The 144,179-nt window shown below is 40.0% G+C and overlaps 2 protein-coding genes and 1 long non-coding RNA gene across 7 annotated transcripts in view; 2 read left to right on the top strand and 1 right to left on the bottom strand.

Moving 5' to 3' along the window:
* CACNA1D (calcium voltage-gated channel subunit alpha1 D) overlaps positions 1-50,288 on the bottom strand; it is a 351,709-nt gene extending 301,421 nt beyond the window's left edge. Inside the window, exons 1-3 of one of the 3 annotated variants that reach the window (XM_039546606.1) lie at positions 50,162-50,288; positions 13,706-14,024; positions 10,488-10,593 (exon numbers count right to left, since the gene is read on the bottom strand). In XM_039546606.1, coding sequence (XP_039402540.1) covers positions 10,488-10,593; positions 13,706-13,878 — 279 coding nt within the window. In that variant the 5' untranslated portion in view covers positions 13,879-14,024; positions 50,162-50,288. Of the gene's footprint in view, positions 1-10,487; positions 10,594-13,705; positions 14,025-16,317; positions 16,416-34,396; positions 34,627-50,161 lie in introns of those variants that run through there. The other 2 variants (XM_039546605.1, XM_039546604.1) reach the window with 2 other exon arrangements.
* Positions 50,289-50,350: 62 nt separating this feature from the next.
* On the top strand, positions 50,351-50,876 carry LOC120408939. Its single transcript, XR_005601019.1, has 2 exons — positions 50,351-50,592; positions 50,700-50,876. It is a non-coding gene; the product is annotated as an uncharacterized LOC120408939 (long non-coding RNA).
* A 31,279-nt stretch (positions 50,877-82,155) lies between these two features.
* Positions 82,156-130,305, top strand: DCP1A (decapping mRNA 1A). 3 transcript variants are annotated; one of them, XM_039482106.1, is made up of 11 exons: positions 82,246-82,381; positions 82,788-82,897; positions 83,946-83,986; positions 86,942-87,069; positions 96,927-96,993; positions 105,277-105,415; positions 110,120-110,242; positions 123,186-123,944; positions 124,653-124,718; positions 127,364-127,582; positions 130,139-130,305. In XM_039482106.1, the coding sequence occupies exons 4-11, from the start codon at positions 86,988-86,990 to the stop codon at positions 130,214-130,216; spliced, it is 1,533 nt and encodes a 510-aa protein (XP_039338040.1). In that variant the 5' UTR covers positions 82,246-82,381; positions 82,788-82,897; positions 83,946-83,986; positions 86,942-86,987; the 3' UTR covers positions 130,217-130,305. The 3 variants fall into 3 exon arrangements, with proteins under 3 accessions (XP_039338039.1, XP_039338040.1, XP_039338041.1); XM_039482105.1 differs by lacking the exon at positions 82,788-82,897 and having other exon boundaries at positions 82,156-82,381; XM_039482107.1 differs by lacking the exon at positions 82,788-82,897 and having other exon boundaries at positions 82,262-82,381; positions 83,946-83,964; positions 87,059-87,069.
* The last annotated feature ends 13,874 nt before the right edge of the window (positions 130,306-144,179 follow it).

Below are 144,179 nucleotides of genomic sequence, written 5' to 3'. Positions count from 1 at the left end.
TAACCGAAATGCCAATTTCTGCTGGAATGTTGACTGCCAATGGCCAGAGATGTCTGTTCTGGCTTCCTGGGCATAGCACCTGTCTAGGCAAGTGGCTAAACTCCCCACTACACATTCTGGGGCTTTCATCCTGCAGAGTAGCAAGTACTGGATTAACATTTCAAATGTAAACACCGTATGGAAGCTGACTGCGTCTTCTGAGACTTCTAACATTAATTCCCCCAAATTTACTTGCCTGCTGCTGTTTACCTAGATGTCACTGTTGTTGCTGGGTGACTATGGGAACTGTGGCTATTCCTCCTTCTGTTTTTATATTGCCACTACCAGTCATTTTCACTTCACCAAAATTTGCTGCCAAAACATTTTGCATCTTGAAAAACTGAAATGAAGCCTTTGGTAATGCATTGAATGCTGAATTTGTGGGGTTCAGCACCCAACCAGCCAAACCCTGCTCATTAAGAGCAATATCAGAAGCAGTCTGTTAAGTTTACAGAGCTCGTACTGTACATCAATCTAAGATACTTACATGGTCCCATTACCGTGGTATCTGAGTACATCAAGATCTTTAATGTGTTTATCCTCACACCACCTCTCAGAGGTAGGAAAATATTATTATCCCCATATTACAAATGGGGGAGAGGCTAAGTGACTTGCCCAAGGTCACATAGGAAGACTATAGCAAAGCAAGGAATTGAATCCTCAAGTCTCAAACTAGCACCTTACCCACTGGACCATCCTTCCTCCCATTGCACTACTCCACAGTGTTCCTTAACTACCCTTATTAAAAGTTATCTATTGGCTAGAGGAAAGATCTCCCTCTTTCTTTAGCTAGTAAAATAAATTTCCCCTCTGGTAACAATAAAATGTGTTTTGGGGAATATTTCATTTATTTTTAGTAACATTTCCATTATAAAAATTGTCTGTGTTATGGAAGCCAAGTCAGTCAGCAATTAGATCATCCAAACTGGATTACTACAACACACTCTATTTGGTTCTACTCTTGGGAAGCCTCCTCAAGCCTCATCTGTGCAGAACCCAGGAACCTGTCTTCTGGGTGGGATGAGTTAACATGAAAACAGGGCACCTGTGATCTGTACAGTATCCGACGAAGTGGGCATTCACCCACGAAAGCTCATGCTGCAAAACGTCTGTTAGTCTATAAGGTGCCACAGGATTCTTTGCTGTGATCTGTACAATGCACTAGCTGACTTCCTATTCAGTTCCAGGTGCAATTCAAGGCATTAGTGGCAATCTTTTAAACACTATCTGGTCTGACCCTCCGTTGTTGTGAAACCTCTTCCTTTTCTATTTCATGCCCCAAGAGTTGAGGTCCTTCCCACTGTTGGTATCTGGAGCTAGCTACATTGCTTTAGTTTAGGAAGTCAGTGGCAAGGCATTCTCAGCTGAAAGCACTCGCATTTGGAGCTTGTGTGACCCACAGACCTCCTGGGTGTGGTCTTCTTTCCCATCTAGTGGCACTGAGACCACTTAGAGAGAGCTAAATGAGACTGCTCTAGAACCTGAGCCTTTTAGCTCATGTGGTAGAGGCCCATGCACTAAGCTCCAGAGGCCCCACATTCGATGATGACCAGGATTTGTCAGTTTTACACTTGCTTGCCTTGACTGTCCGTCAGAACCCAAGCAGCATAAATTTCAGCTGATGCTGCAAAGCTTTTAGGCTCAATCAGCTTTGAGTTCAATATCACTGTGTTTTTGTTTCTATTCTGATTTTTTTAAATTTGTTTTTGGCTAGCTTGCCTTAGGTTAGGTGAAGGGTAGAACTGCTTGTGTGTTCTGAGCTAACTATTTTTATATTTTTAATAATAAATGCACAGGACCTAAGCACTGTTGATATGGACACTATGTGACATTAAATAAATAAATTACACAACCTCATCTACCTCATTATCACATAATGAATTTCTGAGGTAACATGGGGTAGGATTTGCAGAAAAACTCATCACTCGCTTAACTCTGCTTTCCTGGAAGTCATTGGAAAAACATCCACTGAATTCAGTGGGAGCAGAGTTAGACCGATACTGAATGCTTATGAAAATCCCACACCATATACCAACTATACAAGGTTTTAATAAACACGGCACTCTCACCTGGAAAATATTTCAATCTAGTGCTGATCACTGAACTTGAGTGTAATGTGCTCCTTGCAAGAAACATTCTTTAACAAATAGATAGCCACGTTCGGCACCAACTCAAGTTTTGGAGAGGTTTTACAGAGTAGCCCCATACTGAATAAATTGCAATCCAGTCTTAACATGACATAGGCAAATGGGAATGTGATAGAATTCTCCAGTTTACAAAAACCTCTGAGGTCGGAAAATGCTTCAGAACCATAGTTTAAGAACGTTTTATTTATGCAGCAATTGAAATCACTGTTTTCTCAGGGAGTAAAGCTATATGAACTAGTGTTTATGTCACGTTTACCTGCATTAACATTGGCTGGTAAATTGACAAATTACATTGTTTGCATATGTTCTGTAAAATGATTTGATAATCTTGGGTTATATATATTTTACATAATGCATGCACATTAAACTACATGCACATCAACTTCTTTTTAAAATAGTTCCCTTGCAGAAATGCCTCCTACTGAGGAGTCCTTACAGCTTTGCAAAAGGTTACTTACTAATGCATATTGTCCCTGTTTATAACTATCAAATGGCATTTTTACCATTGCTTTTAGAAAAGGAAGTCAGGTTGCTCTGTCAGTCAAACAGCTATTGCAAGTTTTGCTTATGTCAGAAAAGATGACAGAGTAATCAATGCACTGAAAAGATAACTGCAACAAAAAACTTATCAAAAATATCTCAACCACACACAAAAAAAGTAACAAGGAGAGATTTCAAAGCCTACTTGATGTTAAGCTTGTTTTTAAAGGAAAAAAAGACATTTTGCAAAGCTGTAAGGATTCTTCAGCTGGTTTTCAAAACTAAACTACTGACTTTCTCTCAAACCCTTCTGTGTACTCATAGAGTAAGCTGTAAATACATTTTCACTTTCTTTAACTGTCATTGATATGAAGATGGCATATCAGGTACAATTATATCTTATATTTTGAATGCTTTTTCAAATTAAACATATTGAGATTTTTCTTTATTAAAAATAACATTAGTCAACAACTACACTACCTGTATTTTACACTTTGGCTAAAAACTTACTGAAGGATTAGATACAATAAATAAAGTTTTAATTTCTCTGACATGTTTATCTGTTTGCTAAGTAGCTGATATTATTTCCAGTAGAATCCAATCAATCCTTGTCTTTCCTGCATACTGATTAGTTGTCTGGCTTTTATGCTATAGATTGCACTAACTCTAAAGAGTGTGCTTGAACTGAGAATGTGAATGTGGGACATATTGAAACAAAAAGATAAAAAATGTATATGACCTGGAGCACAGGCAGATGAGGGTGGGGTTGAACACAGAGACCTATGAACCAAAAGGACAGGTATAGCAAAGACAATAAATATGTGAAAGCAACAAAGAATCCTGTGGTGTTCAATTCTTAAAAAAAAAAAAAAACAGAAAAAATTAGCCATTAAACAAATGCATCTTCAGAGGCTTTTTTTATAGGAATGCTTTAAAAATTAATAATGGTATATACTGATTAGTTTCAGACTTTTATTAGAAGTTCATTGTGGATATATCATGCGGCCTGGGGATTGAATGACTTGTTAGATTACTACTGGGATCAAGGACCGACACCTCTTGGTCACAAGTTCAGTTAGGTCTACAAAGTGTAGTCTTCTGCAGTGGTGAGTTGGAGCCAGTTCCCACCGGTTCGCAAGAACCGGTTGTTAAAATTAGACGCCGGTGTAGAACCGGCTGTTAAGGGGCGGGCGAGCGGGCGGGCAGGCAAACAACTCCGGTCTGCGGGCCAGATCCGGCCCGCAGGGACCGTCCTGTCCCCCACCTGAGCTCTGAGGAGTCCCAGCTGGGGAGGCCGAGGCTCCCCCAGCCCCTCCCCCGCTTCCACCCCCGCAGAGCCGCAGCATGCCAACCCGCCGGCAGCTGGGCAGTTCAGCTCCCGAGTCTTGCTGCTTTGAGCAGCTGCCGGCAAAGTAACGGGGGGGGGAGGGAGGCTGCGAGCTCCAGGGCCTCCTAGGGGTGGCAAGTGGGGCAATTTGCCCCAGGCCCTGGGCCCTGGCTGCAAGGGCCCCCAGCCCCATGAGGATGTCTCTGGGGCTGAGCTCCTCCTGCTCAGAGCTGACAGGCCAAGTGGCAGGAGCTCAGCAACTCTCCAACGTTTTGGCGGGTGTAAGAAAATCATCAACAGCTACCTCGCAATTATTGGGGGGGAAGAAGATTATTTTTCTCCTGTGTATCAATCACTGAACTGTTCTTCACCAATCCCTGATAAGCCCCTGATCCAGTCTTCTGACCCCACAAATCGTCATGGTTTGGCTCATTAGGACTTATTTTCCCCAGGAACACATGATTAATATTGTAAGAAACATGTAAAAATGTTTTTTTTTATTGTTAAGTATGATTCCCAATGACTCAATGCATTGCCATTTCTTACGGAGAAACGTACAAAAATACATACTGTGGAACATCCCTTAAATCAGAACTTTTTACAGGGAACCGGTTGTTAAGATTTTGGCAGCTCATCACTGGTCTTCTGCATTCCAAAAAAATGCCATGGAATGTACTGTGTAGTTGACATTCCAACATCACACTACTGGAATGGGCTTGCCTATGGGGAACTGACTGTGCCTCCTAGATCTGCCCAAGGAAGGGACCTCCTTTCTCTCACACAAACAATAGGAAGGTGACTGAGCCATTTCCTTGGCAGTGTCATCCACTCTGGCTCCTCCAACCCTGTTAGGGTGGCAGAGATGGGCAGGCTGGGGGTATGACTGGCTGTGCCAAGACACTGCAAGACAGGGGATGTATGCTGTCCTTTCTTCAGTCCTAATGGGGATTCTCCCAAAAAAGCAACACAGGCTGGGGAGGCATTATCTTTCCTGTAGAACCCCCTCCTTTTAAGAGGATCCCCAGAGGCAGCTGTGGCCAGAGCTGCCAGGGACACAGAGTTAATGAACACATACGAGGGCCTCTGTGCAGATGGCTCTAGCACTTGGTGATCTGCTATAGTCCATGTGAAGTCCTAACAATCCTTGAGATTCTTGATTGGGCCTCACAGCCTATTCCCTGGAGACATCAATCCCACCAATGAAACAATGTGTGGGGTTTAAACACAGGAGGGGCCATCCAGCCCAGCATAAGCAAAGTCCAGATTCCTTGTACATGGTATTGACTAGTTCAGTACAGGTTCATGTTTATTATTCCTAACTTATTCCTAGGAAAGAACAACAAGAAGAGCCTCATAGGAATCCCTGCACAGTGGGAAAAAGGCAGACTTATTTACACCAGCCTGTCAGCACATTTCAGAGTGAGAAGCAGAGCACAATACTCAGAGAGAAGCACTGCCCAAGCAAGATAAGGAAAGTTCCCATACCACAGGGGGAACACAAGATGGGGAGAGAAGACAAAACAGGGGTAAACAGGAAGGGAAAAAAGGAGATGATGCAGTGGGGTAGTGTGAAGGAAGAAAGAAAAGAAGAGAAACTGAGTGGGAAGGGATGAGGTAGAGCAAAGAAGACAGGAGGAGACGGCAAACAAAGGGGAAGAAGAGGAAAAATAGAGGAAAGTGATAGGGCAGAGATAACATATCAAGAAGAGAAGAACTGGGGTGGTAAGCACAAAGAAAGAGACATGAAGGGAAATAACATAACACAGAATGGCAGCAAAACTGAAAAGAGAAGAGAAAAGAAAGAAACAAAAGGAAGATACAGGGAGGAAATCCATCTGGCCAGAAATAGTGCCTCATAGCAGCCACTGACAGGAGACAGTGCTAAACGAAGAGCTGATTCAGGTACTTGGAAGACTCAAAGCACCTTAAATACCAGAGGGAAGGAGAAAGAAATCACTTTAAAGTCTGAATGGAGTAGTGAGCTTATGCTCAAAAAGTCCACCCCAGAATGTACCGGCCCAGTGTTCCTGCTACAGGATAGTAATGATTCCCACAGAAGTCAATAGGGATTTCTTGTATCAACTGGAAGAACTGAGCCCAAACTGAATGTTAGGTTTTCAGTTTCTGCTCAGTCAGTGGGAGTTTTCATTGAGTGAGGATTATTTAAAAACATAACAAAGACTTCATGATTTGGTTCAATAACTAGTTTTCAAGAATATCATTTGTCATTGTAAGAATGGTCTGCAATACATTTCAGGCAGTTCAGACAAGCATGAGCACATTGCTCCATTCAGGTAGAGGAGACTTCCCCCACTGGCATACATCAAAGCGGCTCAGTCAGAGGAAGGAAAAAATTTCAAAAAGGCTCAAACATGCATGTACCTGCTCAATGCAAGATTGTCAGATTGGTGAGCAGCCAAGCACAGCCTTACCTGACAATTCAATTCTCCACTGCCTGCTTTGCCTGAAACACATTGCTCCCTTCTTTATTCTATGTCCTCCAGGCCTAGTAGGCAGTGAAGTATCAATATCTAAAGGGAGAGGAAGTACCATCAAGAGAACCCTAGTGGAAGAACATGGTCATACTGCCTTCCCAGTCCCTATAGCTAGGGAAAGAGAAGAGAGGGCAAAAGCCTCCTCTTTCCCACTCAGGAGACAAGAAAAAGAGAGGATAAAGAGAGCAATACACACGGAGGCGCACACTGAACTCATCACAGCAGCCATGGACAGGGAATTTATGTTTACTAGACATCTATCAACCAAGGAGATGCATAAGATTGGACTCCCCCACAGTGTAAGAAGAAAGAACCTGAGCTATCCATTCCCAACATCAAGAAGGGGAGTGTGTTGGGCTTAGAGCCTCTAACACTACACAACAACCTTCCCTTCTTCCTTTTGATTTACTCAATGTGTTAGTTCTTTACAATTTATTTCATAGTAGACAGGTGGCCATATCACAAAAACCATAACCACCACCACTGACACATTTGATGGCTGTCTCAGCAGACACAAGTAACTGAATGTGCACAGATAATGAACAACCCTCTCATCCTTAGGCCTTATCCATATTATTTTTTTCTTAAATTACTGCATTGTTACAATAAAAATAGTGCAAAACCCCTAGAAAATAACTTCCTGAAGTTTGAGAGTTGAAAATTGACTCACTTGACTCACTTCCAAAATCTAAGACATGAGCTATTTTTAAAGTTTATTAATGTACATATATTTGAGCCATTAATACTGTTAGTCATATCCATTTCTATTTGCCCTGTGATGCCTTTCGTATATTTGTAATCAAATTAATTTGTCATAAAATGTATTTTATAATGAATATTGTGATGTATAATTGATTTTGTTGACTGTTTTCAATGGAGAATGAGTTGCGCAATATATTTTTGCAAGTTAAGTCAGCAATAGAGAACTGAAAAAGCATTCTTCATCAAAAGGACTCACCAATAGCTCAGCCAGTTGTGTGATCTAATACTTCACTGACTGAGCTATAAGCAAGGATTTACTCTCAGAATTTGTCTCCTGGACCACACAACTGGGTCTTGGAAAGCCACAGGAAGGGAGCTCTTCTATTACAGAACGTCTATTCTGCATGTCTAAAGTGGATAGAAGGCTCTGCTGCAGATTTCCCAAAGTTTGCAGGAGAAAAACACCTCTCCTGCGTACTTCCTAAGATGTGCAGGATGGGAGAGCGTCCCAATGTCCTACTGCTCATCTGGGATAGACTCCTTTTCCAGTTCGCCATTAACCACTGCCCCACCTCTGTTTCCCCCCTCCTCAACCAGTGCTCCCTAGCTAGGTTATCAACTTCATAACCATAAGCATATGTTTGATATGCTTACATTTTTATGTATATAAACACTGCAAATATAACAGTTATGGCCCAAATTCTGAGCTGGTGTCAATTCATTTTACTCAATGGAGCAACACTGATTTACACCAACTGACAACCCAGTTCTCTATTTTAAAATGTTATACAAATTTAGAGTTATAAAATTTCTGCCTTTACAATTTTCTTATGTTTTAAATGACTACGATTTTTAGTGATGTGTGTATGTGTTTATTTCATTTTTAACTGCATTTATAAATTAAAGTTTATAGATAATCTGAAAGCATATGAGATATTAGGACAGCCACTGACCAAACAGTTTCTATTGGAATATCAGACTAACATGAGCACAGAGGAACAGAAGCTGGTGGAACTCAGACATAGTTGAAGAAGGGGGCAATAACAGTTCTATAACATAAGCTCTACTTCTTCCATAATACCACAGAACTCCCTCTATCTCACATCAATGAGTTCAGGGTCCCAGGGTCAGCAAGGGCCTGACAGGTAGTAGCCACCCTTCATGATAGGTTCTAGTGTGAGCCTAGAGGATTTCCAGAAAGATATCTGCGTGCAGCTCCTGTACTTTGCCTCCACCCACATTTAGAGGAGAAATCGGGCTGTACTGGGCAGAAGAGTCAATAGATGCAGGATTCCACAGAAAAAGACATGTCAGTCCATTTCAAGATGTACAGCTACCACCATGGAAACAGCCAATCCACTTTGATTCCAATCTATTTATTTTATTTGATCATAATACAGATAAAATATGTGCCTTCCCTTTTATCTGACTTACTCTGACCCGGTATCAAAAAAATGCTGTCAAAATAAAAACACTAGATTAAATTCTGCTCTAGAGTTACTCAGAATTTACACAAATATAACACAGAGCAGAATGTGAATAGGAGAGTGATCAAGATGTAGAATTTGTTGATGTATATTAAAGGAGTCCAAAAAAAGCCTCTCTAAAATTCTAAAAAATGAATATGAATCTCTGTATTAAAGACTATAATTTATTTCCGCTTAAAACAATATGGCTATATGAGTTAAAAAATCTGGAAAGCAAGAAAGAAATAAGCACACACTTAAATCCTAAATGTTAACACATTATAAAATTAGGTCAGAAAGATCTGAGTTCAGCTTTTGTAAAAGCTATTGCTTAAAAACCCACCAAACTATAAAATTATTAGCCTCTGACACACAAATATTTTACCCTTTTCATGTGATGCTCTATGAAAGTAGTTATTAACAGAGACCTTCTGATGGATTGACAGCTATGGAGATTTCTGCCCTGAATTTCTCAGAGAAAAAACAGATTGTTGATTGGCTCAGATATTCAGCTGCATAAATTGTTCTTTACATTGACCTGAATTAGTCTGCCTTTTGCCAGTGTTTTTATTGTCTATATTTGTTTAATCTTGTACCCTTGGTAAACAAAAATGCACAAAATGAATCAATGTATAAGAATGATCATCTACAGTAAAATAAACAAGATTACAAATTATAACCTGAACAAATGTCTTCATTCATGTAAGGCTATGCATTAACCCAGATTTTCCACACAAAAATAATCCCACATTATCTGTTTACTAGTTTGGGTCCAATTCTGTGTTGTGGCTATTGTTTGGGGGTTTTGGTTTGTTTGTTTTTTTTACACACCCAAATCTCCCATGAGGATTTGGAGTGTGCAAAGACCATACAGTCAGGACCTGAACTCTTCCAGCTTCTCAAATGTATCATAAATGTTAAAGGCATTATTCAATGTAAACAATGGAATTAGCCCAATGCAATCCAATATTAATACTGGATACAATATGTATTACAAATACTATTATAAAATATATTCATGCAATTACATTGTAATTTAAAAATTAATATAGATTTGTGATAAACAATAAAACACAACTGTAGTAAATTATTTTTAATCCTAGATATACTCTGCTGTACATGATACACTTTTCACATTGCAACCCAAGTTAGAAATCTCTGTTATAGCAACAGCAGTCTCTTTTTTTTTTTAAACTCAGCTTTAAAGAACATAAACGTTCCTTTAGAATGTCTTCATTAAAACAACACTTCCTCCTTACAACATTTCATCTTTCTCCATTAGGGCAGTGTTCTAATTATATAATAACTATACAACAACGATCATTGTATAAATTCTTGTCTTGGACTAGTCTATTATAAAGAAAAATCCTCAACTAATATAAACCCTAAAATATGGCTAAGAATTTAGCATTAAAATCTGAAAACACTTGAAACTAATATAGCAGGAAGCACAGTATGACTTCAAGAGGACTGATTTCAGAAAGCTAAAGAGCAAAAAAACAGCAAAGTAATTTTAATCTAAACAACAGTAACAAACAAATTAAATCACATTCGTTTATATGTAACACTATCGTCAACATATATTGTCCCACGATTTTATAATTTTCGTCAATTCTCTTTTTACAGCAGATACTACAGAACGCATATTGAAATTGACAACCAAAGCAGTGAAATATTTCAAAGACATTTTGTTTCAGAGTATCACTAAATGCCATTTTTTCTAACTAAAGCTATTATCCATACTGACAACTGCTCCCTAATATCAGCAGTTAATTGTCAAAGTATATAATAAACCAACATAAATCTAGAAAGGAAATCCAAGAATACTTACCAAGTTATGATTAGTTGAATTAGAATCATCTTCTGGGAATGGGATGTAAACAGCTAAGGCCACACAATTGGCAAAAATAGCCAGTAGTATAAATATGTCAAATGGTCTGAAAAATCTTGTTAAGGAATACATGGATTCTGAATATATACATAACTTCAGTCTCGTTCTGCTTTTGATTTCTACATCTTGTACTCACATTTTATTTTAAAATAAGTGTGATTTTTTCATTACAATCTTTTGAGTGATGACTTTGACAACCAATTCTTCCTCAGCATCAATTATATCACCATACCCTTTTGTTTTTGATCACAATGACATTGAAATGCCCTCTTTTCTTCTATGACAAGGAGCATAGCTACATTCATTCTGCCACACAGTATTTTATATTAAATTCTGAGATGTAAATCTAATCACACAATATTAAATCAATAAGTTGGCCATTGGATTATATGGTATACTTGCAAATCTATGCACACGCACCTCCCATTAACCTTAATGGAAATTACATGCATCAAGGGGAGAATAAACCACACAGGGTGAAAATTGTAGTAGGGGACAAGGAAGGTCCCAGTGAAGCAGAACTTCAGCAGTTTTGCAGTGTGAGGGCTGAAAGCTGTGGCATGAGTATGCAGGAAGGTTCTGCACCTGTCTCTGTATCAGGTCTGCCTCAGTCAGGGCTTGGAGATAAGGGTTTAAATAAGCAGAGCCAGGATGGAATAGGGACATGGTCACTTGCTCTGCAAATACATAGACCCAGTGGCTATAAACTTCCATGTAGAGGATATGCAGGAATTGCAGCCACTATCCTAGTCCAAGAGCTGAAATAGCAACAACAGGTAGCCAATCCCAGTCCCACTGGGAACACGATTCCTCTTCCCCAAGAAATAAAAAAACTTTTGAAGTTCACCCACACACTGCTCATTTACCCTGCCTGTGCACAGAATTTGGGTAGAGAAGCAAGCTATTTCACTTGTATTTATTTAGAGACATATACTATCCTCAACGAAATGCACAACTATCACTGATTTCTATCTATGGGAATTTTGTATGTGCATCACGGGCAGTATATTGAAAATGGTCTTAATTACCTTAGAGGCATAATCTCAGCAGATGAAATTCAATGCTATGCAGAGAGCCAGCACAAGGACTAGGCATACTTTAAAACCACATAAGCCCTATTTTGCTGGCTTTCTTCACAGGAGAAAATTCATCCACCCTGAACAACAGACTTTATGTTTGCAACTCCCATTAAGGTCAATGGTTGTTCTTTTATGTACAGTAGATCTCAACATACAAAGTAACATACATTCATTTCAGCTAGCAGGAAAATGCAGATTTAGATAATGTGAATATATCAATTTGTATTTTAGTAAGTTACAACTTTGTTTTATGATGTAGTGCTACTGGGTCCAAATTCTGCTCTCAGTTATTCTACTCAGCCTGAGAGAGACCAACTCATTGGAGTTTCTCTCACTTTATACCAGTGTAAATGAGAGCAGAATTTGGCCCACTAAATCTAACTTGTAATTAAATTATGTTTAAAAAATAACTCAAAAGAACATCTTTATAAAAGAGAGTAGCACTGGCCATTGCCAAATGTTTTATATTAACAGCTCTCAGCTGGAGGGTCTGTTTGAAGTAACACATTTATTTTGGTATTTAACAATCTACTTGCTAGCATAGTCATTTGCTATTAAAGGGAAATTATCTAGGATGACAGGCCAAAATTTTACATCCCCTCCCCAGGACTCCTGCCAAAATGATATTAGGTTTCAAAACGTTACTTGAGATTTATGCAAAATACATACTCTCAACTCTTCAAAAGAAGTTTTAAAATCCCAGCCCCAACCTACCACCATTGAACCAAGAAAAAACAACCAAAACAAAACATATAAGCCATTGTGAATATATGCTAGCAATTCTGCTCTCTCATCTATGACTATATCGGGAACATATCCAAATATGTGTTTTGGCTGTCGATATGTCTTAAAAGTTCAGATGAATCATGTACTGCAGACTACTTGTATGTGCTCAGAGTGAATCTGCAGCTTGGCTCCTAATGTCTCCCTACTTCTCCAGTAGGTAAGCATTAGTTTGAAAGGACTTCTGCATCTGGCTCACTGGGCCTAGCAGCAATGTAGCAAATTGCCATGCAGAAGATCTAGGCTTCACTTCTTGCTCCTTGGGCAAACAGGCTTGGGAGAGCTATAGGGCAATAGCCTGTGGAGAGGAAATACTACATATTACTCAAGCAATTATTTATCTGCCAATTAGAAAGAAGCATTGACAGGTTTTGGCCCATCAAGTCTCCCTTCATCAGAATATAACGGTTGCAATCTGGGGATTTGATGGAGGGATGTGAAGTAGACAAAAGTGAGTGGAGGGGTGGGGGGATAGGAGATGTTATCTCGGCTTCAACAGAGGAGTAAAAATTCCACGTGGCAGGTGAGGAAGGAAGGGACTATCTGGATCACCAGATGCATCAGTCAGCCTGGGGCAAAGTGAATAAGAAATTTATTTAATTTAAAAAAAAAAATATGTAACCATATAACTACCTTTTACAAGGGCATGTCCAGAATATTCTCTAGGGACAAAATGATTTGAGAGTGTTTTTTCCTGGGGCAAAATAGCTGGAAAACATACCAAAGCTGCGACCTTGCTTCTCTCTGTACATTTATGTTTCATATATTTACTTTAATTAGGGAAATGAAATTCCATGTAATGATGACAGATTAAGGGATATAGTCTCATTTTGATGAGCAGGGATCTATGTATGTAACTACCATTAACATCAATGGGTTACACATGTACATATATTTGCATCAACATGTGTTATCTCCCCAACAGTTAAAAATGCTTCCACTGCCAGGAACACTATTATTTTAATATATAATTTCTTAACTGTAAAAGAAAACCTAAAATATTACAATACATTGTTTAAACCAATTACTTTTTTTACCTACACACATATGTATATGAAAATTAATTTCATACTTTTAAAAATGCAAAGACTGTGAGACTGCTATTTATTACAAATAAAATACTAAATGTAATCTCAAATCCAATACCATGTAACTTTACAACAAAAGAATTTAAATACTGTTCTGCTCCTGTTCCAAGGCCTCATTGCTTTTTTGTGCTGTCCTAGACAATCTCTCTGACACATTTGGAATATTGAAAGAACAGATGGTAAAAACAAAATGGCATCAAAAGGATACTTCCATTCTACTAGACTAATGCAGGCTCTTCGTATTGGGTTATTGAGGGATAAACAGAAAAGGGCACGGGGTGGCCGACTGTTAGATGTATTACCCTGTTTTTTGCTCTTGGCATATTGCTGGCGTTTTCTTTGGGACAGAGATCCTACAGGTTGGGCTGTGGTGGTGCTCATAGTTTGGGCAGCCTTGGCTTGTCTAGCAGCATCAATTGCAGCTTGCCAAGATAGAACAGTTTGCTTGGATGGCGCTGAACTGTTTGACTGAATAGTTGGTCCGTCACCAGGGAGAGGAATTCTGGTACTACTTGCATAGTTTGCCTCTGCAGAAGAAAAAAAAGTCATTTAGTTTTAGTTTTTTTACATTCAAATATAAACATAGTATTCTAGATTAAAAGTATGGAGCTATTTAAATAATTCCCGATGTTTCCTTTTTACACACACATTATATATATGTATATATATAGTAGGCTCCTTCCACCATAAGAAAGATACAGGAATCGGTATTATAAATGTCAGCTAAATAGGACTGTCAAGATATGTGCTGACAATGAAACACTGTTCATCTTGACTCCTCCACTTGAAGCATTGTACTGGAGTTTTCCAAATTGGATGACAGCTTGCACATCATCATATTTATATCTAACAAATCCTATCTTTTGTGTGTGTGTGACTGACTTTGCTAAAACAGCACACTATTCACTATTTCCCCACCCCCCTCATTTTGGTCTAAACAAATTCTAATAGTTCAGAGTATTCTGAATCATTTATCAAATTAGAAATATTCTTGTCAAGAAGTTAAATCCTTCACCTTTTTGCAGTCTTAAAAAAGGAAACTATATGGACACTTCCCTCCAATTAAAATTCAATAGCCTTTGCTGATAAACACTTCCAAAAACATCAGTATCCTCCACATTGTAAACTGACATATTGAAAACCCTCCAAAACCTTTTGAAAGGAAAATAAACTACAAATTCAAAATAATAAACCATTGAAATAATCTCCTCTAGGTGGTCAACAAAGACGGCAAAACAGCCCTACAGAGCAAGGATCTTTGTTTTGCAAGCTTCCCAGCTGAAGCAGCAGAGTCTAGTACCAATGGCACCTGTCAGAAGGCCATATCCCCTCCCCCCCAGTAAACTCAAAACTTGAAGATGTCTGTGGGGAAAAAAGATGGAAGGCTGGCACGGGATATGTGCTGGAAATTAGGGGAGAGAATAACACTCAAGCAGATCTGCCAGGGCAGGAGATGGAAATATTATCCCCTGATCGTTCACCTGACATAAAACAGAGAAAAGTTCCATTTGCAAAATCAACACCACCCCCTACCCACCCACCCACGCAACCTCAGCGAGGCACTAAAAAGCCTGCCCTGTGCGCGTGTGGGTACGATGGAGATGCGGATAGAACCGGGCCTCAGCTGCTGCTGCTTCTCTCCTTGCCCAACTTCGTGCTGCTACGTGTGTGTGTGAGAGAGAGAGAGATGATGGGGCGTGGGGGAGGAGAAGGGGTAATATTAAAATGGCTCCCTAGGCTGGCAGCTGGGAAGAGGTCACTAGTCCTGGATCTAGCCTACAATATTTCCTGCTGCACCAGTGGATCTCCCACCGAGATGTGACACAAGAGACGGGGAGAGAGAGCGAGGAGGTGGCCATCAGACCGCACTCGGCACATCAACAGCTGGGTCCATTGCTAGGTTACACGAGAGAGAGAGAGAGAGAGAGAGTGCCTGCCTCGGGTTACAGTTTGACACTAACAGTTTCACCTGACTCATTTTCCAAATAATTCTTTCGTTTTCCAACGCGCCCCCCCCCCCGCCTTCCGCCTCCCTTTCTGGGATGCCATGCAACGGGACTCGACACAAACCAGCCACCATCCATCTGCCTTTCAATCGAGCTTTGAAAATGAAACAAAGCCCGAGCGCCAGGGGTCCCCGGGGCAGCTCCTGCCCTCCAGCACGGCCACGAGCCCAAACTTAGTCTTAATTTCAGGAGGGGTGAATCATTTAAACCCAGCCCGGGGGCGGGGGGGAGCAGCAGCAGCGCCGGAGCCCGTTCGCAAAGGAGATTAACACACACGAGCCCCATGTGTCGTCTCTCTCCGTGCGCTCCCGGCAGCGGCGCCAGGGGGAAGCGGGCTGAGAGCCGCGCATCGGGAGCCCTCACCTGCCCCTGCCCACGCAGCCCAAACAGCCCCCCGGCCCCCAGCCAGGTTTGCCCGCACGCGGAGAGCGAGACAGACACACTCCTCTCGCTCGCAGCCCAGCCAGCGGAGAGTAATGGCCTCAGGGCAAAAGACACATTCATTAAACCCGCTCCCATGCTGGCCACACGCCGAGGGCAGCATCCCTACCCCTCTTCCTTGTCTTTTATCCCCAGGCCCCTCCTAAACCCCCGCTGTCCCCTTCCGTCTATATCTAGCTTTAGCCCTATTCCCATCCTTAATCCCCCGCTCGCATCCCTTCTCCAGCCCAAAGCCCCTGTCGCCCTAACCTTCCCCGTGCCCTACACCGCCCCCTCCCCTAACCCCCCATCCCTGTCTCCCACATCCCTCGGTAATCCCCCGCCCCCTCCCTCGGGCACGCTGCTGCCCTTGCTGGGTGCACCGGGCTCTTACCTCCTGGGTGCCGCTCCTGCTGCTGCTGGTGGTGCATTATTCCCACTTTCTCCAGGGTGTAAACGGAAGAAAAGCAGAGACGCTCCCACCCCACCCCCACGCCAGGTGTGTGCTGCCCCCTGCGCTCCCCACTATCCGACCCCCATGGTAGCGACTAATGAGAGGCGAGGGGCTCCTCCTCCTCCTCCTCCTGCTGCTGCTTCTCCGCTGCTGCTGCCGGTGCTGCCAAATCCCTTAGAGTTGGGGCCAACATGACACTCACATCCGGGTGACACGGGATCTCTCCATCCCTAGCAACCCGGCGGCGGCTGCGGCTCGGCCCCGCTGCTGCGCTCCCCCGCCGCCGCCGGGTTAACTCCTTCGCTGCCGCCGCCCCGGGGGCTGGGAGGGGGGGCGGGGGGAGGCTGAGCCGCGCTCTAATCAGCCTAGAGCTACGGCCTCCGCAAATAGAACCGCGGCGGCCTGGTTAACCCTTCCACGCCCGGCTCGGTGGGGGGGGGGGGTCCCTTACTGCGGCCCCTCCTGTCCCTGCTATTTACCAGCCACAGCCTCTCACTTACCTCACATACCCGAGACCTTCCCTTCACCCCTCCAACCATACCTCAGACCTGCCCCCCACACACACTCCCTCACCTAAACCCGGGCCCTGCCCCACACATTCACATCCCCAGCCATGCCCTGGCCCTACCCCACACACTCCCTCCCTAAACTAAACCCCGGGCCCTACCCCACACGTTCACATCCCCAGCCATACCCCAGACCTGCCCCACACACTCACTCCCTCAGCTAAACCCGGGCCCTGCCCCACACATTCGCACCCCCAGCCAAACTCCCATCTTGCCCCACACACTCACTCCCTCAGCTAAATCCAAGCCCGGCCCCATACATTCACACACACCCCAGCCTTAACCTGGCCCTGCCCCCCTCACACTCCACCGTCTAGCCATACCCATGTCCTGCCCCATACATTCAGCCCCTCAGCCCCACCCAGGCCCTGCCTCCCACACTCATCCCCACATCCTACGACCCATACCCATGACTTGCCCCAGCCACGGGCTATGCAAATCAACCTTTCACCCTCATCCACTTCTCTCTCTGTCCCTGCCTAGCTTCTGTTAGTCATCCTCTCTCCTCTCCCCATCTCTTTATCATACCCATGCTCTGCCCCAGCCAGAGAAGCAGACACTCATCCCCTTTCCTTTCCCTAGCAACCAATATGGTTCTACTGTTTTAGCACCAGCCACACATATCCATTACTGGAACTCTCTCGTTCCCTATTCACAATCATATCTATATCCACAGCATCTTCTCTTCTTCACCATCCCTATATTTATCCCCCATTTCCATCTGCCATGCTTATTGTACAGTACTTTAGCCCTTTTGCCATCTCCACATCCATTCTCCATCTTTATTTCTATATCCATTTCCAATCTCTTTCCCTTCTCCATTGCTATCTCCCGTGTCTTTCACCTCTCAACCACTTATGAATGGCCCAGACCATACTCAAAGACCAGACATCAGTGGTTTGCTGTCAGACTGGGAGGATGTAGCTAGTGGAGTCAATCAGCACTGGCTACAGAACTATTCAATATTTTAATTCATGACTTAGATAAATGAGTGGAGATTACACGTATAAGATTTGAGGATGACACCACACTGGGAGGGGTTGCAAGCACTTTAGAGAACAGGTTAGAATTCAAAATGACCTTGACAAATTGGAGAATTGGTCTGAAATCAACAAGATGAAATTCAATAAAGACAAGTGCAGAGTACTACACTTAGAAAGGAAAAATCCAATGTGTAACTACAATACAACTATAATGCGCAACTACAATGGGGAATAACTGGCTAGGCTGTAGTATTGCTGAAAAAGTTTTAGGGGTTATAGTGGATCACAAATTGAATGAGAGTCACCAGTGTGGTGCAGTTGTGAAAAAGGTTGATATCATTCTGGGGTGTATTAACAGGAGTGTAGGATGTAAGGCACAGGAGATAATTGTCCAGCTCTACTTGGCACTGGTGGGGCCAAGTGTTAAGTACTTAACCTGTGTAGGTACTTTTGTAAATACCACTAGTGCCTAAATATCTTTGCAAATATAGCCTTAAGTGCCTATTACCTTTGAAAATGGGCCTTATGCTTCTAAACCACTTAAACGGGCCTGGATCCAACCCAAACAAAGGGCCTCCAATAAACCAAGGCGACATTTACCCTTCCACTTCACAACTGTTCATTAAATTCCTGGCTTTTGTGCCCTGCCAATGCTACCTCCACTTGCTTGGGCCTCATGATGGACCCCAGTACTCACTAGCAGAGGACCCCCACTTGGATCCTTGAAATCAAATGTTTCAGGTCCTTGGGCCTCTCTATCTCAGGTCCTGGCACAATGGATCCTGACATAATCCACCCTTGCCTCTAATATACAACTGTTCTTTTCACAAACTGCCCAAACCTTAGGTAAATAGTCTCCCTGACTTCAGTGGGACTGATCAAGGTGATTTGGCCCCAGCCACTAGACCAAAATGTCCAATCCAGTATGAAAATCAAAATGTCAATTTTACCAAAAACTTCTTAATAACAACAAAAGTGTTGTTGCCATTCTCTTTATGTTATTCAAGAAATGTAGTCTACACAGTCAAAAATGAAACATTTTAGTCAATTTTGAGATATTTAATGTCATTGATACAGTTTATTCTGAGAAGAAATAATATTTGTATTTCTCTTATTTGTATCATAGATGAAATATGCTCATATATTGGATTGGTTGACATATGATAATTACTGGATGAAGTCATGAATTCTGCTAAAGAGTTATTTTCCTGCCTTTTTAGTAGACTATAGTGTCTTTAATTATTTCACTAACATTGCTTTATTTTTATTATATCATTTTAACATTATTTACTGACTCATGGATGAAATGTGCAGCATTAAATTGATGTTTTAGAATGTTTATTGGCTAAAGTAGTAAATGATGAGATTGTGAATGAAAACAGCCTACAAATGAGAAAAACAAATTAAATTTCAGTGTCTTCATGTCGGCAATACTAAATATTGCTCTTTGTACTGCTGAGCCAATGCACTTCCCTTTATATTCTGAAGGAGTGAAGGGCAGGCAACCAGTATACTCAGAATCATCCCCCTGTACACCATGGAATTTGCTGCAAAAGTGCCTTTCAGAATTAGAACTGAGTTTCAAAAATAACTCCTCACCCAGGTATCTGTTCCCCCTTCCCCTCCTTGGCCTTATTGCACAACATTAGTAAGAGAGTCATGCAGCCATGGAGGAAGCATGACATAGATAGCATGGAGATTCAAGCTATTCATGCAACAAGCAGGGATCTGTTGAGTTGATTAGATTGCCTTCCTTCTCAGGATTTGGTTAGTTGGAAGGCACACAAATCTGTTCCAGTGGGAGCAGTATCTAGTGTTTTACAGTATCCGAAATACTTACTTATTTTCCCCTTTCTGCACAATTGTGCACAAGAGGATGATATAATCATCTACATCACTTCACCAAAACTTGGACCATCTCTGCAGTAATATCCAGCATTTGTTTACCAGTGCACAGCAACACTACACAACAATTTACAGCAGAAAGAACAGACAAATAACACATCCAATTGAAATGTGTCTGGGAGCTATGTATGCCTAATGTAATTTTGTATCCTACATGGAGTTAAAAAAAATGCAGCTAGTCCTCCAAAATCAAATAATTCTTCCCCATGCAGTAGGCCAGCTGAAGTTAATGGCACTCTGGTATATGACAGTGGTATATGTCACATATTTCATTCTAACATTTTATAGAATTTCAGCTACATATTTTGCTTGTTGCTTTCTGAAGACCTATTTCTATTTTCCTAGACCAGGGGTCCCCAACATGGTGCCCGTGGGTGCCAGGGCACCCACCAGGGCATCTAAGTGCGCCCACGTACTGGCTGGTGGACGAGCATCCGCCGAAATGCCGCTGACAAGCTATGTCATCCAGAGATGTTGCCACCAAAATGCTGCCGATTTTCGGTGGTATTTCGGCGGTGACGCCTCTGGGTGATGCTACTTGTCGGTGGCATTTTGGCGGCGACGCCTATTGACGTTGCCGCTTGTCGGCGGAATTTCAGCGGATGCTTATCCGCCACCACAGTCCTCCGTGGCTCATCGTCTGGCACCTGCCAGATGAAAAAGGTTGGGGACCACTGTCCTAGTCTGAAGGTGGTGCTGCCATTAGCAATAGGGAGCAGTTGTTTCAACATTTTTTCTAAAATGAAACAACTGAAGCTTAAGCATAGCCAAAATCTGTAGTGCTTATGTCATATCAGTAGATAACTTTCTGATGTCAGTACAACTAATGATGACTCTTTAAAGAACCTAAAGTAACACTTGTCTTTATGAATATAGTTTATAAAGACAGCTATGAAAACGGCATATTTTTGAAATCCATGTAAGTAAACTCTAAAAATAGATCCCGAATATATTTAAATGGGTTTTAAAATGCATAAATTTGCCACACTATAAAAATTTATAGATCTTTCAGCTTTGTGCTCTGGCATTGCTTTTACCATACTTAAATCATAGACTCAGTGTGCAATATGTAAGAAATCTTCCATAAATAAATAAATTTTTGATTTGTTCTCCACTAGAACTATCTAATACATTATACAAAAAAGCAGACTTCCCTTGCCAACATAGATGGCCTTTTGCTAATTTGGTTAAACACAGTGAATCAATATGGGATCAAACATAATCCTGTTTTTCTTTTCCTTATTTACCATTTGGCAAAAAACATGCAAAATTCCAGTGTCATACAAAACTTAGATTCTATAGCCTGGTAATTTTCAAATAAGGTTACAAGAAAATATATATTTTTCATTTTTTTAATTGAAGTGAAGAGTGCCATGCTAAATTGCACCAGCTAAGGATCTGTCATGAGTATCTTGGAATAATTCTCTCATTTTGAGGGTTTGGTATATGGAAATAGGAACATTTCAATAATGGAAGTGGTTGCCAGCCTCAAAAAGAATGAATATACAGACTGTTGGATAACATGGATGCCTTTGTTACAGATGGTCTGATTTTACATTAATTGTGCACCCAAAACTTCCACTGAGGTTTCTGGGGCATCTGAATGAACAACATATGCAAGACTGAGTTCTTATTCCAATAAACGAGGAAGAACAGTATCAAAGCCAAACACACTGACATTTTTATTTGCTTTCTAGGGCAGGGACATTTGCCCATCGAAACCAATGATCTACCTAAAAAGCATATTTACTGGCAACAAATAAGAAACTCAGTATATGTATCATCCATAACGTAAAGCAATATTGTTAACATAAATGGTGCTTTAACTGTTTCTCATGTTATTTTGGGCTATGTTGTTTTTATTTAGGTTTTTCTTATAGATAATGAGCAGTAAACCTACCTATCAATTTTGTATCAAGCTTCATCACCACTGACTAAATTCTGCTCCCATTGGATTTAATGGCTGTTTTGCTAGTTACTTCACTGGTAGAAAGAACAGGACTACTTGTGGCACCTTAGGGCAGGTCTACACTAAGAGCGGGGGTCGAACTAGGGTACGCAAGTTCAGCTACGTGAATAGCGTAGCTGAATTCGAAGTACCCTAGTTCGAACTACTCACCCGTCCAGACGCCGCGGAATCGAAGTCCGCGGCTCCAAGGTCGACTCCGCCACCGCCTTTTGCAGTGGTGGAGTACCGAAGTCGACCCCGGCACTTCCGGAGTTCCAACTATCGCGTCCAGATTAGACGCGATAGTTCGAACTCCGAGAAGTCGAACTCACCGCATCGACCCGGCTGGTAAGTGTAGACTAGCCCTTAGAGACTAACAAATTTATTTGAGCATAAGCTTTCGTGGGCTACAGCCCACTTCATCAGATGCATAGAATGGAACATATTGTAAGAAGATATATATACATACAGAGAACATGAAAAGGTGGAAGTAGCCATACCAACTGTAAGAGGCTAATTAATTAAGATGCGGTATTATCAGCAGGAGAAAAAAACATTTTAGTGATAATCAAGATGGCCCATTTTAGACAGTTGACAAGAAGGTGTGAGGATACTTAACATGGGAAAATAGATTCAGTATGTGTAATGACCCAGCCACTCCCAGTCTCTATTCAAACCCAAGTTAATGGTATCTAGTTTGCATATTAATTCAAGCTCTGCAGTTTCTCATTGGAGTCTGTTTTTGAAGCTTTTCTGTTGCAAAATTGTCACCTTTAAGTCTGTTACTGAGTGACCAGAGAGGTTGAAGTGTTCTCCTACTGTTTTTTTAATGTTATGATGCCTGATGTCAGATTTGTGTCCATTTATTCTTTTGCATAGAGACTGTCCGGTTTGGCCAATGGCAGAGGGGCACTGCTGGCACATGATGGCATATATCACATTGGTAGGTGAACAAGCCCCTGAGGGTGTGGCTGATGTGATTAGGTCCTATGATGGTGTCATTTGAATAAATATGTGGACAGAGTTGGCATCGGGCTTTGTTTCAAGGATAGGTTCCTGGGTTAGTGTTTCTGTTGTGTGTGGTGTGTGGTTGCTGGGAGAGGATCAGACGTTAAAGCAGTATGGATGATTGCAAACATATATTACATTTTTATCATAATTGTATTTTTGAGACTAGATTAATTTTTAATCATCTTCGTAGGTAGGTGTGGAGAACATAACATACTTTTGGACACATCAAAAAGTCTGTTGTTTAACCTAAAATGTAAAACATGATTTTATTCACAGCAAATTACTAAGAGTGTAACAAACTATGGTTTCCTGACTAATTAGATTATTTGGCATCTTGTGACATGAAAATACATAATAAAATTGGCTGGATGGATCTCCCAGGATTCAATCACTCAGCAATACACTCTATCTTCTTTCAGGGATTCCTCTACGTACATATGTTGCTTCCTCTATCTGCTTTCAAGGCTCTCTATATCTGTTTCTGCTAACATGTTCTTAAATCTTTGGGTGACACCATGGTCCCATTGAAGTCAAAGGGAGTTCTACCACTGACTTTCAATGGGGCAAAGATTTTACTCTCTCTTTATCTCCAAGATTCCCATATCCTACTAGACTCCTTTCTCTTTTTCAGGCCCTCTATTCCCCTCTTACCCACTGTCTTTAGCTTTCTTCTCATTTTGCTCCAGTGATCCCTTCATTACTAGTAAATAACTAGTTCTAACCTTATTCCTTTTTCCTCCACAACCTCTTACTGCTGGTTATGTTATATTCATGTGTCAGTGCTACTCACTTGGGGCCCAAATCAACGTAAGTCACTGCGAATCCTTCCACTGGCTTCAATGGGCATTGAATCAGGCCCCAAGCTAGAATTTCCAAATATTTTCACTATGCTACTTAGATGATTGGCAAGTGGTGTGAGCAGGACTACATCACCTTAAATTTAGAGAATCTATACTGAGAGAATGCAAAACATATAAAAATACTTGTCTACATGACTAAATTTCAAACTGGCATTCAAGTAGGTTCAAAATTTGCTTAAAACAGTTTAATTCCTATTTTTAGGACTCAATAAAGTGATGATTTCACAGATGGGCAACATAGCCAGCTACCAAAAAAAATTATACTATAGATAATTGAGCTTTGAAATGTCACAGTAAAATAGGCAGATGACTCACAGAACTGGCACATATACCTCATGCAAACTAATAACTTTTATGGAAACAAGCTGTATGTCAGATCATGGAAGACATTCTGATTGGGCATCTACCAAATATTAATACTTTTTCTAATAAATGCCTGACAATCACTAATATTGACTTAATAGTTCATGACATAACTATATATCCAAGACCGACAGACAGAATTCCCTTGAATGATGGTTTTACAGATGATGCTGTCCCAATTGATTATTTTAAATGTATTTATTCAGGGTAACAATTTTGTACAGTAATGAATACTTATCTGCCTGTTACATAATACCCCTCAATAAGGTAATTAATAATTACTTTAGAAATATACTTTATTTATTTAAATGTATAAACAACAGATAAAAGACTGCCATCCCAAACTCCAGGACCATATTATACAAAGCTTAAAAATAACATTATTTAAAAAAATAAGACATTAAATCATTTAAATCCAGTTCTGCTGCCCCCCACATTTTATTATCCCACATCTGTGAAGAACTACATCCATCTTTCATCCCCACATCTTTGCGGGGAAAGTGCTATGCAGCATATCTGTAAGGTTAACAAATCCGGTCTGTGGCAGACCCAGGGGAGAAATGCATTCCAGAGATGAAATGCCCTTAAAATGAACACCCAGCCAGCAGATTCTTCTCTTCTTTATCAATATAGCAACATATACACTTTAAAAGTTCATTATGGTTTTAGAGGTATTACCAGTTCCAGTTTTATTCCTCATTTATCGTTGGAATTGATAATATCTCTAAAACGCAATTAATTTTTCAACAAAACCCACTGTATTTATATAATCTTTTTGATTTAACAAGATACTTGAATGTTAAATAAATACCAGTGCATCATCAAAAATGTATTTATTGATGCTTACCAATTATTTATTCTTAAGTCTCATATAATATAAATGATTAGCAAATTATAAGTTTTAAACATATTATGACATTTTAAATCTACATTAATGGTATAATTTGAAGTCCTTAATTAAAATAGCAATACTTTGAATATTTAAACCATCTTTCTTTCCAGTACCTCAAAGTATTTTACAAATGTGAGTATCACCAGTCCCATTTTAAATATGGAGAAACCGATCCTGAGCAATTAAGTGATTTAAAAAAAAATCACACAGCAGAGTAAAGAACAAAATCAAAGTTTCACCATTCCCAGCTTTAACCACTAAACAATGCTAGACTCATTAGGAGTCTTAGATAGAATTTTCACCTTTTGCAATATACAGGTCTAACATATTTATCAAACTTACCTGCAGAGTTGTTCCCAAATAGATTAAATATTCCATCCCAAAACCTACACTAAAAGAAGATTACTGTTGCATGGTTAAGCGCTGAAAGTCAAAAAATGCCAAAGATAAAGTTTCACACACAACCTTAACTCTGCCCTCTTGTGTGTGTACAGCATTTGCTTCCATTATCACTTTTTTCTTTTACAAGACCTTGCTTCATTCATTGTGCAGGATGGAACAGGCTCCGCGAATGCAGCAGATATTCAATATTAATATTTATCTTATGTGTTTAATGAATTAATCTGTGCTTCAGTGACTGAATACCATCCAAATTGTACACTGTATAGGAGGCAGTGCTCCTCCACCGCCATACTAGGGATTGCAGGATTTGGCACACACAAAAAAGGATGTGTACAAATGTTACATCTCCTTAAACTGGGTCTAGCAGTCTCTGGGAAAGGAGAGCTTGTTGGCTCTGCTAACTGGTGTCCAGTGACTAGAATGTAAACAACAATTAGTCATGTCACATATTTGGTGTTGACATCCAAGACTCAACCACTGAACCACACAGTCAATACACAGGAGATCTATCAACGGAGACATTCATTCAGAATGAATATCCTTCCTTGAAAATCTAGGATATGCTTTATGGGACCTTTACTCACACTAACTTTCCTTACTCATACTAGTCCCATTGATTTCAGTGGAATTACTCATATGAATATGAATTATTGCCAGATCAGGCCCTGTATAATATATAAGCTGAAAATGTGATGGAGTATCAGGAGTAAAAGATTTGAAGACAGTAAATTTTAAGATACCTGAAGTGGCAACATGAAGAATATCAGCAAGAGCAGACCCCAACCTGTTCTTCTCAGAAAATTTCTTTGCTTTTGCTTTTCAGATTAAATGGTCAGTCAGTAAGAAACTTTTATAGTTCCCATATTTGGTTTAAAACAAATTCTCCATCTCCGAAATCTACATTTGAGCTGTGGCCTTAGTGGGCCATTAAACACATGCATACTTGCCCCGATGTAGGTATGCTTCAGAGATTCTTTTTGTTGACTTTTGAATTCTTCAGGAAGTCAAGATTGTTACACTACTAAACAGATGCACAAGGATCCCTCCATGGAACATGATTTATGCAGCACCACAAACCCCAACATGATGGTGTAGGGAAGCAATTCTCTTTAAAAGAGCACTCAGGAATGGTGGCATTAGGTTGAGGTAACAAGAGGAAAATTCCAGGCAATACACCAGTAATACATTGGCTGCTAGTCAGTAGTCAGCTGCATTTCTCCTTATGATTTCCAGCCCTTCCATGAAGCTACCAAAGAGCTCTAACGCCTTCTTTCTCCATCAGAGATGCAGAGCATCCATCCTCATCTTGGTGTGCTTGAGCAGTGACAAATGAAATGTGATAAAATAATTGAAACATTTCCAATTCTGCATCATATTAATATCTCTGAAATAACTAACAAACTCCTGCTACAACTTTGCTTTCTACAGCATGCCCTTGAAACTAATTGAAAACCACTGAGTGAAGCCAAATCTCAATATTCTAAAATCAACTGCCTCGTACATCTGCCTCGTTGGTGCAATTCAGTTATAGCTTTAAACCTACGTGTATACCATGGAATTTACATCCCAATATAAGGTGCTAGTTACCAAAGAAGGATGCATACCAAGATAGATATCTGCTTGATATAGCAGGCAGGTTGTCAACACATGCTTCAATTTCAACTACAATAAAGCTCTTTATTATGCATGCAAAGTAAAACTTAGGTGGATTATGTCTTGTGGCTTTTCCAGTTTGCAATTGTGGAGTGATTCTGTCAAAGCACCTCTTTGTGTAGAGACCTGGCCACGAAAAACTTTGGACATTAATATCTTCACTCATTTAATATGCATGCTGCATTTTTGCCTGAGGTCTTTTCTTACTGTCAACAACTAAAGGGATTATTCTTCAAAATAACTCTCAGTAAACTTGGCAAGATTTTTCCATTTCAGCCTCAGAAAGGTCTGCATCATCAAATAAGAAACTAGAGGTTATGGCTATGAAAATACGTGAATTATAGCAAGAGACCAGATGCTGAAGCCATATAAAATACAAAGCCATAATCTGTGTTTGCTGTTCCATATAAATATAGCTTAAAAAAATCAGACTATGATATAGTGCATGATCTCAACATTTATGTCCAGCTTCTGGTCCATTTTTCTATGTTCTCTGTCTTTATCCTATACTAAACCCCCAGTGGAGCTTATTTATTTGCATATCTTAACTCTAAAGAGAAACCACTAGCCTCTTCTAGTCTCATACTGAATATAAGGATTACTAAACAAACCAATAATTGAGTTTTGTTTAAAAGTTCAATTCAGATTAATTGATTTCAGTTTGGGTACAGAAGTTCTGCAAAGTTAGAGCACATTGTACTATATAGTACAAATAACAACAACTGATGAGAAATGAGTCAACTTAGATATATCTTACTGAGGAGCAACACTGGTGTCCAGCCAGTATATACTTCTAAAACACTTATTTTGGTTAGAACTATTTGGTCCTATCCTAGAGCAGACCAAAGAGAGTGTGTTACAGCTGTACTTTAGATGCTGCACTTTAGAAGCTCCCGTCAACTCAAACACACTGATCGGATGACAAAATGGGACAAATTCAAGCCCTCAAAAAAGCTGAGAAGTTCTTTCCACTGCTAGTGCCATTAATAAAAACCTTTGGACAGAACTTGGCCCTGACTATGACTGTTTTGTGCTGCTCTGGTAGCACAATGCAGCCTCAAAGCTGGTTTAGCCCTCTGTGCAAGGGATACTCCCAAGGGAAAGAGGGAGTGGTCAGGTCATCCCTATGCAACCGTGATTCCTGGCTCCCATAGCAATTGCTTAGGATCATGGGCAGCCAGGGCCAGGCATAAATTAAAGCACGCATTAAACTGTTCTAACTCATGCTAGGGAATAGTCCCCATCCAGCCCAAGGATCAGTGGGGAGTAAAGTAAGCTTAAAACTACCTTTACTCACCTATGTCTGGTCCTATACTTAACAGGTGTCAGCCAGACCAGAGGATGCAGGCTCTTTGCCGACTAATTCAAGTTTGGATATGAAATTCAGTTAATTTTTTTTTCTTTTTTTGTTTTTGGTTGTGGAAAGGAGGAAGAGAATGGCAATGTGAGAGATCAGAGTGGCATTAAAGATGAAGAGACATGGATGTCAGCAGCAGCAGTATTAGCTAACACAATCACAACTTTGGGGCCTGATCCTCCAGTTCTTACTCAAAGAAAACATCAATTAATTTCAGTGAGACTTTTTACTGACAAAAGAGTGCAGGATCCCAACTTTTACTGCTGTTACCTGGAGCATCTAAGGGAAGGTGGGTGTTAACCAGATGTTGTCCCTCCTGATGCTTTAGAACCATGCAGACAACAAGTATAACAGGAATTTTGAAAAGGAAGCTTTATGAACCCATTTTTGATAACATAAATACATGGGAGAAGTGCTTAGGTACCAGGGTAATTGGGGCTAAATGAGCATTACACAGACAGACAGACAGATATGCTTTTTGGTGTTCCAATGGAATATCAGGAAGTTTTACATGTTTTACCAACCTCACAAACACATGTAAAATGTTGCCCATTTTTATAGCCTTTGATAACATCTAGTTCTATCTTCAGATATTCCACTTCAGTGTTATGCATCTTTAGAAGCAAATTATGTCCAAAAGCAAAGACTTTGGGCTATAGCATTTGCTGTCTAGCAGGTGAGCGGGTGGTAGAGATGAAGGGTTTTATCACATCTCCTGATACACAGAAACCTATCGTAAGATCAGCTCCCATATGTGTGTGCAGGCATGGCAGGCTGATTTGACAAAATATGCTACTAAATGGCCAGGTGCTGAACAGTGGGTTCTGCTCCCAAAGGTCTTTCTTTTGGGTTTCTAAAAATGTAGCAAATCACCATCAGGCAAATGCAGTTATTTAATATTTTCTTAAGTATCTTCCTTCCTCTCCTGAAGCATACTGTTCAGATATGGTTTTGCCTCTTGTCAATCAAAGTTTACATCTATCCAGTCTCTGCCTACTGCATCAATGGCACCACCTCCTCCACTGCTCAAATAGCCTACAATGCAGCAATGGCTTAGGGGCAAAGGCTGACTCAGAATCACTGAAGCTAATCATTGATGCTTCCCCTAAATAGGCAGACACTTCAATATCATTGACTTTAGCGAGTGATTTGTGTACTTCTTGCAATCCAGCCACAACTGATGCAAAGAAGTGAACAAAAAAAGAGTTGGGGTCAGGGAGAAAGAGGAGAGGAGAGAGAGAGAGAGAGAGAGAGCTCAGCAATACTAATACTACTCACCCCGACATTTTGAGGATGATGTGGTTAATCACAGTTTGTACTGCTGGGTCTTTGCATTGCTCCACAGACCAATTTCGGAAGTACAATATTTACCACACTGACCACAGAGCCATTTGCCTGCTTGTGTTAACTGAGCTGCACATTGTTTCCATGTCTGTGCTGTGCTTCCAGATGCACAACACAGTCCTCCTCAAAGTCAAGGACACCCACCCTTATGGTATAATGCCACACAACGTGATCAGATTCCAGTTGCTCAAAGATCGAATCAGAAATATTTGTCTTGTGCAGATTTTGTTTCAGAGCATCTTTGAAGCGTTTCATTTGCCTTCCACACTTATGGTTACCAGAGCTTAATTCAGAATATAGAATTTGTTTTACTAGACAAGTCTCAGGCATATGAATTACATGACCAGTCCATCTCAGTTGGACGCAAATCAAATGACCCTTGATACAAACTAAATCAGCTTTTGCCAAAACTTCCAGGTTGAACACCTGGTCATGCCATTTGATGCCCACCAGTCATTATAGGTATCACAAATGGAAACTGTCAAGCTATTTAATGTGGCATTGACAACAGGCCCATGTTTCACAACTGTAAATCAATGTTGTGAGGACAACAGCATTATACACTTTGATTTTTATCTATAGACGTATTCAGTGTTGCTTCCAGATTTGGTGATAAAGGTGACCATCAGCAATGCTGGCTTTCTTAATTTGCACATCCACTTCGTGATCAATAATCACTTCATTATTTAACGCACTGCTGAGATAAGTCAACTGTTGATGGGTTGGAGCATGGTACCTTCCAAACTTATTGATGGATTTTGGTAAAGTTGTTGAGGAGCTGGCTGATACATAGCCTTAGATTTTGTTCTGCCAATGGTAAGGCTAAAGTTAGAAGCCACCACAGCAAAGCAGTTTGTGCTTCAGAGTGTGCCACCAAGGTGCAATCATTGGCATAGAACAGCTCCTGGATCAATGCTTTGATCACTTTGATATTTGCACATAGACAAGAGAGATTAAAGTGTGAAAGCATATAAAGATGCCATTTGAAGAGCCCTGGAGGGCTTCCTCAAGCATCACAGTGAAGAATAAACCAAAAAGGCCAGGAGCAAGGACACATCCTTGCTTCACCCCATTTGTGCCTGGAAATTGATCTGTTAAATCACCATCGACACTACTAACTCTTCCAATCAAGCCTTTGTGGAATTGCCAAAAAATGTTAATAAATTTGTCTGGACATCCAAATTTAGCAAGCAATTTCCAGAGGGCAGTGCAGTTGACTGTGTTCAAAGCTTTGGTTAGATCAAGAAACAAGATGTACAAGGGTTGATGCTGTTTGTGACATTTTCTTGTAATTGTTGGATGATGAAAATCATGTCATCAGCGCTCCACTGAGTGCAAAAGCTGCATTTTGACTCAGATAGAACTTTGTTGATAATTTGGGCCAGGAACCTGTTCAAGAAGATCCATGCAAGAAACTTACCAGCCACTGAGAGCAAGGAGATGCTGTTGTAGTTATCATCATTCCTTTTTACGTCTTTGTGCTTATAGAGAGTGACAATGGTGGCATCTTTCAGTTGTCGCAGTATGATTTCTTGAAGACGGACATGTGAGAAGAATTCCAAAAGCATGCCAATGAGAAGATTTCCTCTGTGTTTGAAAACTTCAGCTGGAATGGCATGGGGACCAGATTTGTTATTTTTCGTTGCTTGGACAGACTTCAGCACCTCAGCTCATGTGGGTGGATCAGCAAGTGCGTTAGATGTAGGCAGTTTGCTAACATTATCCAGTGACTCATCAGAGATAGTAGATAGATGATTAAGTAATTCACTAAGTGTTCACACCACCATTGGTGGATGGCAGTGCAATCTGCAATGAGAAATTCACCATCAGCACTTGTTACTGATGTCCAGGCAGATTGAACAGGGCCATACATAGCTTTGACAGCATCAGAGAAGTCTTTGGAGTCATGTTTTACAGCAAGAATCTGCAATTCATCCGCTTTGTGGTTAAACCACGTATTTTGCATTTGGTGGAGTTTGTGTTGGAGAGTGCTGCAAGCTACTCTATATCTGGTTTTTCTCTACTCAGAGAATGGGTCAGTTAAGAGCACATCATGCACTTGTCATTTGGCATCAAGATGATTTGATATTTCAGGATCGTTATCAATGAACCAGTCCGCATGACAGCATTTTGTATATCCAACACAGTCCACAATGGTAGTGTAGATTCTATCGCACAGAGACATTCAGCAGATACATCATCACTACTCATTGGAAAAATTTCCAAAATGGTAGTTAGCTGTGTTGAGGACTGTTCAGCAGTTGATGTATCTTTCAGCCGGGCAACATTTAGATGCTTAACTGACTGGTTTTTATGCATTTTTGGCCTAATAAAAAGAGAAAGCTTTGATCAAACAAGACAGTGGTCAGTCCAGCAATCAGCTCTGCATAATACCCGAATTATGCACACATCTCATAGGTCCTGCTGTCGGACCAACACATAGCTAATCAGATGCCAATGATGCAAGTGAGGGTGCATCCAGGTCATTTTTTATTTGCAAGGGAGCCAAAAGATAGTGTTTTTGATCATTAATTGGTGCTTGACACCTGCTGTCAGAAAATGTAAGCCATTACTGTTCAGCTTGCCGACACTATGTTTGCCAAGCATGCCACATCACATGGTGTGCATAATCAGCAATACTGTAATAATAAATGAAGAGGGGTAAGATTGATGTTGATGACTAAGAATGTGCAAAAAGCTTTCAAGAAAAACTAGAAGGTACATGACATGTATAAGAACACAAACTCTAAAGAGGATAAAGAGGATTATGAACTGAAGCTGAAAGGGTGTAAAAAAAAACAACAACTCTGATTAATGCAGCCAGAATTGACAAAGAGAGAAGGATTGCCCATAAAGTGAAGAAAGGATAAAAGGATCTCAAAATATTTAAGGAGAAAAAGATCAAAAAGGAGTTAACCACTGAGCCACTAACTGAATCAGTACAGGAGAGGACTTAATAACAAATCAACTGGATATTGCTGAAAATGTAAATGCTATCTTCTGTTGGCTATTCACAGGGAAAGGAAAAATGCCAGAAATGTAAACACATTTTCCAGGGGTGGGTAATACAAAAATAGGGCTTTGTTATCAATAACAAAAAAACAACCTCTGTACAGTGAAGTCACCAAAGCCAGATAAAGTTGTAGGGCTAACTTGTTTGCACCATAGACCCTAGAAAGAAACCCAAATACATATTGGTCCAATAATAGTGATTTTGCACAGACAGCACAAGAACAATTTGATGGACACAAAAGTATTGAATATAACTCCAGCTTTCAGCAAAAGAATTGGGAAGAGTCAGGAAATCAGAGATGAATAATTCTAACCTGAGTGGCAGGAATGATCCTAGCAACATTGAAGTATGAGACCACAAAGCATGTAGAGAAATATAAAGGAATACAAATTAATCCATATGGTTTCATAAAGAGCAAATCTTTACAAATTTGGTGCAATTTCTGAAGGAGAAAGTACAGAGGAGCAGCCAGAGGGAGAGCAGGGGACGTGAATTTCAAAAATTTCAAAAATTCACTTTGAAGAATATTTAAAGTTAACAAGTTAGTTAATATGAAATGGATAAAGAAATGGCAGCCAAGGGTACAGTAAAAGAGAGTGGATCAAGGAAGTGGAAGATGTTGGATTTAGTATTGGGCTTGACACTTTCCATCTGTTTATAATGATTTGGAATACTGATGACATCAGGCCAGGGACACCTAAATTAATATGTATTCAGACAGACTACAACAGCTCAATAGAGTCTTTACCGTGTTAAGTGAATTCATATTTTGGCAGGAAAAAGGACAAAAAGAACAATAATCTGTAATAAAAGTGTATTGGGATAATTTTCAAAATATGGGCTATTTACTCTGCTTCTCAGATACAAAATCACTAACTTTTATTTATAATATTTGTATTTTACAGTACCAATTAACAGAGCTGTCCCTAGGGTATGACGAATCGGGGGGATAGCCCCAGGCCCCACGCTTTGGGGGGTCCCGCAGGAGGCAGTTGGGAAAGTGAGGTGGGAGGGCAAGTGGGATGAGGAGGCAAACAGGGAGGTGAGCAGCAGGCAGGCAGGCAGGCGGGGGGGGGGATGAGGAGGAACCCCCACACACCAGAACCTCTCCCTCCCGCCAGTGCCTCCTGCATGCTGGTGGGCCCCACCGATCAGTGCCCTCTCAGGAGGGGGGAGGGATAGCTCAGTGGTTTGAGCATTGGCCTGCTAAATCCAGGGTTGTGAGTTCAATCCTTGAGGGGGCCACTTAGGGATCTGGGGCAAAAAATCAGTACTTGGTCCTACTAGTGTAGGCAGGGGGCTGGACTTGATGACCTTTCAAGGTCCCTTCCAGTTCTAGGAGATAGGTATATCTCCCATGTTTGTTATGTTGATCAGATGTTTCACGGCATTAGGATGTGCTGGGGGGGAGAGGAGAGGAGTGAGGGTGCAGCATGCTTGGGGGAGAGGGCAGAACTGGATGGGGAAGAGGCAGGATGGGGGTGGGAAAAGGCAGAGTGGGGCAGGGATGGGAAGAAGCAGGGCAGGGTGGAGCCTTGGGGGAAGGGGTGAAGTGGGGTTGGGGCCTGAGCAAAGCCAGGGGGGAGCACCCCCCCAGCAGATTAGAAACTCAGCACCTATGTCCCGGGCCCCACACCCTCCTAAGGATGGCCCTGCCAATAAACATCCAAACATTTTCTACCTCTTAAAATTTAAATAATAGTCAAGCAACTGTGTGCTTACCACACTTTCCAGTGCTCTGGAGTGAAGCTTCACCAGCTTTGCCCCTTGCCACAGCACTGTGCCCAGTGGTGTTGAACACTCTTGTCTTAACCTCAGCATCTAGCGCATCCCCAGATCTTTTTGCTGACTGACAGTAACAACATTTAAAACTCAAAATTCCTCTTCCCCTCTCCCAGTGTTACCAGCAACTAGAACATAGTTCAATGGGCAGCTGCAGCTAATCATTCAATAGCCACTATACATAAGCTTACAACAGAAAAAAAAACAACTTGACTTCACAATGGGGTCACAATGTCCTTTATTGTCTATGACCTCATCACAAAAGAGACTTGCAACCTGGCCACCAGCATGCAACCAGTCTGGATGACATTGCAGGTACACTGTTAGTATCAATTGCCCCCTACTCATTATGCTACAGACCTAGATCCACAGAAAAAAATGATGGAAGGGGAGGAACCATCAGATTCCAGTCCAGCCACATGTACAAGAGAGGCCATCTTGAGACAAAATACTTCAAGAGCACATAACAAGAGCACAGAGACAAGTCCACATCTATCCTGCTAATCTATAGTTCTCCAAAAAGGAAAGGCATCCTAGAGAAGCTGCCAGAGATGTTGTCTGACATGGTGATAAAGTTCCAAAAACTTGTTGTCCTGAGAAACTTCAACCTCAATGTTGATATCACCTCTGAAACAATGGCCCAATATCTCCCCCTCAGACTTTCTACCCTTAGTTTCTCACAGGCAATTACTAGACCTATCTACACAGTGGGCCACACCAGCATAGAGCCATTCAAGAGCAACTTCATCCACCACCACCCCTAGTGTCCTCACAGATGCAAAAATATCTCAAGATTAATTATATCAAAAGCTGTGGACAGATCTAAAACAACCAGCCCACCAAATTCTAAGTACCTCTGCCCAAACCTTCTACATTACATAAAGATCCACCACAAACACAGTTCCCCCTTACTCATCCTCTGTTCATTATTAACCCATTCATCCCAATTTACATCAAAACAATCTTGTAGGTGTCTCATCCCTATAGTGCCATCTCCTCATCTGGCCTCTCACTTGAACAATGCTAAGTTTTAATGCTTGGGAATAAAATTTCTTACCTACCTACTGACCTACATCAACCTTTTCCTTCCATGAAATCTAATTCTATCCTGTGTTTCAAGTAGGGCTGAAATTAATATGGCTGTTTTATTTGATGACTTCAGCTTATAGAGATTTATGCCAAAACATCTTTGGCCACCACCATCATTGCTGATGTTAGCACAGCTTGGAGAACAATGTCAGTTAGCTAATTGCTTTACAGAACCATCAGAGGCAGCACAAAGCTTTGAGCCAAACTTACTGCAAACGTGAGCAAGCAAAAGCCACTGAAGACATTTATTCCATTCTATCCAATTCACTCTTTTGCAGAATGCCTATGCTTGAAAACATTGCTTACATAAGGTTTACATGGTGCATAGGCCTTGTGCTGGTCAACCGCACAGGGCTGAATATGATCAGTTACCTTTCGTGGCACTCAAAAATAGTAGCCATTGCTGCTTTACAAACCTCTTGGCAAGTATCAGAACAAACTAAACACATAGGGTGAAAATCCTGGACCCATCAAAATCAATGGAAGTTTTGCCATTGACTTCAATTATACCATTAGATTGTTATAAAGCTGACTGAAATGTAATAGAAGAGCAAATGTTATGTCCTCACAGGAGAGGACAAATTCTGCAGTCAGTCACAGTAGTATAAGCTCACTGATGTCAGAAATCAGTTCAATGTCAATGGAATTCCATCAGGGCAAGAGACAGCAGAATTTGGCTCAGTGCCATTAATATATATCACTAATGTCCCTTCCTTTTTTGTCAATCTATTAATTTCCAAGATTGAAAGGTAAATGCTTTGGAATTTCTAGTGAGAGGTATATTGTATTGTCCCACACAAGTATGAAGTGTGAGCTAGATCTGTCCATTTTTTTACTAGGTAGTGTTGTACTTAGGTTTTATTTCAGAGATTTTTAAAACAATTATGCTATAGTATGTAACCTCATTAACTAGTCAGAGATGGTCAAATTCATTTCCATCCCAAATGCCCACAGGAAGATCTCTAATTCTTTAATAGACAACAACACAGAAAGCAAATCTCCATCAATGGGTTCACCTATACCTATACATTGCTGCTAATTTGTGTTACTGATATACTTAAAATTATTATTATAGGTTCATACCTCTAACAAAGAAATCAATTATTCAGAGCTAAAGGATGATCATATCTGCATTAGTTATTTTTTATTTGACGTGTGTACATCAAATGGCTAAAAATAAATTAGGTCAGAGTTATACATTACTTATTTCAATGAACTATGGCCGGACATTATAGGAGATTTAACAGGTACATAATAAAAAATATTTAATTCCCTCAAATCATGCCTATAGTGCCTGATTTTGCTTCCATACATGCTATTATAGAAACAATCTGGATAACTGATGCACAGTTACTAATATCAGTATTCTATTTCACATCATATATATAATTTTAAAGTATTTTAACAATAACTAAGAATCCATAAAGAAATGTATAATGGGATTTATAAACTTGATCTTGAATAAGTTAAAATCTTGCTTTCTGGATGGTTAAAATTTCCTCTATACTGGACCGGTAAAAGTCTACATTCTGTTCATTATTTTATGCTATGTAACACAATTCCAATATACATATAAACACACTAGGCCGTTATTAAATGGTTTGCAGTAATTAGAGCAGGGGTAGGCAACCTATGGCATGGGTGCCAAAGGCGGCACGTGAGCTGATTTTCAGCAGCACTCAAACTGCCCGGGTCCTGGCCACCCGTCCGGGGGCTCTGCATTTTAATTTAATTTTAAATGAAGCTTCTTAAACATTTTAAAAACCATATTTACTTTACATACAACAATAGTTTAGTTATATATTATAGATTTATAGAAAGAGACCTTCTAAAAACGTTATAATTATTACTGGCACGCGAAACCTTAAATCAGAGTGAATATATGAAGACTTGGCACAGCACTTCTGAAAGGTTGCCAACCCCTGAATTAGAGTCATAGAGTTCAAGGCCTGAAGGGGCCACTAGATCATAGACTGACCTCTTCCATATCACAAACTTCTAAATATCATGCATCCGCCCTCACACCAAGTCAACAACCTGAATTAGACCAAAGCATTACAGCCCTCAGGAGCCCAAACTACTGTAAAACTGGTTGTCAAATTACATAAGTTATGACCAAAAAAAAAGTTATGACAAAAAATTCATGGCACACAATATTTTAATTAACACTACACAAGTTTCTTGTGGAACATTATGAGAAAAATTCAAATAAATACCTTTATTTTATAATAAGATTGTTTAAATAGACTCAGCTACTCTGGACATAGGCAGAACTAAATTTGTAAAGATACATAGAGGAATCCTATTCAATAATGCACTGGATGGCATAAGAAAGACCATGACCTTTTATGGAACAAAGCCATTAGTATCACAGTTTTTGTCCAAGAGGTCATAGACAGGACAAACATACATCCTTAACTATCATAAACTATAAATCCTTGAGGCACAAAACATTCATATCAGTAAGTCTACTGAAGGCCTCACAGAAATCAGATGTGCAATCACTTTGTTTAATGCACTACAGGATGGTACTTAGATACCACAAAGAAGATCGCAGTATAAAAACACAATCAAAATGTAAATCTAGGCAACTGCCACACAGAAAACAAAGTGAGCAGATTCAATTTAAGGATATAAAAATATCCTAAACATTTAGGCTTTTACCCTACTCCTTTAAAGGGCCATAGTAACTCATGGACCTGAGTCTTTAGCTCTACTAATGTAGATGGTTAAACAGGCTATTTAAACTGAACTGTTATCTCCTGCCTAGTATTTGTATATCTACATGGAGGTCTAACTCAACATAGGCCATGACACAGGAAAACACTTAGGCATGTACTTAACTTTAAGCATATGGTTGTCTTTTGACTTCAATGAGCCATAAGCATCCCTTCTTGAATCAGGACCCTGATTTGTGTTGTAATGAAACAACTTTGTATCAAAGTGTCAAACTGTTTCATTAAAACACAAACAGGAGACACTTTAAAGATACAATGTTTCAATTGGTACTAAGTTGCAGCTGCCCTTAATGATTTTAAAAATGAAAAAAACTATTGTATTATGTCACATTATGACATGCAAATAGCAGAAGAATTTATATATATAAATATAAAACTAAGAATCCATAAAGAAATTTATACATAAAAATTATATATAAAAATTTACCATAAACCAGAAACACTGAGTTTTGATCAGGTGTAGTGCTCAGTGCTATCCTATATCCATTTTCAATCATTATTAATTAGTTAATGACTAGCAAGAGTATTAAGATATACTGGCTTTGCCACTGGCCTTTATCTGTTTTACTTTATCTTTACTTGACCTCCAAATGGATTATTATAAATGCTGAAGTAGTGATATTCCTAATAATCTGATCTTATAGCCATTCCATATGCAGAACTCCCACTGATGTCAATGAGTAGCTCCTTTATGTTTTCAACAGAAGAAATATTCAATTCCAATTAAGCTATGCTAAAAATGCTAATAATTAATAATAGTAAGTCATCTCCTTGCTCTAATTTGCTCTGAACTTCTAAGATTTTCCTTGAAGAAGTAATGTTCAATGATTTATAAATGAACTAAAATATATATAATGATAGGGGACTTCAATCTGAGTGACATATGCTGGAGATCTCATGCTGCCAGGGCTTATGGAAAATAGATCCTGTCAAACTAACAATTTTTTTATGTATTTCTAAACAGGGAATCATCACTGACTGGGTGTGTTTCTAGTGGGATCCTACAAGGATCAGTTCTTGTCCCTACCTGATTTAATATTTGTATCAATGACTCAGAAGAAAACATAAAATTATTATTAATAAAATATGCATAAGACACACAACGATTGGGGGAGTGGTAAATAAGAGGATAGGTCACTGATATAGAGTAATCTGAATCGCTTGGTAAACTGGGCATAAGCAACCAATATATAGCTGAATACAGCCAAATGTAATGACAGTCATCTAGGAACAGAGAATTCAGGCCATACTTACAGGATGGAGGGGGCTCTATCTGGGAAGCAGTGACTTCAAAAAAGATCAGGGTGTCATGGTGGATAATTAGCTGAATATACACTCCTAGTGTGACACTGTGGCCAAAAAGGCTAATTTGATCCTTGGATGTATAAATAGGAATATCAAATAGAAGTGGAGAGGTTATATTTAGGGCTGTCAAGTGATTTAAAAAAATAATCATAAAAAAATAATTAAACAATAATAGAATACCATTTATTTAAATATTTTGGATGTTTTCTACATTTTCAAATATATTTATTTCAATTACAACACAGAATACAAAGTGTACAGTGCTCACTTTTTAACTGTGAGGGTAGTTAACCACTGAAACAATTTGTTGTGGGAGATTCTCCATCTCTGGAAGTCTTTAAATCAAGTTTGGATGTTTTCCTAAAATATATGCTCTAGTTTAACCATAGTTATTGGACATGAAGCAGGAATTAATTCATGGAAGTGCTATGTGTTGCGTTATTTCAGAGGTCAGTCTGATCACAGTGGTCCCTGTTGGCCTTAAAAATCTATGAATCTGTACTTGCTATATTTACATGCAGAACTTGTGAAAGGAAGGCAAAACATTGCCCTTAGTGAGGATCATCCTTTAAGATCTGGGCAGGATACAATGTGATTGTTGCATTCCCCCCCCCCCCACCCATCTGTAAGGTTATTATTGAAAGCAGGAAAAAGTTGCCAGGATATCTTATGTGCTAAGGCTTCTTAGTGGGTGGGAGTGGGCTTTGTGATTTTATAGAAAATATCAAATAAAGTTATTAGTCTGAGCATGAATTGCTCTCTTTTGTGTTCTTGCAGTCCAGAGGAAAAATAACCCCAGTAAATATCATGAAGTCAAGCAGGAAGATCATGGCATTTTGTTATAAACCATCTTAAGTAACTAGAGTAAAAGTTTTGGATAAATTCACAAACCTCACCTCATCCAATGCCCTGCTCAAAGGAGGATCAATCCCCAGACAGATTTTTGCCTCAAATCCCTAAATGACCCACCTCAAGGATTAAACTCACAACTCTGAGTTTAGCAAGCTAATACTCAAACCACTGAGCTATCCCTCCCCTCTTAATATTAATACCTTAAACAACTTGACTAACATTTCCAGCTTTCAACAACTTCAGATCTGGTAAAAATAAACAATGTTTTTGTTGCATTCATCTGCTAGAAAGCACAATGTTTGTATAATATTCTACCCTATGTTTTTATGCAAAAATTTTATTGCCTTGAGCTGGTGAGCTCCATGTGTTTGAAAAAATGAGAGTGACATCTGGCCCAGCGTCAGCAGACTGGAGCTCCTCCTAGGAAGTAATAGTAAAATGTCAGCCCTCAAATTTAAGCACATGCTTAAGTTTATCTCTATTCAGCAAAGCAATGAAGCACATTCTTTAGTCTTAGTGAAGTCAATGGCATATATCCCTAAAGTTAAACACATGGTTAAGTACTTTGCTGAATAGGGATTGACTGCTGAATTGGGGCTTGAGACACCGGCATTGTTACTATAGAATATTGCAAGAGAGAAAGAGCCAAGATACATATGGTGTGGTATAAAGGCTCTGTTAACATATGCTCTGGATAACCACATTACTCACAAATGCTGAAGATATAAATTAGTTATGCAGGTCAATGAAAACTCATCCTATTAAAAGTTTTACACCACCCCAATATCTATTATTTATATGCCATATATTTTTCTCAAAAAACTATTTGAGGAAAACAACTGATAACTTTAACTCAAGTGTAAATATTACCTGAAACAATTTTGCTATGCATAACCATTGTAAGACTGAGTACCTTAGAACCTACTGTGGCTAGAAGAAGAGGTTGTATGTCCCTTTGGAAAGCTGTGAATTGTCCTGTTGCAATGGTACAATTCTCTCATTTCTAGCCCCAAAGATTCAAAAGATAGCAGAACTTAAACCTGTCTCATGTGCAAGCCTGAATATACTAACTACATAACTAACACATCACTCTAAACAAAGACACTCACAAGTACCCTTGACACAGGAAATAGATAAGTAGGATAATCTTCTTTGTCACAGGCTACTTATAGAATATGTTCTTATGGCCATCCCATGAGCGCAGACTAGTAAAAACAGGTTCCATAAAGAATCAGCAGCAGAAATGAAATCCGTGCATGTGACTGGATACACATTGGTTGTCTGGATTTGTAGCTCCAATATCCTTATAAAAACATATCTTGATAGATGTGGGCAGAGAGTTGGCTTTGGAACCCAAACTGTGATGGGATGGGTATCCTGTCACATGCACACATGGAGTGTTAAATATTCTGCATTAAATGAAAGTGTTGGGGGAAATGACCTGGGCTTAGGCCTTTACATGCTGTTTGTGTGAACTGCAATACAGTATTTCAGAAACCTACCATATAGTGCCAACTGAGGACCTAGCTATAGTGAGACCAGTCTATGTTAACTAATCATTTATTAAACAACCTTCTAAACATGAAAAGGGGAGGGGAAATCACCGCAGGTAACAGTTCAGCAGACATAACAGATAAATAAGGGTTTGGCTCTATGAGCCATATCTTGGCAGGGGCTGAGCACTATCAACTCCCATAAACTTCACTGACTGCATCTTCCAGGATTGGTCCCGCAAATACGCCAACTGCCATGATGCCACATGCTCTTTGTATAAGACAACAGTGGCTTTGGGTCTAACACCTAAGCTAATGGGTTGATCTTAGGGTATGTCTACACTACGGGATTATTCTGATTTTACAGAAACTGGTTTTTTTAAACAGATTGTATAAAATTGAGTGCACGCGGCCACACTAAGCACATTAATTCGGCGGTGTGCATCCATGTACCGAGGCTAGCGTCGATTTCCAGAGCGTTGCACTGTGGGTAGCTATCCCGTAGCTATCCCATAGTTCCCGCAGTCTCCCCCACCCATTGGAATTCTGGGTTGAGATCCCAATGCATGATGGGGCAAAAACAGTGTCGCGGGTGATTCTGGGTAAATGTCATCACTCAATCCTTCCTCCGTGAAAGCAACGGCAGACAATCATTTCACGCCCTTTTTCACCTGGATTGTCCTGGCAGACGCCATAGCATGGCAACCATGGAGCCTGTTTTGCCTTTTGTCACTGTCACCGTATGTGTACTGGATGCTGCTGACAGAGGTGGTACTGCAGTGCTACACAGCAGCATTTATTTGCCTTTGCAAGGTAGCAGAGATGATTACCATTCCTATTGCACTGTCTGCCATTGTAAATTGGCGATGAGATGATGGTTATCAGTCATTTTGCACCGTTTGCATTTGGAAATTGGCAATGATGGTTATCAATCCTTTTGTACCCTCTGCTGCTGTCATGGGTGCTCCTGGCTGGCCTCGCTGAGGTCGGCCGGGGGCACATGGACAAAAAATGGGAATGACTCCCTGTGTCATTCCCTTCTTTATGTTTTGTCTAAAAATAGAGTCAGTCCTGCCTAGAATATGGGGCAAGTGTACTAGAGAACCAGAGAGCACAGCCGCTCCGTGTCAGAGCCCCAGAGATCCTGCAGAAATGATGAGCTGCATGCCATTCTAGGGGGTGCCCCTGCAACAACCCCACCTGTTGCTTCCTCCTCCCCCAACCCTTCTGGGTTACAGTGGCAGTGTCCCCCCATTTGTGTGATGCAGTAATAAAGAATGCAGGAATAAGAAACACTGACTTTTAGTGAGATAAAATGAGGAGGAGGCAGCCTCCAGCTGCTATGATAGTCCAGGCAGTACAGAATCTTTTCTTTAGACATGAAAGGGGGGGCTGATGGAGCTCAGCCTCCAGCTGCTATGATGAGGACGGTTACCAAGCCTTCTGTACCGTCTGCCGGGAATGACCGGGAGTCATTCCCATTTTTACCCAGGTGCCCCCGGCCGACCTCACCGAGGCCAGCCAGGAGCACTCACGGGCTGATGATGACAATGGATGGAACGGGTACAAAGAAGGGCCATTAGGATGATCCGAGGAATGGAAAGCCTGTCGTATGAAAGGAGACTTGAGGAGCTCGGTTTGTTTTCCTTAACCAAAAGAAGGATAAGAGGAGATATGATTGCACTCTTTAAATATATCAGAGGGATAAATACCAGGGAAGGAGAGGAATTATTTCAGCTCAGTGCTAATGTGGACACGAGGACAAACGGATATAAATTGTCAGTCAGGAAATTTAGGCTTGAAATTAGACGAAGGTTTCTGACCATCAGAGGAGTGCAATTCTGGAACAGCCTTCCGAAGGAAACAGTGGGGGCGAAGGACCTCCATGACTTTAAGATTAAGCTAGATAAGTTTATGGAGGAGATAGTATGATAGGATAACGGGCTTAGTCAATAGGTCAATTAAGTGCCACACTGGTAATTAGTACAATGGGTCAATGATAGGATATTGTTAGCCTTTTTCCAGAGGGTCTGGCTGGAGAGTCTTGCCCGCATGCTCGGGGTTCAGCTGACCGCCATATTTGGGGTCGGGAAGGAATTTTCCTCCAGGGTAGATTGGCAGTGGCCCTGGAAGTTTTTCGCCTTCCTCCGAAGCATGGGGCAGGGGTCGCTTGCTTAAGGAGTGGGTGGATCGGCTTATGTGGCCTGCATCTTGCAGGAGGTCAGACTAGATGATCATAATGGTCCCTTCTGATCTTGAATTCTATGATTCTATGATTCTATGATACCAGTCATTTTGCACCGTCTGCAAAGGGGATGCTGGTGTTCAGTGCTGCAGCACCCCATCTACCAGCGGCATGCAGTAGACATAGGGTGACATTGAAAAAAGGCGAGAAACTATTTTTTTCCCTTTTCTTTCGGGGGGGGGGGGAAGGGTGTAAATTGACAACATACATCCTGAAACACCTGGGAAAATGTTTTTGAGCCTTCAGGCATTTGGAGCTCAGCCAAGAATGCAAATGCTTTTCAGAGACTGCGGGGACTGTGGGATAGCTGGAATCCTCAGTACCCTCTCCCTCCCTCCCTGAGTATCCATTTGATTCTTTGGCTTTCCATTACGCTTCTCACGCAGCACTGTGCTGAGTCCCTGCTGTGGCCTCTGTCTATCATAGCCTGGAGATTTTTCCAAATGCTTTGTCATTTCGTCTTCTGTAACGGAGCTCTGATAGAACAGATTTGTCTCCCCATACAGCGATCAGATCCAGTAGCTCCCGTACGGTCCATGCTGGAGCTCTTTTTGGATTTGGGACTGCATCGCCACCCGTGCTGATCAGAGCTCCACGCTGGGCAAACAGGAAATGAAATTCAAAAGTTCACGGGGCTTTTCCTGTCTACCTGGCCAGTGCATCTGAATTCAGATTGCTTTCCAGAGCGGTCACAATGATGCACTGTGGGGTACCGCCCGGAGGCCAATACCGTCGATTTGCGGCCACACTAACCTTAATCTGACATGGCAATACCGATTTCAGCGCTACTCCTCTCGTCGGGGAGGAGTACAGAAATCGGTTTAAAGAGCCCTTTATATCAATATAAAGGGCCTCGTTGTGTGGATGGGTGCAGGGTTAAATCGGTTTAACGCTGCTAAATTCGGTTTAAACGCGTAGTGTAGACCAGGCCTTAGATTCTGCAGATAATGAAGAAGGATTCTGAAAACAGGATTTGCTTCAGAACTATTTTTTATCTTTGGGAACATGAGAGAGAATTTACTATTTCAGAGGGGTAGCCGTGTTAGTCTGGTTCTGTAGAAGCAGCAAAGAATCCTGTGGCACCTTATAGACTAACAGACGTTTTGCAGCATGAGCTTTCGTGGGTGAATACCCACTTCTTCGGATTGCATTGTATTCACCCACGAAAGCTCATGCTGCAAAACATCTGTTAGTCTATAAGGTGCCACAGGATTCTTTGCTGCTTTTACTATTTCAATTCATTATGCAGAGCACAGATCCACAGCATAACTTGCTGCACACACATTAAATCTATTAACATTTATAGAAATTAAATGTGTCACGCTGTAGAATAGAGGACCATATTTTGTCCTCCTGCACTAAAACCTGTGGGAGGAAGGCAGTAGGCCCATTCTTGGAATGACTGTCTCAGTAGGAAAGGATTTCAGGGGTTCAGAGACAAGCTGAAGTACAGGCTCCAAACTCTTTGGGGAGAGGATACTGCAGCCATATAATGAGATCTGATGTCTCCATGGTGATGACCATTCCCCTTTCCCCGAAGGCAGCTAGATCCCTCAGGAAACAAACTGCCACTGGCTTCCTCTGGACCCCATACCTCCGCAAACCCATCTTCCTTGCCCCTTTCTGTGCTCTCAACCAGTTCTGCAGGCTTCTTCTCATATAAATGGAAAGGACTATGTTTGCCATAGTTATTAGGGAACAATCCTGAACTGGAAGGGGGATGAACTAGATGACCTAACAGAGCTTTCCCTCTCTAATGTTTATGATTCTGTAGCTCCACTAGTGATCATGAGAATGCTAATTTATGAATGGCTGAGCCACAAGTGAATTACAGTACAACTGTAATGGAGTGTGATCTGTGGAGCATGGAGGAGGTAGGAATATGGAGCTCAGTGTATTATTCCTTTTACATATGAGCTGATGTTCAGTTTAGAGAAAAAAAACACTAATGATGCAGCTGATGTCTTGTTAGAAAACATGTGAACTGTGACGAATTTTTCCTGACAAGAACTCGTAATCGGTATAGAAATGAGATGCTTAGTCATTGAGAAAATAAAGACTAAATCAGTGATGTAAATTGAGTCAATGATGGAATCTGATTTTTTTTCTTTTTTAGTAAAGAAGACATTTTTAACTTGCTGAATGTGCCAGTGTACTAATAAGCTTCCTTCTCTTCAGCATCAAAAGGGAAGTAAGAGTACAATACCTAGAGGATAAACAGTGAAATAAAACTTTTTCTTAATATTTTAAAATTCAAAGCATGCATGTCTCTGCATAAGGCCATGTGTGTGTGACTAGCACCGAATATCCTTGACAACTTTTAGCCTCTTACCATATATGAATGAAGGGCAAATCTAGAAGATAATTTAATTTGACAGACCTCCACACACACTCCTCTCCTAGAGAGATAGACATGAGTTTTCCACAAGACAGAAGTAATCCTTGTAACAGAATGTAGTTACTTGCTGATCACACACCATAGCCATTCAATTGATAAGAAGGAAGATAAGCCAAACTGTTTTGGAAATGTTTTGTCAGTCTTAATTAATACATTAATAAACAATGGACCCAGATCCTGGCCAGCTAGTGAGTGAGTGCCCAAGATAAGGGGGTGGCTCAGCTAACTGCTCCCTCAAAACTTGCACCCCGCATAGGGCCTGGCCAGAGTCCCTTTGAGAAGCAGAGTTCTTGTTTCCTATTAGCACCCCTGTGGATATTAGCTGTTAGAAAAAGGGGTTTGAAAGGGGTCAGCTGAGAACAGGACCACATCACCGTCCTTCTCTGCCCTTGGAGGTGGCACAGAGGAGGAAACATACTAGCTCCCTCTCCTAGGCAGGCAGAGCTACCACTCTGGCATTCATGCCTTGTAAGCTCCTAGGAGCAATTTTAGCTGACACAGCCAGAATTCCTCCTGGAGGCTCCAACTGCGAAACTGCCCCTCTGCACTGTCACTCTGTCAGAGGGCACCAAGGACAGAATCTTGATGAATAAATAATAATATTTATATGTATTTAGTACATTTCATCCCAAAGGATACAAAAGCAATTTTCAACTGTAAAAACACAGCATCACTGAAACTCAGCCACGTCTGGGACGAAGGGAGGCAACCAACTATGCCGCCTAATGTGAAAAGGTGTGCATGGGACAGTTTTTGCCACGTATTCTGGGGAGAAAAACAACTTTTACAGAAAGTGCCATGGGATATTTATAAAACACTACAAATATCAACAAGCTTTCTTGTAAAAAACTATCATTTCTATACTTCTTATGGGTTTTTCTACCTAGGCCTCTGACTGACCCAAATACTATGTGTATATGTGTGTGTGCACACACATGCTGATATATATATTCCAGCACAACAGAACTATCAGTATTCTCTCAGTGTGCCGGGATGGCAATTTTTTGTTATGTATCATTTGCAGCTTGCTGCAGTCATCCCACAAAAATCAGCATATATCCCTATTCCAGAGAGAAATATATATATTCAATTGTTTTCTGAAGCTTCCCTCTTCACTGCAGTGTGACAAGCTTTATGAGAAAGCAATATTTTGTATACACATGCATACATATACACACACATATATAAACAATTATTTATCTTGTTTTTGAAAGTTTTTTCCAAACTTAGCAGATACTCGGCAAAGTATCACTATTGTCCATTGGTAGCCAAGTGTCTCAAATCATATACGCATCACAAATAGCAATAATCGTGAAACCATAAAGACCTTTAAAACGTACTCTAGAGTCCAAATTTTTATTATTGCCTATCCACAAGTGTATGTGCAAAAATAAACCCCACATTATTTGTGTTTGTAGATACTACAATTACATGCATGACCAGAAAGACATCTAAGCCTAGGCCTATCTGTTTTGGAGATGTTATATAATGGCTTTTCTGTTATGGTTCCTTTATGGGTTATGTGTTCCATCCCAATACACTGGAGAGTGGAGAAACCATATACTTGGATTGTACACGGATTTAATTAGTATTGCTATACAACACAACAAACTATCTCAGAGAACAATACTTCAGAATTATACATTCCTTTCCTTTAAAGATTTCAAAGTGCTTTACAAAGATTAATTAATTAAGCTTCACAACCCCCCTGTGAGATAGGGATGCATTATCCCCACTTTATAGCTATGGACACTGAGGCGCAGACAGGCAAAATGATTTATCCAAGGTCTCACATCAAGACAGTGGCAGAGCTGAGTCATAAGTCCTGACTTCCATTCATCTACTGTAACCATGACCTATTCTACTACAACACAGAATCAAATTAAAGCTACCTAACAAATGAGTCACTTTGTTTTTTTTCAGACGTTCTCTTGTCCATGTACCTTTTATATCCCAGTGAAATGTTATCCACTAAGCCCCTCAGTCAGTTCCCAGAAATCTGCAACAAAGCTGCTCAAAAATGTCCAACACAATGAAAAAAACAGAAAGCTGGTTACAGCCACTTCTGTGGTTCCCACTCTCAGAGGCTTTGTAGATTCTTTTAACTTCATTAATTAAACCTGACTTACAGGAGCATGCTACCACCTCCGCTGCTGCTGTTCTCAACAGTATCAGTAGATTCTTATCCCTCAGAAGAATACCTCTTGAAGAATAACACAGTGCTGGTATTAGCTGACAGTTCAAGAAACCATTTGTTCTACTGAATTCTGTGGACAGCATTGCTGTCAAGCTGCCCCTTCCTTCTTCATATAGCAAATTCTTAAAAGACCCAAAGAGCTCTAGTAGAGATGAGGAGCTAAAGAACTTGCATCATATCTATTGGATAGAAGCATTGGCAGCAGCCCTCTCAGTGGCACACCAGGGTGACACAAAGCACTGACAGCACCCTACCAAAATATACTTCAGAGAAACTGAGGAGGAGAGGCTGAGAATTGTATATGCTTCTGCTATAAGTTCAAACTGAAAAGAAAAACTGAAAGAAGGCAAAGGAGAAGCCTGCTTTGTGGAACAAAACAATCTTTCCTCTGTGACATCAACATTGTTTCTATAACAACCTACAGTGATGCAACTGAGGAATCTGATGATTTCAGACAGGAGCAGCGGAACTCATAAGAAACAAGCATTCTGGCTTTATGCAAATTATCTTAAGTAATAAAGAACAAACGAAGCACAGGACTTATTAGTAACAGATAAAACACACAGATAACCACAACAGATTCTAAATTGAATCAAAGTTTGCCCCCTAAATTTGTCCACAGCTTTTGATAAAAATGGGCCAAATTCAGATCTGATGAAAGTGGCTTCAATGGCATTGCTTATACCTATTAATCTGTATTTATAAGGCATCCACATGTGTGGTATCTGAGTCAAAATCAAATCTGAATCTAGCCCACGATTTCCCTCTCTTTTGTATATATGTATGGGTAGGTTCCTCTTTTATATTATACATAAGATACTGAATGTTAATAAGTATCAGAGAGGTAGCCGTATTAGTCTGGATCTGTAAAAGCATCAGAGAGTCTTGTGGCACCTTATAGACTAACAGACGTTTTGGAGCATGAGCTTTCGTGGGTGAATACCCACTTTGTCGGATGAATGTTAATAAGTTATTAGCCCAGAATCACACTGTCATTTTTCAGATACCTTCCTGAAGGCCAGAGGCCAAATCCTCAATTGGTGTAAACTGGCAAGGCTCAAGTGAAATCCCTGGAGCTTTGTGGTTTTACAAAAGCTGAGAATCTGGCCCAAAACTCCTACCTTGGGACCTGCTCCTGCTCCTCTCATGCCAATGAAAAACTCCATGGGAGCAGGATACGGCCTTTTGTTACTGTGCTGTCAGGCAAACACATTGCAACTGTCAGGCAAGCGCAGTGCAAACACACTGGATGGATATTTCAGTCTTGATCCAGCTCTGTTATTATTTATATTATGGTAGTGCCCAGAGTGCAATCAGCATCACACACACACACACACACACACATATACACACATAGGAAGATACAGATCCTGCTCTAAAGAGCTTACCGTCTACGATGTTAATTCCTACACCAACTGCTGTTTCTTTATGGTGAGCTAAATTGTCTTCCAATTAACGCCTCAATTCCTCCCTCTTTTCATACGCTGACAAATATTCTCTTCCTCCTACCTCAGAGGACACTGGCCTTGCTTTCCTGAGTCATACAGAACAAGGTGTCGTCACAATGGTCACAGTGGGCAAGCGGAATGGCAGCTCTGCAATGGGGTGCAGAACACCTCACGAGCAGCCTCTCTCCTCTGTGCTGCCCTTGAACATCTCCACACTGCTCAAGTGGAGAGGAGCATGTAGCCCCTAGCGAGCAGCCCTTCCACACCACAGCACAACTTGCTGAACTGCGCAAGTTTTAAGCTATAAACCACCTGAGTGATCTTCCTGCTCGACAAGGGATAAAGGCAGAAAATAGCATTAAAGATTTAAGGTAAAGAACACTGCAGACTAAAATGAGAGCGGCACCATTCATGTCATTAGAGCTAAGGGTTTGTCAGGACTTTCATTATAATGCTCATTTCTCTGCTGTCACTCCAGGCTAAAATTTGGCAGAGCATAAAACTCCAAGCACAGACAGACACAATAAGAAGAGGGTGAAAAAAGAAAAGCAAGGGCTCCAAGGATGGCACCCAGCGATACCATCACATGTCAAGAGCAAACAGGATTTTACAAAATATGAAATGACGTTTTTTTTGTGTATGTTTGATGCTAAAAGGGCCTGATTCTTCTCTTACCTGCTTTGGTATAAGTCAGGAGTAATCACACTGAACGCAATAGAGATATAATACTGTGAAACTAGTCAGAGAGGAGTAACAGACCAAAATAGTGCAAAATATTACTACGGCAATTTAAGTAACAGTATAGTGGAAATCAATAGGCTGGGGGGGACAGAGAAGGCTGACTACACGCAAACACTGTCAATGCTCTGGAATCAGACTTCTCGCTAAGGACTGATGGGTGAGTCCCAGTGGCTCATGAGATTGATATTCAGCAAAGTAATGGTATCTTCCTCCTTCCTTCCCTTCAGAGTTGAGAGCTGTGTGCCATAAATTCCCAGTCCACAGAATGAAAAAGCAGAGCTGAGAATGAAAACACCTCCCATATTGCAACAAGGACTATTTTAAACTAGTTTGATTGCCTTTAAGATCAATTTAATTTATATATAAACACCTTTAACAACTTTTAAGAACTTAAATGATACAGCTAATATGAAACAAGTGTGGCCCATAAATAGAAAACAAGATGGGGCAAAATGACAGTGAACAGGAGCAGCCAACAGGGGAATTTGCAAGGGAGTTCTCCAGGCAAAGGAGGAGCGACTATGTAACCCCAGGGAGTGAGTCTGTTGTCCGTTAGTTTGCTTGTTGTGTGCTTGCTTGCTCTGTGCCTTGATTGAAGTTAATAGACTGGTCTGTTTTGAGGGCTGTGTGCTGAGCGTAGCGGACCACTAGGCAAGGCTGCGAACTTCCTAACAAGGCTCTATCCTTTGATCCCTAACCCGTTTAGAATCCTGTGACAAGAGGGTTGGGCTAACTCAGAACAGGGGTTTAAAAGATAGCTCCTAAGCAACTAGAGGAGCTAGTGAACAGGAAGCAGCAAACAAGGGAGTTCTGCGAGGGAGTTTAGAGAGGGAGCATGAGAGCAAGATACACCTAACAAGTGTACTCTAATCTTAGACCAATGAACCCCATTCCCCCCCCCCCCCGAAAAAAACATAAAAAACCCAAAGAATAAACAAAACCCCAGCAACACTAAAAATAATGCAGACAGAAGTCCAGCAGCAAAGTGGGGGCTATCCAGTTTATTGCACTGAATGCAGAAGGTACGACTACCTACCTCGTGGGCAGGTATGTGTGCATTTGGTGCAAGCAACTCATGGTACTCAAAGACCAAATATGGCTCTTGTAATCTGAGTGGCTGAACTGGAGGAGCTAAGGGAGACAGAGAGGCACATAGATGAGACTTTCAGGGACACAGTACAGTGGTCCCACCCCCAGTCAGACAGCCTCTGTGCTGTGGAGGAGGATGAAAGTTTGGAGAAGGAGAACATCAAGCTGAAGCCGAGGGAAAGGATCCCATAATTGGGACCCTCTTTCCAGATGATGTCATGGTTATTTTCACACTGATGATATCTTTCTGGTGGAGGGAAACCCAGTTATTAGGAAGGGACAGGTAATAGTAATGGAGGATTCAATTATTAGAAATATAGATAGCTTGTTTTGTGATGACCAGGAGAACTGCATGGTGAGTTGTCTGCTCGGTGTGAAGGCTGCAGACCTTTCATGACATCTAGATAGGCTTATGTGCAATGCTGGGGAGGAGCCGATGGTAGCATAAATGTAGAGACCAATGACATAGGGAAATGCAGGAAAAAGGTCCTGGAGGCCAAATTTAGACTGCTAGGTAAGAGATTAAGGTCCAGGACTTCCACGGTGGCATTCTCTGCAGTGCTTCCAGTTCCATGCACAGGGCCAGTTGGGCAGACAGAATTGCAAGGTCTCAAAGAGTGGATGAGATGAGGATGTTTGGAGAAGGAATTTAGATTTATTCAGAACTGGGGAACCTTTGAGAAAGGAGGATCCTATATAGGAAGGGTGGGCTCCACGTAAACCAAAATGGAATCAGATTGCTGGCATGTTACATTAAAAAGGTCATAGAGTAAAGTAAGGTCTGGGGGAAAGCCGTCGGGTGCGGAGGAGCATACGGTTCGGACAGAGACATCCCTTGAGGGGGCTATTGAAGGGGATACTTTATATCTTAATAAAGAGGCGAGGATAGAAGCTCATAAAGTACAGGTAGAACTAAAGAGAAGCAGTCAAAAAAAAGAGTCTCATTCAATTATATCACATGAAGGCAGACAGCTAAATATTGACAAATTTTATAAGTGCTTGTATAGAAATGCTAGAAATCTAAACACTAAGATGGGTGAACTGGGTGAGTGCCTGGTATTAAATGAGGATATAGATATAATAGGCATCAGAGAAATTTGTTGGAATGATGATAATCAATGGAACATGGTAATACCGGGGTACAAACTGTATAGGAATAACAGAGCCAATTGTGCTGGTGGGGGAGTGGCACTAGAATGTTAAATCAAATATAGTAAAAATCTTAAATGAATCAAACTGTACCATAGAATCTCTACAGCTAGAAATTTCATGCTTGAATAATAAGAGTATAGCAGTAGGAATATACCACTGAACACCTGACCAGGATGGCAAAAAGACATCCTTTAAAAATTGAAAGTCCAATCCTAGTGAGGAAAATAGAAAGGAGCATAAACTCTGGCAAGTGAAGTATAAATGTATAATTAGGCAGGTCAAAAAAGAATGTGAAGAATAATTAGCAAAAGACACAATAACAGCAAAAAAAAATGTAAGTACATCAGAAGCAGGAAGTCTGACAAACAGTCACTGGACAAGCAAGGTGCTAAATGAGCACTCAAGCAAAAAAAAACTTCATTACAGAGGATAGGAGGGAGATTCCTACACCTGAGCCATTCTTTTTAGGTGACAAATCTGAGGCATTGTCCCAGATTGACATACAAATAAAGTAGCTTTTGGAACAAATTGATAAATTAAATAGTAATATCACCAGGACCAGATATATTCATCCAAGAGTTCTGAAGGAACTCAGATATGAAGCTACAGAACTACTAATTCTATCGCTTAAATTAGCCTTTGTATCAGATGACCGGAGAATTGGTAATGTAATGCCAAAGGCTCCAGAGGTGATCCTGGCAATTATGGGCCAGGAAGCCTAACTTCAGCATCAGGCAAATCGGCTGAAACTATAGTAAAAAAGAGAATTATCAGACACACAGATGAACACGATATGTTGGGGAAGAGTCAACACAGCTTTTTTAAAGAGAAATCATGCCTCACCAATGTATTAGAATTCTTTGAGGGTGCCAACAAGCATGTGGACAAGGGTGATCCAGGGAATATTGTGTTCTTGAATTTTCAGAAAGCCTTTGACACTGTCCCACACCAAAAGCTCTTAAGCAAAGTAAGCAGTCATGGGACAAGAGGGAAGGTCCTCTCATGGATTAGTAACTGGTTAAAAGGTAAGAAATAAAGGTTAGGAATAAATGGTGAGTTTTCACAGTGGAGAAAGGTAAACAATTGTGTCCCCCAAGGATCTGTATGGTGACCAATGCTGTTCAACATATTCATAAACGATCTGGAAAAAGGGGTAAACAGTGAGGTGACAAAGTTTGCAGATGATACAAAATGACACCAGATAATTAAGTCCAAAGCTGACTGCAAAGAGTTACAAAGGGATCTCACAAAACTGAATGACTGGTAACACAATGGCAGATGAAATTCAGTGTTGATAAGTGAAAAGTAATGCACACTGGAAAACATAATCCCAATGTTACATACAAAATGATGGGGTTTAAATTAGCTGTTACTACTCAAGAAAGAGATCTTGGAGTCATTGTGGATAGTTCTCTGAAAACATCAACTTAACATGCAGCAGCAGTCAAAAAGCTAACAGAATGTTAGGAACCATTAGGATAGATAATAAGGCAATAAATATCATAATACCACTCTATAAATCCATGGTCTGCCCACACCTTGAAATCTGCATGCTGTTCTGGTTGCCTCATCTCAATAAATATATGTTAGAATCAGAAAAAGTACAGAGAAGGGCAATAAAAATGATTAGGGGTATGGAACAACTCCCATCTGAGGAGAGATTAAAAAGACTGGAACTGTTCAGCTTAGAAAAGAAATGAATAAGGAGGGAATACGATAGAGGTCTACAAAATCATGAATGTGTGGAGAAAATGAATAAGGAAGTGTTATTTACCCCTTCACGTAACACAAGAACCAGGGATCTCCCAATGAAATTAATCGGCAGCAGGTTTAAACTGTGGAACTCATTGCTAGGAGATGTTCTGAAAGTCAAAAGTATAACTGAGTTAAAAAAAACAATTAAATTAAGTTCATGGAGGACAGGTCCATCATTGGCTACTAGCCAAGATAGTCAGGGGTGCAACTCCATTACATGGGTGTCCCTAAACCTCTGACTGCCAGAAGCTGGGACTGAATGACAGGGGATGGATGACTTGATAATTGCCCTTTTCTGTTCATTTCCTCTGAAGCATCTAGCACCAGCCACTGTTGGAAGACAAGATACTGGGCTAGATGGATCTTTGGTTTGACCCACTATGGCCATTTTTATGACACCTGAGATTTATTCCTAGCTCTACCATTAATTACTGTGTGACTTAGGACAAATCATTTAACTTCCCTCTGCCTCAGTTTCCCCATATATGAAAATGAGGATAATAATACACACTTTGAGATGTGTGGATGAAAAGTACTAGACATGCAAAGTATGAGTATTGCATAACACTTGATGCCCATTTTCAATATTAATTATGATGGACAACTTACGTTGATAATTATATAGACCCCAATCCTGTCAAACTTACCAGGGTAAAACTCCCAGTGATTTCAGTGGGAATTTTATCTGAGTACAGAGTTCAGGTTTGGGACAGTGATACTTATCCCCTTGCTCTTGAAGCACAGGTAGATCTTTGTAGCTCCACATGTGTCTGGGTGAGATGCCATGCAACATTCCTACATCAGTGGATTTGCTGATCAAAAGAAAACATATATTCTGCTCATCACATGATAGCACTGATGGATACAAAATTAATGCAGTATTAAAATCATTTACACAGAGAGAGAGAGAGTTATTATGAGTTACAGTCAGATTAGAGTTGGTAGCTGAGTAATTTTTGTTGTAGTTATTAAAAATATGGTTGCTAATGTTGCTATTTTTATTATATAATAAACTTGTTAGGGATATTAGTGTGTGTTAAGACTGCTGAATAATTTTTTGGCATTCAGCGACACAGAGGAGAAAATTGCTCTTCTTTCTGTTGATTTAAGGTTGAGCACAATGGCTAATGAGCAGAACTCTGCTTCTCTCCTTGTGATTGTGTTGTTGGAGAATGGCATGCTGTTTGCTAAAGACACAAATCAAACATGCCAGTCCATTTTCCTGGCACTCTCAGTCTGCTCCCTTTGTGCAAAATACTGATACTTTAGAGATGCAATGATTTAGTGTGTCATTGTGCTAATGTAACAGATGGCACAGGTATGGAAAATGAATGAATAAATGAACAATGAGAGACTCACTTTGGGTTCTATCAATATATGAGCTTTTAGTAATACCAATTCAAAAGAGCTAGTGTTGGGTCTTTCTGATAAATTTGCTCTCTTTTTAAATGCTGTCTAGTTTGTAATGAGATATGAATTTAGAAAATACGTAAAAGAAAATTGGTGCAAGGTTTCTGTCTACTTATTTATACAGTTAAGTGAATGGTGTGACGAGGTAAAACATTTAATGTATCTTAACAACTGAGGTTATCATCTGTGTGATGCATCAGAGAATACCAATTACTGTACTTAGCTCAGCTTTGAACCTAAGGTGTTCTGATTCCAACACCGCAAATGTCTACGACCTCCAGAGCAACTCTGAGAGCATGTGAAACTCAATCCTGCACAGAGGGCCAGCACAGGACGCATTCTTCACTTAATCCCCAAAAGAGGTCTTAAATTGGAGTTAAGATGTACATGGGGCTCATGCAGGCCATCTGCACAAGGGTAAACATTCCTCAAAAAGAATAGATTGGAAAGGACAGAAGAAAGCCTTTACTTAAGCTTAAAGCTTTTGGGACAGTGTTCAAGTGGGTAGTCATGTTTATCCATTCAATTGGCAGTGGGAGAGTGGCAAGTGGGTAGTAAAATATTCTCCTTACCAATAAGTAAACTGGTGGTAACATCAAGTTCCAATTATGTAGAATCTTCTGAATTGTCTCATCCCCTCACCAGAGTCTATATACATCACTTAGGGGCAATGGAAAAGTGTATTCATACAGTGTGCATGACCCCGGTCAGCTGTTTTGCATATTTCTACAAGCATGAGAAGAGAGCATAGAAGATAGTTTTAAAAAGTGGTTGGGGGCGGGGAGGAATGGAAGTGCACATGAGTTGGGAGTGAATGATAAGATCCTGAAGTGTAGCTGTTAACACATTGAGACATGCGTACTACAGTATTCCACAGTAATGGATAAAAACACTAAAGCTTATAATAGCATTACTGAAGTGTTTTCATAAGGGAATCTGAGGACCTGATCCTACTCCCATCGATTTCAGTGAGAGTAACTCTCGCTGTAACTTCAAACTTTGTCCTGAAGCAATTTGTCAAACACTGTGAAAGCAGCTCTGCTTAAGTGTCTAGAGGCATAGTGTTTGTTTTTTACTTTTGTAAAATCAATGGAAAAGTCACCCATCTTCTGGAGAAATCATTACTATTTCTGAAGGTTGGTTTGCTTTTTTGGTTTGGGATGGAGGTTGATTTTTTTTCATTTGGTGTTAAACAATTATACACTTGTGAAGTTTTTGTGTATATTATACAGCTTGTAGTCATCTGGCAGCTCTAATGTTTTGATGTTCAAGACAGCAAGTGGGAATGTGCTGCTCAGCCTGGAGAACATTACTAGTCCTGCTTTAGGGGGAAAAAACCATTTTAATTAGAGCAGATCAGAAAATGGAATTTCCATCCCGCAGGAAATTCCAAATTTGCTTTTGATGCAAGTCTGGATGAAAAGATACTTTGCAGACTGAAAATTCTCAAATGTTGCAATTTGGAAGCATCAAAACAGCCATATTGAAATGTTTTGTTTTGACAATGTCAAAAGGTAATGGGGACTCACTCATCACTGGGGTGCCTCCTTGTAGCTATATCTGGGTGTGATGGGGCATCTGTGCCACACTAGCCCATAAAGGGTTAATAGAACCCTAAGGAGGCTGCGCAACAGACAGCCAATGGGAGAGGACCCTAGGGAGGCTGTGCAGGAGACAGCCAATTGGAGAGTGCTACGAGGAGCAGCCAATCAGGGCTGGGCAGGCCCATATAAGAAGAGCTTGAGGAGGACTGGCTGCCTTGCAAGCAGAAGGCAGCTAGCATCTTGGACAGAACAGTGCTGGGCAGGATCAGGGGAACAAGAGTGAGCTGGCTGACTGCTGACATGCTGGGACCCTGAGACAAGGGCAGAAAAGGTGCTGAGGCTGCGGGGAAGTGGCCCAGGGAATTAGATTGTGAGGTTGGAGGGGATGCAGCATGCGGCTGCCATCTACCGGGTCCCTGGGCTGGGACCCAGAGTAGTGGTTGAGCCCAGGTTCCCCCACTCCCATCGAGGAAGTGTCTGAACAGTGGACTGCCATTCCCCTGGAAGGTGGAGGGCTGTGTCCTGAAGAGGATGCTGTATCCTTTGGGATGACACACATCTTGGAGCATAAGTGATGGCAGTGAAACATCACCAGACAAGGGCGCATGGGTGGATTAACCTAATTCCAAGTACAGCCAGCAGGAGGCGCCGCAGTGGTAAGACAAACACTGTCACACTGGGGATTAGTTTTGTCCAGTCTGGCACCTCCTCCTTCAGTTACTTGCCCCATGGTCTCTCTCTGGATTCAGGGGGCTCTTTCTTCATGACCTGGCCCTTCGGCCAGGTCACTATAGTCCTCCCCTTCTGGGGTATCAAAGTCCCACTGGACAAACAGTCTATCTACAGTCTCAGGCAGTCTTCCAATCCACTGCCAAGACTGTGCTACTTTCTCAGTGACTGATAGGGGAACCCAAGCCCACCCACTACTCCAGGCTCTAGCCCAGGTACCCTGTGCCCAGCAATATGGTCTTCTCAAGCTGTTTCCCCAGGCTCTTTCCTATCTCTCTCCTCTACCATCTCTGGATTTACCTACTGAGTTTACCACCTCTGGGTTTACCACTGAAGCTTCCTCCACAGCCTGTGGCTACTCCACCCCTCTCAGCTTCTCGCCAGAGTCCATAGTCTAAGGCAAGATCCCAGGGCTTCCTCTCTACCTAGAACTCTTTCTTGTACCTAACCAACTCCCTTCCTCTCTAGATACTGACTACAGAGCTCTTCCCTGCAGACTCCCTCCTACCACCAATTTCCTCTCTTTATAAACCTATCCCAGCTCCTCCCCACACAGGGCTTCATCAGCCATTAGCCCTTATGAGTCCCTGGTTGTCTTCCAGCTGCAGCCTATAAGGTTCATTGGCCTATTTCACCTGGTCAGGCCTTGTGTAGGGTAGACACCCCATCACACAAAACTTTATAAGAAAAGATAATAGTCTAAATGAAATAAGAATGTTGGAACAAAACACAAAGTTTAAACAAAATGAGTGTTGAAATTAAATACTCTATTTTGATTTTGAATTGTTTCAAAATTTGTCTGTCAAAAGTATCACTGAAATTGACAAGTTCTTGCGGAACATTTCAAGTTCAACAAAATAGATTTTTCCAACCAAAAATGTTGAGTACAAAAGTTTTTGACTAACCCTAATTTTAATATTTCTTATAAAGCTGACAAGATTCCACAATTCCTATCTAAAGCTGTCTCAATTTCTAGATATATGGCCATTCTTATATGTTCTATGAGTAATGCATCCTTTGTCAGTGTCAGGTACTCAGTGAGGTGGGAAGAAAGACTAGAAACAGCTGCTACCAGATTAATGCCTGGAAAAATTTAACAGAAATGTATACAGTAAAAGTGTTAAAGTTAATGCACAGAACATATTTATAAAGTGATGTTTTAATGTACAGAAAAGGGAATCACAATGTCACTCCTGAAATGCAATGAACAAATACTGATTTTCTTGCAAATATTTTCTTCACTAAACATGATTAATACTAACTCCTGCTTTTAACTCAAACCTGTAACTCCTCCATCTCTCACACTCACACATCAAGGCATTTAGTACCTATAATCAGGACTCATTTGTGTTCTTTGAGTAGCCAATACACCCTTTACACAGAGTTCTGGATGTACAAAGAAGGTGAAATTAATGTATTAGTACTGGACCTATGCAAGGTCCTCTATGCTGTGGGTACCCCTTCTGGGTACCCCTGCACAGGGTGAGGCTGGAGCAATTGTTTTTGATACAGAAACTTGCGTTAAGCAGCCTCAACAAAGTTCCTCACCTGGGGTTCAGTGTTTAACTGTAAGAGCGATATAACAGCTAATTAAGATGAAATATAAATAAAAAGTAATGTGTAGGAAATACCAGAAAGAACAATGCTGCAGGTGACAGAAGTCTATGACAGAGAAACTCTAATGTAAGGAAAAACTATACTGAACTTAAAATGCAGGGCCAGATCCTTGGTGCTGCTCTGGCAGTATGAAGCCAGAAGATCTGCCCCATAAGCATCCCCAGTTGTCAGAACTGCCCCTTGGGAAACAAGACAAAAGATAAAGCCTCCTTTAGGCCAGTCCCAGGATTGGGGGAGTATAAAAATGGCTTAAAACCACCTTTGATGCCTCCACATTCTGGTCTTGCACCAAGCACAGCTTGGCCAGATGGAGGGTCTGGCCCAAAGAATTAGATACAGCAGAGGTAGGTAAAAGAAGACTTTGAACATTGAACTACTCAGAGCTACCAAAATCAGTTCAATGTAGAAAAAAACCTGCCTTTGGCCAGTCTTTATCAGACGTACACAGCATCTGCGCATCATAAACTAAAAAAGTGAAAAGGTACATCCGAATGCCATTATTAATGACTAATGAGAAACAGAAAGTCAAAGTCAAATCTGAATGCAATGAATAATGACAGCTTTGATTAATCTTTATCACACAAGTTATAGGTGCATTTTCTAAAACATCAGAAATAAAAATGAGTTAGAGATCTCACATAGCAGGAGACAAGTCTTATGTGACATCAAATATAAGGAAACCATGGAAACTTCTCTTGCAAAAATAATGAGCTTGGTATATTCTGTTGAAACACCTCAAAGAGTATATCAAGTTAACATAAACAAAGTTAGATGAAATAGAATTCCAAAGAATTCCACAGAAACAAAAGCTGGCAGTATTAGCTGTACCTGAGATATATATAATGTAATAGTAGCTGCCCTACTAGCTAACTGGGGGGTCATGACAAAGAGCCTTGAATAACTGTGGGTGGGGAATTCTCCTTAAACACTGATGTCTTTCTGTTTCATAATGTAATTCATTTTAATTCTGTGTTTAATTGCATTTGACTGTTTTTAATTACAAACAAATAGAACAAAACAAAAACCCCTACAATAGCTTATTTTGGTCGGGAAAGATTTTAGAGAGAGAAATAAGAATTAGGTAACATTTTGCACCTTAGTTTTGCTATACTTCATAAATCCACCCATGAAAGTCCCATGAAAGAACCACAGAAAGACCCGGCATTCATTCAGCAACAAAAATCCTCCAAACAACAAGGAGATCATATTTCTACTTTACCATTTATACATTTGGTGCTATAAGTAGACATCGTTTTAGTCACTGAGACAAAACCCAAGGCAACCCCCCCACACCCACCCACTGACAACAAAAATGTTCTCCCTTCTACAGCAAAAAGGCAATATATCATATTTATTTTTGTTTTCTTTAGATATTTTTGCTTGGCATGAGTTAGCCTGCCTACGTTGTAAAGAAATTCCTTCCTGAACATTTTACAGCTTTGCTATTGTACAATTTTACAGCCAAACAAAACTCCAACGTTACAGCCAAACATTACAGCAAAACTGCAGAAACCACCACCTTCCCTTAAACACTTCCCCCAACAATATGCCTATGTTATATACTCAACCACAAAAGACAAAGAGCTAAATACATAGTAATAATAATGATTAAGAATACATAGTGGAACTTTGCTAATTGCTGTTGTGCTGATTGTGAGGCTGCATATTACTAAAACTTCATTAATTTTACATACCACAGCATATTTAGTGCTATTCAGAGAAGTACTAGCATAAATAATCAAAATTAAACTACAATTATAGAACCAAGTAGTTGGATTTTATCATGTCGGTTGGTTTACATGCTAATTTGCAATGATCAGTCATTTATAATGGGTCTTCCAGGCATTAGTGAAATTATCCAATACTTCGATACAGGAGCTAGTCCTTCAGTTCCTATTCAGACAAAATTCCTGTTGACTCAATAATTTTCCCTGTACAAACGCTGCAGGAGCAGGACTACAATAAGGCTATGTAGGATAACATGCTATATAACATTTAACTGTTCCTTTACTTTGGGGCATCCTCTCACAATACTGGACAAGGCACCCTGTCACAAATAATCTATAAAAGAAGACATCAGTGGCTGGGACATGTGCTGAGAATGGAAAAAGAACACTTGCCAAATACCACTCTTGAATGGAAGCCAGAAAACACAAGAAGAAGGAGAGGAAGCCTGCAAATAACATGGAAACTAACAGTTCTGGACGACATCAAGCACCTCAGCATGAAATGGAAAGATTTGGAGAGTTGACAGGCAAGGGTGGCAAATGTGGGTAGCCCAATGTGCAGCAAAGCACGGGATGGTCTAAGGTCTCTTTGGGGCAAGACAGTGTTCCTTGGGTCCATGTGCAGAGAGGGAAAGCCTCCACACACAGATCTCTCTCCTCACTCATACAAGCAGGAGCCAACTGCTTCCACAGCACTCTTCCCCCATGTTCCAAGACTCCATGATGAGTTCTCCATGGGATCAGGAGTGCACGGCTAGTGAGAGAATGGTCTGGGGCAGAAGGGGATGAGTTGCTGTTAAGTTGGGGAATGTTCATTGTCCACTCTCAAGCTCTGCTGGGAAGCCATGAAAAAGGCTGCCCACCTCTGTTGTAGCACACCCCTTCATGGGGGGGCTGCAAGACTAGCCCCTCGCAAAGGAAGCCCTGGTTGCATGGTTCCAAGGTAATCAATGGGAGTGGAGGCATTCAGCACCTCACAGAATTAAGCCAAAAACATATTTCATTTACTATCTGCAAAGAAGTGACTGAAAAACTTAAGACTTTTTTCTACACTTGGGAAATTCCAACATCCAAACTGATTATTAACGTTGAATTATAAGGCCAAGAAAACATTGGCTTATTAAACCTATGCCTTTTCGTCAGGAATACCTACTTAAATGCACAAGAGAAATAGTACCACAGAGCAGTTCCTGTAGTGCTTATGAAGGCTTGTTCAAGTACCCCTTGTGCACTGAAAACTCCCAAGACTACAATGTAATGTGAGATTTGGGTGCTCCAGGAATGCAGGATCAGGCCCAAACACTGAAACCTCTAGCTTCCCCCTTTTACAACATTAAACAGAACTGTAACAATGTATAAAGAACAAATAATTTGTTTAAGGAATGGAGAGCAAGGGGAGCTTGTGCAGACACAGGCTGTTCTTGGTAACCTCAAGAGGCAGAACAATTATCAGTCTATTCCACTTAATTTCTCTTTTTAAATTAACAGCTGCATCTACCATGGGAGAAAGGAAAGAAGAGTACTGGGCTTTTTAGTCTCTAAGGTGGTTTGAACAAATAAGACACTCAGCAGGCAAGTTTCAAAATTCTGCTCTAATATATGCATCTTCATACTCACCAGCTTTTCTGTTTATAAAATGTTCTATACTTTACTAAACCCGATTGACAGCGTGGGGAAGGAAGGGGAGTAGCATCAGCACCTGATGTGATCAGCTGTTAAGCTGACAATATGAGGTGTTGATTCTATGTTAGAAAATAATCCATAGCAAATTCTGCTCACTTACACTCAGGCAGCCCTATAGACTTCAGTGTATCTCAGAATTAAGTCTCCGTTGTTCAGAGTAGTCAGTGCAGCATACACATCAATTCACCCTCTTGTAAGTATCTTAGTATATTCTCCAGAAAGCTAGTATTATCCACTTGATGGCTGCTGAGTGTGCCGTGTACATCTTAACATTTTACTGAAACCAATTGAATGTTAATGGGTAACAGCAGCACAGTAGATGTGACAGGGGAGCAGCAGCAAAAGGGTTATTGTGCAATTCCACAATATACACTCTTCTTTGTTTCTATACAGATACCAGCATTTATTGGAACTGAGTTGTACTATCATAAATAGGCTCATTAGGGTATAATAACAACTCCAACATGAAATGTTATTTTGCATTTCTAAGTAGTCTGAGACTGCAATAATTTTGGGAGAACAGAATAGAGGCTGTCCTCCAAGATACACAGCAATTTCTTTGCACTGTGGACCAGCCTCTTATCAGCAATGTGCCTCAGTTTCCACACTTGTAAAATGAGAACTAAAAGAAAACTTACCCACCTTTGGAAAGTGCTTTGTCATCTTGGATGATAGGTATTATAACATTGCAAACGTAGATGACTATTATTAATCTCCTCCCAGGCAACAAGTACATCCCTTCCAATAAGTGCCTAATCTCCATCCGCCCAAAGAATTTAAGGCCTCTGACATGTAAGCCTCCTACACAGTAACATGCTGCTACCCAGCCTAAGGGGCACAAATGAGATCTTTAGGTGAAAAATGATGTATTACAGAACTTTCTGAAGGTAGGTACATATTGTTACCCCTATTTTACAGAAAAGCACAACAAAATTAAGGCTCTGTGCACTGTTAAGGGAATGAATGAGCTCCAAAGACAGTGGGTCTACTCATGTGAGTAGGTGCTGGTCAATGCGAATAACAAGTTTGCAAACAGGCCTTTTGAATATTCCTAGTTTTGCATCACTTTTTCATTACTTTCTCCTAAACATGATTTTGTTGTTACATCATATCCAAATGTTTGAGGACTATATGAACTGGTTACATTTTGAATCCATTCAGCATTTTTCTTTCTGGGAAATTAAATTAAATGAGCCAGTTAACAGGTCGGTGTCTTTTTCAGTGACAGATACATATATGGAATGCTGGAAATTGACTAGGCATCCATACATTTTGCAGAATGTCCACCCTAAAATAGACATCCCATCACTGCTTGGAACCTAGACCTTAATGAAAAGTTCCCACCTCCATGTAGGCAGAATGCCATCCTAACAGATGGGCATGAGTGTATGCAGCCAAAAGACTATGTACTGTACATGCATCATGTGAGTGTGGAGGGCAAGGATTCCTAGCCAGGAATGTCCAAACAGCTGTGCATCCTAAACTTAGGTACCTATGCGTAAGGGGATGTGCCATCATTAATCCAGCTCTGAGCTGGATTAACTTTCAGTAATAAATAAAAAATAGCTTCCATAGTGACATAAGGAGAATTTTGGCCCATTTATATGAAGTGATGCACAGGAAGCACAGAGAGGCACCAGTACAATGAGTTATTTTAGGGGGAGATTTTCAAAGCCACAAATGGGAGTTAGGTGCCCTGCTCCCACCGCCTTTAAATGCCAGTTAGATGCCTAACTGCCCTTTGTGCCTTTGAAAATCTTTTCATTAGACATCTAAATGATATAAATTATGTCCATATTTATTTGTGCTACTAAAGTTGTGGGTGCAAATACAAAGAAAATCCCATTAAGAACAGAATGAAAATACAGGTACAAAAGCACTAAATATTTGTTGTTATTCTGCAGAAGCCCAAAGAATCAAGGAATCTAGCTGACTTCTACATTTGAATATTGGCTATTGTTTATAACATCTATTATTACTTTACTTATTATAACTTTGTAGCTAAATATTGCTGTTTTAATCTTCTTTTTGGTCCAGGATACCATTGGAAATAATAATTGTACCAGGTAACATCTTTCATTAAAAACTAATGCTGAGAGTGGGGAGTAGGGAGAGAAGGAAATAAAGAATTCAAAAACATTCATTCCTATAAAATATTCACGAACATCCATTCATTTTAACAGTATTCATGGCCCCCTGTATTCATTTTCCAAGAACGATGACATGAGAGAATTTTTATGCATAAACAGGTTCTCAGAAAGAGAAAGTGCCTTATGCTTCTATAAATGTATATGGGCAAGACTTCTGCTCCAGAAATGCATCCATCTTGAAAACTCTTGCTTCTCTCGGGGCCATTCAAGAAACAATACCCTGTGATTCAGACAACTAATCACCCAGCATAAAAAGTGAATTATCACTAGCAAAAACCTGAAGTAATATTCATGATGAATAGTTCACAAATAAGCCATAGGCTGAAACATATTTGTGCAAACCATTTATGTTTATAAATTACCGTCATCAAATTAGCAAAAATCCAAACTTGTATACAGAAAATTCTGAACCAAAAAAAAAAAAGAGATAAATTCCTCAAATAAATTGTTTGCTGTGAATATTTCCCACAACTCTAAAAGAGACAGACTTCAGAAACTTTTATCTTCCCGCTCTGTGCATTTGGTTTGGGTTGTGAAGAGATCATAGGGAGTGGAGGATAGTTAAATGAGTGTCTCTAATCCTGTCTGCTCTGCTTCAACAGGCCCTTCTGTGGTAGTGCAAGAAAATACTGTTTTTGTTTTTTTTTTTAACTATTGTACATGTGCTGAAATAATTAACTGATGCCCTCAGATTACCAACCATCTGCAACTTTTCCTTAGATGGCAAAACCTATATTTTAATAACTGATCTTCATTTGTATTGGATTTTAGGCAATATGCCTTTGATCACTTAAAATAAAATATAAATGACATTGCCCTTCAAACATCTCAGCAACTGGCACGCTGCCACCTACCCATGGAGAGCACTCTGCACTCGTGTGTCCATTAAACTGACACTGTTAGGTATATTAGGCCCCCAAGTTGATGGGTTATTCTACCAAAAATAAATTTACAATACCTGATATTAACAAAAATATGTTCGTGATTTTCTAAAAATGAAATGAAAATAGTTATTTGGGCTCTTTTAATTTAACCTAAACTTTCTCCTGCAGTGTTTACCCCCTAACTTTTCAGCACTGGCTGGCTGTGATGTCATGAACATTAGGGCTCATGAATCACACTTCAGCTCCTGGAATGCTAAATCTCAGAAGTTTACACAGCCTATTTGGCCAGCACCCATTACAGCTGGAATTTTTGATTAAGTGAGTCCATAAAAAAACCCAGACTATTTATAATAGGGAATCCAACTGAAAAGGTATGAACACAGGAGGCCCAAAGTCATATGGGGCCCCTTTCTACATCAAAACAGGGCGCTTTGTATCCTTCACAGCTCTATGAAAAGTACACTCTCTTCATCCATTCAGCACCTCCCTAAAACTGAGTCTCCCAGTTTCTCTTGTGGAGGCAGGATTGCTATCAAGAATTAAAGTAAATGGAAGGAAAGGAGTGCAGCTCCCCGTCTCCAGCCTGGCTTGGGACAATAGCAGTGTCTCTCAGCTCCCCTTCATACATAGCTGGTGCACAGAGAGCTCCCTCTCCTGTTTCAATCTTGTTTAACCAATGGGTACAACCACATTATTAAAAAGTTAGGGGGTAAGGGCACTGGGTGAGATTTAGAGCTGGACAGAAAATGACTTTTTTCCTGATGAAAAATTTCAGTGAACATTTTTAACAAAAAATGTCTCTGAAATATTTCAGGTTTTCATCAAAATATCAAAAACCTTTTTTAAAAAAAATGTTGGCAATGGAAACTGAAACCACTTGGTTTTAAACCATGTTTCAGTTGAAAACTGAAAAAAATTAGGAGGTTGGGGGGTGGAGGAAGTGTTAGTGAAAAAAACAAAAATTTCTGCCAAAAACAGATTTTTCCCCCTACAAAAAAAATGTGTTAATCCAAAAAGCAATTTTCACCAGAAAAAAGTTTCAGTGAAAATCTTTTGACTAGTAGTGAGAATGCATTCGTTTCGCAGCAATGCTTCAAGGGACATCAAGAATATACCCAAAAATGCGGGGGAGGGGCACCCTTCTTACTGATTGCATCTGTCTGTGTCTACAGCCTTGCCTGTGCAAGGAACTACAACATTATACTCTCTCAATTGACCACTGCCTTTGAGAGAGCCAGGACTTTATGCAAAATCCATGGACAATAAAATGTTTAAAACAACGGCACATGTGGAAGCCCTGGTGACTTAAATTGGAACTTAAAGCAGGGAAGCACCAGCATCCAGCAAAATTGAGTCCTAAATATTTAGGCCCTGATCCTCAGGTGATTTTGAGTATTGTTGAATGTAGCTGAGAAAATGGGGAAAATACATAGCTTTATATCATCTCTGGTTCTCAAATCCACTGGGCAATTTAGAACTACTCTAAACTGCACCAGTTTGTAATGGTCCCTTGGTTCCGCCAGTGCAGATTGCCAGAATACAGCATGCTCTGAGAATGCCTTTGCTATCAGAGCTAGAAGGGGTGGCATAGAATCAGCTATGCAAGCTCTGCCCTGCTGAGGATTTCAGCAGAATCCAAAGAAATCTTCAGCTGCCTTTTCAGAGTAGATTTAAGGCCCCTTCCCAGCACCAAAGTGGAACAGGCCTCAGTGTGGACCAGGATCTGGTTCTTAATATTTTAAATCTTTAGATAATGTAACACCCACAAATAACAAATAAATAGTAAAGCTGAAATTTCACGCTTAACTCTCCACTCTGCACCAAGGTACTAAAAGGGCTAAAATAAGTGTGCAATAATACAATCCAGATAGTACACACTGCAAAATCAACCCATTACATTGTATGTTATGAATGGAAGATGTTATCTTCTTATTTTAACAGTGGATAAAAGAAAAGAAGTAAACATGTATCTGACATCACAACACAGGTTGCAATAGCCCGATTAAAGTGAAATTCTGAGCTCTGTGTACATGGTCATAAGTAGTGTAGTAGCCTCCTGCGCTAGAGTAGTCTACACTGAGATAACCAACCATGAGGATGGCAGGGCCCAGTGTGGTATGCAGACACAGGAGATCTGTAGCTATTCTTTGCCTATTCAATGAAGACCCATTATGAGACAAGTGAGGAGTTCATGAAAATAAGCTCCTCCCTCCTTTCTCTACCGCCTCATTCTTAGCAGCCCTCCATAGATTAAGATTCTAGTTTCTCCTGAATTGTGCACCTGCAGTGCAAGGGAAAAGGGCTAAATACCTCTGCTGTAAAAATAAGATGACTAACTCTTTTGAGTGCAAAATTTTCCTGACTGGCTGGTAGTGTGGGTGTCCTTTAGTGTTACGGGAATTGATTTTCTCTCCTGGCTGACAGCTCTGTTTTGGAATAGCAGCATGTGGGCCCTTGAAGGTTCCCCTTGTCTGCCTGACCATCAGTCAAAGAGAAATCTCCCCACACCTCTAAGCACACACACAGAGGAAACAGGGAAAGCAAAGTTCACAATCAGGGCCTTCCCCATCACCAGCCTCCATGCCCAGCTATTGTCAACCTTATATTGCACTCTTGGGCAGGCGAGGAATTGTGTAGCTGTGTAAGCACTAAGCTTAGACCACCATGGCTGTTGCGCTCAGCTGAGCTATCCAGCTCTGAAAGGCACCATGCCAGAGACGGAAATACAGCCAAGATTTGGTCTTTAGGCTATTTTTCCATATGTATATTATTTACACTGCAGTTCTCAAAAATATATTAAATATAAGCACTTCAGAAATATCAGCGCTTATCATCATGCAATTAAATATAAGTTTCAAATTTTGAAAATCAGCTTTATTCATCCTATCGATCATGAGGGCTTTGAAATACCCATTACAGCCTCTCATGGAAATTGGTACTCGGGCAGTTTTTAAATAATCATTTCTGATTATTACAGTCTGTTGAGCAAATTCTTATTAGCTCACCAACCACTGACCTGACGCAATGCAATACCTCTGTATAAGCTCTTTGGGTGCATCATTTCAGTGCACTAAGTGCACATGGTAAAGTCATTTCAGTATGGAAAAAGTTACTACGTACATGTGGTAGATGGTTATAAAGCTCAACGTTTTGGCTGGTTTTCTTTTCTTTTCAAAACACACCAAACTAATTTGACCACCCAAAGTGTGGAGTAATCATTTACCAAGTTTTCATTTTTAAAATTAAGTTGATTTTCAGAGTTACTGGTCTATAGAACAATTGATAATATTTTACTGGCTGACTGCCATTTTGTTTTATACAGGTATCATTTCAAATAGGTCAAAGTGATTTTTAAAAAAATCTGAAAAATCTATTCACTCCCATTCTGAAAACTTATTTACCAGGCTGTGAATTCTCGAAGACAAGATAAGTGATAGCACAGAAGGTTGTTATAGAAATAGGCTTTGAATTAGGTCCCCATTGAGCAATGGTTCTGACAGGTTGAAGGGATTCCCCAACTCACTTGTCCTTGCTTTGAAGGAAGAACATTGGCTGAAAAGACTGTGGGTATTAAAATGACTACTCATTTATGAGAGGAATATAGATAATCCAACCTGCAGACAAAAACCTCTCATAAAACAATAGGTAAGATTCTGTGCTAAGCATCTAAGAGGCATGGCACAGAATTTAGCCTGGGGGAGGGGAGCTATGGTGGCTTTAAACCACCTTTGCACATCTTCCAATCCTGGGCTGCTGTGGGGCTGGAGAGGCCCCCAGCACAAAGACAGCCCTGGGGACCTGCCTATGTTGTATCAGCCTCCATGACTGTCCTATGGGCTGCAGTCGTTTCTGAAATCCCCACAGCACTGTGTGCTATCTCACCCCGCCACACACACCCATACAAAAATACCTCTCCCGCCCTGCTCCAAGCACACCCCTAGACCAGGACTTGCAAGAGGATACTCACAAGACACCTACCTATACGGCTGTTTTCTGCAGTGCCTACACAAAAGGAATCCTCCCCTGGGGGGAATCAGGGCTTTTGGGCGACTTTATGCCATTTTGGCATAAAGGGGACACAGCAGGGATAAAGATCTCAACTGGCATATCTACTCTGTTATGTTGTGATAGTTCTTAATTTGAGAGCAAAGTGTGAAGTTTCCCCTTTCCTATTGTGATGCCTTCTCTACCCTCATTAATCGTCCTTCCTTCCTGCTTATTTCCAACAGCAAGCCCTTCCCAACCTAGGCAACTGTGGTGGGAAGCATATTGTGCTCTTGGTTGTAATTATTAGGGGCAGAATTTATCCCAATAAGGGGACACTGTATCCTGTGTGGCTATGGCCTTGGATACTGTGAGACAAAGTAAGTCCTGGAGAAGGCTGACAGTGAGTTACACCCAGGATTAAATTAGCTTTATGTCTTTGGTGTCTGAATATATGTATCTCTTCTAGTTAGCAGCCCAACCCTAGTCTTTGTGCCAAGCCCAAGTAAACAGACTGGAACAGGAATGGGGGATGTTTTATGTCAATGGGTGGTAGTGAAATCTACCTTTCTAGAGCTACAGAGGAGTTGCTTCTTGGTCATTCTTGCAGCCTAAGGACTATAGGTGCATCTGCAACTGGTGCCTCTACCATACAAGGAATTTTGTTGTTATATCAGCATAATGTTCAATCCACCAGCCCCTCATGCAACTTACCACCAATACCATCCCTGGCAGAGTGGAAAGATACCAAATCATGAGAGGCCAATTCTCTGGTCAGACTTAATAATAATACCTTGAACTTTAATGCTTTACATATAAAGGTTTCTATTGACTTTACAATGATGGGTGTCATTATCTTCATTTTACACATGGGGAATCTGAGGCACAGAGCGATGAAGTGACTTAGTCAGTAACACACAAAAGTAGCAATGCCCAGAACAGAACCCAGGTTTCCTGACTCCCACTTCTGTGCCTTCTACACTAGATGTTTCTGAGTAATACAAAAAGCTCTCTACATTACCTTCTTTCCTATCCATACTATGAATGTCTGAAAAGTTCAAGAAGTTATTTAGTCTCATAATGGGGTTGCAGCCTATATATAGGTAATGTACTATACCAAGATAAACTACTAAAAATACACATTAGTTCTTGAAAAATTCAACCTTTACTAGCTTATTTTTTGACGCAGACACCTCTGGAATGCAAGAAATGCCACATGCTGCAGTGACCTTAGATAAATTTATTACCAGTAGTATGTCTCACTTACAACTTAGCAATTTCCACGTCTCAGTTTAAGTAAGGAGCATGCAAACACAAATTCTGAAACTTAAGGGATGAGCTCAAATTCCAAAGGGCTACAGACATATCAACGAAAATTAAAAATAGCTAAGGGACCATTACGTAATACAAAAGGATCTTTGCAAGAAAGTAATAATGTAAGCAAACAATAATGCTCTAAAAGTTCAACATAATATCTGCATAACAAAATCTTTGATAAAATTAGAAACCTGAAATTATTCCACTATTATCTTCTACCAAGGTAATTATCTCAAAATTGTCATGTGTAATTTAAACTATCTGCTGCCGCTACATAATTTGTGGTATATTTTCTCAGTTCTGTACACAGTAGAATCTGGCTAATCCTCAATTTACTAATTTGCAAAATTTATAATCCACAAAAGAAAATTGTCAGTCTCTCCCTATCTCTCAACAACAGGTCTAATAGCACAGGCTGCAGTAAGCTCTCATGTTTCTGAGAGATCACTGTTTTTATATCATTATATTTACAAATTATACCCTACTTGTCAGACTAAATGGACAATCTGTCCTACTGTATCCTTGTTTTTGTACTGTAGTTAATTCCCTTGCTAATTTGCAAAAAATTGGGGATTTGCAATAGGTATCACTGTCAGTAGTCAAATTAATGAGATTCTGACATATACAGCATCTATAGCCACATCATTCACACTTATATTTAGATATTGTGTAAAATAAGTAACCTCCCATCATTGGAAGGATGATATCCAAAAATAAACTGTACTGAATTTTTGAAAGACTGATATTTCACTAAATATTTATGCAAAATGTACAGAACATTTAAAAAATAGAAATAATATCTCTCTAGTTATGATTCGCATTAATGATAAAATGCTGTTTTTACCATGTTTTGTTTTCACTGACAGTTCATACCTAATAGTGAAAAGGATACAATTTCTGAACCAAACCTAGATGCCACAGATGAAAATTTTACACTTTTACTTGTCTGATTTCACCACTTACCTTCCTCAGATAAGAGCAGTCATATTTTTGATGGAAATTCCAGTAATTTACATGTTTCAAACTGGCAGGCAGACAGTGTCTTCCTAGAAAAGTTGCCACCCTTGCACAATCCCCAAATGAAATGGCATCGCAGGTTAGAAGGATACAGGAGATTGGATTACCTGTCTGCACCAGATCATTGTTTCTAGGAGATAATCTATAAATTATTAATCCTTCTAATGTTCTTGAGCAACGTAAGGAGGGCTGTGTGTGACCTATTTCAACCTCTTGTGCCGCTGTTGTGGGAACAGCTTTATTGCACAAGGGAAATTGGTTATTTTCAGTGGTCCTTAGTTTTATTGAATTATAAATGTAATGTATTGCCTTTTCTTTAGATAATGGTTAGTTAGCATCTGTTAGAAGAACCATAACTGTTGATAATACTTAAATCCCAAACTGCAGGGGAATAAATATTCTTTTAAGTCATTATACTTGTACTTTATTAAATTACATGGTTTCAATAATTCACAGTTTTTTTCTAATGCTTCCTGCTTCACATCAGTTCCTACAAGATTTTACCAGCTGCATGGGAAAAAACAGATAGCACATCAAATCACATTAGATTGCTCTCTCTTTCTCATCATTTGAGGCCCAAAGGTGAATTAATTCAAGCCTCCCAGCTAATCTGAAACAGACGTTGGAACAAATACTGTTCTGCATGTACATAAAATTATTTACTTAGGTATAAACATTTAAAAAGATGAATTCTTCACCCTATAATAGTAAATAAAGAAGAAAAAAGTCTATCCACTCTGCTCTATAAAACATCACAATTAGGGCTGTCGATTAATCACAGTTAACTCATAACTCAAATAAATTAATTGTGATTAATCACAGTTTGAATCTCGTTAAACAATAGAATACCAATTGAAATTTATTAAATATTTTTGGATGTTTTTCTTCATTTTCAAATATATTGATTTCAATTACAACACAGAATATAAAGTGTACAGTACTCACTTTATATTATTTTTATTACAAATATTTGCACTGTAAAAGTGATAAAAAGAAATAGTATTTCTTCTCTTCATAGAAGTACTGTAGTGCAATCTTTTTAATGTAAAAGTGCAACTTATAAATGTAGATTTTTTTTGTTATATAACTGCACTCAAAAACAAAACAATGTAAAACTTTAGAGCCTACAAGTCCACTCAGTCCTACTTCTTGTTCAGCCAATCACTAAGACAAACAACTTTGTTTATAATTAGGGGAGATAATGCTACCCACTTCTTATTTATAATGTCACCTGAAAGTGAGAACAGGAGTTCCCATGGCACTTCTGTAGCTGGCGTTGCAAGGTATTTATATTCCAGATATGCTGAACATTCATATGCCCCTTCATGCTTCAGTTCCAGAGGACATGCTTCCATGCTGATGACGCTTGTTAAAAAATAATGCGTTAATTAAATTTGTGACTGAACTCCTTGGGGGAGAGTTGTATGTCTCCTGTTCTGTGTTTTACCTACACTCTGCCATATATTTCATGTTATAGCAGTCTTGGATGATGACTCAGTTTGTCTGTTTTAAGAACACTTTCACTACAGATTTGACAAAATGCAAAGAAGGTACCAATGTGAGATTTCTAAAGATAACTACAGCACTCAACCCAGAGTTTAAGAATCTGAAGTGCCTTCCAATACCTGAGAGGGAGAAGGTGTGGAGCGTGCTTTCAGAAATCTTAAAAGAGCAACACTCCGATGCAGAAACTACAGAATCCAAACCACCAAAAAAAGAGAAAATCAACCTTCTGCTGGTGGCATCTGACTTAGATAATGAAAATGAACATGCATCAGTCTGCACTGCTTTGGATCGTTAGCTAACAGAATCTGCCATCAGCATGGACGCATGTCTTATGGAATGGTGGTTGAACGATGAAGGGACATATGAATCTTTAGCGCATCTAGCACGTAAATATCTTGCAACACCTGCTACAACAGTGCCATGCAAACATCAGTTCTCACTTTCAGGTGACATTGTAAACGAGAAGTGGGCAGCATTATCTCCTGCACATGTAAACAAAACAAACTTGTTTGTCTGAGCGACTGGCTGAACAAGAAGTAGGACTGAGTGGACTTGTAGGCTCTAAAGTTTTAATTCTTTTTTATTTTTGAATGCAATTATTTTATGTGCATAAGTCTATATTTGTAAGTTCAACTTTCATGATAAAGAGATTGTATTACAGTAATTGTATGAGGTGAATTGGAAAATACTATTTCTTTTATTTTTACAGTGTAAATATTGATAATAAAAATAAATATAAATTGAGCACTGTGCACTTTGTATTCTGTGTTGAAACTGAAATCAATATATTTGAAAATGTGGAAAGATCCAAAAATATTTAAATAAACGGCATTCTATTATTCTTTAACAGCACGATTAATCATAATTAATTTTTTAATCATTTGAAAGCCCTAATCACAATTTACATTCTTACAAGTAAAAACTACACCAAAGTTATTTGTAGTGAATAAATATATAAATAATATATTTTACTGTTATTGCACCTTTCATCCATGGAGCTCAAAATACTTCACACATGTTGCTATGTATTATCTCAGTTTTAAGTGAGGAAACCAAAGCACGATAGTAAAACAACTAGCCCAGAGTTCCTAATAAAGTGTATAATTAGATAACACCCTGGTCTGAGGGCGTAACATTTGGCGAGCCAGGTAGGACATGATGAACTGCGAAAAACCACAGAATTTGTTGTTGACTGCCCCCGGAAAAGATCTTAGATGTACATGTCGAGCAGCCTCATTATAGTGATAGTGATAACAGAAAAGTGATTTCAAAACAAGAAAATTAACTCTGGTAACCAAGGAAGGAAGGACACTAGGAGACAGAAGTGGTGACCAAATGGCACAGCTGAATACCTACAGTACCTAACTTTCAAAAGATCTCAGGAAAAATCAATAGAAAATGTTGTTGCTTGCAACTACTGTGGCTGGTAATAAGTTTTAGGAATACGTTCCTATAAAGGTGGGAAAATATTTATCTCAGCCAAAAATAAGCATCTATGATCCTGAATCTCTGTGTGGGTTCAGCATCTGTCTATGCTGAGCACATTGCAGATTCAGGGCCTATGAGAGGTTTGTGATTCTTGGGACAGAGTGCAGTAAATCTTCAAGGAAAAGTCATTTTGCTTTAATTACTATAAAGAGTTACTTGAATAGCAAAGAGTAAGAAGAGTCAGATTATCGGGGAACATTAAGGCTGCTGAAGCTAAAAGATCGAAGTGTACAACTCATAGTATGCTAAAGAATACAATTGAAATTTAAAAAAAAAAAAGCAACTTTAAAAATGCTAAAAAAATTATTTGCTGAAATTACAATGTAATTTTTTTTAAAGTTAAACCCTAGCAAAAAACTGTCATTCTCACTTCTTGAAACCAGTTTAAGAGAAACCAATTCTTCAAAATGGGAGAAATGGGCAGCCCTTACCAAAGGGATAAGTTAAGCTTTAGCAGTCTGGCTCATGAAAGTAAAAGTAAAATAAAAATCTACAACAGGGGTAGGCAACCTATGGCACGCATGCCGAAGGCGGCACGCGAGCTGATTTTCAGTGGCACTCACACTGCCTGGGTTCTGGCCACCAGTCTGGGGGGATCTGCATTTTAATTTAATTTTAAATGAAGCTTCTTAAACATTTTAAAAACCTTATTTACTTTACATACAACAATAGTTTAGTTATATATTATAGACTTATAGAAAGAGACCTTCTAAAAACATTAAAATGTATTACTGGCACATGAAACCTTAAATTAGAGTGAATACATGAAGACTCGGCACACCACTTCCGAAAGGTTGCCGACCCCTGATCTACAATAAGGCATAAATCATGAAAGCCATAATCAGGGCAGCTAGCTCAGGACAGAGCCTGAGTAGCAGGAGCCTGCTGAATAGTTCTCTTTGCAGAATCAGCAACACAGTATTGCTAAAATTAAAAGTAATTAAACTGAAAATGATTTAGTAAACAAGTAGTCCAAGTTATGAAACCACTGTTATGGTTCAAGAAGAAACATAGCTAAGCAGCCTGCAGAAAGGGAGTATGCTAATTGCAGAAAATCAGAGAATGAGAGTACTTGTGACCATAGTTTCACATGGGGAAGCGAAGAACACTACCTTCGTGGATGTCACACAAATTTGCCTCTGTGACTGCTGGACTACAGTCTACTCCCACGGAGACTTTTCATACCCCACGTACAGCGGCTGGGCTTTTGAGAATATGAGATGCACATACTGGGCATGTTCAATGAACTCTTCCAGCATCCTAACCAAAGCAGCGAACTGTTTTCTGATGACATTCAGTCAGCCAGGGAAGAAATAGAAGGTGATTTCAAACTCAAGACTTTTTCTACTAAGGTCTGAAGAAAAGTTATCAGAACTTCTGGGACAATTTCCATTATCATCTGCTCTGCAAAAGATAGTAAAATGGGAAGGTGCAAAAAGGAAGATCCCATAAACAGAGCTCCAGTCTGGGGAGCTGACCATCAATGGAGACAGCTTGTCCTGCCAGACGCAGGCCACTGTTAGAGGAGAAGGAGAATCGCTACCCTTTAGTTTGTTTGTTCTAATTTTACAATATGTAGTAGGATATAACTTTGTATTTTTCTATACTGTAAAACCTTGACTGAATAATTGAAATATAGAACATAAAGTACTTTTAATTTGTTGAAGCACAACAAATGGAAAACATCCTACTCAAACAGAAAACATCAAAAGATCATTATGAACATCATCCCACTTCTGTCCACGTCAATACAAGAACTGAAAGCATAGAATAATAGATGAACATGTTGCCGGCCCAAAGGCCCTGTGGGGGGTGGGAGGGCAACAAACATATTCCCACCATTAACTGCTGCATAACTCAAAGGAGGACAAAGACATTCACAACATACAATAGCTACTGAACAATCCTACCAGGATGCAACATTTACACAGAGGTCTAAGTTTGAAGCTAAGCATATGCTTCTGTGTACTTCAGGGCAGAGGAAGCAGATTGGAGCCCACAATATTCATTCATTTCTGATATAAAATATCACACAATGAGGCACCAGCAGAGAAGAAGGGCAAGGAGAACAAACTCACTAGAATGTGGAACTGGGGTTAGAGGATGAAGGAGGAAAATAATCCATTAACCAAAACTCCCACTTGATTCTGTTATCAGTGCTCTTCATGATTCACTTTTAATTCAAGATGCAGTAAAGAAGATCAGGTATTGCAGAAAGCTGCCCTTTGTCAAGATCTTCTCATTACATTAGTCTGAAAGCTATGTTTGCTTTAGAGCAGGCTTGTCTGAGCCTGACATGAAGATGAAGATCATTCTCTTTGGTGCAACCATTAGAAACATTACTGAGATCCAAAGTTCAAAAGGATTTTTATTTTTATTTTTGCATATTTCCTTTAGTTTCTAGAATGTTAGACATCCTTGTTGTTTAAAATAATTTTCAAATAATTTTTTTGTTTTCTCTTTTTCGTTCCTGTTTTCCCTCCATTTAATATAGGAAAGAATAATACTCAACCATTTTAACTCACAATATACAGCATTTTACTTCATCATAGATGCCAGTTTCTGCCTTGTAAGCCCCCATTAAAGTTAACACATTTGGGGTTTGATTGTACCAGATAAACAGAGGCCTGAGTAAAGGATACTGTGAAGTGATACTGCCCCTGGGATTGCTTCAGGTGGGATTGTGTCACAGGAAGGCACAATCCTATCTTGAGCTTCCGGATGCACAGTGGGTGTGCAGACTGCACCCACCTTGAACCTTTCAAATGTTAATCCTTTAGGATGGGGGAGCCTCTTCTTCTGGTGCAGCCAGCCCACTCAGCAAGCCCTGGACTCCTCCCTGCACTTTTTGAGCAATGCAAGACTCCCAGGGCACCTGACAAGAAAAGTTCCTCATTCTTGTTAGGGATATACACGGAATGAGAAGGTTCTTCCACTCTGTGTATCAATATATGTGCACTTTACAGTCTGGCCTTTAACGGGAATCATGCAAGAATGCTGAAAAGCAGAATTTGGTCCTAGCTTTGTACACCTGTATCTCAAATTATATCAATGGCACTTTGGCAATAGTGTTTGCTAGATTACTACTACTGCAGAGCCAATAGAAGACAAAACTTTATGGATTATATCAGACCCTCCGGCAGCAAAACCCCTGGAAGGGAGACAGAGAACCTAGGAACACCATAAGGTTTACCTTGTAAACTTTTCAACTATTGCACGCCTCATAAGATTTGGGGATCAGGGAGGAGGCAGGACTTTGTACATTCCTTGTAAATAAACAGGATTTCATCAAAACAAATACCAGACTCCATTGTCAATTCCTACTCCCAGCTGGAACAACCTGCAGGGCCTCAGACTTTGACTAGCCGCATGGTCTAAAGGAGTAGCATTATGAAGGCTTTTCACAAAATAAAACCAGTTCCCTTAGATCAAATTAAATTCAGAGGTTTTCAAACCATTTTATGAATATTTTGCACAGTCCCCTACTACATATACAGTTATATTAAATAGGCTTTGGATGGGATATAAACCCACATGTTTCAGTGCAGCAACAAACGTCTAAATACAAGGGCTTAGAAAAAAAATATTGCCTATAGGCAGGTTATTCCATGGCTTTTCCATAACTGTCAACTACAACATTTGTTGTACTTCAAGGAGAAAGGATGGTCCAGTAGTTAGGACAATAACATAGGGCTTGGGAGACCTGGTTTCAAGTCCCACCTCTAACACAGCTCACCCATGTGACTTTGGGCAAGTCACAGTCTCAGTACCCCATCTGTAAAAGGCGGGTAAGAGTACTTCCTTGCCTCATAGGAGTGTTGTGAGGCTGAAAACATTAAAGATCACAAGATACTCTGGTAATGGGGCCATGTAAATACCTAAGATAGATAAACTTGGAGTTCTGGCTACTGTCAGATACATAATATTGGACTAGTTGAACCACTGGTCTGATTCAGTAAGGCTATCTCTATAAACCAGTGGTATCCATCAGGCCCAATTTTAATCAAAGCAAATAAACTGAGGCTCCACCTCCATGTGTGCTAGAGGCATTACCCATATATGTCAGTGATTAATCTTATAGCCCTGTTGGTTCCAGGATATTAGAGACAAGGTGGGTGAGGTAATATCTTTTATTATCTCACTGTTGGTGAGAGACTAGAGAGTCAAGCTTTTGAGCTACACAGAGCTCTTCAGAATACTTTCCCCAGACCTGAAGAAGAGCTTTGTGTAGCTCAAAATCTTGTTCCTCTCACCAACAGAAGTTGGTCTAATAGAAGACATTACCTCACCCACCTTGCCTCTCTAATGATGAATGTGACACATTAGCATTCTAAAGTATTTATAGTACAACAGCCTTTACCTTAGCATGTTGCAGAGGGTCAGATGAGCTTGTTTCTGTGTACATGGCGTATCCAGATGTGGAAAGACTGACCAAATGGAGAGTGACCTGTGAATCTCCCCACTAGACAAGCAGCTCAAGGGAAACAATCTCAGGGCCAGAATAAGAAGACAGGGGACAAGGGAAAGCCTCACCCCATAAGTGCCTGTTCCCTTATTTTGTCCTCTCACATAATTGCCAGCAAGGCCCTGAGGCAGCCACCTGCTCCTTCGCCTCCTTAGGGTGACCAGATGTCCTGATTTTATAGGGACAATCCTGATATTTGGGGCTTCTTCCTATATAGGCTCCTATTACCCCCCACCTGCTGTCCTGATTTTTCACACTTGCTATCTGGTCACCCTCAGGGCCAGCTCCAGGCACCAGCATCCCAAGCCGGTGCTTGGGGCGGCAATCTGCAAGGGGCGGCAGTTCCTGTGTTTTGGCCCCCAAGCAGCGCCCCGAATTGCTGCGGGAGGGCGGGGGCAGGCCGTGTGCCCATAGGGCGGCATGTGTGTTTCAGCAAGGGCGGCAATTGGGCGGCAGCTTCTATGTTCCACTGTCTGCAGGGGCGCAGCTTCTGTCTTCCAGCTGAAGAAAGAAGCTGCCTGCGAATTGCCACCGCCGGGGAAACGCGCGAGCCGCATTAAGGGCACAAGGACTGCCCCCCTCGTCTGGCGGCAAAAACAGTAGAGCCAGCCCTGGTCACCCTACTCCTCCTCCTTCTTCACCCCAGCAGCTTCATATTAACTGGGCACCATTACAGAGTGGGAAAGCCCTCATGGTAAGCAAGAGGAGTCCTGCAGGTCTCTTAGCTGTGAGAGAGACCTTAGGTGGAGCTGGAGTTAGCACACAGGAAATCTGAAATAAAACCCCATACAGCCATTTGCTTTTGAATCCCACCGTGCTGTCAACATTTCCTTGTTCAGGGTTGGTGAATCCCACAAGACTCAAGGGTCAATAACCCTGCTAAGAGTGACAAAGAATCCTGTGGCACCTTATAGCCTAACAGAGGTATTGGAGCATAAGATTTCTCAGGTGAATACCCACTTCGTCGGATGCATTCAGCCACAAAAGCTTATGCTCCAATATGTCTATTAGTCTATAAAGTGCCACAGGACTCTATCACTTTTTACAGATCCAGACTAACACGGCTACCCCTCTGATACCTGCAAGGGTGTAGGGTAGCCAGGTCCATGGGATGCCCCTCATGGCTCCAGGGACACATCTCTACTGGAATGGAGAGTACAACCTTGGGGATTCAAGCCAAGGACAGGAATCTGTTGGTCCAGGAGTGGTGGAACCCTTGGGGTTCCGGATGGTGGGGAAGGGGGAAAAGGTCCTGCAAAGCTCCTGGGAGAGGTCCAGGGTGGGAGTGTTACTGGTTTTTGCAGAGGTGCCTGGGGGTGCAGGTAGGGGTGTCAGTCCCTCCAGATTGTCTTCAACTGAAGATTAAGCTGTTGCCTAATACGCTGCAAAATCGTGATTAGCATCGATTGCAGACAGGGTGTTCACACCACCTCTTTTTCTAAGGCCGGCAAACTCCCCGACGGCCCAGCTCGGGGCAGCTCCTTGCCAGGGAGTCCCTCGGGGCTCTGAACTCGGAGCAGAGCCTTGCCGAGGAGCTGGGGTTCCCTGGCACAAGTCCCCGTTAGGAGCTCTGTGGCGGTGGGGGGAAGGGTGCTGGCTCGCTGACCGCTTCCCGGGCGGAGCAGGCGGAACCAAAGCGCAGCGGCGGCAGGGCGGAACGGGCGGCGCTGAGGCCGCCGTGCCCGGGCAAGAGCAGGGAAGCTGCACACGTGACTCCGCGCTGGTCGCGCTCCCTTCCTCCCCCTCAGCTTCCTCCCGGGAGCCAAGATGGAGTCGCTGAGTAAAGCGGGACAGGAGATGAGCCTGGCGGCCTTAAAGCGGCACGATCCCTACATCACCAGCATCGCCGACGTGACCGGCCAGGTCGCGCTCTACAGCTTCAGCCCCAAAGCCAACGAGTGGGTAAGTGGGGAGCAGGCTCCTGCCTGCCGCCCGCCCCTAGGAGAGCCACAGCTCCCGCCCCGTAGCCGTGTGGAGCGACTCCGACACCCACGCACGTTCCCCGCGGAGCAGAGCTGGGCGCAGGCCCTCCCCCTACTCCCGGGGGTGGGCACCGACACACCCACTCATCCCCCGTCCTCAGCGCGCTGATGTAGCCACTGACCCGCCATGCCCCTTTCCCTGCAGAAACGGAAACTCCCCCCACCAGGGCGGAGTGGCAGCCCCAGCAACCCCCTTTCCCCTCCCGCCCCCCGGGACAGGAAGCCACAGGGGTCGGGGCCGTTCAGATTGTGGCGCTGTGGTTTGCGGGGTAGGGGCTGTGACCCTGAGAAGTTTGAGATCTTCCCACCTTCCCTCCCCCCAGCAGCCCGGACTCTTCCCAGGCTGCGGAGACCATTTAAATCAGAGGAAACAGATAGGAAAGAACAGACTTTCCTTGTGACATTGCAACACACATTCAAGCAATAATTGTAGCAGGTATTGTAGTCTTGCCTGTTATACTCTCACTGCTTTGTTTGTACACACAAACACACCTTTGTAGTTGTCACTTTCCACTAGCTGGTAATGTTGAGGTTCACAAAGTGTGGAATTTGAGAAACGTTGATAATGACTGTTCTGCTTAAATACAATTTCTGTTTAATTTCAAGAATGTTTTTCAGTTTTGAAAATAAAGGCCATCAATATACACTACATTTCTGGAAAAAGAAGTTAGTATGAGTTAAAGAGCTTTGGGAGTACTTTTAAAAAAATCTTGTCAAAGACACAAAGGCTTCCAGTTACATGATTGTAACTGAATAGCCTCTGAGATTTCAGTCCTGCAAAAACTTAAGCATGTGTGTAACTTTCCACATGAGTAATCCAGTTAAGCTCAGAGTTATTTGCAGGAGTCAAATGTTATTTTGCAGGTGGTAAACCATAAGGGTTTTTTTCTTTTTTAGCTAAGTTTTAATGTATAAAACAAAGTCTGAAGAAAGTGAGGTTTTTTTAACCCTCAAAAGCTTATGCCCAAATTAATCTGTCAGTCTTTAAGGTGCCACCTGACTCCTTGTTGATTTTGTGGATACAAACTAGCACGGCTACCCCTGGATACTTAAAGTCATGGTGCATCGCATACAATTATAATAAAAGATATGTCCAAAAAAATCCCATTGTAACTTCTCATTACAAGATACATGTTTTACTTTGCAAACTAAAAAAAAAACTTGTATTAATATGCATGAATATGGGGTTACTATAAAGAAAATATTTAATTTTAACTTTTCTAGTGAAGCTGGTTAGGAAGAGAAAGTAATCAGAAATTTCTTTAAAAATTGAATAATTGTTTTTATCAACAAGGTGACATGTATAACTACATATTTGCCTGAAAGGGTTAGGAATTCACTGAAAAGATAGGCCTCAGATTAATCTGAGGCCTATGATGTCAAACCTCTTTGTGAGATGGTACTAAAAACTCTTTTGTTAGAATGCTGCATAACTGTGTGAGTAAGCATATCACTGAACTAACTATAATTGCTGTCTGTTGTAGGAGAAGACTGACATAGAAGGTACCTTATTTGTGTACAGAAGGTAAGTTATACAAAAATTCTTTAGTGTAGTATGTAACTATTAAGTTTAGATTTTGTCACAGTAGGCTTTCCAGCTAATTCTGATATTTGACCAGAAATTCACCTCCAACTGCCTGTTTTAAAAATAAATTTAGCACCTAGGCATATAACTCTTCAAAAAGCACATACACAACTTTTCAGTAACAATCTTCACGAAAATAAATGAATAAAACTAAGAGAGAGAATCATAGAAATGGAAGTTGTAATTAGGTTGCTTTGTTAATAATTTTGGTAATACGGCATCATTTCCTAATATATTCCTGAGTGCTTTAAATGACCCAAGTGATGATGTTTCCTCTACCTTCCATATTCCAGAAATTATTAATTATATAATTTATATTTTTTTTCCAAATCTCTCTTAAAATAGTTTCCAGTGAATGGGTCTGCCATTTTCCACTGGTTATGATACAGATTGTCATTTAAAAGCTAGCAGTCTGTATGTGTGCAACTTTCGGATTTTTGGTTCGTTTAACAGGTGATATTTCCTTAATGAGAAATAGCATGTAAATATCACTGAAGATTCATCTTAAACCAAAGACAAATCACTAATTTAACAATGAATTACTGCTCCATTATATGCAAGAAATGTGAATGGAGAATTAATCTATCCATCCTGAGACAGGCAGCAACCCGTTTAATATTACTAATATTTCCTATGTCCGTAGCACTGTGAGGTTCTGAATATCCGTTGGGCACCATTCCAATATTCAGTTAAGCAAATGCTTAATTTCACTACATGAGTAGTCCTGTTGATTTCAATTGGACCTGCTTGCAGTAGTAAAATTAAGAATGTGCATAAATCTTGTAATCAAGTATGTTCAGTGCCTCTCAGGAGGCGCTCAGCACCTTGCATTATTGGGCCCTTAGTGAATGTGGCCATGATGTTGATGAAATCTGTACAGCTAATCACATCTGATTATAATGAAGCAGATTTTTGTTTGTGGCTGTGTATTTTTCCTCGGGGTATCCGCACAATATGACCAGGAAAAAGTAATCTTGCTGCTATGTTCACATAAGTGTTAAAAGGCATAGCTGAGCATAAGCCTATATTATAATCTAATAATTTAAGAGGAAACAAATATGAAATTGTTTTGTTTTGACCTTCAAGTGTTTGCTTGATTTTTTTTTTCTAAAGCTAGACTGTAGAGCAAGTCTTACACAGAATATTTAGAAGTTAAATGTTGTTCTGCTTGTCAAAGCAATTTTTCTATATATTCATTTTCTTTTACGAACTATTTTGAGGTCTGGGGGGGAAACTCTCCCTTTATGAGGCAAGTTGGGATGCTTTTGGATCCTCTCTGAATATATTCCCTGCTCTTTTAATAATGCTCAACTCTTAATATTTTTTATTCTAATGAAGTTGTGTCTGTTTAAGGTAGAGATAAATTTTGCCAACTGAGTTTTTTAGGAGGAAATATAAACATTCTTTTCAAGCTGATAAAATCTCATAAGCCGGCAAAGGTCTTTCCACAAGACTTTAGGAAACTAGCATTTGCAATACCAGTTTAACCAGTAAGACTATCTAATCCAATATCCTGTCTGGTAGGTACAAGAAACATATATGAGAGAAGCTTCTTCCTAATTCCAGGCAGAAAGGGTCTGATCCCAAGTCCAATTAAATCAATATGTTTCCATTGACTTCAGTTATCTATGGACAAGGCCCTTAGTGACTGTCCTATGCCATGAAACATAAGGGGTCTAAACCCACAGGACCCTGATTTTACGACGACTCATTGCCCATTCTTACATTTATACACTCCGAGTAGTTGCATTGACTTCAAAGATACTTCACAGTGCATAAGATTCAATATGTGCATGCAGCAAAGAGTCCTGTGGCACCTTATAGACTAACAGACGTTTTGGAGCGTGAGCTTTCGTGGGTGAATACCCACTTCGTTGGATGCATCCGACGAAGTGGGTATTTACCCACGAAAGCTCATGCTCCAAAACATCTGTTAGTCTATAAGGTGCCACAGGACTCTTAGTCTGGATCTGTAAAAGCAGCAAACACGGCTACCCCTCTGATACTTGACAGTATGTGCATGAGTATCTTCAGGATTGTAATTTTTAATAATGGATATCATCTGTAGTTAAATCCTGTTCTGAATCCTTATTAAACCTCTTGGCCTCAATAATATCTTGAAGTGCCAAGTTCAACAAGTTAAAATTATAAGTTGTATATGTAAAATGATAACATTTTAAAAAGCAAAATTTAAACTGAAGTATTTCCTTCAATCAGCTTTAATTTTGCTGCTTTTTAATTTCATTGAGTCTTCTCTTCTAGTAAGATTAAGAATATTTTTAAATCTGTTATTTCTATGATTGTCACTGTTTTGCTCACCAAAAGTGTCAGTTTTATCCATTCTTGCCATTACTTATGAAAACTAGAAACTTTTCCCACATAGATCACTTTAGATAGACAGATCATGTAAAGTACTTCTAACTATTAAAGTATCTTTTTTGTTTTTGTTTACTCATCTTTGACTATTTGTTATGCTGTAGAAATTCATTTGAACCTATAAAATGTTTTCTTATGTGCATAGGCTTGGTTTTATATTGCATGATATATTTGCTTTGGGGTATTTACATGTAAACATGATTGTATAACTAGTAACTATGTATTAATGAGATATATTTACTGGTTTCTGCATTTATAAACATATCTGTCTATCTTGGTAAAGTTTCATGTGAAGGGAAGGAACAGAGTATTAGTAATGCTTGATTGAACTGCGTAACAGTTTGTCATAAAAATATATTGTGAAGGTGGCTATTTTAACTAAGCACATATGGCATTACAAATTATACTCTTAATCCATGCTTTGTTTTGGCATTTGAAAGCATAGACATGTAATATTATTTTTGCTTAAGTAAAAACTTGATATACATTTAACAAATGACTCTATTCTCAATGAAACAGGTCAGCTTCTCCCTACTATGGTTTTACGATTGTGAATCGACTGAATATGCACAACCTAGTTGAGCCAGTAAATAAAGACTTGGAATTTCAACTGCATGAACCTTTTCTTCTTTACAGAAACGCTAGCTGTGAGTATAGATGTTTTAAAAATCTATTCTATAGAAGTTCAAACAATGTCTTCTGATGTAGGCCAATTTCAGGTTCTGTGATCTAATGGTCTGTTTCAAGCATAATGTAATATGTCAGATTCTAATTAAATGTCTGTGGCTATTTCCTTGTCTATGCTACTTGATTTAATACAGTTCTGTGTAGCTGCACATTACCTTGAAGTTGCTGTTTATTTTAACCATTTTTATCAATGTAGGGGCACAATACATAGTTTGATATTCATCCTGTTAGGTCATAAGTCAATCTTTTATTTTAGAAAAGGGATCACATATACAGGGTGATATGTTGTATGCAAAATGGAATTAAAGTTTTCTGAAACTTTGTAGAACAATTCTGCTGCATCTGGTTATGTCTTATGTGTAACTTCAATCTTAAAAATAAAAACAATTGTGACTGTGGCTTCTGATTTTATATGGTTTTAGTTTTTCAGTGTCTTATTTTGCAAGTGGAAGGTGAGAGTATAGTCAGCTGCTTCATGGAAATGGGGCTGCTTGTGGGGGGGAACTGCTCAATTCAGGGGAAGGAGCTTCTTTTCTTTACATTTAGGATACAGTGGACTCATGTTTATGCATTCCCTCTCGACACACATGCACAGAAATATATTATACCCTTTAACCATGCAAGGAAAACATTGAACTTGAGCCTATGTAATAATATGCAGTATTAGGTGAAGTTTTATAACTCTCCATTCAGTGATTTCCCTTTGAGCCACAGACAGCCGACCCCTTTAACTATCTCTCTCTGAGTCCAGCAGTGTTTGCTTAGCTCCGTCCAGATCAATTTCTAAGTCTAAATACTAGCGCATAGAGAGCTACATCTTGGCTTTATATTACATATGATTCTAATGTCTTCTCTTCCTCCCCTTCCTTTTCCCTTCCCGTTTCAATTTTTGAGTTTTGGACTTGCTTCTTCACATATGTAAATTTTTTAAAACGTTTAGCTTCTCCCCTCATATAAGAAAGGCAAATCTAGCTGACACAATCTTGAGTATCAAATCTGGGCTTCTCTGTCTGTATTATATCTTTACAATTAAAAACAGTCAGTGGCAGCACTTTCTGGAGCACAATCCTTCAGCTTGTATAAATTCACTGCATGGGTAGGTAAACAGTGATTTTTGGTTAGGGTGCTGGGAAACAAAAGAGGGGTGTATTTCTCCTTGCCTCGTCATCAATGTATTTCCATTTCAGGTGTTATACCCATAGTGCATTCAAATAACAACAGAAAGAGTTTAGAGCCAGCTCTTAATGCCTATTCTGTAAAGGTTTCACCAGAAATGCTGCCAAGAAACCCTTTGTCAACGTTAACCCATATTGTGATCATATTCAGTGAAAGGACTGCTAGTTGGGGAGAGAAAAATTACCTTATATTGTATAAAAATTGCATTGTTAGTGGCCTACTGTACATAGGCAATACAGTAGCTTTAGATTTTGCACAAAATCCGTTATGATGGTTAATTAGGAGTTGTATGAGTAAATTGTCCTGTTGAGATTTCTGAACTTCCAGAATTTCCCTGACATGCAAACTTCAAAGAAAACATAATATATGGAGATGTCAGGTTTTTAAAAGAATACTGTTTCATAGAAAGAGTAAACCAGATAACCCCTTTGTTAGAGAAATAAAATGAGCGGGCTGTATCTGAAGAGCACTTACTCTCGAGTTAGTAAGTTGTATTTTAGAGGGAGATAATTCATGACTGTTGCCTTAAATTCTTTTCCTCCTTTCAAGGTGCAACTATGCAGTAGCCCATTATCTTATCTTTGTGATAGGCTTTTTCTCTTACTTGAGGTCAAACAAATCATGGGAATAATACTGCTCTGAAAGGAGAGTCTGCCCTTTTTCTTATACAGGTAGTTGGTTGCTTTGAGAAACTCCTGTGCAATTTCAAAGTCATTTGGAAAATAAAGCATTATTTCCAGTATAATATAGTTGAGATTACAGTTTTGTTAGCTCCTAATTACAAGTTGTGGGGCTACAGAGTAGTATAGAACTTATAAATATATTAGTTTACTGCATTTGGGGAAGAAATTGAGGATTACAGGGATTAGGGGAGTGTGTGGGGAAAATTCTGGTCTCTCTATATATGCAAATTTCTCCACCCCACTCTCATTCTCATGGATTACTTTATGGAAAATCAGCCTTTTGTTCTTCCCTTCATGTTAGTAAAATTTAACAGTTCCAAAGAGGGGCTATTTAAACATTTTTGTGCGGTTTTTTTTGTTTTTTTTTATAAAGTCAGCCAAGCATGATCACTGGAAATAATTTAGTATTGCTGCCTTTTCAGGGACTCACTTTTAAAATCCTGAACTGGCCTAATTACATAGTCCCTTTGTTTTAGTTACTTTTTCACTGAATTTAATGAAGTCCATACATTGAGCTAAAGAAAGGTACATTTCAAAATAGGCAATGAAGCAGGCTCATTTATGAAACCCGCTGTTGTAGTCTAAGTTAATGATAACTTTGTGCTCAGTGTAATGAGCTAAGGTTTGCACTTTCCTAGGGACCTAGAGCAAGGGGTAAAAGATAGCAAAATAATTTCCTTTCACCAAGTTAAATGTTGATATTAAAAAGTGCCATATCAATAACACTTTTAAAACACAGCAGAAACTGTGAAGGCAGTGGCATTGCAAAGTTCTTCACCATGCCCTGCCATTATGCCTTGACCTGAAAGAATCATTGGGGATAAGAGGTACCAGTTCAGTCTGTGACACCTCTGGTGAGACTGCCAGCATGGGAACTCCTGAGTGATACAAAAATCTATTGACTATGAACTGCATTGGTCTCATGTCAGCCACAAAGTAGCCCTCAGATGATTATTTTTATGCTGGCTGCTTTTGACAGGTAACTTGCCTGGCTGGAGGGGATAGTAGGAATGATTTGCTTGTCAGGCTTTTTTTTTTTTTTTTTTTTTTTTGTAGTCCACACATTGCATAAAGCCACCAGGGGTTATGACTTGCATGCACATTTTTCCTATGGCAGAATTGCTATGACTAGTTTATTGTGCATTAGAGCTCATTTGTAGCTACTGCAAAACAAAAAGCTCAGATATATTGCCATATTCATCTGATGGTACAAATGGCTTTTAATGGTTTTAGTATTGGAATAATAAAAATGTTTCCTATTAAGTCATTTAGATTTGTAATTAGAATTGAATACTGATCTGTTAGAGCGGTCTGTTTCTTCAGCAGTATGTTTTGAGTACTCTGCATATGTCTGAAAAACATTTTTGTTACACACAAATGTATTAATTGAACAGTTATATTCTCTTTCATGGGTTGTACTGTCATGCGGATGGACTAAGTGACCTAATATGGGTTTTTTTCATATAATTAACTTCTGTTTTTCTAGTTTTTCATTCATTTTTTCCTCTCATTGAATTTGTTTAGTCTTTTAATGAGATCATTTATCCATTGTATCTATTTCTGTGTGGCGTGTTCCATGTACATTTTATTCTTTAAAGTTATTTGTTTTAGAAATTCTATTCTTTCTCTTTGTATCTTCCTAACTCAAGAATATAAATGGAAAAACTTTTTCCTATTTCAAATACTGATGTTTTGCGAAAACAAACGTAGGATTAAGACAGATTGTTTGCTTCCTAAAACAGTACCAAAAGCTCTTTAATCATTAGTGAGGCAAGTCACTGTCAGCTTTGAAAATTGTATATAATGCTGCTTTGAAATCCTAACTCTTTATCCATAATGTATCAGATCTCTCTGCTACAGAAATGACAACTTATGATGACTTAAGATCTTATTTGACATTATACCAATTAAGGTGATATCCTGGTAGAGTGGAGTTATTACTAGACTAGATAACAAGAAGAAATATTCCATCTCTGTTTTAGGAAGTAGTGAATTCAATGGAGAAAGCACGAGAATGATCCCAAGTGTGAGAAATGGAGTTCTCTGATTTCTTCTAGTCTTTGACACATTTTGAATTTATCTTAAGATTTTTCCTATGAAAACAAATCTTTCTGTTGTCTCTGCCAGTGTGTACGTTATACTGTCTCATAATACAGTCTGTGTATGTATGGGACTGAATATATATTGGTCGTAAAATATATAATATGTGGCAAAACTGTTTATATTTTCCCACTCTCAGTATTCTTTAATACAGAGTTGCTGCTTGCATTGTGGTCACTTGTCAATTTCCCTTAATCTTTTCAGACATAAGGTGACTTATATAGTTCATGCTGTTTGAGTAGTTTACATTTTTTTTCCCTCAAGAAGCATTTGAATCACACTGATAACATCAAAAAACAACCTTTTAAATGTATGTTTACCGTTGTCCCAGAATCTTGGTTAAAATCATGCATTGTGAGCTTTTTACAGAATTTCACACCCCATGATTTCTCGTCCCTTCATTTATACTGGTGGAAGTACATATAGCAACAACATTATGCATTTGTAGTTTGAAACGTTCATTGTGTGGTTGAAATCAAATCTTAACTTCATTTAAAATATGTGCCAGATTATGATTGCTCTGCAGTAATATTCTCAACAAGTTTAGTCTGCTTTACAGTGAAAGAAAATGAGTCGAACATTTTAAACAGTAATAAACTTACCTCTAAAAGTTTGCAAGAAGTATGCTTCCAATTCTGTTTCACTTATAATTTTCCCTTTGTATCTGAGGTCTCTTTCTTGATGTAGAGGTTTTTTAATCAAATCTAGTTCACTAGATAGGTCAGGAGAATTAATTTCCATGGTGCTGAAAAGATAGATGCTAAACATAAACTTTTAATATTAAGAAGAGAAGAAATATGGTACTGTGGTGTTTCCTTGCCTTAGTTCTCTGCTTGCCCTTTCCCAGTTCAAGGGTAGGAAAGCTAATGCAACAGAGAAGGTAGATCCTCAGGGGGGCAGGGGGGGGAGGGTTTGCACGGATACTCAAAATGAAATCTGAACTACAAGCTGCTATCGTCTTTGCTTGTCATTTAATGGCCTTTTAAAGCTTAAAAAGTACATTCTGTATCCAGAACACTAAAAACCAAATTAGTTGTTTCATTTCACAAGATTTACAAACAAAACGTAAAAAAAAAAAAGTTACGCAATTGCTTTTAGTGCTGTGTGTCTTAACCTAAAGACACTGTCCCATTATCATTCATATCAGCAATGTATCCAGCATGACATGTCTCCATGATTGCTGAAGGAGAATGGATCTATAGCAACTGCATTAGCTCAACCTGCTGGTCCAAGATAAGGAGGTAGCTTGTTTTTGCTGCTTTTATAGCAAGAAGACTTAAAATACAAGTGGGGTTTTTTGTTGTGGTTTTGATTTGGTTTTTTGAGAGGGGAGAGGGCATTCGATAGAGTTCAAGTAGAGGGTAGTAAGAATAGTATGGTCTTTGAGACGGTGTTTTAACCGTAGTGACTTTCCTATTCTGGGTCACTGTTGCAAAGTAGTAATCCATGTTGTGGCTGAGTGAGGAAACTTGATTTGTCTCAGAGCAAATCCATTAGCACTTGGCTTTTACATGTAAGTTGGGTAAAGGATTTAGCACACACTACTAAATCTGGAATACTGTTTAGACTAGAGAATGTCTTTTCGGATCAGGTTAATTCATTTAATTTTTCTCTGGGACAACAGATTAAATAATTGTGTTAGGAGGAGTTTGTTTCCTTGATTATCCTCAGTTTGTGCTAACCAACTGCCAAGAAGAAAGGTGCATGTTTCCTTTATTGTCCTTGAGTGCTGTGTGTTAAGGTTCCACACTTCACTGAGATGATATCTCTTTTTTGCTTTCATGTGAAATACATAATGTTTTCCGGCAACTTTTGTTAGGTCTTGTTTTATGTGAGATTGTTTTTCTGCAATTTTTTCCTGATTTAAAAACGGAATATGATACAAATATATTTCTCAAAGCCTTCATCCTGGAACTATAGTATTGTGCTCCCTTGGCAGGATAAACTCACCTTTCATAGCAATTTTTTAATTTTTTTCTTCTTTTTAAACATAGTTTGCTAAGTAATAGCCATGGAACAAAAAATACCACATAGAAATTTTTGCCAGGCATTTTAATCTCACATCAGAATTAAATTAAAGATAATTTATTCCTGGTTTGTCAACTCGGATTTGGTTATGATGTGGCCCAGGAATGACACTAATTATGTTAAAGACCGCGTGACTATGCAAAATACAAATCTAACAAGATATTGGTTGATGCTGTGAAACAATGACAGCATTTCTGTCTTACCACTAAAGACGTTGTTCAGCTTTCAGTAAATTTAAAAGAAAAATAGAGGAAAAGCATTGGTAGAGTGACATCAGTGGAAAAACTAGAGCAGCACAATAATGAATTAGGCCATAATTTACTACTTTATGTTCAATACCATGTAAACTAATTCAGCAATTGTGTCCATTCTGAGTGAAAATGAAATCAAGTATTTATCTTGTTGCAATAAGAAGAAAAGCGATTGTACACTTGGTGCATCAACAGATGACAGTGATATCACTGAATAGTGAAACTAGGTAATCTCTCACACTGAGTTTTTAAAGAGATACATAGTCTTTACAGTAAATCCCACTAATCACAAGCAAATAATTTTGTGTTCAGTTAGCCTGGATGTAATCAATGTAATAGAAAGGAGCCTTTACTGCTCCTTGCATACGGGGGCACGTTTAGCAGGATTTTAATGTAACCAGGAGAAAGGACATCAGTTTACAAGGAATTAGTAAACACTTAATAATTTTGCTGCATCTGGTAAAAGGTTTGTTAAGCAATGTTGTATATGTGCAACAATAAAATCAGTAGTTTGCATATCAAACATGAACATATAATTCGAAACACGTTCAAAAATCAAATTTTAATATTAAATATTTATGCATAAAACATCTGATTTTTGTTGTGCTGTTAAAAAGAGGGAGGGAAAGTGAGTACCATAATCTTTGAAAGTGTCTGAAATCCGCACAGAATAGTATTTTGTTAGTAAACCTTGTAAATAGTTTGGTAATCTGTTTTCCATCATAAATGACACTGACAGGCTTTCATGGTAACTCCCTATGACTCCTTGCCAGCAGCACAGAATGAAACCTTATGATATGTTGGTAGACAGAGCAGATTTGGGATGCATTTCTGGTCTTGTGCTGGTCTGTTTCTGGCAGAATTGAGTGTTACTGTTATCATTTTCCTCCATTAAGCTATCATTATAGGTTCCTTATCTTTATTTCTCCAGCAAACATGCTTTTGAAGAATTTTTTTTCCTGTTGGCAGGTCTTCTGATGATGGAGTGGGGAAGGGGAAGATGCTTGTTTTATAATGCTAAATTATGCTACAGAATGGATTCCTACTAAGGGAGAAATGGTTTAAAATGAAACCAAGCTTTCATAATGTTAAGTTGACAGCTCATATAGTTAGTTGTTTTTTTTTTTTTTAATTCTCTCTGTATTGTAAGGTTTTTTCATAGTATTTCTGTAAAACAGTTTTAATTTTTGCATGTATGAAGACTCTTTTTACTGGCTCAGTTTCTGGCAATAGTATATTTCTTCAATTCAGTCATCTTGATTTTATGATGGATGACAGGTAACAACCTCCTTCAATGCTGCAGAGCCTAAACTTTGGGCCTCTTGCATGCTTTTTAATAAATTCCAAAGATTAGACCTAGAAAATTATATTTCAGTTTGCCTTAAACTCTGTGTGTGTGTGTGTGTTAGAATGCGAGTGCAGTAGGTCAATATACTTTGGTTGTGTGACACAAACTAGGAAGCTTTTAGTTTGCGCCAGCAGCATCCACACTGGGGAGTTACAGCGCAGCACTTTGAGCACTGCTATTCACATTACAGAGGCTTAGGAAGTTACGGTTGGTAAATTAAGTTTTCTGGATCCCCATTGAGCCCTGATATGAAATTATTTTGGCCTATCTTAATATGAATTTCAGTTTAAGAACTTTTTCCTTTTGAATTTGAAGGATAATTTAACCAAATAGTGGTTCAGACGTCATAAAAATCTTTAAAAGAACAGTAGTAGAAAGATAGTGGATTTTTTTAAATGTTTTTATTTTTATTAAGCGACTTCTCAAACACTTGTGGTATGTAATAGGATTTAATGGAGATGGACAGGTGAATAATGTATGTTAAGGGGGAGGGATAGCTCAGTGGTTTGAGCATTGGCCTGCTAAACCCAGGGTTGTGAGTTCAGTCCTTGAGGAGGCCACTTAGGGATCTGGGGCAAAAATTGGTCCTGCTAGTGAAGGCAGGGGGCTGGACTCAATGACCTTTCAAGGTCCCTTCTAGTTCTAGGAGATTGGTATATCTCCAATTATTACTATGGTGTTCTGATGAAGTGGAAAACTGCATTATCACCTTTGATAGGTGGAATCTTTTACTCACATGTAGTGAGGTCAAGGGCCTCTTTATGAGGTCGAAATGTTAGAAGCTAGTATCCTTTCTGTGACGTACAATAAATAAATGGAAACATTTTTGTTGCTTTCAGTATGGCACTGCTTCCAATTAAGGCTAGAGATAAATGTTATATACAAACCCAATAAAACAATCTTCCAACCCAGGAATCTGTTCGCTACCTGTTTTGCATTCCATTTGTTGGCTTTGAGTATCTGGTAAACAAATGCATTAAGTACAGCTAGAAAATCCAAATACAATTATTTTAAATAAACCAAATCTCCATTAAGTGTGTTCCATTTGCAAATTACAATATCTAAAAACTTGGCTAGGATATCTTTCAGAGAAATAGCTTATTTCAGTAGAATACAGAAATATTTCTAATCTTTAAAGATTTTAATGGGTTACTGAAATGACTCTGTCCAGAATCATGAAAAATATCTTTGTCTTTTTTGAAGAACCCCTCAGTGTTTGTGTTACTGAACTTTACAATGGCCCTGTGAACTGATATTTTTCTGTTTAACCATAATTCAGTTGCAGGGCACTTGAGCTAAAGTATTACTGTAGTTCACACACTTGGCAGATGCTTTGAGCCGTCGGTTAGAAAGACCATCTTTCCAAAGGCATGGGTTTCTTTCTGACTCTTCCATTGAGGGTGGAATGAAATATTATTTTTGAAAATTACTCCATTTCACTTGGTGTATCTTTCAACTCAATGTGATTTAGAATCTGATTCAGCCAAGTTTTAGTTGTACTGATCTCATGATGAAATTAAGCATATACTTAATGCCTTGCTGAATCAGAGCCTTCATGACCTCAGCTGATCTATGCTTACTAAATGTTAGGAGTAGAGTCTACCATGTACCTAGCATTAAGTAGATCTGTAAACATAAGACTGGTACGATTGGAATTTCAGTGCTGCCGCCCTTGCACACAGTTAGATTTCCAGTGGAGAGAATTTTAGATGAGTGAAGGTGCCAAAAAAGACTAAGGCTTAATTACCATACTGCAGTTGAAGTCTCATTAAGGCAGTTTTATGTGTGACTTAAACTATTACTGACCTCTAAGCAACAAACTCAAATAGTTCATGGTTTTATCTGAAATATTAACTGGACTAGAACTACATAAGTGCTAGATGCTCTTGATGGTTTCATGATCGTTAAGCTGTAACATTTGGAAGATGTATAGTACTTGCAAAACTAAAGTCATTTTGTGAATGAAAAATTACTTTAATTTTTTGTACATTTTCAGGTGCACAATGAAATGTAATTTCCTAACCTAACTGATTTTGTTGTTTTTCATGCCTCTTCTGAACACACTAATATTCCTAATTACCTGCTAAGTGATACTCATTCATGCATAGAATAGATGAGTGGATATTGATTGTAATCTGTGTATTTTAGTGCTAGTGGGCTGCTACTCTGAGCTGTTTTATCACCACATGATTTTTGACAGTTTTGTCTTGTTTTCTTTTTATGTTTTCAAGTGTCTATTTACAGTATCTGGTTTTATGACAAGAATGACTGTCATCGAATAGCAAAACTCATGGCTAAGTAAGTACCTAGTTTTTTATTCCCCCCCTCCCAAAATTCTGCCCTCCAGTGTCACATATGCAATATTCTCTCAATTTTTACTGTGAAATATGCTTTTTATATTTAACATTTTTTTAAATCAAAACTTTGATATTCTCACTACCTCTCTTTAACTTTTTGTAATAGCTAAATCTTTAATTCACATTAGAACTTAGAATATCAGAAGTCTTTAAAAAATGTTAAGTTCTTATAAATACTTGAGCTAAAACAAGACAAAATCAATAACGTGCCACCCTTCCCCATCTCCCCAAAAACATGTGCACATGCCTTCTGGGTTTTTTATATTATTTTTTTTTATACAACCCTGCCTGAAATAACATCAAGGTAATCTAGATGGCAGAATATCCACACAGACAAAAAGGAGTCCAACAAACAAATTGAGATGATTAACAACTTGAACGATTAATGCATTTAATCCAGACCAAAAAAGTGAAGATTTTTGTGTTGCCTGTTAGTTCTGTAGTTTTTGAGTTTATTTAATTATTTCCTATATAGAAGCCAAAGGATGGGGGAAATGGGTGTAATCCCTGGTAATTGGAGAAAGATGTGGGGCTGACTGGTGAGAGTGAGTGGAATTATGAACTGTTAAGAGGGCTTCTTTGTCAGAGTCCAGAAATTCGCTGGAAGATGGGCAGGAAGGCCTATGTAAAGCTGGCTACCTCATCTCGTTCTACAATTTTTAATCTTCATTGTTTAATTTACTAATATGTTTTTGCATTCTAACTAGAGTAAATGTGAAAACTGCTGAACAATACTGCAAACAGGTGACTAGTGTTAAACTCATATATTGTACTGAAGTTGGTAATTACTAATCTTGACACGATTTGCCTAAAATTGAAGAAAGTGGTGGTAAGCAATTAGAATGGAACTAAGTAACAAAAACAGTTCCTCCTCTAAAGCCAGATATAAACATTGTGCAGAGTGAAATAGCAAAATAGAATTTAAAAAACATGTCCAGCCAGCTTAGCATCAAAAGACTGTTCTTATCACATTTGTATTGGTTTGGTCAAAAATTCGTAATCAGTTAGGTGCTGAAAAAGCAAGTAAGTTGGTAAAACTATACAGATACGAACTTTCATTAATAGAAGGACGGATTCAAGAGACTGTTAGTCCTAATAAGTTAGTTGATTAGGGGTCTCGATAGCTGTGGTCTTACCTTTATAGAACTGCAAGCTTTTCATTTTGGATAATATATGTGCCTTTTTATATTTGAAGAATAAATATGCTTCAGTGAACCACATTAATTTTTTTTCCCTAGGGTTATCAAGCGATTAAAAAAAATTAATCGTGATTAATTGCACCATTAAACAATAATAGAATACCATTTATTTAAATATTTTTGGATGTTTTCTACATTTTCAAATGTATTAATTTCAGTTACAACACAGAATACAAAGTGTACAGTGCTCACTTTATATTTTTTATTACAAATATTTGCACTGTAAAAAAAAAAAAAGAAATAGAGACTGCACTACAGTACTTGTATCATGAAAGTTGAACTTACAAATGTAGAATTATGTACAAAAAATAACTGCATTCAAAAATAAAACAATGTAAAACTTTAGAACCTATAAGTCCACTCAGTCCTACTTCAGCCAATCACTCAGACAAACAAGTTTGGTTACAATTTGCAGGAGATAATGCTGCCCACATCTTGTTTACAGTGTCATATGAAAGTGAGAAAAGGCGTTCGTGTGGCGCTGTTGTAGCCGGTGTCACAAGATACTCACTTGCCAGATGCGCTAAAGATTCATATGTCCCTTGATGCTTCAACCACCATTCCAGAATACATGTGTCCATGCTGATGACGGGTTCTGCTCGATAATGATCCAAAGCAGAGTGGCCAACACATGTATATTTTCATCATCTGAGTCAGATGCCACCAGCAGAATGTTTAATTTCTTTTTTGGTGGTTCGGGTTTTGTAGTTTACGCATCAGAGTGTTACTCTTAAGACTTCTGAAAGCATGCTCCACACCTCAGTCCCTTTCAGATTTTGGAAAGCACTTCAGATTCTTAAACCTTGGGTCGAGTGCTGTAGCTATCCTTAGAAATCTCACATTGGTACCTTCTTTGCGTTTTGTCAAATCTGCTGTGAAAGTGTTCTTAAAATGAACATGTGCTGGGTCATCATCCGAGACTGCTACAACATGAAATGTGTGGCAGAAAACAGAACAGGAGACATACAACTCTCCCCCAAGGAGTTCAGTCACAAATTAATTAACACAATATTTTTTTAACGAGAATCAACAGCATGGAAGCATGTTCTCTGGAATGGTGGCCAAAGCATGAAGGAGCATATGAATGTTTAGCATATCTGGCATGTAAATACCTTGCAACACCGACTACAACAGTGCCATGCGAACGCCTGTACTCACTTTCAGGTGACATTGCAAATAAGAAGCAGTCAGCAGTATTTCCCCTAAATGTAAACAAACTTGTTTATCTTAGCAATTGGCTGAAGAAGTAGTAGGACGGAGTAGACTTGTAGGCTCTAAAATTTTACATTGATTTGTTTTTGAGAGCAGTTATGTAACAAAAAAAAATCTACATTTGTAAGTTACACTTTTTCAATAAAGAGATTGCACTACAGTACTTGTATGCGGTGAATTGAAAAATACTATTTTTATCATTTTTTACAGTGCAAATCTTTGTAATCAAAAGTGAGCACTACACTTTGTATCCTGTGTTGTAATAGAAATCAATATATTTGAAAATGTAGAAAAAAATCCAAAAATATTGAATAAATTTAAATGGGTATTGTTCAACAGTGCAATTAATCGCAGTTAATTTTTTGAGTTAATCATGTGAGTTAACTGCGATTAATCGACAGCTCTAGTTTTTTGTCATTTAATAAAACCTCCAGTGAGATTTTTTTTTTTGAGCTGTGGAAGATCACAATCCTGATTTCAGTTAGAGTAAAACTAAAGATGTGATTGAAAGCCCATTGAAGGCAGTGGAAAGAGGAAGAAGATATTATTGGTGAGATTTTTGGATACCTGTCTAATATTTTATTAAAACTTCTATCTTCATTTCTTAAAGACACAAAACAGAGGGAGAAATTACTGCCCTTTGCCTGGAGGGTGAGGGGGCGAGTCTTCATAATATACACTTAAATTAAAATCCTGGTTAATGTCTTTGAGAAAGGGAGGGGAGAACTTTCAACTTCATGCTCTCCCTCTGCCTGCCCTCTCTAAGTTGCTTTCTCTGGCTGTGTGCTGGCTGTCTTTGGGCTTTGGCAATCCGTGTGCTGCCTGGATGCTTTAGTCAATAAACTTACTGTGCAGTGATCCCACTTCTAAGTTAATAGAGCTGTCACACACCAGCTTTTAAGATCCAAGGCATGAACATTTGGAAAGTTACAGTAATATAGCTAATTCTTAAATAGGGGAGTGGAATTTACTTAATCCAAAAATATTCTTTCCACCTGTGTTTTTTCTAAAGCATCTCTTCTGATTGTCTAACTATTAAAAACCAGCTACTAAAGACTTCTAGCTTTAGAAGACCTTCAAAATTTGTGTTTTTGCAAGAGTTTATATCAATCTTTTTTTTAATGTACAGGTCTGTCGCATCTTAGGCGCATTTAACATGCGCTATTTCAGCTTTATGCTGTTGGCAAAAACAAAAAAAAAGAGAAAAATAACAATTTAAACACTGTTTCTGTAGTGCGGGCGATTCCGCCCGCCATTACACTCAATGTAATTTTGACTGTACGCGATTTTCGCTTTACGCACTGGCTGTGGAACGTAACCCCAGCGTAAGATGAGACAGACCTGTATATGTACGTATTATGTATGACATGGTGTTGAAAATACATTTTTGATTTTTGAGTAACTTTTTTGATATGGCATGTATAAAATACATATTTAATTTGGTATGCATGGCTGATATATTTAGAGCATTACAAAAGCTGAAATATTAAAGAAAATTAAGGAGTTGTAACTGTCCACTGCTGCGTTTTAACTATTGCTTTTATAGTTCAGCTGTGCTCTTGAAGCTCCTTCCTCGTTGATGTGAATGGTGTCAGGGAGATTTGCCTTTTGAGCATACTCAGAAATTATTCTTTTTCAGTAAACGTTTCATTTAAAATATTTTCCCCCCAACTTAGCAAAGGCATTTGCTGCTGTTAAGGATTGTGTACCGGCAAAGTTTACAACTAAAGCTGGATGGGGTTTGTTTTTCTGTCTTTGTTAGCCCTGACTAAAAAACCCATGTATTTACAGTTTAGCAAGGTGGAAAAAATAGCCCCTTCTCACAAAACCCACCAAAGACTGACCAAAATTTTCGCAAAACTCTGGGGAAAACTAATTGGTTTGGGCTAAGGCTAAGCTTCGGAAGTAACTGCCCTAAAGAGCTGGGCGGGAACCATATTTCCATTTAATGGGAAATTCCATATGTTCTTGAATGGAACAAAAGCTTCAATTTCCTGGGAAATGAAATTCCCTCCCCAAAATTGTTTTGAATTTTTGGATGAAAATATTATATTCCGATTTTAATGGGTTGTTTTTTTTAATTAAAAGAAGTTTCTAAACAGTCATTTCAAAACAAACTGATTGAAACAACGTTCCAAACATTTCACAGCAGAATGCTTCCATATTATCAAAATGTTTCATGTGGTGTTTTTCAAAAATGAAAATTAGTAGAAATTGACATGTTTCTACAAAATGTTTAGCTTTTGACCAAAGGGCTTTTTCTGACAGAAAAACGTTCAGTCTGAAAACTCCCAACCAGCTCTAGCTGCCAGTATGAAATCAGATGATCTGAATCTTCTCTTTGCCCTCAACACAGTGTGCTTTTGGGCAGTGTTTCTGTGCAAGGTTCACCCTGAGGTCTCCTTTTATTAACTTATGTGACTTGGCTGTTCTTATTGCTTTTTCCTGCAAGACTTGCTGATTCATTACTTAGCTCTCCTTTTGTCTGACTCTCCACTTCCTCCTGAGTTTGAAGCTACTGAAATCCGCCTGCTCTGGTTGCCAAAGAAGTCAGCTGACTCGCCCTGTATCTCCATGTAGGGTTCTAGAACTAAACATGCTGTCACATGCTGTCTTAGACATAGAAACTGTATCATCCAAATCAGCAAATGTTATAACACTTAGAAAATATCTGGCAGAGCAAATATATAAAACTATGGGTTGGCATCCATATTATGCCTTTTAGTGAATGTATGTCTGCTAATGGGGAGAAATTTAAATGCAATATAACTAATAAAAATGAAATGTAAGGCAATCCAGCAATTAGATCGGCAGTTTTTGTGTACCTGTACAATTAAATGGGTATAAAGCTGCCTTGGGTAGTAAACTGGGAAAGAAGCTGTGTTCTTCTGCCTTTTTCCTTGAACTGTACAGCCAGCTGTAATGTCTAACCTTACTTTGAAAGAGCACTTACTTTGAAAGAGCTTTTCCAAAATCAAGTGAAACAAATCAGCTTAACTGATAAACCTTCCAGGGAAAACTTTTTAAAGATTTTTAAGCTTTCTTTTTAAAAATAAGAATTAAAAAGGTATACATAAATAGCATACTTACTGGCCACTCTGTAAAATCAGCAGAAAGAGTTAACTTATCCTGGAACCCTTCATGACCTGAAAAAAGCTGAAGGGTTGAATGATTGACATTTTCTGTGATTGTTATGATGGCACCTTTTGGCTTTCCCATCAGCCATTAGTTACACAGCTTGAGGTTTCTGAAGTGACATGCCAGCTCATAAGCTCTATCCTGTCTACAATGCTTGTTTTTCTTGAAATACTTTATTAATGCAGACTTTAAAAAAGGCTTTTAAAGGGTGTTGTGTTTACAATTTATCCTCTGAAGTAATGTTTTTGTATAGATATGTCTTATGAACTATTAAGAGAGTGAAAATGTATGCCACGTTTACTCTCCTTACATCACTGAAATGCATTAGCCATGTGCCTTCTCTTCTTGCACCTACACTCCCTTAGATGGGGAGATAGGAGAGCAGGCGGTGAAAGGGCTAATGGTGTGATGAAGAACCAGCTATACCAGTACTAATGCATACCTGTACAGAGCTGCTTTATGGCAGTGGTTGCAGTTAAAGTATTATGTTGTTTGAATTCAGCCGTCCCACTAAAGATTTCATTATGTAAATAAAGCTCTAGTGAACCTTGGATGCTGAAAATATGAGATGAAAATTTTGGGGTTGTGTGTTTTTTTTTGTTTTGTGTTTAATGCTATGGAATCAATTTCCCTTCTAATTGTTGCTGATTACCAAAATATATGTAGAAGAATCTTTCTTCGAATAGGCCTGATTTTCCTCCTGGTAGTCAGTAATGCCCCAGCTCAGTGTTTGACATCATATTTGCTTCCATTCCTACATGCAGTAAACACATTTTCTTGGTACAGTCTTTCACAGCCTAATACCAGTTGTACAACCTTTTAAATTACAAATATAAATCCCAGATGATAATTTTTGAGAACAGCAGCAGTTCTTTAAATGAGCTGGTTAGTCAATGTAACACAGTAGTTGTTATCCTCAGTAAAACAAAAACAACCGTTTGACTATTCCTGCTATAATCATGTGAAAACTGTTTCAGACGGAGCAGCTTTCCTATAACTTTCCTTTGTTATATATATCTTGTAATCCTCCTAAGAGGGCTGTTCAGGCCAAGGCAGTTATAACATCTCTCTCTAAAAATACATCACCTAGTGAACGGACTATGTCATATCTTTTTTTTTTTTTTTTAATTGATCTATGGTAGCCTTAACTTCAGTAGCTCACTTGCCTTTATATCTGACCCTTAACATGTCTTTCCCTGGGTTTAAGCAAAAAAACATTGAGGGGTAGGTTTACTGGGGATTAATGACTGGCTAGGAAGCTTTGAAGGCTCAAGGCCAGTAAACCCAGTCAGTGTTATGCACTGAAGTAGTTACTGCTGCTGAAAATTGATATGAAGATTTTATAGTATTATGTTAATAATATTGCTGAACGCAGTGGTATTATAGCTGTGTTGGTCCCAGGATGTTAGAGAGACAAAGTGGGTGAGGTAATATCTTTTATTGGACCAACTTCTGTTTGGGAAGAGAGACAAGCTTTCGAGCTTACACAGAGCTCCATGTATCTCTCCCCAACAGAAGTTGGTCCAACAAAACATATTACCTCACCCACCTTGTCTCTCGAATAATATTGCTGTTATAAAATTACTAAGTTAACATTTTAGTGGAGTCACTTCATGTTGCACATTGTGCCCCTCAGTCCCCTACATACTGTTTTAAAATTGAAGTTTGCAGATGTTTGCAAGGCTAGCAGGGAAGTGAGAAGTAGTGGGTCAGAGGAGAAGAGCTCCTCTACATCTGCAAGAAGCAGTGAGTGGAAGAACTGCAAGGAGGCTGAAAGAAACCAGGAGCTCACTCTTCTCTCCAGAGGCTAGAGGGGAAGTTGGTGGCAGCCTGCTCTTACATCTCTGGCGCTGAAGAGTCTTTATAATGAGGCCATCCAGTGGCAGCCAGCTGCCTTCCCCAGTGCATGTGTTTTCACAGCAGGCCAGATCCTTAAGGGTATGTCTACGCTGCAGTTGGACACTCATGTCTGGCCCATGCTAACTGACTCGGACTCAGGCTGTGTGGCGGTTTAATTGCGGTGTGCACGAACCTGAGCTTTGGGACTCTCCCACCTCTTGGATTTTACAGCCCCGGTTCCAGCCCAAGCCTGAACATCTACACCGCTATTAAACAGCCTCTTAGTCCATGCCCCGTAAACCCAAATCAGCTGGCATAGGCCAGCTGCAGATTTTTAATTGCAGTGTAGACATACCCTAAGTGTAGCCAGGCACACATTTTATTTTGGTAGGTGTTGTGGCCAAAAATGGAGAGGCTGTGTATTAGTCAGTGAAGCAGAGGAACCATGCTACTCAGTTTAAAATGTAATACATGTGTTCTTTGTATAATCCATGTTTAGGTATCTACAAATTTATTTTATTGTAAAAAAAAGTCTAAATGTGACAGTTATGCAGAGGCAGTTCATATTGCAGAAAAAAATTTTGGGACACAGACCAGTGCAGTCTGGGTTGGATGGTAATCATAAAATAGTCGAACTGTCAGATGGACTGTACAGATTTGGTCGCAAATGCATAGCTCTGATCAATGACATATATTAGCTTTTTATTCACACAGTACAAAATGTCTTCATAAATAGTAGTGTATCCATTTACTGCAGCATTCTATATGACAGATTCATTCCAAATAACATTTCTTTGAAATCCAATTTCTTTTCCCTCTTCTCTTCCCTGTTATAGAGTGGTACAACAAGAAGCTCAAAGATCTCAGCAAGTTTCACAAGACAGAAAGAGTCCCAGCAGAACTAATGGTTGCAGTGAAAACAAACCCATTGATATCCTGGAAATGCTTAGCAAAGCCAAGGATGAATATGAACGAGTAAGGAAACTTGTGGGGGAGGGAGGATTATCTATATTAGTAATGTAAAACTAGTCCAAGTACTTCTTTTGATTAAAGACCTAAGGTAGATCTCATTGAAATCAAATGGAGCTTTGCCTTTACCTCCAGTGAGAGTTGGATCAGAGCGTAGTCGGGCAGTTTTGTACATAAGCATTATAACCTGTTTCAGACTTCAGTAATTCTTTACATATCAAGTTAATTGCATTCACTTCTTGAGGTTCCTTTTTCCTTACAATAGCAGTTCTAAAGTGAGAGGCTCAAGTAACATTTGTATTAAATTGTAGCTTGAGGTTCCCACCAGAGGAGTACACTATATATTTTTTAAAGAAATAGTATTTCACATATAATTTTAAAACTGGATGTTAGGAAATAAAAATTAAAGTTGTAATATTCTGATTTTGTTGTCTTTTCTGAAATTGAGATAAAAGTGATTAAACACACAATACAGTATTAGAATCATAGAATATCCGGGTTGGAAGGGACCTCAGGAGGTCATCTAGTCCAACCCCCTGCTCAAAGCAGGACCAATCCCCAACTAAATCATCCCAGCCAGGGCTTTGTCAAGCCTGACCTTAAAAACCTCTAAGGAAGGAGATTCTACCACCTCCCTAGGTAACCCATTCCAGTGCTTCACCACCTTCCTAGTGAAAAAGTTTTTCCTAATATCCAACCTAAACCTCTTCCACTGCAACTTGAGACTATTACTCCTTTTTCTGTGATCTGCTACCACTGAGAACAGTCTAGATCCATCCTTTTTGGACCTTCCTTTCAGGTTGTTGAAAGCAGCTATCAAATCCCCCCTCATTCTTCTCTTCTGCAGACTAAACAATCCCAGTTCCCTCAGCCTCTCCTCATAAGTCATGTGCTCCAGTCCCCTAATAATTTTTGTTGCCCTCCATTAGTCTCTTTCCAATTTTTCCACATCCTTCTTGTAGCGTGGGGCCCAAAACTGGACACAGTACTCCCAGTGAGGCCTCACCAATGTTGAATAGAGGGGAATGATCATATCCCTCGATCTGCTGGCAATGCCCCTGCTTATACAGCCCAAAATGCCGTTAGCCTTCTTGGCAACAAGGGCACACTGTCAACTCATATCCAGCTTCTCGTCCACTGTAACCCCTAGGTCCTTTTCTGCAGAATGCTGCCTAGCCATTCGGTCTCTAGTCTGTAGCAGTGCACGGGATTCTTCTGTCCTAAGTGCAGGACTCTGCACTTGTCCTTGTTGAACCTCATCAGGTTTCTTTTGGCCCAGTCCTCTAATTTGTCTAGATCCCTCTGTATCCTACCCCTACCCTCCAGCGTATCTATCTCTCCTCCCAGTTTAGTGTCATCTGCAAACTTGCTGAGGGTGCAGTCCATGCCATCCTCCAGATCGTTAATGAAGATATTGACCAAAACCGGCCCCAGGACCAACCCTTGGGGCACTCTGCTTGATACCAGCTGCCAACTAGACATGGAGCCATTGATCACTACCCGTTGAACCTGACGATCTAGCCAGCTTTCTATCTACCTTATAGTCCATTCATCCAGCCCATACTTCTTTAACTTGCCGGCAAGTTACTTGCTGTCTTATCTCTTTGACAGTATTTGTAGTCTTTGTTACCAAAGATATATCATGAGCAGATCAGGAGAAATGAGCACTGAAGAAGACTTTTGTATTAAATATAGTCATAAATGTTTAATTTTTTGTAATACACATTCTCAAGAGATTCTGTTTTGTACTTGTTCTGCACTGTATTTCAGACTGCATTTTTTTTTCCCTTACTGAAATTCACTGGAGGAGATGGATTGATTGAAACATGAATCATGATAGGATGTGCATTACAGGTCCAAATTTAAATACTTCAAGGGGTGTTGAATCGTGAGACAAAAGGCCAAGGGCCTTCACCTACCCCCAAATTGTGATTTAGGCATGTTATATAGCCTGAAATGACTTGCTGCCATTAAATTAAAAAAACTAAAAACCTCTGATGTATTTAGAAACAAAGCATTACAGAATAATGTAGGGGTTGACATGTTTGATGCTGTATGTATAAAACCAGTCTCTCCTTTTACAATTTTCAGCCAATCTGATACCAAATTTGCTTTTGCCAATTGCATGTTTGCAATTTTTTATTAACTTCTCTATAAATATACATATGATTTTAAACACTTATGGATGTTCTGTTTTATTTAATTTGCTAAGTGACATTCTCTCAGATATTAGTTGTGACTATTAAAAAAAAAACTTTTAAAATAGTAATTAGTGTTAGTTTCATTGCTTTCTTTGATTTTGTGTCAAGCTATAAAGTGAAACAGAGCCAAGGATAATCCCCTGGCTTTCCACTCTTGTGTATTTGTTTGTGTCAAATTTTACCAGATAAGCAAAACTGAGCAATGCTAATTCAAGATGTGGTATTGATAAAAGAATGACCACATTAGTTTTAGAAGGAAACCTCTTGTGGCATAGATTGACATGTCTGCCATTATTTAATTATAGAGTCTTTCTCTTTATTATTTTGTCCATGTATTTCTGCACTGATGCTGTGTAATTTTAAGTAAATATATTTGCTGTAAAGAAGAGCGTTTCTTGGGAGAACATGCAGTCTTATTTCTTTACAAATTATTCTGGGGCACTCAAGTTGATAATTACACATTAATTTGTATTTCAGTATTTAAGAGCAGAAAGTACTTATCTGCCTATTACATTCCAGATGGATCATACAGTAATCCTTGTGTGCAGCCCACATGAGATTGGCAGAAAGTCAGCATGAGAAGGGGACAGAGGGAGAGCAAAAAAGAGATTTATAAAGGCCCGAGTGATTTAATCTAGGATTCTAAATCAGTTTAATCCTCCAAGTACACTCTACATCAAATCCATATGTGAAAACGAATGAATTCTGAGATTTTTGTATCAAGTGGGTGGATGCTTTTTGTTGGTTGGGGTTTGTTTTGCTTTCTTCCCGCCCTCCATGATTTTGGAAGATACTGAAGTGTATTATAGCCAATCCCGTGGTCAAAGCAAAAAAAAAGCCACACTTCTAAATCTCATTTGTAAGCCACAAAACAGTCAAGGACTTTAGGTCTAATGTATGTGACTACTTAAATGTTAGACGCTGATACGAGTTGGGGAGAAATCTCCTGGAATCTAAATATGTAGTCTTTGTTTTGTTCCTAAATCTGTTGCTCAGTCACTGCGTGCGTAGACTGTAGTCCTTCATCAGTTGAAACTGAGCCGATCACAACACATCTTCCAATCTTCTCTCCTTCTGGCCATCCTTCGCCATGCTTGTCCATATCTCCTTGTTAGAAAATCATCCCACCTCTTTTGAGGCCAACCGCGTGGCCGTTTCTGTTCTCGTGGATACCACTCAGATATAGCTGCGGTCCATCTGTTGTCGCTGAGACAGGTCATGTGACCCGCCTACCGCATTTTGCTGAGCCTGCTTTCAATAACAACGTCTCGCACTCCAGACTGCTGCCTAATTATTTTGTTGGGGATGTGATCGCGGAGCAAAATGCCCAAAAATGTTTGTTCCGTCACCCTCTGTGTGACAGACAGTTGATGTTCTTCAATCTTTGTCAGCGACCATGTTTCGCTGCCATATAACATCTCTGGAAGCACAGTAGAGTCGAAAAGATTCGCACGAGTTGTTTTGCTGATCTTTCCTTGGAGGATGTCCTTGATGTCATTGAATGTGCACCATCCAGCCTTTTTTCTGCGCGACAGTTCGCCTTTCTGATCATGACACATGTTGACTTCCTGGCCCAAATAGACGTATTTATCAACCTTTTGGATCTGCTCTCCTCCAAGAGGAGTCACTGAGAAATTTTAAAAACAAAAAATCACAGCCTCATAGCCCTTTCAGAAAACCCCCAAAATGAATTGTAAGATGCCATTTGCTGGTTTTGCAGCTGTAGCAGTTAAGTAACGAGCCATTCGCCTGTTTTGTGCTGACATCACTTGATGATGCTGGTGTTTAGAGATATCTTATGCGCTATATAGGCTGAAGTTCTTATAGTAAGTTGCATCAATTTCAGCTTTTTAAATAAATGCATCACAAACAATACTCAAGTGAAAAGCCACTTGAATCATGAAGTTGCCTTATTATCTTATTGTATTACAGTTGGGACGTTTATCTAACATCTCTAAAAAAAAAAAAAAACATGGGATCTGTAGTCTCAACTAATTTCCTGATTTTCTGTGCTCTCCTTGCCTTGTATTTTACAAGTGTTAATTTGTTCCTCCATTAATGCGCTTGCATAATTAAATAACTACAATTGAGATAACTAGTCCTTTTTCCAGTGAATGAACATGTACAAATCCTTGAAACGTAGTTTCTTATGTGGTGTAAATCTTGCAGGAATGAAGTGTAGCAGATTTTATTGTTTACAGCTAGTGGCCGTAGTTACATGATTAGCACCTTTTTATAAATTGAACATATTTCTATTAAGTGGGGGGGGGGGGAATATGAAACTGAAGTCCTGTAAATTTCCCAGTAAGAGAACAACAAAATAATAATGAGCACAGCTGATAGATATAATGTCATTGTCTCATTATATTTAAAACTTATAAAAATCAACAAGATCTACATTCTGTATATATAAGAGTTGAAAAGGAAGTGCAGACTGAATTATAGCAATTGTGCTGCTGGGATAGGGATAGAAAACAGATGTATTTATGTAAATGTTTTCTTTTTTTAGACTCAGATCAGTGACTTAAGTATTATATCAAGTTCTGGAATGCAGCAAAATGAGAATCCCACAAAGACGGAAAGCATGGAGACTTCAGAACAAACATCTTCAACGTTACAAATGCAAGACCAGGTATTTTCAATCCAAACCTAAATGAAGTGACAATCCTTTTACTAATATTTATTATCAGTAAAGAAATACAGCATGTTCTGCACAAGTGAGATTTTTACCAGTACTTCTGCAGCACAAAAAGTGTGTTTACAATTCAGTTTAAAAAAAAAAAAATGAATTGCCAAGATGTGTATGTTCCTAAACCAATGACTGTTAGATCTGTCTCCTGTGTCCTTTCTCACTTCTTCCTGGTGTATGTTATGGCCTTTTTTGTCTGACCTTTTGGCTTTGGGTAAAATTTTCAAAGGCATCCCATTTTCTGTAGAGACGTGAACATTTAGGAAATTCAGTCTCATTGAAAGTCAGTGGGACTCAAGTTCCTAAGTTAGATGCTTTTGAAAATTTAATCTCTTTTCTATATTCGGAAACTTTTTCTAAAAATTCTTGATCATTATTACTGCTGTTTTATTTCCATTAGTAATAACGCTAGTATAGACAAGAGGGTAGATCCTGAACTGGTATGAATGTTCACAGCTCCCTTGAAATCAGTGGAGGTATGATAGTTTACACAGGCTAAGGATCTGAACCAAGGGATTTGTGGTTACTGGCATTTTAAGTAGTGTGTGTGCAAGACCAGCTGTGAACAGGGTTAGAAGACATGCTTAAAAACCAACAGCTGGTCAGAGATTTGTCTATGTGAGTGATCCATTGTTGCTCCTACCAATAGAGTTTTAAACTGTGCAAAATATCCTAATGTAAATGCATTGCTTAATTTGCAGTTTCTCTCTAACAGAATTTTCCCATGGTTCAAAACAGGTTTCCTTTCTGATTGGTAAGCAGCATCACTGGGCATTTTGTAGCATGGATATTGTCAGAAGATAAATAACTGACTAAATTTGCTCATAGGCATTCACCCACAATGAAGTCATATAGCTTCCTACTTTAGAGAAGATTTGGTTAAAACAGGTCTAATGCTGTAGTTAGATGCCACACAATACATCAATAAATTGTACCTACTAACATTGCCACCTACTGGAGGCAAAAATGTAATGCTTAAGCATTAAGTAATCCTTAACTTCAGAAAATGTCCTTTAGCGATTTGCTTAATAATTGGCTCCTTTAAATTCCCTGATATGGTTGTATTCTGCCATATCTTCATACAAAACAAAAAAACCCCAAGTATTCTTTTTTCGCACTTTTAAATTCGTGAATTAAATATAAAGATGTCTGTAGTTTGACATCTTTGGAGGAATGACTGCAATTAGCAAGGCAGCTTAATATTTACAAAATAAATCCAGAAGCAAACACATATGCAAATTGTCCTGTAACAATAATTCTTGGGGGAAAAGGGAGTCTTTATAGAACACTTGAGATTAGATATATTTTATTAGACTCACTTTAATAAAACCTTTTAAACTGAACTATTAAAATATTTATATATCAGCGATTTTAGAAACCTTTAATCTAGTTATTACATAAAAGATTACAACCAGTTCTAGTGTTGGTGGTAGAAGTGACTACAAGTAGCTAAATAGAGGTACAGATGCAATCAACAGTACGTGAGCAAGCTTGATTTTTTTCCCCTTTATTAATCTAGAGAAGCATCTGCACAAGTGAAAGGAGAGTAAGAAACAGCTCCATCTCCAATGAGTAAAATCATTTTCAATTAAATGAAAAATTCAGAAGGGCCAGGCTTTTTGTATTTTAAAGCAGGGGTGGGGAAATTCCAGTCCCCTGCTTAATTTCATCTGGCCCGCAGCAAGTCTTGTCACCACGGGTCAGAAGCCCAGAGCCTTGGCGCCCCCGCACAGGGCTGGAGCCACGAGTGCCGACTCGCCCCGCTGCGAGGGGAAGCTAGGGTGCCAGGCTGGTCAGTCGGCTGCCCCTGCAACCCCTAAGCGCAGAGGCAATCAAAGTTCTGAGTACATGTGCACCTACCCCTGCCCACAGGCACTGCCCCCGCAGTTCCCACTGGCCAGGAACCATGGCCAATGGGAGCTGCGGGGTGGCGCCTGCGGGGGCAGACAGCGCACACTGCACAGAGCTGCCAGGCCACATTGTGGCAGCTTCTGGGAGCAGCATGGTGCCAGGGTAGGGGGAGAGCCTGCCTTAGCCCTGCTGCCAACCGGAAGCCACCTCAGGTAAGCGACGCCCAGCCGGAGACTGCACTCCAAATCCCTCAGCCCCAGCCCAGAGCCCCCTCCCACACCCTGAACCCCCCATTTCTGGCCCCACCCTGGAGCCTAAGGGAAGCCCCAAGCCACTGCGCCCGCCGCGGAGCTGTGAGAGGGCCATGACTGATTTTTTTTTTTCCCGTGGGTCAGTGGTCCCCAATAGAGAAAAGGTTCCCCACCCCTGCTTTAAAGGATAAGATAAAGTCTTTAAAAAACTGTGTTCAAAATATTATCTATTTACAAAGTTCATACTACACCCCATCCAATAAAAACCCCACCCCAAAACGAAAAAAAACCAAACTTGTTATCTATATAACATTTGTTAATTCCACAACAAAGAAATACTTCTGACAGGTGGTTTTTAAAAAAAATCTACCTGCCCTGAAGTACTTTGAAGTTCCTCAAAAGCTCTGTATCTCAGCAATTAAGCAAGGAAATGAGTTATGTGGAGTGTTCCAACAAATCAACAGAACTAGGTAACTTCTAAAATAAATGACTATCAAAACAAAGTTCTCAGATTAATTGATCTAAGCACTCTAAAAAGCCTTTGATCAATTGGAATTCTATAAAATTTGGATTTAGCTCTGCAGCTATGGGCCCACAGGAGTTTAGCTCTGTGCCATTGAAGAGTCCTGTCTCTTTCAAGGATCTCTTTCATTCTCTCCATAATGCCAGCTTTGGCCTCTTGCATTTTATTAAACCTGCCCTCCCATCCCCCTGCCATGTATGGCAGTTGGGCTCTTTGAAGTGGCTTCAGGAGATGCACTGAGCATGCTACTGTGGAGAGGACTCAGACCCTAATAAATCTGGTAGCCGGATGGGCTTGTTGTTCAACCCAGGGGAAAAAGTACAAAGGGATTACGTAGTCCAATGAGAGACCCTACTATCTTGTTGACAACTCTGAAACCCATCTCAGCCAGGGAAACGTCCCCAACCCCCAAAGTGGAGGTGAGAGTCTGCTCCATCAGCATTTGAGGTGATAGATGTGGATGGAGAAGGTTACGGTCACCTACACTTAGAGAGGAGCTCCTTCCTCTGCCATGACCCAATATTTGAGGACTGTAGAGTATCGCTCAGGAAAGACTTGTGAGCTTTTCATATTTAAAGGGACTGGTCTTATCCTTCTCCTCCCCTTTCTCCTCTTAACTAAACCCTTCCTGATCCCAGCACAGAGGACGAGCCTTAGAATAGAGAGAGAAATATACAAGAGGTGGTGGGGAGCTCACTTACAGGAGGAATTCCTTGCCCAATGAGCAGCTCTTCAACTCTGAGCTATGCAGTGGGATAGTGCTGGAGACCAAGTGGTATCCTGAACAGAATGGCCTATGCCCAGTCCTCATTCTCATCATCTTGGGACTCATGCAGTCTAGAAGGCAGAGCAAACCCAAGGATAGATACGGCTCTCAATGGTTGTCTCTTGGATGTCTCCCAAGTGAATGAAAACATAGTTGGAACTAACCTTTTCAGCTAATACAATTTTACAAGTATTTAAAATCTCTTATCAGGCTGGCCTGATGACCTAGTAAAGAATGATTTGGGTTGTCACATGGCAGGCTGATTCAGGATAATCTTTAGGACTTGTGTTGTAGAATTGGCTGGGAGAATCACAGAAATAATGTTCTCTTTCTTAGAGAAGAGAAGGAAACATGTATGTGACATTTGGGGGATGACCCATACCAGTAAGGGGTTCTGTTGTCTTCTGCCTCGTAATCTTGGGTGCCTTTATGCTGTGCAGCTTTTGTTCAGAGCCCTGACACCAGTAGCTAGACCACAAGCAGAAGGTTTCAGTCTAGTTACTTTTTGCAAGGCGACACCAACACTGCTTCCATTGTGAGGTCTCTCCAAATCTATCCATCCATCCTGAGTTCTTAACTCTCAGACGTGGATTTTTTTCCTTTCTGGTTCATCCTTTCTGATGTGTCATCACCAGAGGCGTGAAACCTGCCACTCAGACACTAGCTTATTTTGATGCATACACTCCACACAGTTTGCACAAGAGTCCTCCTTGGGGTAAAAATAAACCAAAAGTTTATTAAATAGAAAAACCACAGATTCAAAAATGAAATAGTAAAGGGAAACAAACATACAAGTAACCCAGAAAATAAACATAAAGGCCCAACCTCAGGCTTTACACATTCACATTAAATTAAATCCCTTTTCTAATACAAGTTACCTATTGCCTTTTGAACAGTTTCCCAGTAGACCCCCTGCCATAGAGGGGATCCAGCATTTCATGAAGAGCACCTGCCAAGTGACTGTTCCTTTCTTTCTGGATGAAGACCTCCATTTCAAGCCTCCTTTTTAAAAGGGCTTTTGCCCTTTTTCGTTCTCTCTCTGTCTCCTGGCTTGGTGACCCCTGGTTATTCAGGGTGGGGAAACTCTAGCTGGGATGTCTGTGTCTTCCAATTAAATCTAAAGACTCACTTTTTATCTTTTCCTTGTTGTACAATGCTAGGTGCTTGGAGCTAGGTCTGGTCTATGCAATCAGTATAATTGTCCGGGGGGGTGAAAAATCCACACCCCTGAGCAATGTAGTTATATAGTAACTCCTCGCTTAACGTTATAGCTATGTTCCTGAAAAATGCTGAAATGATGTTAAGTAAATCCAATTTCCCCATAAGAATTAATGTAAATAGAGTGGGTTAGGTTCTAGGGAAATTTTTTTCACCAGACAAAAGACTCCATCTGTCTGTCTGTCTATACACATACACAGTATACGTTTTAAACAAACAATGTAATACTGTACACGGCAGTGATGATTGTGAAGCTTGGTTGAAGTGGTGAAGTCAGAGGGTGGGATATTTCCCAGGGAATGCGTTGCTCCTAAGAACTAGCACTCAGCTGAGCCCTCAAGGGTTAACACGTTGTTAATGTAGCCTCACACTCTACAAGGCAGCACAAATGGAGGGAGGGGAGACAGCATGGCAGAGAGATACAGAGACACGCACCGTGTGTGTGTGTGTGTGTGTGTGTGTGTGTGTGAGAGAGAGAGAGACGCGTATTGCCCCTTTAAATACACTGACCCCACTCTAAGTACACTGCCTTTTTAAGTAGATCAGCAAGTTAAGACAGCAGCTCCTGCCAGCAAGCTTCCTCACTCCTGAGCCCTGTAGTGTCTCCCCACCTCACCCCCAAGCTCTGTGGAGATGGGGGGGGAGGGGAACGCCCTGCCATTAGCACCCCTTTTACCAGCACCGCCCTGCACAGCAAGCAGGAGGCTCCTGGGAACAGCTCCAAGGTAGGGGGCAGGAGCAGCACACGGCAGTGGGGGGAGGGACAACTGAACTGCCTGGCAATTGATAGCCTGCCAGATGGTTGAGGCACAGAGAACTTAGGGGAGCAGGGAGCTGATACGGGGGCTGCCAGTCCACCCTGGGTCCAAGCCCCCACCAGCTAGCTCCAATGAGTTGCTCTTTCTGCAAGCAGTGGACAAAGCAGGTGACTGCCAAACAACACTGTAAGGGAGCATTGCACAACTCTAAACAAGCACGTTCTCTAATTGACCAGCAATGTAACAACATTAAGTGAGGAGTTAGTGTACCAACCTAAGCCACTATATAGACAGTGCTTTGTCGGCAGGAGAGCATCTCCCACCAATATAGCTACTGCCTCTCGGGGAGATGGATTAACTATGCTGATAGGAGCTTAGAGTGTTTTCATTGAAGTGCTACAGCAGTGCGGCTGCACCGATGCAGTGTTTTAAGTGTAGACGTGCCCCTAGTCTTATCAGATTGGGAAGGCAGTCCCTCCCTGCCTGACTGCCTACAACCCTGCTGTGACATGGAGGTGAAGCTGCACCACAGATCATGAGCACAGTTTTCCATATACACAAATTCATAAATTCATGACCACAATCTGTATACATGTCACATAATGCTGATTAAGTTTATAACATTCCAGACTTCCATAAAAGACCTTACTTGACATATTTTTGTACACAGTAACAGTGCATACAATCAGTTGAATCAACTGCTAATTCTTTGGGGTTCAGACGCCTTGTTCTCCCCTTGGGATGTCTCGACTCTGATTGTGACAGTGTTGTTCTATCATTCTCTTCATCATGGAGGCATTGGTAAAAACTCCATATAGATGAGTGCACCTCCTACTGTGTAAATGAATAATCTTGAAAAAGCTTCTAAAATAATCTTATTTGGATGGAAATGCAAAGCGAAAAACTTGCCCTTCTTTAAAAACTTAGCCAAGATTCCAATGCTTTTTCAGATTCTTAACTATCACACTATTTCACTTCAAACTTTCACACATTACATTATATAGTATAGCATGAGATTAATCCATAATAATAAAAAACCTAACAAGAAATCCGTTGAAGCCATTATTCAACTTTAACCTTTTGTTTTGTGCAACAGCAGCTGAAAAAAATTTCATCATCCAAATTAGATGTATAAAATTTCACATATCAATATTTTGCAGACACTGCCAAGTTCAGGGGGTGAGAGTAAAATGCACTGGCCAGCAACTTGGAATGATTGGACAAGAGCAGGACTCCTTTGAGGTGCTCGGTTGTTGGGAGTCCCCAGAGGCCATTTCTGTAGCAGTTGCATACAAGCAATGACGTTTTTGAGAGGTTGCTGGTGGAGATAGAGATGATTTTGACCTGCAGCATTATGATTATAATGATTACATGCAGCTCTGTTACCTTTCCATCTAAGTCTGGTGGCTGATTTCCTAGTACCTCATCAAACCTAGAATCTGGATGAATGTGAAATGATTGAATCTCAGTCCAGATAAAGCCTGAAAATAAACTGGTGTGTTGAGGTAAGCACTGAGAGAATATAATGGAGGTATTGCCTCCCCCTATTATTGAGGATGTGCCCCAACTCTTTGTTAAGGAAGTTTGCAGCTCAAGGGGGTGATTCCTGTATCTCTGATTGCTCCTGGAGTTTCAGGTGGCATTACTGGTCCCAAATGCCTTTCATCTGCATCTGGGGAGACAACTGTGCATTTCACATTGTTGTGAAAACTGCAAAACAAACAAACAAAACCGTGCCTTTGTGACCTCCATATTGGATTATTGACTCATGCTGTTAACTGAGCCTATCTTTTGAAGATCATCTGGAAACGACATCATCTGCTGTAAAAGACAGCTGTCTGCTTGGGTAGCAATGGTAGTCATTGCACATTCTGTATACAGGTGTGTCGCATCTTACGTGCATTTAACATGCGTAATTTCAGCTTTACGCGGTCGGCAAAAAAAAAAAGAGAAAAATAACAATTTTAATACTGTACCTGTAGTGCAGGCAATTCCGCCCACCATTACACTCGATGTAATTTTGACTATATGCAATTTTCGCTTTACGCGCTGACTGCGGAACGTAATCCCAGCGTAAGATGTGACAGACCTGTATTGCACCCAGAAGCCGGTAGATAACTGATATATTTCAGGCTGTTGACATTGATTTCTAAAGCCTGTGTGGTTTGGAACCTGGGTGCCACTTCATAGAATCATAGGACAGGAAGAGACCTCAAAAGGTCATCTAGTCCAGTCCCCTGGTGCTCATGACAGGACTATGTATATCTAGATCATCCCTGACAGTTGTTTGTCTAACCTGCTCTTAAAAACCTCCAATGATGGAGATTCCACAGGCTCTCTAGGCAATTTATTCCAGTGCTTAACCATGCTGACAGTTAGGATGTTTTTCCTAATGTCCAGCCTAACTCTCCCTTTCGGCAATTTAAACCCATTGCTTCTTGTTCTATCCTCAGACGTTAAGAAAAACATTTTTTCTCCCTCCTCCTTGTAACAATCTTTTATGTACTTGAAAACTGTTATCATGTCCCCTCTCAGTCTTCTCTTTTCCAGACTAAACAAACTCCGTTTTTTCAGTCTTCACTCATAGATCATGTTTTGTAGACCTTTAATCATTTTTGTTGCTCTTCTCTGGATTTTCTCCAATTTGTCCACATCTTTCTTGAAATGTGGCACCCAGAACTGGAGACAATACTCTAGTTGAGGCCTAATCAGCGTGGAGTAGAGCAGAAGAATTACTTCACATGTCTTGCTTACAACACTCCTGTTAATACATCCCAGAATGATGTTTGCTGCTTGCATTTTTTTTTTCTTTCTTTTTTTTTTTTTTTCCAACAGTGTTACACTGTTGACTCATATTTAGCTTGCGGTCCACTATGACCCCCAGATCCCTTTCTGCAGTACTCTTGCCTAGGCAGCATTTCCCATTTTGTATGTGTGCAACTGATTGTTCCTTCCTAAGTGGAGCACTTTGCATTTGTCCTTATTGAATTTCACCCTATTTACTTCAGACCATTTCTTCAGTTTGTCCAGATCATTTTGAATTATAATCCTACCCTTCAAAGCACTTGCAACCCCTCCCAGTTTGGTATCATCTGCAAACTTTATAGGTGTACTCTCTATGCCATTATCTAAATCATTGATGAAGATGTTGAACAGAAGCGGACAGAGAACTGATCTCTGTGGGACCCCACTCATTATGCCCTTCCAGCATGACACTTACCCACTGATAACTATTCTCTGCACCCACCTTCTAGGAGCTCCATCTAGGTTGCATTTCCCTAGTTTGTTTATGAGAAGGTCATGCAAAACCGTATCAAAAGCCTTACTGAAGTCAAGATATACCACATCTACCGCTTCCCCCCATCCACAAGGCTTGTTACCCTATCAAAGAAACATGTGATGTCAGCTGGCGTGCTCTTGCTAACAGTCCTAGATTTGAATTTCTGGGTGCTGCTAACAGGGCATTTTCTGGTAGAATTATGAATTCCTTATGTGTTTCCTCAGTTAGCCAGAGGAAAAAATGCTCATATCAGTCTTTCTGTTGATTTAGGCAACACAGTCCCCGTTTCTCCCCCCCCCCCCCCATGATGCACTTGGGCCAAGTGACAATGGTAATATGATCTTTTTGTAATTTTTTTCTTGCATGTATTAGAGGTAACACTGAGTAGGCTGATAGGTCCCAACTCTGCAGTCCATCTAATTCCCAAATGCTCTGTACTCTTTGCCCTATTTTGGATACAGTTTTTAGAAGACTACCACACCCATTCTTTTCTTTGTTCTAACTAAGCTGCACTTTAATTTTGGGCTCCATTTTGGTTTCCTTTTATAGAACAGCTGAAAATGTGTGACTTGATTTATTTTCCCTATAACCTTCGTCACTCTGATTGCCTTGCTAATCTTCCTGCTACTACTTCTCCAGTATAAAGAATCCTTAGCTTTTCAGTTGCTTTTAAAGTACAGTGAAACCCCGCTATAACGCAATGTTTGGGGTCCAAAAAATTCCATCGTGATAAATGTGGGGTCACGGTATAGAGGGGTTTCAAGCCGGTCAGTTTAAGTCAGTGGTCCCCAACGCGGTGCATTGATGTGCGCCCCCTAGTGCCCAGCAGGGGAGAGAAGCCGCAGCCCCACACCTGCTGGGGACAGAGAACTCTGAGGCTGCGGGCGCCGGTGCTCTCTGTCCCCAGCAGGCGCGGGAACATGGCTTCTCTCTGGCTTGGAGAGGAGCCGCAGCCCCGCGCCTGCCAGGGGCAGAGAGCACCGGCGCCCGCAGCCCTGGAGTTCTCTGTCCCCAGCAGACGCGGGGCTGCGGCTTCTCTCCCCTGCTGGGCGCTAGGCGGGGGCACATCAATGTCCTGGCGGGCGCCATGGCGTTGGGGACCACTGGTATTAGGCCTTAAAGGGGAGCCAACTTATGATCGCGTTATATGCGATTTCGCGTTATGGCAGGGCGCGTTATTGCGAGGTTTGACTGTAATTAAAAGGCAGCCATTTTCTATTAGAAGCACCCAAAGTTAAAACATTTCCCAAATGGAAAATAAAATCAGTAGAGAGGACAATATTTTCCATGTGTGTTGCACTGGAGAATGAAAACAAATCATACTATAACTGGTAATTGACCATGTTCTTCCTTTTCTGCTAATATAAAACAACTTGTATTGTATTTTAACATTATCATGTTTAAAAGTAGCAAAGCAAAATTTTAAATATAGGAAATCCCTTAAGATAGTAAGATGTGTTACGACAAGCCAGTCATGCAGCGTAATCTAGGTGGGCCTAAGCATGCTGTTCCAGGGTTCTTTGATTTAAACAAGAAGACGCTTGTCACATTAATTTTGTACAAGATATTTAATTACCTTCAGAATATTTTGTTCTTCAGTGAACATTCTTTTAAAAAGTATATAGAGAAAAACTGAAGTTAATAGCAGTCAGGTTATAACTCAGAGGTACATAAACCAGATTTTTATTTTTTTAAGTATCAAGCTATACTTTGAAATTCCAAGAGTTCACTTGTCACAACATCTGTTGTGTTGCCTACAAGAAGAGGTTTGGGGTTTTTTTTAAATAAAAATCTAATAGAACTATCAAGATGTGTATATGCCTTTCTGACTAACTGCTTAATCTTATTGTTGTAACCATTCTGCTTCCTCCATCTCCCACTCCCACCTTTTAATCCATTGTTATTGATGACTTTCACTTTTTTCAATGTCTGAAATTTCTATCGTAAAATTCATCTGAACAGATGCAGTCTGTTTCTTCCAAAGTGCAGTGCACAATTATAAGTGATCAAAGTAATACGTAATGCTAACACTAATGGTGGTGGGTTTTTAGTTTGTGTAATGAGCTTGTTTTATTTAAAAATAATAAAATATATAGGAAAACTTATTAAATGTACACACACAAGGCCCCTTTGGAATGGATACAGCTTGCATGTTTAGGCCTTTCCTATCTTTTTTGTTTACCAAAAAAGGTTTGTTTGTTTATTTACTACAGAAACCTTTTAAGTTGTTACAATGTCAACTTTGTTGCTGCAGGTAATGGCATATGAAAGTAGATGAGTGGTCACCAGCCCATCGATCGCAATCCACTGGTCAATCCTGGAGCCTCGGCCAGTCGATAGCGATCTCTGGGAAAGTCCGGCGGCGCAGCGGGGCTCAGAGGCTGCTTGCCTGCCGTGATTCCACGCCGCTCCCAGAAGTGGCTGGCTGCTGACATGTCTCTGCAGCCCCCTGAGGGCAGGGGGGCGGTGAGGCAGCTCCGCATGCTGCCCTCGCCCCTAGCACCATCCTCGCAGCTCCCATTGGCCAGTTCCAGGTCAATGCAAGCTGCGGGGGCTGTGCTTACAGGCATGAGCAGCGCACGGAGACCCGCTGCCCCCCACCCCCTGGGGGTCGCATGCAGAGATGTACCACCAGGCAGCTGCTTCTGGAAGCAGTGTGGGGCCATGGCGCCTCTTTGCGCCACCAGCTGGGAGCCGCGTGTGGTAAGCGCCTCCCGGGTGGAGTCTGCACCTTACACTCCCTCCTGCACCCCAACCCCCAGCCCAGAGCTTCCTCCCAGAGCCCACACCCCCCAGCCCAGCCCAGAGCCCCCTCCTGCACCCAAACTCCTCCCAGAGCCCACATTCCTCATTCTTGCACCCCAACCCCCTGCCCCAGGTTCAGCCAATGCACACCCCACAGTTGAGAATATTACACCGATTGGTGACCATCCCTGAAGGATTTTGCATCTATAAACCGCAAATGACACTACTAAAAAGTAAAACTCATGAAATGTCCTGTGGATTCTATGAGATTAGGTGCAGTGTGACCATATGACGCCTGCACCTAAACTCCCTCCCAGAGCTTGCACTCCTGCACTCCAAGCCCCTGCCCCGGGCTCAGCCCAGAGCCCCCACCCACACTCTGAACCCCTTGGCTCCAGCCAAGAGCCTGCACCCCCTCCTGCACCCCAACCCACTGCCCCAACCCAGTGAAAGTGCATGAGAGTGGGGGATGGTGAGCAATGGAGGGAGAGAGGAATGGAGTGAGCAGGGCAGGGCCTCTGGGAAGGGGCAAGGTAGACCCTGGGTTGATCTTTAAGTTCAAAAAATGATCTTGTGTGTAAAAAGGTGGGAGACCACTGAAGTAGATATTGTAGATAAAATAATAAAACATTTTGAAAAACTTTCAGTACTCTTAAAAATAGGGTAAGGCGTATTTTACAAATCTAATCCTGCAAGGTTAGCTGGAAGCTATGACATTGAAGCACAATTGGGAGCCCATGATAACATTTTTGTCTTCCAAGCATAGTCCTTCTGCACCAAGTGTAATTGCAGTCTTTTTCTTTCCTTACATGGATCATGGGTTCCTGAAACTGCCTTTGTTCTTACATTACCACCTACTTTAAAAAGCTTCAAGATCATGTAGTGAAATTGGTGTCATTCAGTTAGTTGAATATCTGGTATAAATTATTCTATCCAAAAAGACCAAGTATGAGCCATGTTGATATGCACTGATTTTTTATATTCCATTTGTTACCTGTTTTGGCATGCAATTCTAAGTGCGCAGTATCTGGCAGATCTTGAATACTCTGCCATTCAAGGCAGCTGTGTTGCTGTCAGTTGTATATCTATAGAGTGATTGTCTTTTTGTTGAGTTTATGCTGTAGTGTATAGCCTAAGGCAGTCACTGAGTTAATTAGCTCTGTGGCAGTACAACAGTACTTACAACCTGGATCCATATAATGGTTTTGTAATTAATTTACAGTTAGTATGTTCATGTGGGTGAGATGGCAAGCTCTGAAATTCTTGCATGTGTAGTAAACTGCTACTTTCTGTGTAAGCTCAAAAGCTTGTCTCTCTCACCAACATAAGTTAGTCCAATAAAAGATGTTACCTCACCCACCTTGACTTTCTGTTTCAGAAAGTATTCTTCCCAACTGTTTTTTGTTCTGAATACTGTAACAGCTTCTGTGTGTGAGATGGGATGTATTTTATTTTTTCACCAGTTCTCTCAACACTTTTTCTTCCTTTTTCTAGCCATTCCAGTCAACGCACAAACATCTGACAGTGGAAGAATTATTTGGAACCTCCTTGCCAAAGGAACAACCAACAGTTTCATATCCCAATCCAGACAGAATGGAGAAGTTACAAGCTGACACTACAGGCAGAGAGCACAACTTATTCTTGCCTTTTTCACTTGAGCAAACAGCGGTGACACACCAACCATTGGGGAAACCAGAGAGTACAAGTGTCAAAACCAATGGCAGTACCTTGAATCAGCAAGAGCGTGTAACACCCATGCTGATTGCTCCAGCTTCAGTTTTGCAGCCTGACGTAAAGAATGTTTCAAACTATACAGTTCAATTAAACCCTATTCTTAATTCAGCCTCAACAACAGAAGCTCCTTCTGCTCAGATACTTCCCAACCTAAACCCAAACAGTAATATAATGCAAGTTATGCATCAAGCTGCTAAACAGATGTCCCCACTTATGAATCAGCCACCATCTGATGTGAATCACATGCCACAAAATCTAATTGCTGGCCAAAACCAGTTCATAGCACCTTTGGCAGCAACTAATACAGGAAATGCTTCAAATACACCCTTTCCAAATGTTGACCTTCTCCAGAAACTCAGGTTGACCCCACAGCAGGACCAAATGCAACAGTCTCTTAGTAAAACTACCATGGCACCTAGCATTTCATCCACAGTTAGCCAACTTGCAACACCAGAAAGCTTCAAAGAATCCCACACCAAACCAGCATCATTGAGTACCAAAATAATCACACCCCTTCAGGTATTCTATGGCTTTATATATGCTTGTATTTTTTTTTTTTAAATATTGCCAGACAACAAATGCTTTGTCCTTTAAATTTGAACTTCCTTAGAAATTAGCTTTTAACTCTAAGTGTTTCATTGTAAGCATTAAATGATTTGTTAAAATACTTGTAGATGAGAAATCTGCTCTCTTCTGCTTTCTCATTAAAATGTTGGTTTATAATTGAAATTTTTCTAACTGACTTAGGTGGTAGCTTTCTCAGAGCCATGTCAATGTAGCTCTCTGTCATGCTAACAGAATTTCTAATTTTGACATGGCATGGACTTCATTTCATTGAGGTTGGTTTGTCATCATTTTCCAATCTGGGTTCCAAACTTAATTTCTTTTCGTTTCTTTTCATTTCAACTTCTATAGTCCTTGTCTTTGGAATTCTTTAACTATGGTTGAAGGGTTGCTGATTCTGCAGTCTTCAAATGTAAACTCCAGTCTTGTAATCTTTTCAACTTGCCTTTACATGTTTTCATCTATTATTTTGCTCCATTTATGAAATATATAAATATAAAAAAAACTGCATAGAATTGGATACCATGTCTGTCTTATTGTAGACCTTGACTTGTAATATCCAAGAAAATATATAATTTAGTTGGGGAAAAACAGAAGATAACACAACCAGAAATTCAGACACTGACAATAACATGTACCATACTTTTGTTTTTTAAATTGCAGACGATACAGCAAAACAAGGAGCCAGATGTATTTCCACAACCCAAGGCTTTGCCAAAAGCCAGCCAAGTAAGCATATAAACTTTTCTCCAGCAAATTAAATATTTCTCATGTCAAAGTTTTCCATTTTACAGCAAATAATTTCTTGTATCTTGAAGACTCAAGTACAAGACTGTAGTCATTAACATGCCCATTAGTCCTATTTCCATCTCTGAAAGGCCGAAAAATGCTATCATGGTTAGGAAAGAGACTATATATTAAAAATGGCTTCTCTTCAGTATGGGATCTCTTCCCTGCATGTTAGCTGTGCAGTGCTATGGGTGAGTGAACTAGTCTCTTCTGCTTTGTGAAGTATGAACAGGAATAGCAGACTGCATCATCTTTTATTCTGATGGTGTTGCATGAACTAGAAAGAATATATCTTGACTCTCCAGTCCCAGGTTCCGTTTGAACCAGTAGCAGTTTTTAAAGGCATTTTCATTTGTAGATGGTGGTAAAATTGAGAAGCAGTAAGTAGAGAACTACATAGTTCCATAATTATTTTTACTTAATGTTTATATTGGGGTAATAACTAAGGGCCTCAATCTGTGCAAAGAGAAGGACAGTGTCCCAAAAAATATTGTGCTTTAGCACAGACTAGTTGTGAGCACAATTTGTAGCGAGTTGGTGATTACAATGATTACTGTTACCACCTGCTGTTTTTATAGACTCCGTTTTCAGATTGTTAGAACCACAAAAGAATAACCTTTGAACATCCAGGTCAATATAATATCAAAGTGAACTTTGAGATTCCAGTCAGAAAATAATTAGCAGTAGCCAAAAAGCAGGATCAGACCTTTTAAAATATACTTGACCTCTAATGATTTTTATTTAATTATTTATGTCTAAATGAAATACACAGTGAAATGTAGTCCTTACTGGTGGCCAGCAGCATCTAAACTGATTAGTGGCTTTACAAAAATCATGAATGGTAAGGCTTTTAAACACTATTACTAAATCATGCCATTCTAATTCCTTTTGCATTATATAAAAGCTGCTTTAGTAGCATGTTCATCTCTAATCGGGAGGGCAGCAAAATGATGTTGTTCACAGTTCAGTGCAGTCTGTAAATTGGCCAGAAGTCAATGATCAGTTAAGCAGTGTGCCCACAGTAAAAAATGCATCACTTTTTAACTCAAAGACAATTTAGTGTGCTGGTGGTGTGCCACTGACTACATGTGCAGGTTTAAATGTGCTGTGATTTTCAAATTAAAACTTACTGTGGTATTTTCCCTACTAGGTTGAATTTAATATATATTTTGCATATATATTTTAACCCTTTTGATATGACTGTCTGTGTAAACATTCAGGGTAGATAGTTTTGCCCTATTTCTTTTTATAATGGAAGATTTTTAAATTTCCAAGGGAAGCTCTTTTATTTGTGTATAAAGTTTATTTGAGTTTCGCTGTTTATTTCTGCTTTCCTTCTTTGGTGAAACTGTTGGTGTTGTCAAAATGAATCCCAAACATTTTGGTCATCCAGAAAGCCTAAGCAAAAGAAGCAGGTAGATCAGTATATTCAATATAAAACTGAGCTGACAGGGAGTCTTCAAATTAATTACCTGAGAGAGTGAGCTTTCCCTACCCTCCTCACACAGATCTAGCCTTCTGACATTCTGGGGCTGCAGTTATACTGACCAAACTCCCGGTGTATATAGCACTATGTCGACAGGAGACGCTCTCCTGTCACTGTAGGTAGCATCTTCACTAAGTGCTACAGTGGCGCAGCTGCAGTGCTGTAAGTGTACACAAACCCTCAGTTCCTGCTACTCTGATTTACTTTATATGGAGTTAAGAACACGAGGGTAGTGACTGCAGAGAAGAATTGTGCCTACAAAGAAGATAAATCTGTATCTTGTTCAGCTCCTAAAAGTTTTATATTTGTAAAGCAAACTGATATGACTCAACTAATTAAGCTCCAATGCACTTCTTTTTATGCATGTAAAGCTTTAATGTTTTATACTGGTATTTTGTGTCTTATATGCTACAAAAGCCAGCTTGTTACAAGTACACATTTTAAGGAACTCAATATGATAATGGTCAACCTAGGTCCCAGCGCCCTGAAGAGCTACTAAATTCCCTAGGGTTCCTGAGGTTCCTAATGTCTCCCAGTAGTTGATTAATCTATTTTCTCCATCCTGTCTTCTTTGAAATCATGCTGTATATGGTTCTATTTGTTGGTTTTAAAAAATTGCCTTTACATGAGATTTTTTTCAGCTGTACAACTACCTAAAGTGCCAAATGTTTAAAAAAATAATTTATGATCATAAGATGCACAGCATAGACAGACACCAGCAGTGAGATTTCAAATGGAGCCATTTTAAATCCTCCCAGTTCTTAATCTAATTAACTGATTTATTTGACCTTAACAAAAATGTAATCTGCATCCGAAGAATAAAGAGAACTTCAAACACTTTTCTCAGCCTTGTCATAGGTTGAAACGGTAAAATGCATCAGTCTTATCTATGAAGGCGGTAAAGGCTCTTCCATAATCTACAGATATAGGTGTTAGTCTTTCCAAATAGGTATTTGTTCAGAGTTTGATATAAAAACACTCTCTAAATGTCTATTTAGATAACATATGTAGCAATAATGGCTAATTCATCCAGGTTCTTATAAAGGCACTCATCTCCACAGTGTACATGGGTGCTTAATTATTTTCCTTTCTTTTGCAGGTCGTACCTCCGCAGTTTGTTACAGCCACAACTACAGTGACTCCTTCAATCCTCTTGTCTCCTAGTGTTTTCCAGCAGTCAGCTACAAAATGCACTGAAATAGAGAATAAAGCCAGCTCCTCTTCTCCTCTAACACTTGGAGCAACAGAAATTCAGACAATGCCTCCTACTGTTCTCAGTAGGTCTCAGCTCCAGGAAACCTTAATACATCTAATAAAGGTACTGTCAGTATCAGATTAAACCACTTTGGGTTTTTTCTGAATACAGAGGCAAGTAATGAGACTCCGTGCACTGGCAACTCCCATTGGATTCAATAGACGTTACAAGAGCTCAGCATTCTTGGGAGCCTGATGATTCCATACAGGTCCCATGTGTAGAGATGGTCCCTTGACTCAAGGTGTCTTCCTTTCCAGGATGGCACAATTTACTTCCTCTCTGGGATCCAGGTTTAGTGATGAGGTGGGGAACAGCTATGGGTAAGCCACGAGGGACATGCATTGGGCCTCTTCCTTCTCCATCCACATACATCTCTGCAAAAATCTGCAGAAAAGTTAATGCAGCTTCAGGATGTATTAACATTCCTATGGAGCCCCTCCTGCTGCTTAGCTCCTTCTTAAAGGGAATTCCAGGGGTGGACTTCAGGGCTGCAGTCTTTGGCAGCACAGCTCCAATGGATCTGCACTGAGCGGAAAGTTGCTCAGAGACCTCTGTATAGTATTGCAAATCTCAAAGGATCTGCAAAATTTGTGGGTAAAGAGAAAAGTTGCAGTCCCTGTGCCATTCTGTGGGGTTTTATGCTGAAAGGGGTGATTTGATACAGAATTTTGCCCACAAGAAGTTGAAAATATGTATGTAAAATCAAAATATATTTCATTAATAGCTCAGCCTGGAAGTAACTTGGCCATTACATTTTTATTTAACAAAATATTCCAGTTACAGATGAGTTTTCTTTGTTCCTTTTTTAGGGGGCATGAGCTCACCTTGAAATGGAAACTGCAAGCATTCTGATTAATGAATTAGAAAGTTTTTTAAATGAGTGTGCTTTAATGCTTCAATTAATATTTCTGCTGCAATTCTGTTTTGCAACTTCTGCTGCAATGTTCCTTAGGGCAGGCCTAAACTTAGAATGCTGTGGCTGCACAGCTGCACTGAAGCAATTGCTCTCCTGTCGGCGTAGTAGCATCTTCACTGAAGTGCTACAGTGGTGCTTCTCCTGTCGGCGTAGTTAATCCATCTCCGTGAGAGGCGGTAGCTGTGTCGACAGGAGGAGGCCTCCCATCAACATAGCACTGTCTACACAGGGGGCAAGGTCAGTAAAACTATATTGCTCAAGGATGTAGATTTTTCCCACCCCTTGGTGATGTAGTTATACCAATGTAATGCAGACCTGGCCTCGGTGAATCACAACAGAGCTATTGCTCTGATAGGGCCATATAGCAAGATGATTATTTAGCCTCTTTCTGTTGTAGAATTACTACCAATGTCACAAAACTTTGTGCAACATCAGGGGTCTCTTGCTCTTTCCACACTGATATCAATAGGTCTTACACACTAAATGCAACTCTAAAAATAAGACTACAGGAACATAGCTCCTAGTGATAGAATTGTTAGGACTGGAAGGGGCCCATAGTAAGTCGTATAATCAGCTTGGTGGCTGTTTTTGTTCTTTTGCATGACCTGCCTTTTTTTGCAGGACCTGCAGCTGCAACAAAAAACACTTGCTGACCCAGGAAAAACCTGGAAACTGAGCTCAACTACCAGGCTTTTGTGTTCTTTTTATTTTATATTTTTATTTATTTATGTATTTATTATCAGAGGCAGATTGCACAGATTTCTGCCTGTAATCTTGAGGACACTATTTGTGCTGTTCCAGTTCCAAAGGGAGCAGTACTTTTTATGTGCAGTCTGTATATGCCGTATGTAGACAGGAACCTAAAGGCTGATCAAAATTGTCCTCCCTAGAAGTGGGGGATTACTATAAATAGTGACTGCAGTAGAATACAAAGATCTGAAGTGCAAATAATGCTGAAGGAGAAGAATATTCATCTTCATGCTGATTGATTAGGTGTCTGTTGTGGGCTTTACCATTTGAATGTTTAGAACCCAAGAAAACTAGAATAGCTTTAAATATTGCATATAAGTTAGCATGCTTAGTTTCCCAGTAATATATTGATCTAGAATTTTAGACCAAGGAACGCACTGTACATTGTTTTCCAAATTTGTCTTGGAAGTGTAAGTAATTGCAGAAAGTCTTTCCATATAATTGCTGGCACTGCTTGGAGATGGATTTGGGAGTCAGTGCTGTTCAAGAATGCACAAAAAGCAGAATTCACTGCACCCCTGCTATGCTCAGGTAATGGGATTTGATGTGGTTGAAGTGAGCAGGAGTTCTGAGGGACAATGAAACTAGTACCTTCCAACCCAGGGCCAGGACTGTAGTGCACGTTCTCTTCCACCCACTTAAAACTACTAATACGCTGCATGGCGGGAATGGTGGCTGTTGTCCCTCAGTGCTACTTGTGCTGGATGTTAGGACCGCTTGCAATGTATAATCATGGATCTTACTGTCCTGGCCCCCAGCCTCACACTCCCCCATTCTATGTGGTGCCTGTGCAGCAGTGCCTTCATGCAGCCAGTCCTCTCTGTATTCCCCACTCTGAAGAGACGCAGACCCCATCTTGAGGTTTAAGTTGTGCACAATTAAGTAGCAAAAATCAGCACTTAAGTGTATGTTTTTAGTTAATGTTCTGCATGTGCTCTTTTCCCCTCCTGCAGAATGATTCCAGTTTTCTCAGTACTGTTCATGACGTCTACTTGCAAGTCCTGACCAAGAATACAGACATCAAACTATAATTGTCAGTTGAACTGAATTAACTTCAATATGTCTGCTTCTGAAACAATTATGCCTCATCTATAAAGCTGTAATATTTTTTTAAAAAGAATATTTAGTTTTCAGTGTCTTGAATTTTGAACCTGTTGGGAAAGACTATTCCTTAAAAATACTTCTTAAAGTAATCTGCTCAGAAGTGATCTAGGTTTCACTGTGATCATCACCAGCAAACCTTTGTTTCTAAGGAAAAGTTGTTTAGTTGCATGAGAGTTTTCATTAGCATTAAGTGAATGTGCAAATGTTTTCTCTTTTATTTCTAGCTATCTTCAGTATTGAAGAGTTAAGGGGAGCAGTGCTGTTTTTAACCTATCAGGTATACAGTACACTACACAGATCAGAACAAAACTCAGTTGTATAACCCACTTCTGGTTGTAAGGGCTTCGTAGAGGCTGGAAAGGCTCATTTATTGTAATAAACTGGTTGGTTGGTGGAAGATACTGCAGTCAGGCTTGGAGCTGGGTGCCCTTAGAGCTAGATGTTTGAGGTAGGGGTTACAAATACTTTTGCCCATTCCTGAGCAATAAATAGCTTTTACCCAATGCACATCCTTAATTTGAAACTGTTCCGTTAGATTTTGGTTTCGCATCTTTGGTAACAAACATGTGTCCAATGAAATATGCTCGGTTTCTCTAAAAAGATCGAATCCAAAGAGTGCACAATCCTAGGATATGGCAATCATGCGCTTCTAAGTAACAGTCTGATTCTGTAAATTTTTAAAATCAGATCTGGGGAGGAACATCACTCTGACTATTATTTTCCTATTCCCCGGGGCTATATATGATATTTGAAATATGTTGTTTCTGTTAAGCTAAGGATGAGCCAATGCCAGAATTGAGTTTCATTATTCACTTGTGTTGGCACTGTAGTGTTGAAAACTATATAGATGCGAAACAATTACAAACTGACCCCTTGCCTCCAAATTTTTTTTTCACGTTGTGTAGTCTTGCATTGTGTTTAGTTGAAAAGTGAACACTTCTTACATATGGTTTACCATTTTAGTATTTACCAGTGTAAGAATCAGACTTCTTCATGTCTCCCCATTTGAAGTCAGAAAAGAATCTAATGATATTTTACTATGCTGCTATTGGTCTATCTGTGACTTATATTTATTTCTATATGGCATGAAAAGGTAGTTAGTAATACTTTAAAGTAGATCTCAGTTGATTCCAGGACTAGTAATTTTAAGGGATGATTTTTGAGTAGAGAGGTCTTGGTATATTTGGTAAAGGATAATTTGTAGTAAATGTAACCAGTTAGGATGCTTTGCTTATTTTTATCAAGCACTACTGCAATGAAGAAGGAACAAGTTTTGTTTGGCTCTACAAAATAGAATATCCTAGGGATTAGTTGTAATAATGTTGACATAGTCAAGAGTGCCGGGTCATTTCATTAGAAATGATCAAATAAGCTTTAATTGTGACTCCATCACAAATCAGAGGGTTTCTTACAGTTATAACAAAATGTTTGTTTGCATTTTTCATGTCTAATAACTATTTTACTTTGAACTTTGTTTTTGAATAGAAAAGATTTTTGTTTAGCAAAATCTGCCTTCTGAAGAGTTTTTCAGCCTTTGAACTTAGTGTTTTCAATTAAAAATATTTAGTATTTTTATGTTAAGTGTGCAGAATTCAGGGAAACATGCTAGTGATCATGTCTATTTACCAAGAAATATATTATCATTAATGGTAGCATTTGAATTCAGCAACAAAGACTTTCTGGACTTTTTGTAAGGAAGAAGGCGACCTTCCTATTCACATACTAGAATTATAACAACATGCAGAAAGCAATGTGAATTTGATTGGTTTATCTAAATCCAAACACCTGATCCAAATAAAACTTGTGAAGACCTTTTTGGAGGAGAAAGAACAGGCAAAAATGCCAAACTAAAGAGCAGTGCTCTTTGAGATAGTCCTCGTGGACAATAACCAAGACCCTCAAACAGGTGTCTTTCTCTGTCTTCAGCAAAAACTGAAGCAGTCCTTTCTTGACTTTTATGAGCATTTCTACTAGCTTGAAAAGGAGAGTGGATGGAAGGAGGAGTTTCCAAGTATAGAAATGAGAAAAGGAGCTACTGAGATGATGCAAATTACAAACATTTCTGTTAACTTTCAGTTAAATACAGTCTCATCTTTAAAATGTCATATCCAAAGATTTATATAAATGATGAGACACTGAGGATTTCCCTCATATGGATTGTACTTTCATTTTAAGTCTGTAAGTCATGAATAGTTGATGATAAAGGGAATGTTATTTTAAGTATCAACAACATTACGAGGGTTTGATTATGATCTAAACCCCAAACATTTTATATTTTTGTTCATGTGCTTGTGTTATAACTGTCCAGGAACCTCAACACGATGTTGGTAGATCCAGGTTCTCTTCATTTTTATATTCTGCTAACCTGAAAAAGTGTCTTCCCAGCTTGCAGAATGAATATAAATTATCATGACTAAGCAAGCTTTCTAATAGTACAACTGATTTCTGTTCATATTGAATTTTTACTCACATTTACTCCACCTGCTGTATGTATAAACAGACGCACACTGGGAGAACAGTAATCTCCTGCATATGCAGAGTGCCATGATAGTGCTTTTTGTAATATGACAATTTATCAGATAAACCTCTTTAATGAAGAACTGCATTGTAAAACAAGCTCTGCTGCAACATAAAACTGGAGATGTTTTATAATGTGGAAGTTGTTTGACAGCTTTATTCTGGTTATTTTGAACTTTTGTATTCTAAAATGGTCAAGTTTGTTTCATTGCTTGATTCATGTTAGCTGCATGTACTAATAGCTAATGCATAGCTAGCTACCATGGGTCATCACAGCAACTTAACATGATCATTTAAAGTGGCTTTTTGTTTTGGTAAAACTACTACTTAATGTGATTGTACCCATTAATTCTGAGAGTGAAAACAATTAGTTTAGACTATATTCCCAAAATTAATTATCCATCTAAGCATGTGTTTTCTGTGGTCAATGTTAAGTCACTTTAAAAATGATAACCTTCTAATCAAAGATGGTTTTAAGATTTACAGCTTTATTATTATTCACAAAATTAAAATTGTTTCTCGGTTTTGTAGCTGTTAAGTTAATATTGCAAAGTTGTATGAAAAATACCGAACAGCTATTAATTTGGAAGCAATATATCTTGTAAAAGTAGAAAATATTTGCAAAAGAATTGAGGCAAAAAGTGTGAAACTGAAAGAGTGATTATTAATTTTCGTTTCATATAACAAATGTTTGACTTGCCAGATATTGATATTCAACATGTTTGAACATTTGCAGCTGGACATGTTTGGTTTTGCCTACATTTTGTTTTGCTTCATATTGGTACATTCCTTGAACCTATAATTTGCCCCATCTAATCAAGTATGTAATTACTGGGAAAATTTAAAAAGAGAGTGATTACTTTGGAAAGTTATCTTTAAAAGTATGTGAGAAATCAGCCACTTTTTCCAGCTATTTGAATTGCTTCTTGCTTACAGCATATCTTTACAGGAGGAATGTGTGCAATATATTTCACCTCAGTTTAGTCTGACATTGTTGTGAAAATGTTAAGATGCAATATCTTCCTTCCACTTTAAATTGGAAAAAATTGCAATATCTTTCCCTGATGGTCTATTTATTTTTATCTATTCTGTGCATGGGCACATTGGTGGGGGTGTTTTAAAATGTAAAGTATGCATTTTTAACTGTCAGATTTTTTTTCTTTTTTTTACCACTTTCGGCTGCACCAGTTATTATTTACTTGCATGTTCTTACAGTATGAAGATGCTCAAGACATTGGGATTTCTAGTACTGATGTCTGGAAACATACGGTATGCAAACAGGTTTTTTTAAAGTCAGTAAACATAGATACTGCATCACTAACATTATGGTATGGACTTCTTTATACCATCTATGTATGTTTGCAAATATTAAGTTATTGCATAAATGTTTAAGAATTAGCATTTTTCATCCAAAATTTTGTATGTTTGCAAATATATTTTTGTAATAAAATTTTAAAAAGAAATATTTCAGCACCTCTTACAGTCTTCCAGTGTTTTATTTCATTTGCAGAGATGGAAACTAGCTATAAGTGTAAACTCAAAAGGTTCATTGGGGTCATTCATCCTGGAGCCTTAAATTTTAGATTTTGAATTTGGTAAACCAACCAATCTTCATTCTGTTCTAAGAAGTAAATCTGTAAGATCTGTGTTGCTACTACTGCAGTTGCTTCCATTGGCTTCCATCCTAATATTTAATTTTTGTAGTACCCTTCTCATCCATTCTAGCAGATGTGACACTTGATAAACCAAATATTAATCTGAAACAGTTTAGATTTAGACTTGATGGTGGTCTGAATTAATTCAGCAACTGTCACTCTATACTAATTGATTATGGTAATACTGTGTTATTGTTGTTTTTGCTGCCCAAACCACTGGTGAGTATTATAGTTTTCAGAGTAGCAGCCATATTAGTCTGTATCCACAAAAAGAACAGGAGTCCTTGTGGCACCTTAGAGACTAACCAATTTATTTGAGCATAAGCTTTCGTGGGCTACAGCCCACTTCATCAGATGCATATAATGGAACATATAGTAAGAACACACACACACACACACACACACACACACACACACACACACACACACACACACACACACACACACACACACACACACACACACACACACACACACACACACACACACACACACACACACACACACACACACACACACACACACACACCATGAAAAGGTGGAAGTTGCCATACCAACTCCAAGAGGCTAATTAATTAAGATGAGCTATTATCAGCAGGAGGAAAAAAACTTCTGTAGTGATAATAATCATGGTGGCCCATTCCAGACAGTTGACAAGAAGGTGTGAGGATACTTAACATGGGGAAATAGATTCAATTTGTGTAATGACCCAGCCACTCCCAGTCTCTATTCAAGCATAACATTCAAAAAACAGTAGGAAAACACTTCAACCTCTCTCTCAATCAGATGGGGAAATTGAGACAGACAAGGGGACAAATTCAGAAGTTATATGTCAGGTGGAGTAAGCTAGATGCCCTTGCATTAAATTCCCATAAATTCAGTCTGTCTTGAATCTACTTAGACCCAGTCTCCCAACAAATTAGCAAGTCTAAATAAGTCTAAGAGGATGTAACTTACACATTGAAGAGGCAGAACTGTATGTAAAAACAGGATGGTGCTATCTTTGTAGCTGTTAGTGGACTGGGAACTGCACTATATATGCAAGCAGGTCCTCTCTAATTGCCTTGCATGGCAGCCTTCTAGTAGGAGAGTGGTAACTTTTATGGAATAGTCATGAAAACAAAACAACAGCCATAATGGCCTGAATTCTGGCTTTGCTTGCCATGTCAAATTTGTTGCATACAACTGTCAACACAGAGGTGGAGGATTGAGTACTGTGGACACAGTCTCTTCTCTTTATAGAGATTCAGTGAAGAATTATATTTTCCTGCATCTAAACTACATCATCCACTGCGTAAATAAAATTCTCCTCAAATTTGGGCCAATTTTTTTTTTCCTCTGGCCTCCCATCTCACATGTCAGTTTGGACTCAGAAAATACTCTTGTCCATTGCAGAGTGAGTTTGGGTGGAAGCATGTGTCAAAAATCAAATAAAGAAAGGTGGTTACAGTATTATGGAGAAACAGGTGGGAGGCTGGGAGCTTGGGGCTCTGCTTTCTGGTCTTCCTTCAGCAGGTGCTGTCCAGCAATGCAGTACACCCTCATCTGTGTTTGTAAATGTTCCAAATGCTGGGGCTAGCTCACTCCTTTCCAGGCTATCAAAGTAGCTGAAAGGAACACTACACTTTTCTCTAATGCCTCTTAGAGAATGAAATATCTACCAAAATTAAATATATGAAAATGAATTTCCCAGTGTGTTTTTGAAATACCCGTCACTGTTTTAATACCTCCCTCCAATGAACTGGACTATGTGACTCTGAGGTCTGACCTCTTAGTGATGCTGCATTGTACTTCCCAGCAGGAGGCAGAGTTTAGGGCGTAGAAAATTCATCCACTGAAATCTGACTCTTCCAATTGAATTTTTGGGTAAATTCTCATGGGGTTAGAGGATGAAATACATATATGCTGTGGCACATACAAATAGCACATGCTAAAGAAAACATTGTGACAGATCCTCAGCTGGTGTAAATAGGAACATCTTTACCGACTTCAGTAAAGCCATACTCATTTACACCACTTTAGGATGTGATCCATTGTGCAACAGTATACTTATTAATGCTCAGTTATGCCTCACACCCTACAAAGTGACTGGATTGCCGTGGGGCTGACCAATATCATGTTACTGGATCAGAGGACAGGAAAACTACCATCCCTTCTCCCAGTTACAAATGTTGTTTCATGAAATAGGTGGATTTTTCTCCCTTTCATTTAGAAGTTGAAAATGAATTGTGTGTTTTTATTTTTACAAGTTTTTTAACAATGCATTTAAGCAATTCTTAAATTAACCCAAACATTAAAAAATACACCTTAAAATAACTTTTAAATGGTTTTCAATGCTTGCTAATGGAACTTGGTTTGTCTGTCTTCGTTCTGTTTCATTAAATTCTACTTTCCAAGAGTGAAGATGGTGGCTTCTTCCTTGTTGCTTTAAATATTGTATTATATGTCAGGTAAACGTTTTTTTAAGTAGCTTTCTCGTCTTTGCAAGTAGACATCATGATTAGAATCACATTTATGCTACTCTGCTGTTTTCCTGAAAAGATGAGCAACCTAAACTGTTCCACAGAGATGAACTCTCTTGTCTTTCTTAAATTGTAAGTGTATTATACTTAATAGTAAGTATTAATGATTACTATCATTTCTCTGACCTGACAGGTTTACTCGTCTAGGCCAACTTGGAAATCTGATGAGAACAGCACTCCTATACGCTCTCTCTACTTCCATCCAGACTGAAACTGGGAAATTTTGAGTCCATTTTTCTTTGCTCTATTGAACCTTCAAACCGCTTATCAAAGATTTGTGGGAGGGGCAAAGATTAAAACTAGTTAATACCCAACTTTGCCCATCCCTAGGAGAAGGCTGATAGGCTAATGTAATTGGCTACATTAAACAATCTTGCCCTATCAAAGTTAACTTCTATTAAGGATATATTTTATCTGGCAGATAAACATTAAATGTACATATATAAATATTTGAAAGTCTCCCACAGATGTTAACTTTCACTAATGTATAGAATTGACATGTGCGGCCATATTCTGATCTGTTACTCTAGTTTATCTAAACCAGGCTATTGACCATTGTGTCAAAAGCTCAATCGCTATGAATTGGTACACTAATAATTTTGTTTATAAAATGTTTGTACATGTCTGTCTTCCAATTTTCTCGTGCTTTCCATTAAATTCCTTCTTTGTGCAGGACTCCCAGAAGGGCCAGTTAAGCAGTGGGAAAGAGAGGAGGCTTAGGAGTGAGGTAGAACAAAAGAAGAGCAAACAGGAAATAGAAATGCGGGTAACAGAAAAGAGTTGAAGCAAAATGTAGATGGGAAATGTGGAGAGAGGTGATTAGCAGTGAGGTGATAAGGGATAAATGAGAAATAGAAAGATGTTTCATGGAACACAGAAGAAACCAATCGCTTTGCTGTAAGTTACCATTTCATTCCTGGGCTGCTGCATGCCTCCTTTGGGTGATTTACCAGGGTTTAGTGGCTGAGGATGAAATGAGGTTCACGTTGAGGAATCCAGAATATTTCAGTCCATACATTGATAACCAAGCTGGGTTGGGCATGACCTCACTTCCCCAGTCTGTGCTGTGGTAGCACTGAACTATTTGCCAGGTACATTATGGATTTTTTTTAGCCTTCAGATATCCTGATCAGCATAATGGAGTTGTCAGACTAAGGACGTATCCAATTCCTATTTCTTTGCTGATGGTTCTTACATTAGAGCCCAAAATCTGAAGCTCTTGCTAAGAAAGAAGTTGTTCCTAGTGAATTGGCTCAGCCTCTCATTTTTCATAAATCTGGAGGGTTTTTTCCTATTTAAAATGTAAGTGCAATCCTATAAAATGCCCTGCAGGAAGTCTAATCACAAAAGCATATGCTTCCTTTTCAGGTTGACTGAAGGCACTTGGCCTTGAGCCTCACTTAAAGCATGCAGGTATGTGATGTGAATCATATGGACCTCAGGAGGTCATCTAGTCTAACCCCTTGCTCAAAGCAGGACCAATCCCCAGACAGATTTTTGCCCCAGTTTCCTAAATAGCCCCCTCAAGGATTGATCTTATAACCCTGGGCTTAGCAGGCCAATCCTCAAACCACTGAGCTATCCCTCCTGTACAGCTTGTGTTTATTAAATAAATCAAGAGGCTCTGAGAGTAACCACGAGAGATGATCTAGTGTGATGCTAGCACAGTCCTTATGTGCTCTTCCTCTAGAGAGAATATAGCTCTCGCATCCTGCCCCACTTTGTAGAAATCAGAGAAGGGTGGAGGAAGGCCGACAAGACTTTCTATTCCATCTCCTTGCCAATGTGGGATTGTGATCCACAGTATATTGTTCTAGTGTATTGTCCAGTTTACTTCTAAAATGGCAAGCAACAAGGCTTCTACTCCTCCACTGGGGAGACTAATCTCCAATCTGATAGAAAAAATGTCCTTACAGTGAAATCTAATACCCAAAACTTTCCTTTCCACATCTCTATCTCATTACTGTGTTTGTGTTCCCTTGCATCTAATTGTTTCCCTCCATCGTTGATGCCTACACTGTTCAATGTTTGGAGATAGTTTTCATCTTCCCAATTGCCCCTTTATTTGTTGCTTAGCTAAACGATACATATTAAACTGCTTAGACCCTATTTTTGGAGCCTATTCCATCCAAGGCTGAAATCAATGGATCTTTGCACCGGTGTAGTGGTTTGGCAGTGCACAACAGCTTGCATAATTGGGACAAGAATTTGGGCACTAGCCAGTCCTACTCCTAAAGGGCCTCCTCTCCTGCTGCTCTTTCCAAGAGGAATAATAATCCCCAAAACTGTTATGTTGTAGGAAAGAAACAGAAATCCCTTTTCCAGGAAAACTCATTGCGTGAAATCTTGGCGTCACTGAAGTCAATGCCAAACTCCCATTTATTTCAATGGGGCCAGCATTTCTCCCATTGTAGTTTTACAGAGTATGACATAATGTAAATGGGAAGTCTGTTTTATTATTTATTAGTAGTATAGCAGGAGTTGCCTGTGAGCCCCAGTCATAAACCAGGACACCATTGTGCTAGGGACTGTACAAACATTGAACAAAAAAAGTCTTAATTTGGCTGTTGTAGATGCCTCTCCTGTTCCCCTTCTCCTTTCTATTTATACTGTAAACAGGAAACAGTTGGTTGGTTTTTTTTAAATAATGTCTCCTTATTTACACAAAGTAAGTTATTCCATTTTTGGTAACAAGATCTTTAACTATGGAGTTCAGTCATTTGAACATAGATATTCCTTTAAACAGTGAGTCCTGATCAGATATGCCAGCCTATAATGACAAAGCAAATTCCTAGTCTGTTTGAATGGGGCAGGGAGGACTAGTTTGTTTACTTATCATGAGTCAAATGGCAGACAGCTACTCTGTAGATGTAATGAAGTTACTTTTAAGAGTGTGCGTGTGTACTGTAGAGATTTGCTAACATTTATCTAACTAAAACTGTGATCAGATAGAGGTAAAGGCTTGGCTTAAACAAGCACAAGCAAAGATCTTCGTAAGTAAGGCTGAAATCAGAGTGGCTGAATCAAAACCCCAGATCCAAATAGCCCCAAACTTTGCAGCATTTGAAATCTAGATCTGGTTCTAAATTTTGCAACTTGGGTCAGTCTCATAGTGAACACTGAAACACTCCTGTAAATGACCCGCTTTGTGCTTAGTATTGGATTGCATCTGTTATCCAAAGTAACTCATTAATGGGATTCCTGCAACTAGGGTGACCAGATGTCCCGATTTTATAGGGACAGTCCTGATTTTTGGGTCTTTTCCTTATATAGACTTCTATTACCCCCCACCCCGTCCTGATTTTTCACACTTGCTGTCTGGTCATCCTATCTGCAACACTATGGTGAGATGGACGACTGTGTATGTGTGTCTACAGCAGTTTTCAATGGACTATCCATTCATTAGGGAAAGGGTGGTAGTGTCCCTGAGTAAGGCCGCAACAAGCTTCAAATATAAAGCTGTTTTGCCTCTTAATATTTTGGCTTGAAAAATAGGTTTGGTCTGGAAATTGCCAGATTTACCCTGAAAACAAAGAATTATTCTTGTTGGCTTGTTTTCTGCAAAGTTTAAAAAAAATTATCACAATTTTTGAGTAAGAGGCCATTTAAAATATACCTTGACTTGAAATTTTGTTTTTTGTCTAACATCTGTTTGGGTCCCTCTAGCTCAAAAACAGCTGGTTAGTTATCCTCCAAACTTTCTAGAAAATTAAATTTCCTTAAACTCCAGGGCCAACTATATTTGAAGAAAACAGGTTGAAGTTAAACAAAAATATGAATACGTTTTTTGTGCAGCTATCCTTGGGTTCTGTCCTGTTCCCAGTGACTCCAGTGGGAGTTGATTTACCACTGCTGCCTTTGGGAGCAGGTTCAGGCCCTGCATGAGCATGTTGTACTCTATGGGCTGTTGGTTGCTTCATAGAAAGAGCATAAGAGTGTTTATGTAGATAACAGAGAACAGATACCTTCCTTTAGCTCCTGCGCTCAAGTCCCGTGTGTGTTAGCAGACCCATACTGGACCCTCATGCTCTATCTCAGAGATAAGGCTCTTTTCTCAGCTCTGTGGCAAATTTTCTACCTAATCTTTAGCAAGTCACTTAAACTACATTCACCGGTTACCTGATCTGAAGAAATGACGTGTGTGTATTCTCCACAGGTCAAGGGAGCCTTTTAGTGGGAGAGGCAGGAGTAATTGTCATTTTGCTAGATCAGGCATCTCAAACTCCCAGCCCGCGGGCCATCTACAGCCCGTGAGCCTCCCCAATGTGGCCCGCAGGGCTCAAGCAGTTTTGGGGCCAGGTCTCTCCCTTGGCCCCACCTGCCACCCCTGGGCACTCCCCACTCAGGGCCCCCAGCAGTGCAGCGGAGCTGAGAGGCATCTGCCTGCTCGCTCCAGTTGCTGCTGGCCCCTCCCTGTGGCCTGGGGCATGGCTGTGCCTCCGTGCGCAGTCTGTGGCCCGAGCGCCCCTGTGGCCAATGGGATGCTGTGGGGGCGGTGCCTGGGGGAAAAAGCACATGGAGCCCCCCCCCCCCAGCCTGCCCCACCTTGGAGCCCCAGGTAAGCGCCCCACCTCTGACCGTCTTCCAGAACCTGCACCCCCTCCCCTTCCCACACACCCCTTTCCGCCACCAAATTCCCTCCCAGAGCCTGCATCCTGTCCCCGCATACACCCCAGCCCCGAAACTCCATCCCAGAGCCCCTCTCCTACCCAAACTCCCTCCCAGAGCCCAATCTCTCACCCCTTCTGCACCCAAACTCCCTCCCAGAGCCTGCACCCCAATCCTCTACCCCAGACCTCCTCCCCCACCCAAACTCTGTTCCAGAGCCTTAGGCAGGTGGGGGGGTGGAGTTTTTGTGGGGAGGGTTCTGGGCAGCCTGAGTGACAGTGGCCCGCTGGGAGGATTTGAGGACTGGCACTGGCCCTAAGGTAAATTGAGTTTGAGACTCCTGCACTAGATCTTGGAGTTTCCTCTTACAGAATGTGTCATCTACTTGAACAAGCACTTTTTTAAATGGATTTTGTTTTATATTTTGAGATCTACTGGTGAAAGAACAGTATTCACCCTCAGGCAGAGCGTGAAAATGCAGCACAGCCTGGGGGCGGGGCGTGTGGCTATGGCGGCTTTAAGTTCCTTTTGTGCCCTCCTGATCCTGGGCTGCTACAGGCATGGGAGAGGTCCCCTTCCCCCCAGCATAATTTACACAGACTCCCTAGGCCAGGCTAAGTTACGACTGCCCTATGAGCCACAGCCCAGAATCTCTACAATTGTTCCAAGCTGCAGCCCCAGCCCAACACTCCCTTCCTGCCCTTGTCATGTCTCCTGACAATTTGGGCTTGCAAGGGAGTCCTTGGAGGAGAGCCTTACAGCTGTCCTCTGCAGTGTCTCTAATGAGGGAATCCCTCCCATGGCCTGACACTGGACTTTTGGGGGTCCTTTGCACCATTTTGGCCCTCTTGCTTGGTGTAAAGGGGCGGGAGTGGAGGTGAGGGTCTCACCCAGAGCTTTTGTACATTACTTTATACTTTATGTTAATAATTTGTTTATATATGAGGTGTGTAAGGTCCTTAATTATTTACGTCCTTGCTCTTAAGTGCTTAGGTTTTGGAGATGATATGCTAGGTAAGGACATATTTGCCTGTCAGCAGCCTTATTACTTTTTGGTTTTGGAATTTGATTTAAGGTCAAAATGTTAAAGCTAGGACAAAAGTTAAGCAACTAACTCCATATTTAGATATCTAAATGAGTGGCCTGACTTTCAGTGGTGCAGAGCATCTGAAGCTCCCACCGAAGTCAGTGGAGTTGCCTCTATTTGTCTCACAGAGCCACATTCATTGCTGTGCTGTTTGCACAATTATAGCAAGAACAGCGTTTGGGTTGGGGGGGGTCTCTAAAAGGTGCTAATACGAGCACAACAAATTTTCTTATGCAGGAAGCAGGGAACTTCATGAGTTTTGATTTTGAGTGTCTAGCTCATGGTTACAATAGTTGTCAGAATCCCCAGGCGGCCCTCTGAGGCAGGAGCAGATGTAGGCTGCAGCACAGGCTGGCTAGCAGGAACGAGTAGTCTGTTGAAACGACTGGTGATGGGAGTGTTTGCACCCAGGTAGTGATGCTGAGCAGACCAGAGAGACTGCTTCCCTATATACCTGGCTTGGGATCACCTGGGTGGGACCTCACCTGTGGATTCGCGGGACCCTGGTTGAATGGCATGGGGCATATCACAAGACCTGCAGTTAATTGCCTCTGATGTTTCATCTGGCTAAAGAGGCTCCGGCTCAGAGGTAACTCAGGGGATGACTCAACATTCTTAAGCAGGCTCAGAGGTAACTCATCACAATAGGTGCAGTAGGTGGTAGGATTTATCTCCTTTTGAACACAGCCACGTCCAGAATGAAAATGAGGGGATTGTCTCAAACCAGTAGCTTCTCATGATTGGTGGAAGCCCAGTGTCTTTGTGCAGCCACCCCGTGGGCACCAATATCTTTTGGCACCATGTCTCCCAAAGGAGCTGGATCAGTAAGTTCACAAGTGTTAGTGCTGGTTCTAGCATATTGTGGAACTAACACTCTTTTTTCTGTGGCCTCTCCTCCCACAGCTGAAATCTGCTTTTTTTTTCTGGCTTCCTGTTCTGAGGGTGCTTAAGTGGCAAATATTATATGTAATTTCCAAACTCAGTATAGACATGGCTTATTATAGTGCTAGAGTTTGATGCCCTCTGTGAGATCGTGTAGGTCTTGCCTATCTCACAGGCATTAATGGCTTTAAGTGCTGGCAGTTGCTGTTATGGAGCCTTGCTGTGTGGTTTGGAGCTCCTGATATTATGGACTCTTTCTGCAAAATTCTTGAATTAAAAACTAAGTTTTAACTCCCACCAGGTTCTACCCCACCTCAGTTTCTTATTTTGTTTAATTATTACAGCACATTCTTTGAACATGTTGGGTTACTGATTCTACAGAGAAACTTATCTAATCTATCTATGGTATTTCTACAGTGCCTATGAATGCAGTATCTGAGGGTATGTCTACACTGCGAAATTAGTTCGATTTTAATAGAAGTCGATTTTTTAGAAATCGATTTGATACTGTCATTTGTGTGTGTCCCCACTAAGTGCATTAAGTCAGCGGTGTGCATCCACAGTACCGAGGCTAGTGCAGACTTTCCGAGCATTGCACTGTGGCAGCTATCCCACAGTT

The sequence above is a fragment of the Mauremys reevesii genome, linkage group 7 (genome assembly GCF_016161935.1).
Source record: "Mauremys reevesii isolate NIE-2019 linkage group 7, ASM1616193v1, whole genome shotgun sequence".
In the NCBI taxonomy this organism is placed as follows: Eukaryota; Metazoa; Chordata; order Testudines; family Geoemydidae; genus Mauremys; species Mauremys reevesii.
This window is presented reverse-complemented; position numbering and strand designations above follow the sequence as displayed.

Excerpts from the sequence above, each read along its gene's own strand:
- DCP1A (XM_039482105.1), top strand. The coding sequence starts at position 82,247 with ATGGAGTCGCTGAGTAAAGCGGGACAGGAGATGAGCCTGGCGGCCTTA. Across the intron at positions 83,987-86,941 it reads ACCTTATTTGTGTACAGAAG|GTCAGCTTCTCCCTACTATG; the intron begins GTAAGTTATACA and ends TCAATGAAACAG. Across the intron at positions 87,070-96,926 it reads TCTTTACAGAAACGCTAGCT|TGTCTATTTACAGTATCTGG; the intron begins GTGAGTATAGAT and ends TATGTTTTCAAG.